We start from the raw sequence: 144179 nt of genomic DNA, 5'->3' as shown, positions 1-144179 counted from the left end.
GGATTGAGATTTAGCTGAGCAGATTACTGTCAAACCATCTGCGTATTGTACACAGTTAGTTAAAGGAATAGCCAGGTTGAGGTCATTGATAAATATTGAGAAAAGGAGGGGGCCCAATATAGATCCCTGAGGAACACCTAGGGTAGCTGGGAGATGGGATGAGAGGTTGTTATGCCATAGCACTGCCTGCTGTCTACTATCAAGGTAGGACGGGAACCATTTTATAGTCTTTGTGTCCAGAGAGAAGGACTTTAGAATATTGAGAAGTAAGTGATGGTTGACCATGTCGAATGCTTTTGAAAGGTTGATGAAAAGTGCTGAAGAGAGAAGATTGTTATTAAGGTTTTTATTGATGCTGTCAGTGAAGGATAGGAGTGCAGCTGTTGTACTGTGGAAAGGCCTGAAGCCATGTTGAGATTTGGCCAGTAAATTGTTCTGGAGTAGGTGGTCTAGTAACTGTCTGTGGATGCACTTTTTCCATTATTTTAGCTAATGGGGAAAGTAGTGCTATGGGGCGATAGTTAGAATATTCTATGGAGTTTTCACCGTTGAGTAGGGGGATAATGTAGGAGATTTTCCAGATGGTGGGAATAGTGCTTTCTTGTATGGTTCTATTTATCAGCAATGATATAAGATAAGCTATGACTTTGGCTGCCTTTTGCAGGTATTCAGTAGGTAGCTGGTCAGCTGAGAGGGTAGTAGGTTTTAGTTTACTTAAGAGGTTGCAGATGAGGGAAGTTAGTAAAGGTTGCAGATTTAGAGTTGGGAGAGTGTTAGTAGTATTCGTTGGAAGGGCAGAGCTATCGGCTGTTAGTTGATTAGCAAGTGTTTGGATGGTCTCAGTGAAGAAGGTATTAAAAGCATTAGCAGTTTGCTTTGGATTGTCGGAATTTGATCCTATAGGGGGTAGTGTTGCGGACTGGCCAGGTTGAAGTAGTCTGTATATGCTAGCCCAAAACTTTTGTGGATTATTTTGGTTGGTCTGTTGGAGGTGGAAGTAAAGTTTTTTTTTTATCTTCCAGTATAGCTTACTTAGTCTCATTTCTTTTTTGCCTGAATTGTTGTTGGTCTACGGGGTTTTTAGTTGTTCTCCATACTGCCCAAACTTTATTTCTCTGTTGAATTTTCTGCCTGTTTTTCTTTGCAAGCCATGGGGCAGGTTTAGATTTAATTTTGATGGAATGCTTTGGTGCATGGTGGTTAAGGATTGTTAAGAATTTTGAGTTAAAGTTGTTGCTTCGTCAAGTGGGAGGTATTTTATAGGTGACCAATCACATTCTTTTAGTTCAAGTTGGAAGTTATCAGGGTTAAAGTTTCTGTTGCTTCTTATTGTTTTATATATGGTTGGGTTGTGTGAGCTCCACCTTTGCCTGATTATGTAAGTGAGACAATGGTCACTGACATCGTCAGGGAGGGTCCCTACATTATAGAGTTGTTGGTGATTATTTATTAGAATCCAGTCCAGGATGGATTCTTTGTTATTGGGTTTATTAATTCTGGTTGGGGAGTTAATTGTTTGTGAGAAGCCATTAAGGTTAATATGGGAGGTTGGTGATTCAGTAGAGCAGTCCTTCCAGCCTATATTAAAGTCTCCAAGAATTATTGTCTCTTGGGGAATTTTTGTTGAGAGTTCAGCAAGGATACCTTCCAGAATGGTGATGCTGTTACCAGGGGGCAAGTAGATACATATTATATTTAGGGATTTCCTGGGATTAAGTTGAAGTTTGGTGCTAATAATTTCTGCATTGTTTTCAGAAGAGGAACCAAAATCTAGTATAACTATTTGTAGCCCTTCTTTATAAAGGATACTAATCCTTTATAATCTAATATTAGTTATTTTGGAGAATTGTTTGATAATCTAATATACAAATACTGGCAAATGTAGATAGCCCATGCTAGTACAGCCCTGCCAGGAATAGTGACTGCTGTAGTACACATTACAGTAGGTGCAACAAGCCATCATGATAAGGGCGTGCACACATATGCACCCACAAAGTGTCGGCATCTCAATCAGCATCAGCACAACTAACACATTTGTTATACACTGCATTTGATTGTACAGGACATATGTCACATATCAGGCTCATGAAATGTTAACATATGCAGTAATGTGGTCCCATGGCATATCAAGGAAGAGGGCATCATATCAATAAGGGTGTGTACACTCCCCATAGCCATGGTAAGGTTTGACGGTTGTCAGTGTAATTGTAATTAATTGGTCATACATGCACTGCTGATGATGACATCTATAAATCAGACATCAGGCATTCACAAATGACATTGGTCCACATATCATCCCAGATATGTGTCGGACAAACACATAGGGCCTGTGAGCAGCAGAGCTGGCATAACTGAAACAGTAATACAGATTCAGCAATGGTGTGTACACCTGTGAGGATAGCGCACAGTACATGGCAGGGTGCTGAACAGATGCACAGCAATACTGTGTACATGGGTGCAGTGTTTTACAGGAGAAGGGCCATCACCTACTAACATAGCCCATGCATCACACACATGTATACTGTTGTAAGCATAGATTGAATGTAGCTGCACTGCATGTTGTTGAGTACCATATGTTATGCATGTTGACAAATGGGTAATGGGAGGTCTGTGTGTAATAGCTTTGTGCAACCTCACCTGCAAGTGTGTGTGTGTGTGTGTGTGTGTGTGGGGGGGGGTTATTTTGTCTGTAAGTTCAATCTGGTGGAGTGGAGGGGGGTTGATGCATGTAGGATGTGTGTGTGTGTTTGTGTGTGTATCCATGTATGCACATGTGTGATTGTGGGGTTTGTCATACGTCTCAACTTCCCTTTGGAATCATGCAGTACATGGACATGGACTCACACATGAGACACCAAGAACACTTGCGTGATATGTAATCTCAGGACAGCTGATAGTATAATAAGGTCTGTAGCATGGAACATGCATTGGGAGCAAAACTAGACGCCAGGTATACTGTTAAAACTACAATCAGCAGAAAGGTGAAAGAATACCCACATATGCAGCACTACAGATGCACTGGGGAATTACTAGACAACACCATGAGTGTATCCAAATATTACTGTTGTCCACATAAGTTAATAAAGCAACAGATCTTGCATCTACTGAGCAATAGTTATGTATGACACTCCAGTGTGTGACATTATTGAGTGATTGTAGTAGCCCCTAACATATGGCAGCCATGCTCATGCTGTCTGGACAAACCCTGGGTGAACACTGGATGACAGCATTGAGTCCTTGTAAAACCGACTCCAAAAAAGTCAAAGAGGTAATGGAGTAACAGGTCATGTTTTGTGGTCATTTGTCTAGGCAATTAGAAGAATGATACATTAATGATTGGTATTAATGAGTGTAAGTTTCCAAGTGTGATGCAGGATGGGGAACTTAAGAGAATAAACTTGGTACAGTCTGTAAATTCAGGGACAGGTAGGTATTATGGTGGAATGTCAGAGTGTGTGTGTGTGTGTGTGTGTGTGTGTGTGTGTGTGTGTGTGTGTGTGTGTGTGTGTGTGTGTGTGTGTGCATGCGCGCATGTGTGTGTGTATGTGTGTACTGTTAAGCAACAACGTACAGGTCTTAAAGTGCATTTCTTGTTTTCCCCTCAGAGGTGGCTAGATGGGTCAGGGTCTCTCCTGCATGCAGTCTGATGCTGGTGTCTATACAGACATTGAAAATGATGATATGTGTGTTTAGACACAGGCGGGGTTGTCAGAGGCTAAAACTCCACCATCGTTTGACATCCTCCAGTTATCCACCCCATCTCCGCACACAGTCACAGTGCCTATAGATACGCCATTACCAGTGGCCATAGCAGAGGGACAGTTGGTGGTTGGTGGCAGTGCACAAGACAGTGTGGTATCTATGGCTGTTGTTTCTGGACACAGTAGCCATAGCTGGATGTCCAGCAGGGTATCACATAGGCAGATGTACAGGGATGATTGTGGGAGGGCTGCTGGTCATCGTGCCCGTGGCAGAAGTGCCACATCTGGTACCACCAGATGCATGGTTCAGGCTGTCATGGAGGTGCAGGCACATATGGAATAGTACACCAGACATGGTCTGAGGCTGCAGAGGGCTGCTTTCTCAGGTGTGACAACATCCGTGATCTTTCAGTGCCCACCATTATTATACAGAGGTCATGGATAGACGGTGGGGTGAGATGGTGGGCCTCCTCAACTGTGGATTGTCCTTGCTAGAGCATGTGGTTGGAGTGGTGCGATGACCTCGTGGCTATAGGCCAGCAACACCAACATCTGGAGGTCAATGTAGACGTGCAAGGACACCAAGTCATTCCCATAGTGGCAGTACCAGCCTCAGCACTGCAGGGGGGGGTCGCTGTCCACACCCCACCACAGCAGTCCATGTGGACATGGCCCTGGCCAGTCCCAGGAGGGGCCTGGCTCCATCGGACATTTGTCATCATCAGGGGAGAGTAGCATATCGAGGCTTGTACCTGGACATGCCCATGGATCCCCTGGCAGGCACAGTTCTCATGTCCATGGCTGGAGGCAGTGAACTGCACACCCTGCCAGGTATGGTCTGCAGCTGTCCAACAAACAACTGTATAGGCCATCCACATGGCAGAACTGTGTGCATGCATACTCATACACAATACAAACACACCTAGGTCAACCCCATACCTACACACACCACATCACCATGGCCATATCAGTAATTAAAACCCCTCACTCACACACATGGTGTCAAACGTTTGGCCCAGCCTAGGTCCCTGGCAAACCAACAACACACCCTGTGCATATGATGATACCTGTGCCACATCCCTGTCATCCATAACATTGATGCAGGGACAGGCTAATATGGTTCTGATGCACACTGTGACTGTACTACAGTGAACCAATGTACTGCTGTGTAATATGTTGTCAGCAGTAATGTTTAATGCGTAAATGTCAGGTAGTGTAGCTGTCCAGCCATGATGCATTATAGCTGTTAGTAACACTGAGTGATTGCGGTCTCCATAATGTTATCCATTTGTGTTGTAGGTGTCCATGTGTCAGCGGGAGGATGGTCTGCTGCCATATTCCACAACGGGTATGGCACTGTGGTGACACCTTAGCTAGACCATATCCTGGATACAGGTGAACAAATGTCATAGGTCTGTATAACAGTTACTGCCTGTGCCACATGACTGATAGGTCTGGGGGGTGGTGTATACAGGTGAGTGCATGGTGGCTGCTGTTAGCAGCCCTTCTACAGTGGACAATGGTAGTTGTCCTGGGTGGTACACATCACATGTTTGTGCATAACACACACAGAGGCTTAGGTGTTGATGCACTATGCAGAAAATATTGTACACATGAATGTATGTACCTGTGCAAGGAACCCATTGTAGCCTTTGTAATTCCAACAAGCCAGACTACACAGAATAACACATTGTGGAATAAGCAGTCCGTTAATTTAATGTCATTGACAATGGTACCAAAAGGGTATATGTCCCCTTCCCCAATGTAGTGCAATCCTCAAAACGGTAAACATATGTGTGCAGCTGTGGGTGGCACACCTCTACCCTTTGGAGGGTGAGAGTTGCTGTAGAACCACAGATAGTGTGATAGACACATACCTAACCTGTTGACATGAACTGTACAGTATTACGGCCAGCTACATGGGGGAATACACTCAACAGTAACTGCAATGATGTTGGCTATATCCACAACAGATACACCCAGCTATATATACCAACCCCAGAATTGCTGCACCCCTCTACAGTGGGGAAGAGGCCATTTACACAGCTAACAGTAGTTGTGATGGAATGTATGTCCACAGGATGTTATCTGTTACATGTTAGGATATGCCACACAGTTCTTGGACAGATGACCCCCTGGGACATGTATATTCGGCAACTTGAAGTAGATCCCTCTGCATACACATACACTCTTACATGGCAACACTGGGACTAGACCCCTACTTAGGTATGTAGTGCTACTGATGTGTGTGGCTTTAATTTCACATACCACACAGCTTGTAGGATGAGGTGTGTTCCAGGTTAATGTTGCATGCAGAACATTGCCAGGCAAGTACAGTATGGTAATGAGGGATGTAATGATTGTATATGGCCAATACATAGTCTGACATACCGTCATATACACATTGACAAACACATAACAGTCAGACACACATCCGAGAGACCTGGGCCTATCAATGCTCACTACCTTGTCAGTGTGTCCAATGTGTTACAGGCTGGTTGCATACAGCACATGTATAACTAGGCTGGATAGTGTTATCAGTTACCTGTATGGTTGATGGTGACAGTGGTCACGATACAGTGGTACAATGGTTACCAGGGATACCATGGTGTAATGACAGTATACCTAGCACCCACACCCCACTGTGGATATTGTACGCACTGAAACCCATGATGACACTCTGACATACCCACCATCACACATGGACCAGGACTGTAATACAACCCCTTGTCCATCCCAAGAGTGCTACTACAAGGATATGCATGTAATCCACATGCCACAGGCGTATTAGGGTGATGCATTGCCATGCCACTCCTATGGGCAGCAACATCACTATCCCTAATACTGTGTGCCAATGTGTATTGTAATAGGAGTATGTGGCCTCGATATGCTGTATCCTACATATATACACACATGCACACATACACACACTTGCTAGAACTCAGTGGGTATCACACGCCTGTCAACCCATTTGACAACAGTGTTGTGCTGGTACTGCAAGGCCCAGGTAGCCCTTAGAGAGAGGAGCATAACAAGGTACATGTAATGTCTAGTATAGCAGCAGCCACATCTAACTACGGCAATGGGTGGTGTGGTGGGTGTGAAGGGCCTCAGGGTATTCCCAACCACAGGTCTACTAACACAGACACTGATATTCTCAGTAATGCACATGTATACATTTGTCAGTACTGGGGTGCATCAGTGGGTGTTCATAGGTGTGTACCTGGCTATTGTCCGTGGAGATATGGAAAGTGTAGGGGATGTGTGTACAGTGGTATCTTGCCACCTGCCATGTGCTAGCAGGCCATCTATCTACAGACACCACTGTGGTGACCCTCAGGGTGATAATGACATGCATCAGCCAATCCCCTGGATGTCTCCTCCAGAGAGCCGGTGAGGTGCTCCAGTTGACATGTATGTAACACGTATTACGTAACATAATTGCTGTCTGTCTTGGAGACCTGTACCCAAGCATGTTTTGTTAAATGTGGTAGTGTAGTTGAGGTATCTATGGCATGTGGTGCGTACAGGGTGTTGAGTCCTATATGTGCCATTTATAACACAGCTGGGCAGACATGTCAGTGTCAGTCAAGCATAGATTGCCTGTACGTATCCAAGATGTATACCTGACATCTGCACATCTGTACAGAGACTGACAGACATCAGCTTGACAACTATCTATGCAGTAGGATGAATGTGTTGACAGATAGTCGTCTGACACTGATAGGTATTCCATTACTACATGATGGTAGCCCTGACTGACATGTGCTATACAGACAGTAGTCTACAGTTATTTTCCACATTTCAGATCATTATCCAGCAGGAAATATATAATGTGATACAGCTCACACACCAGGAACAGGACAGTGAGGACTCAGAGTCTATCTATACATGCAGGGGTATTTGCTTCCAGTACTACAATTAGCAATCTACTTTTGCTTGGGAAGCACTGTCAACAGTAGTAACGTAATGATACACTATATGCCAGTGTGACTGCATATAACCTGGGATACTAGCCTTGTATGTAACACATTCACATGGATAAGACTGTTGTACAAGCCATATATACTCAAGTGTCCGAGACAGGAGACTCACACCCCTTGCTACTGTAATGACAGCACATAGACGCATGTTATGTACATGGCATTACATACACTTATTACAGATATCATTGTTATCAGACTGGGATGTGAGCACTGGTTACCATGTCTGAGCCATACTTAGCAGGTGTCAGCATTGCTGCAATATGACAGCTAAGCACATTTGCGCACTGGCAAGCAAAGCCTACATGGTGTAAACACCCATGCATTTAACAATATGTTAGCGCCACTTAGCTTCATGCAAACCTGCGCAAATGTGCTTAAAGCTGCTGAAAATTACCTTAACCGCTCTGCATCCAACAGCCATTGTTCTGTCCAGGAACAAAATAAACAGCCCTTGCAGGTCTTAAACCCAGGACACTGTACACTACAGTCACAACAGTTAACCACTACACCATGACAGCTGTGAAGACAGTTGTTAGTTTTCCAATATATCTGTCAGTACACATATTGAATAGTATTGAACAATTGCTGTGACTTCTAGAATTGCGTAGTACTTGTTTGTGACATTACTGTTGCATCACATATGTTGTTATATCTAAATATACACATATCAGATACATATGGCGTAATACATCTGGGAAGGTATACACAACAGTAATGTTTACACATGACAAGGATATGGATATATACATATACATATGTAGATATATGTCTACATGTACATGCACACATATATTCATATATATGTATTTATACACATCTGTATAGTGCATCATATATATGGCCATATATAGATCTCTCTGTATGTGTGTATATATATATATATATATATATATATATATATATATATATATATATATATATATATATGCAGATATCTGTACCTATATGTGCATATATATCTATATATCTGTATATGTGGAGACATATATAGATGTGTATATGTATGTATATGTGTGTATGTATATGTTATGTAGATATTTATGTATATATATATATATATATATATATATATATATATATATATATATGTACACACACGCACACACACACACACACACACACACACACACACACACACATATATATATATATATATATATATATATATATATATATATATATCCCTATATGTATGTAGATATGTATATGTGTGTGCATGTATATGTATAGATATATATATATATATATATATATATATATATATATATATATATATATATATATATATATATATATATAAATATGGATATATATAGATATACATATATGTTTACCATATATCCAGAACATGGAGTGGAGTCATACCTCAGCACCAATAGTCTCAACCCCTTAATGCAAGGGGATGTCATGTATGTATTGCAGGTATACATGTAGACTGTTACAACTGTAAAAGGGGTTGTCTTAATAGACATGTATGTGGGAGTTCACATCTGGTATTGACAGATACGCCATCAGCTACTGACAGACATCCTAAGGTCATCATAGTACAGTATCACTGATATCCCAGTAATGATCCTGTGGACTACAGCAGTGATATGGCCAATATATGTGAACAGTCTGGCACACTCTGGTTAGTCCAGAGGTATACACAGATCCCCTTAGTGCGAGACATGTGGACCAAGCCTGACAATGTGGATGTTAACAGCCATTTACATGTGTATATCACGTAAATACTGGACTACATATGCCCATACAGCTTATGCATTCACACACTCCTATCTGTCCCAACACATAATAACTGGTGGTGCAGAGGTTACATGGCCACATACTACCCACTACTTAGTGGCATACATCTGTACAGCATCCCACTGCTTTGTCAGAAATACACAAAAGTTATGGTGGTCCGGCAGCAGTACATCTGGCAGATATCTGGGCATTACATTACACTGGGTAATTACACTATGCTGCTAGGCATGTAACAAAGCACTGTGCAAACTACAGGCAGACTGCCACAATACTGGTCTACATTTCTTATAGGGGAATACACATATACCTGCAAATATAGCAGGCTCTACACACATGTCACAGCAAGAGTAACAGACACCTGTGTGAAAGTGCATATCCACAACCAATGTGAAGACAACCACAGTCACATATGGTAAGCAAGCTTAATATTACACTATATGGATTGTCTGATCAACACCATCCTCATATGTGCCACTCACACACTAACCCTACATATACTGGGCCACAACACAGTGTGGTCCAATGCCTGTATGTGGTATGGGACACGTGTGTTTGGCCCTACAAACATGTGAGCCAATAGGGTACCATACACTGGAGCAGCATGTAACATCATATAGAACAAGATCAAGAACAATGACATCTACCATCCTCATATGTGCCACTCACACACTAACCCCACATATACTGGGCCACAACACAGTGTGGTCCAATGCCTGTATGTGGTATGGGACACATGTGTGTTTGGCCCTACAAACATGTGAGCCAATAGGGTACCATACACTGGAGCAGCATGTAACATCAGATAGAACAGGATCAAGAACAATGACATCTACCACAGTCTGCACACAGGCCAAGGTACGTATTCGCAATACACATACTGTCGACAATCACCATAAGTACACAGACACACTACTGTACACACAACCACAAAATGCCCAGGTTATGTCCTCAAGTATAACCCCTACTATGCATAACATGTCTAGCAGTCTGATATATGACTGGCTTGTTATCAGGTATGATGTCAATAAATAATGGTGCACAGAACATATGGACCTCTTACTACATGACATATGTACAAAGGTCGACAGACACTGGGCCAATATTGGCATGTTGCTGTGATACCCTTATACATTTACTATTGTAACACGGTTTGTTGTGACATATGTCCCATGAGGGATATGAAGTCAGTAACTCTCATGGCTGTCACCATGTACTGACTCCAATCCTCAGACTATGCTTCTGCAGTTCTAAGATAGGTGATCTGTGAGTAACACAAGAAACATAAGACTCCAAACACTGGCCAGTCTGCAGATAACCCTACAGGTGGGAGTTTCCTCAAACACATAACACTGTCATTACAAGTATTAAATCATGTACACCAGCCATATCCACACAAACCCTGCTAAACCAACATTACTACAAATGCAGAAGAGCAACACTTACATTCTGTAGTCATATCTGGAACACCCACCTCCTGTTTGCTGGCCTGTCTCCACAGTGTATGTTGTTAGAGATATATCCCACTACCATCTGTGATGCTATTTGCCAAACACCGACATGAAGTCCTGCTCACAGTGAATGAAAAGGGCCAACACCCACATGATGTTCCTAGTTATAGGAGTGTGTTTCCATTCAATTGGCTATGGGAATGTTACCACAGCTGTTCCACATGCAGTCAGCTGGTGGGGAACTGCAATTCATGCAGAGGCCATCAGCTGATCATGAGCATCACTTACAAAACACAAGCTGCTGCCTAAGCAAAGCATGTGTACTTCTCCATATTCACCAGAGAGGGAGTGAGAGAGACAGACAGAGATAAAGTAAAACAGGGAGAGGGTGGGAGAGTAAACAATAAGCATGTTTGTGTCACACACTTACCAATACAGGGTTTCAACCCCCTGTCTGACTATGTATTGCTTTCACGTGTCTATGCAGTTATTGCATGCGCCACAGAGCCTATATATTGGGGAGCTGTCCAAAGGTATATTCGATGGTGACTGACATCAGCAACAGTGATAAAGAAGGTATAAGGTAGGTGTAGTACATGTGCCTGTCCACATGAACAGGTGTCAAGGTCGACACAGCCACACTCTCTCAGGGACTCACACACATTATCACAGCTGGCAGGGTCAGGACTAGACTTCTTAACTAGATAGTTTGCCACAATACAGTAATACACAGGTATCACATGCACCACAGGGGTTATTAGGATGATATATGGCCAAAGGGTATGTCAAGGTGTCTGACATCAGAAGGCATGCTTCAGTAGGCCAATGGGAGGTGTTGTGAGTGTGAATGGCATCCAAATCATTATACTCCACACACACACACACACACACACACACACACACACACACACACACACACACACACACACACACACACACATACACAGGTTATCCAGTACTGACATGCATGGGTGCATTGCTTCACAGCTGTGTAGTGGGTGACTGTACCAGAAGGCTGTGCAAGGCTAAGTAAAAGGAATACCTTGGCATCAGGTCACATGAAAATGGTCTGCAGTGTGTCTCAGGGGTGTAGTGTTTGGATTGGTCCACATAGGTAGGTATTGCATTCACCATCTAGTCATCTGGGTTACTATTGTGGGTGGCCAGCACTGTGTAATGCTTGCCATGTATGTGTTCTATATTCCATGACATGGACGGTGCCTGGGATGTGCACACATCCCACATGCATGTTCTGTGACATGTGGAAGTGTACCTGGGGTGTCTGGGGCATGTTGTGTAGGCAGATTGTTATCATCTCATGTGCCATTCCTGACCTCATGTGCTGAGAACTGGCAATGGACACCAGGTTGACCCTGCATCTACACTGACAGCATGATACATGTATTCCCTGGTGTCAGGGGCCTCTGTCCATACAAAGCATGTGTTTAAGGCATGGTATGTCCTTTGTGGGTTACATTTGCTGGCTCTACAGTTATTGCAGGCATCCAGTGGGGAACATAGTGAAGGAGGACTGTATGCAATGATTTGCGTATTGTAGGGATGGGACAGGGTGCCATGTCCTCTGTAGTTCACTGCAATCACACCATGGTTACTATCTGTGGGCAATATGCAACGAACTACCAGCACAGTGTTTGTTGCCTAGCAAGTGTGTCTGTGTATGCGACATGGGTGGAGAGTGTTCTCTGGGTAATACAAGAGTTGCCTATATTCTTCGCCAAACCATGATGTCACATGTAGGGGTATGGATTGTTATCCCAACCTCTCTGTTATTTCACATGTGTTCATAGGTTCATAGGTTCATAGGTTAATAGGTTGGTACTAGGCTATCAGCCCTAGGGTCTATGCAAGCCTAGCCATAAGAATTTCCTGTCTATTTCTTCCCACACTATTTACTTCACTGGACCCCTGTCTAGCAGGGCAACTGACGTGATCCCTGGGATGAATTTCCTTTCTCCCATCCAATCGTCAAGGTTCCTTTTGAAGAGGGCCAAAGAGGCACTCTGCTTGACATGTATGGGCAATCTATTCCAGAGTCTGGGGAGTCTCTGGGTCAGGAACCTATCCCTCCAGCATGTTTTGTTTATTGTGATGACAAGGTTTAGATCCCTGGAGCACGTGGCTCTGAGGGATTGGGATTTCTTTAAGTGTAGCATGTCCAACAGCTCTGGGTTTGACATGGCCTTGTATGTTAAGCACAGATCGCCTCTGAGTAGACGATATGCAACAGAGTATAGCTGGAGTTTTTTAAGGCGGTCAGCGTAGGGCATCTGCTTTAGGCCTGGGATTCTTTTAGTGAGGTATTTCTGCGGCCTTTCCAGTTGTTGCAGATGTCTTGAAAGGTACATACCAAATGGGGCATTGTATTCTATAATGGGTCTAATGAGGGATGAGTACAGTGGGACAATGACCTCCTTTTTTCTGGATAAAAAGACCTTAGTCATGAGGTGTGCCACATAGAAGGATTTCCTGACTGTTGTGGTGATGTGGTTATCGAAGGTGAGACCACTGTCCACCTGTGTCCTTAAGTCTCTTATCACACTTTCGGTGTTTAGTGTACTGCCAGCTATATGGTAATTCACGGATACATGTTTTTTTTCCCAAAGGGGATAACTATACATTTATTGGCATTGAGCTTGAGCCCATGGCTCTGACACCAAGCATCTATTTCTGTAAGGCTCTTTTGTAGAGTATCCACATCATTTGGGGATGCAATAATGGCTCCCAGTTATCCTTGTAAGGTGGAAATTGTGACATATAACAGGCCCCCCCATATAAGAAATTTGCAAAGCCCACTCCACAATGAGTCCTGTTGTTACACAGTGACAGCTACCTCCGCACAGGATACATATGGCAAACATAAAGTCTCACAGTTGCCATATCTGGGATTAGAACTCCTACCTAACCAGTACATCACACTACAGCATTATGCAGTTAAAGCATGCACCACAGAGATTACTGGGCTACTTCTTCCCCAAAGGTGTATTTCAGTGTGAATGATATCAGCAAGCTTGCCAAAGTACAGCAATGGAAGTTGTAGTGACTGTGAATGGCCTCAAAAGCATTGATCCCTACACAGACAAACACACACAAATTCATCAACATTTACACTTGCCATGTTGGTGATTAGAACTCCCACCTAACTAGTATATTACATGACAGCATCACACTGTTATAGCATGCACCATGGAGCTTATTGGATTAGTCCTTCCCCAAAGGTGCATTTCAAAGTGAATGACCTCAGCAACCTTGACAAGGTTGGGCAAGGGAAAGTGTAGTTCATAGGTTCATAGGTTGGTACTAGGCTATCGGCCCTAGGGCCTACACATGCCTAGACATGACAATTTTCCCTGGCTATGTATTCCCATAATATTTACTTCCCTGGACCCCTGTCTAGCAGAGCAGCTGACATGATCCCTGGGGTCAGTTTCTTATCTCCCATCCAATCATCCAGGTTCCTTTTAAAGAGGGCCAAAGAGGCACTATACTTGACATGTACGGGCAGTCTATTCCAGAGTCTGTGGAGTCTCTGGGTCAGGAACACATCCCTCCAGCATGTATTGTTTATTGTGATGACAAGATTTGCATCCCTGGAGCATGTGGTTATGAGGGTTTGGAATTCTTTAAGTGTAGCATGTCCAATGGCTGTGGGTTTGACATGGCATGGTATGTTAAGCAGAGATCACCTCTGAGAACACAATATGTGACAAAGTATAGCTGGATGATTTTCAGACGGTCAGCATAGGGCATCTGGTTTAGACCTGTGATTCTTTTAGTGAGGTATGTCTGCAGCCTTTCTAGTTGTTGAAGATGTCTTGTGTGGTACACACATAATGGGTCATTGTAGTCTGTACTGGTTCTACTAAGAGATGACTAGAGTGGGACAATGGCATCCTTTTTCCTGGATGTAAAGCCCTTAGTGGTGACGTGTGTCACATAGGTGGATTTACTGACTGTTGTGGTGATGTGGTTATCAAAGGTGAGACCACTGTCCACCTGTGTCCCTAAGTCTGTCATCACACTTTAGGTGTTCAGTGTACTGCCACCTATATGGTATTTCACAGGTAAATGACCTTTTCCAAAGGGTTGTTTTTCTTTTCGGCTTTTCCTGGTTAGGGGTCGCCACAGCGGAACTACGGTCCGCTAATGATTGGCAGTAGATTTTTTTATGGTGCCGAGTTGCCAGCCCGATGCCTAACCTTCAGCAAAGGCACGCCCATTCACGCATGTCCTTTGGAGGTCACTCAACTGTGGGGAGGACATGCAGACTCCACACAGAAGGCACTCCAGCTGTGAATTGAACAGGAGAAACTCTTGCTGTGAGGCAACAACACTACTGCTGTACCACTGTGGCTTCTTGGACCCTTTCCAAAGGGGATAACCCTAAAATTTCTTGGCATTGATCTTGAGACCATGGCTCAGGCACCAAGCATGTCTTTCTGAAAGGCCCTTCTGTAGAATATCCACATCATGTGAGGATTCAATATTGGCTCCCAGTGTGCAGTAATCTGCAGCCTTTGTTTGCCAGAATCCCTTACTGTTGGGCTATACTTCAGAGCAGTAGATGCCAAACAAGGGCAGTGCCAGGGCTGAACCCTAAGGTACTCCAACTGTCACTTGTCTGGGGCTGGGGTTGGTGTCACTTAAATTTACAGTGTGGGTTCTCTCAGTACAGAAGTTGGCAGCTCATCAGGTGATATAGGGATTAATGGCCAGCTTCATACATTTATCTATGATTCCAGACTGAGGGATGGTGTTGAAGGCCTTGGCGAAGTCTGAATAGGCTGTGTGAACCACCTTACGCTTATCCACAGTTCTGGAGATGGATTCACAGTTGTCAATCAAGTTGAGGTGTCATGATCAGCCCTTCACAAACCTTACATGGTTGGGGTCCAGTGTTTGCAGGCTGCCAATGTCTTTGTTTTAATTTCCATGATAATACATTCCATGGCCTTGCAGATCAGGCACGTCATACTGCTGGGGCTGTAGTTCCCAGGATCCAAGGTAGATCTCCCCTTGTGGACTAGGATAACTGTAGCTGTGTGCCACACAGTGGGCATGAAGCCTGAGGTGTGGCTATGATTAGACATGGCACATAACTGAGGTGCCATCTCATTTTGTAGCTCATGTAGTATACAGCCCGGGATGTTGACTGGTCCCATGGCTGCTGTTGTCTTAGCTCTTGAGAGTGTGTTTTTTACCTACGTGGCCATTATTACTGGAATCAGGCAATCTTTCCATGTTGAGATGGGCCCTTTGTTGGTGGGATGGGGATACAGTTGGCACTAAATCGATCTGCCAGGATATTGGCAATATCCTTGGGAGCAGTATATTTAATACCATCCTGTTGTAGCTCAGAGCAGATCTGAGCATTGCCATTTAGATTCCTGACATAGCTATGGAATGACTTGCACTTGTCTTTGGCATCTTTGGCTATATTATGTTCATAACTAGCTTTGGTGAATATTATGAGGGAGCTCTGCTTCTTACTGTGGCTGGTAAGAGAGTATTTTGCATCCTGAAAATTAACCCATTTCTGCATCACTTTCCTCTTTTTATTGTACAGTATATTTATGGCAGGGGGCCACCACATTGGTTTCCTTTTCTTGGTGGGGAGCATCTTCGTTCTCTATTGGATGGCACGATTCATGCATAAGTGGATACACTCGTAAAGTGCCTTCATGTAGGATTCAGCAGTCATGCTTTCGGTTCCCATCTTCATGGGTGTCATGACGTTAGTCACATCTGACATGTGTAGCATTATGTTGGCTTTGGAGATGTGCATTACGGAGGTTTCCTTACCGGGGTGTGGGTTAGGGATGTTGATGTTAAGGGCGATTAGCTCATGGGCAGACCTGACCACCGATGGGGTGACCAAAGGTGTGGAGCATTGATTTCCCATGTTGGTAATGAACAGGTCTAGGATATATGAGCCTCTGGTGGGACTACGGGTTACTTGATCCAGGGCATTGGGAATTATAGAAGATGAAGTCTGCGGATCCACCAATAAGTGCCACACATCCTGTGTAATGTAAGCCGATTTATTGTACCAAACAGAACAGATCACAAACTTGCTACCACGTATATTCCGATAAAACAAAAAATGTAATAAATGTGCTACATTCCGAGAAAAAACAGTTAAGCGCTTTCACCCATGACATCCGGGCTTCATCAGAACTGATCGCCAAATACAAAGAATGGTTTAAAAACCTTTTTTGGCACCAAAGAATTCAAACTTCTTAAAGTAACATTAGCGCACAGTTTCCAATAGCACTGTATTTCAAACACTTGTCATCCAACATTTGCTGAATATAAAACAATTCAAATCTAATAATCATCTATCAAAAATCCACTAAATAATGTTATTAAAAAATATCTATCTATAAAAATCTTTTGCATGGTTTTATATGCATGTTCATAACATTACTATAACTTCAATCGATGTCCAAAGTTCCCTTCAATACTAAAAAATAGTATAAAAAGGGTATATAAAATCTACTAAAATAAAATAACATCTGCTAAAATAAATAAATAAATAAATCTATAGATATTATATATCAATACACATTAGTAAATTCTAAATAAATTGAATGTAAAAACCTCCAATGTACTCTGATTAACCTACATAACTACAAAACATCTAAAACCCCGTGCGAAATAGTTTATTGGAAAATGCATTGTTAAAAAAAGTGTTTGTTAAAAAAGTTTTAATAGTCTATTAAAAAAGGGGAATTAGGGCGGCCACGGTGGTGAGGGCGGCCACGGTGGTGCAGTGGTTAGCATTGCTGCCTCACAGCAAGAGGTTCTCCGGTTCGATCCTCGGCTGGGGTGCCTTCTGTGCGGAGTCTGCATGTCCTCCCTGTGGTCGCGTGGGTTTCCTCCGGGTGCTCCGGTTTCCTCCCACATCCCAAAGACATGCTGCAGGTGGATTGGACACTCTAAATTGGCCCTAGGTGTGCATGTGAGTGTGCCTTCTGTGGAAGGTTGGGTGCCGGGCTGGCAACTCGACACCATAAAAACTCCACTGCCATTCAATGTGCGGACAAGGTGATCCGCTGTGGCGACCCCTAACCGGGAAAAAGCCGAAAGAAGAAGAAGAAGATTAAAAAAGGGGAATTATTAAGTATCATTATCCTGTATCTAAATGTGTACGTGTATAAATGTAAACATATGTATACTGATGGTAGAGCTAACTACTAAATGATGTATATGAATTTATATAAATTAAATATGATGTCATCATAAAAGTAATAAAGGTTTAACTGATATAAATTTGTTAAGACCTGGTGGAGTGGTGGCATCTAAAAATATTTGCCACCACACTTCTTTATAACTTAATAAATTTTTAAAATCACCACCTCTAGGGTCAATGAAAATACTATCTAATATAATAAATTTGAAAGGATGTTCATCACCTTTTGTTTCTATGTGTCTGTATAATGCATTAGTCTTATCTCTTGTTTTAATACTGTAGGTGTGATCATAAATTATCTTCTTAAGACTCCTCTCAGTCTTACCTACATAAAAATTAGGGCAAATTTCACATTTAGCCAAATATATAACCATTTTTGTGTTACATTTACCATTCTTGGATCTTATTAATGATCTAGGTCCATTTTCCAACAATATTTTACTCTCATTTGACATGTATTTGCACTGTTTACAAAATCCACATTTCATACTTCTCTAATTGGGATCTATGAAATCTCTCTTCGATTCATTGTATCTTTGTTCAACATATAATTTAATATTATATCCCATTTTATAAATAAAATTGGGTTTGTTCCCCAATATTTTAACTAAGTTACCATCACCTGCAATCACATGCCAAAATGTATTGATCATATTTTTAATACTATCTGCCCCCAAATTATATTGTATAACACAAGATCTTTGAAATGGTGGTGTTAATGTATTTGTATTGTCATGGCCATTGTTATGTTGACTGACTGAATTCTGTTTTCCTATTACCAAGCCTGCTCCTAATAAAGGTTTGTATTTCACATTCCATTCCTGAATAACATATCTTGCTGTTTCGTCTATCATTTTCCTAGGGTATCCTCTCTGTTGGAATGATTTACTAATGAACTCCACTTCTGCCTTCATGTTTTCATAATTCGATACCATGCGTGCGACTCGAATACACTGTCCCTTGAATACATTTTGTTTTAATTTTTGAGGGTGGCAACTTGTGTATTCTAAATAATTGTTCGAAAAAGTGGTTTTCCTATACATTTTTGACTGAAGGTCCTCCTCCGATAGATTGATAGATAAATGTGTCTAAATAAGGTACTCCTATATTACTGTGAGTAAATGTGAATTTCAAATATTCACTGATAAAATTTTGTAACATGTCATAATCTGCTTCCCATAATATATATATGTCATGTAAAAATCTGGAATAATATTTGACATACTTGAAATATTCACTGGGAAATAATACGGTGTCTTCCCAATTAAGCATAACTAGATTGAATATATGGGGGCACATACTGCCCAATTAAGCATAACTAGGTTGGCATATATGGGGGCACATGCTATCCCATTCAAAATTTGTGTATTTGATTATACTGTTGTTAAATGCTTCCAAGCCTTCTTGTTTAGGGATACACGAAAATAAGTCTATAACATCAATGGCAACAAAAATAATACTGTTGTTCCATGCTTTAGTTGGAAAGTTATTGAGAAAAACCCAGGAGTCTTTCACCATATGATTAATGACATTGTACATAAATTTTAATTTTGAATCTATAAATTTGCCCATGGGAAATGTTTTGGATTTACTCCCAGAAACTATTGGTCTGAATGGTGGGTCAGAGAGGTCCTTATGAACTTTAGGTATTCCGATTAAAGTATCTACTTTAGGAAATTTTACTTTAAGATACTCAAATACTACTTGTGATATTCTTCCATCAACAAAATATTCCTCTAAATAAGAGTAAATTCTTTGATATGCAATATTGAGCTCATTTATCGATATTGTTGCGTAATTTCCTGAAAGATATAAAATGTCGCATATCTTTTTAGTATATTGAATGCTATCATAAAAGACGACTCCACCCCCTTTATCAGGTTTCATCACTCTAATATTGTGATCCTTGTTTATTTCTTTAAGAATTCTCTCTTCCTCTTGGGTTAAATTACTAATATCTGGAATTTGTCTTAAATTGTTACTTTCCCGATAAATTTCCCTTAGTATGATTTTCTCATACATTTCTACAGTGGGCTGGCTAGGAGAGCAGATCTGAGCATTGCCATTTAGATTTCTGACATAGCTATGGAATGTCTTGCACTTGTCTTTGGCATCTTTGGCTATATTATGTTCATAACTAGCTTTGGTGGATATTATGAGGGAGCTCTGCTTCTTACTGTGGCTGGTAAGGGAGTATTTTGCATCCTGAAAATTAACCCATTTCTGCAACACTTTCCTCTTTTTATTGTACAGTATATTTATGGCAGGGGGCCACCACATTGGCTTCCTTTTCTTGGTGGGGAGCATCTTGGTTCTCTACTGGATGGCACGATTCATGCACAAGTGGATATACTCGTACAGTGCCTTCATGTAGGACTCTGCAGTCATCCTTTCAGTTCCCATCTTCATGGGTGTCATGACATTAGTCACATCTGACATGTGTAGCATTATGTTGGCTTTAGAGATGTGCATTACGGAGGTTTCCTTACTGGGGTGTAGGGGAGGGATGTTGATGTTAAGGGTGATTAGCTCATGGGCAGACCTGACCACCGATGGTGTGACCATAGGTTTGGAGCTTTGATTTCCCATGTTGGTAATGAACAGGTCAAGGATATATGAGCCTCTGGTGGGACTATGGGTTACTTGATCCACGGCATTGGGAATTATAGAAGATGAAGTCTGCAGATCCACCAATAAGTGCCACACGTCCTGTGTAATGTAAGCCGATTTATTGTACCAAAGAGAACAGATCACAAACTTGCTACCACGTATATTCCGATAAAACAAAAAACATGTAATAAATGTGCTATATTCCGAGAAAAAACAGTTAAGCTCTTTCACCCATGACATCCGGGCTTCATCAGAACTGATCGCCAAATACAAAGAATGGTTTAAAAACCTTTTTTGGTGCCAAAAAATTCTAACTTCTTAAAGTAACATTAGCGCACAGTTTCCAATGGCGCTGTATCTCAAACACTTGTCATCCAACATTTGCTGTATATAAAACAATTCATATCTAATAATCATCTATCAAAAATCCACTAAATAATGTTATTAAAAAATATCTATCAATAAAAATCTTTTGCATGGTTTTATATGCATGTTCATAACATTACTATAACTTCAATCGATGTCCAAAGTTCCCTTCAATACTAAAAAATAGTATATAAAGGGTATATAAAATCTACTAAAATAAAATAACATCTGCTAAAATAAATAAATAAATCAATCTATAGATATTATATATCAATACACATTAGTAAATTCTAAATAAATTGAATGTAAAAACCTCCAATGTACTCTGATTAACCTACACAACTACAAAACATCTAAAACCCTGTGCGAAATAGTTTATTGGAAAATGCATTGTTAAAAAAAGTGTTTGTTAAAAAAGTTTTAATAGTTTATTAAAAAAGGGGAATTATTAAGTATCATTATCCTGTATCTAAATGTGTACGTGTATAAATGTAAACATATGTATACTGATGGTAGAGCTAACTACCAAGTGATGTATATGGATTTATATAAATTAAATATGATGTCATCATTAAAGTAATAAAGGTTTAACTGATATAAATTTGTTAAGACCTGGTGGAGTGGTGGCATCTAAAAATATTTGCCACCACACTTCTTTATAACTTAATACATTTTTAAAATCACCACCTCTAGGGTCAATGAAAATACTATCTAATATAATAAATTTGAAAGGATGTTCATCACCTTTTGTTTCTATGTGTCTGTATAATGCATTAGTCTTATCTCTTGTTTTAATACTGTAGGTGTGATCATAAATTATCTTCTTAAGACTCCTCTCAGTCTTACCTACATAAAAATTAGGGCAAATTTCACATTTAGCCAGATATATCACCATTTTTGTGTTACATTTACCATTCTTAGATCTTATTAATGATCTAGGTCCATTTTCCAACAATATTTTACTCTCATTTGACATGTATTTGCACTGTTTACAAAATCCACATTTCTTACTTCTCTTATTGGGATCTTTGAAATCTCTCTTCGATTCATTGTATCTTTGTTCAACATATGATTTAATATTATTTCCCATTTTATAAATAAAATTGGGTTTGTTCCCCAATATTTTAACTAAGTTACCATCACCTGCAATCACATGCCAAAATGTATTGATCATATTTTTAATACTATCTGCCCCCAAATTGTATTGTATAACACAAGATCTTTGAAATGGTGGTGTTAATGTATTTGTGTTGTCATGTCCATTGTTATGTTGACTGATGAATTCTGTTTTCCTATTACCAAGCCTGCTCCTAATAAAGGTTTGTATTTCACATTCCATTCCTGAATAACATATCTTGCTGTTTCGTCTATCATTTTCCTAGGGTATCCTCTCTGTTGGAATAAATTACTAATGAACTCCACTTCTGCCTTCATGTTTTCATAATTCGATACCATGCGTGCGGCTCGAATACACTGTCCCTTGAATACATTTTGTTTTAATTTTTGAGGGTGGCAACTTGTGTATTCTAAATAATTGTTCGAAAAAGTGGTTTCCTATACATTTTTGACTGAAGGTCCCCCTTCGATAGATTGATAGATAAATGTGTCTAAATAAGGTACTCCTATATTACTGTGAGTAAATGTGAATTTCAAATATTCACTGATAAAATTTTGTAACATGTCATAGTCTGCTTCCCATAATATATATATGTCATGTAAAAATCTGGAATAATATTTGACATACTTGAAATATTCACTGGGAAATAATACGGTGTCTTCCCAATTAAGCATAAGTAGGTTGAATATATGGGGGCAAATACTGCACAATTAAGCATATCTAGGTTGGCATATATGGGGGCACATGATATCATCCCATTCAAAATTTGTGTATTTGATTATACTGTTGTTAAATGCTTCCAAGCCTTCTTGTTTAGGGATACACGAAAATAAGTCTATAACATCAATGGCGACAAAAATAATACTGTTGTTCCATGCTTTAGTTTGAAAGTTATTGAGAAAAACCCAGGAGTCTTTCACCATATGATTAATGACATTGTACATAAAATTTTATTTTGTATCCATAAATCTGCCCATGGGAAATGTTTTGGATTTACTCCCGGAAACTATTGGTCTGAATGGTGGGTCAGAGAGGTCCTTATGAACTTTAGGTATTCCGATTAAAGTAGCTACTTTAGGAAATTTTACTTTAAGATACTCAAATACTTCTTGTGATATTCTTCCATCAATAAAATATTCCTCTAAATAAGAGTCAATTCTTTGATATGCTATATTGAGCTCATTTATTGATATTGTTGCGTAATTTCCTGAAAGATATAAAATGTTGTATATCTTTTTAGTATATTGAATGCTATCATAAAAGACGACTCCACCCCCTTTATCAGGTTTCATCACTCTAATATTGTGATCCTTGTTTATTTCTTTAAGAATTCTCTCTTCCTCTTGGGTTAAATTACTAATATCTGTAATTCGTCTTAAATTGTTACTTTCCCGATAAATTTCTCTTAGTATGATTTTCTCATACATTTATACAGTGAAGTGGCTAGGAGAGCAGATCTGAGCATTGCCATTTAGATTCCTGACATAGCTATGGAATGGCTTGCACTTGTCTTTGGCATCTTTGGCTATATTATGTTCATAACTAGCTTTGGTGGATATTATAAGGGAGCTCTCCTTCTTACTGTGGCTGGTAAGGGAGTATTTTGCATCAGGGAAATTAACCCATTTCTGCAACACTTTCCTCTTTTTATTGTACAGTATATTTATGGAAGGGGGCCACCACATTGGCTTCCTTTTCTTGGTGGGGAGCATCTTGGTTCTCTATTGGATGGCACGATTCATGTATAAGTGGATATACTCGTACAGTGCCTTCATGTAGGATTCAGCAGTCATCCTTTCAGTTCCCATCTTCATGGGTGTCATGACGTTAGTCACATCTGACATGTGTAGCATTATGTTGGCTTTGGAGATGTGCATTACGGAGGTTTCCTTACTGGGGTGTGGGGGAGGGATGTTGATGTTAAGGGCGATTAGCTCATGGGCAGACCTGACCACCGATGGGGTGACCATAGGTGTGGAGCACTGATTTCCCATGTTGGTAATGACCAGGTCTAGGATATATGCGCATCTGGTGGGACTATGGGTTACTTGATCCAGGGCATTGGGAGTTATGACTTGCAAGAACCATTGGGCACATGTGTTGGTATGCAAGTATTTTCCCAGGTAATGGCAGGGTAGTGTAAGTCACCCCATATAAGGATGTTTGGTTGTATCATAATATTTACCAGTATGTTTCAAAAGCTGTAGTGAGAATCATGGGGCATTGTGGGGGATCTGTAGCAATTTATACAATTTGGATTGCAGTCTGACCTAGTCTTAGTTGTACCGGGGGTATTTCAGACACATTCTGTTGGGCAAGTAGCCTGGTGGTGTGAATATCCTTGGTGAATATGGACACTTCTCCACCTTTATTGTTTTGGTCCTGGTTTTGTGGCCAACAGGTGTGTTGAGAGCTGTACCTGGTATTGCAGAGGTGCTCTCTGGAGCCTTGGATCAGGTCTCTGTTACTGCACAGTTATCAATGTTTTTAGGTGAGCCTAGTGACTGTGAATGGCCACAAAACCATTGATCCCTACACACAAACACACACACACACGTGCAGACTCACGCACACACACACACACACACACACACACACACACGCACACACGCACACACGCACACACGCACACACGCACACACACGCACACACACACACATACAGTTTCACAGTTGCCATGTCTGGGAATAGAATTCCTACCTAATTAGTACATCACACTACAGCATTACACAGTTATAGGATGCTCAATGCACCACAAAGATTACCGGGCTACTTGTTCCCCAAAGGTCTATTTCAAAGTGAATGACATCTGCAGGCCTGCCAAAGCAGGGCATTTGAAATTGTAGTGAGAGTAAATGGCCTCAAAAGCACTGATCCCTACATAGACAAACACACACACTTGTTATGTCTGGGATTAGAACTCCTACCTAACTAGTACATCACACTACAGCATTACGCAGTTATAGGACACACCACAGAGATTATTGGGCTACTACTTCCACAAAGGTGTACTTCCACAAAAGTGTATTTTAAAGTGGAAGACATCAGCAGCCCAGCCAAAGTAGGGCATTTGAAATTGTAGTGAGTGAGAATGGCCCGAAAAACACTGATCCCTACACAAACAAACACACAGTTGCCACATCTGGGATTAGAACTCCTACCTAACTAGTACATCACACTATAGCATTACACAGTTATGGCACAAGCCACGGAGCTTATAGGGCTACTCCTTCCCCAAATGTGTATTTCAAGGTAAAGACATCAACAGGGTTGCCATAGTAGGACAATGGGGAGTGCAGTGTGTGTGCATGGGCCATAACCCATTCATCTAGTAACAGACACACAACACTCAGGCACACACATGTTTATATTCCACCGGTACGTGTATACAACTGCTAGATGACTACTGACTTGTACAGTCATGTTACACAGTTAGCACAAGCACCACAGACACTGTAGTGCTGAGGGATACCAGAGGCAAATGTCTACGGTGATTGACATTTGCAAATCATGTGGTTTTAGCCAATTGGATGTGTGCCAGGTGGGACAGTTCTCATGATGGGAGGCTCTTTGTCACTGTCTTTCATTCTCTTCCACACATCTATGTATGCGTAATTTTGCCCTATTATAGTGTGATGTCATTGAATATATGTGCGTATTCCTATCCAATGTGTGTGCAAAGCATAACTGGTGTGTACTGAGGTGTGTGTGTGCACAAACATCTGTGACTGTCAGATATGTATAGTCCACTGCTGTTGCCAAACATGGGCTTCATTTCTGTAAGTGTGGCAGCATTCCCAGTATGACCTTCTGTACTGAATGTGTGAATCCATTCCAGGTGGTTGTACTCAAGTGCAGGCTTTTGTGTTCTACACTTACAGCTAGCAACCTGTTTCTGCAGGATATCTGTCATCAGTTGACAATATGGGGTCAAAATGTACAAAGTATAGTGGGTTACTCTAGGTACTTGTGTCTGTGCTGCTTCTGCTACATGGTCTTTGTGTTGGCAGAGATATTCAGACATATATACTGTTTTACACTATGATGTTCTATGTTATCAAGTACTGTCAGGTATACATATTTGCTTGCAGTGATGTCCTTGGGAACACAGGTTGAATGCAGCTGTGTCCAGTATTGTGGTCTGCAGCATACATATTCTTGCACAATCATACCATTCTGGAGAGGAAGCTGCAGACACTTGCTGCTGGGTCTGTGTAAATGGTTCAGCACATTGGTACAGTGGTGACTGAGGATCCCATGATTGTACATCCATCGACGTGACAGTATGGCCATATCCTGCTGGTCCATACCTCATAGCTGTACAGATACACATAGGTTACCCAGAGGCAGGGGTCATAATTCTGGACATTACCCCTTCACATTGTGGTTTACGAGCAGGTTTGTAGCCACCCATTCCTGTGTTGGCAGGCAGGGATAGTATGTGCCCACGGCTGAGTTTTGGACATCACACACTCCATGCCGCCCATGCTTCCCCCCTCTATTATTCTATCCTCTTCCAAACATTATGCAAACATTATCTGATAAGTTTCCTATAGTTATCACATCATCCCAGCAGTAATTTGGTGTTGGTCCACAGTTCATGCAGTAGGACATGGTGGACATGTTACTGGGATTTGTCCACATGGCCTTGCATTTGGGTTCTGTGGACTGTATTATGTTATTTGGGAGTCAATGACATAACATACATTGGCAGTACGAGTGAGACACGGGCCTTTGGCAGAGGACTGTAGGCTATTTGGTAGTGATGCAGGCCAGCTGTAGCAGGTCATTGCATTATGTCACTCCTACAGTCCCAAACTGTAATACACTATATTCCCCTGGGGTGACAGGGTAGGTGTGCAAGGTGTTAATGCCAATACTTTCTATCATTATTGATCCATTGGTGTGGATGCTGGCAGGATGCTGCTTACAGCTAGGGACACACCTGCATGGGACACCTGTTCTGCATGCTGCATTCTTTAGCTATTACCATACAGAGGTGGGGGTCATATTGTACTCATTCCCAACAGCAGGGATAAGACCGGAGAGGTACCTGTGGGTGATGGTGGGGTGAGCTGGGTGCATGTGTACTATGAACACTACTTGCATCTGACTCAGAGATATGCATGGGGCATTCCACTTATGCTGGCTTGTGCAGGGGCATAAGCTGTTTCTCAATACTTCATACCTGTGACTTTTGTGGTCTGCCAGAGTTTGGCCAGACAACATTGGTATTCCTTACTACAAACCCAACTAATGTGCTGCTAACCTGTATGTATAATTCCAAAGGTGTGTCCATTTGACAGTTACATATTACACACTGTCTGACTGGGGTACTTCCCCCTGTGTACTGCTTGTATGCCTGGGCCCACATTCATGCCATGTCCATCTTTCAGATGGTGATACATATTACTTCCAAACATTTACTATGGCTTACTGTTGGAATGTATTTTGCTGGGAAGCATTGTTTTTGGCACTGCAGTTGTGAGAACTTGACCCTCTCACTGGCAGTACTGGTCACTGGCCACCAGGACAAACCTCACCATGCCTACATACTGACCACTCTCACACAATATAGAGCACACACCAACCTAGCACATAAAGCCCTGCATATTGTAAACATGCTACAATCTATCCTGCTACTTTGGCCAACTCAGGTAATCTGTGATCCACTGTTATTATACCTACACATACATGTTACTACATTTCTACATAGGATTGGGGGGCACACCTGACACTTGTACATATTTGCTATGACTGTACTCATATTTAAGGTACTCCATTTCATTCTGTATTCTGATCTATCATGCTGACTAGAGGCATACCAGTGTACTACAGGTCTTAGGTTTGACTGACCTACATTTCAGTTTCAGACTTTTTACCCTTCAGAACTAACATCCCACTGCCTGACCTGTTGTAGTTTGTCCGTGTAGGTCTGGAGGGGGGTGTTCTCCATAGCCATCATCAGAGGCCTTAGAACAGTCTTTGTTGGTGTTTGTCTACACCTGTCCTGCTGGCTGAGACTGTTGTTGGATATATGAGCCTCCATGACTGGCATGTGTGTGCCTTATGGACATACATGTGGCCCACCACATTTCCTGCAGTGAGTTTTGTCACCTTGTCTAATACTGGCTACTGTGGTAACATCAGTATTTGTTACAGATCTCATGCTGCAACTATAAGTGTTTACTATCTGCTGGCATCCCATTCAGCCATAGCATGCTCACATCCATACCATAGATACAAGTAGCAAAACATACTACTCCATTCAGCAATTGATAGGGAGACTGACTTACCTTGTGGCTGTGCCAGTACTGAGGATGGTGCTGGAGGGCTGACTATGTCAGATGCACACAGTACACTCCTTATACATGGCTAAGCATAGGTAGTGTCATGTTTGGCATCCCTTTTACTGTATGTATGAGTCAGAGAGAGAGAAGTGTCATTCCCTGGGTTCCTACCATGTCAGTGTATGTGCTATGAGTTGCCTCTTTGCCACGGCCTGGGCATCCTAGGCACACCTCCTGCTGCCTACTGGGGCAGGCTCAAGTTGTTTCTCCTCTGAGTCACTCTGTGCCTGTGCAGGCCTTGGCAAGGGTGGGGGCTGTGTGGCCCTGCCCTGGGCTGTTCCTGCAGCAGCTGTTTCCGCAGGATCATATTGTGTAGCATGGCACATATGATGACAATCTGGGTACATGTAGCTGGTGAGTACTGCACCTGATGCATCCAGGCAAAAGAACCATGACTTCAGCATCCCAAACACATGCTCTATTATGATTCTGGTCTATTTGTGTGCCTCATTATGGAGTTATTGTTTGTGTGTGTGTGCATTTCTGATGGCTGTCATCAGCCATGGCTACAGTGTGTAACCAACATCCTCTACTAGGTGGCCATAAGGGATGTCCCCACTGGCAAATCTCTGGTACAGCTGTATCACATGCCAGATGTAGAAGTCGTGATAGCTTCCAGGGCAGTCAGCACACACATTCATTATAATGCCCTGGGCATTGCACATGACCTGGCAGTTGATGGAGGGGAAGCCCTTATGGTTGATGTAGACCCTACCCCACTCAACGGGTGGTGCTTTGATGCATATGTGCGTGCAGTCTATAGCACCCATTACCTCAGGGTATTCTGCTATTTGGTGGAAGAGACACATATTGCTGGTCAACACCTCATGGCTGTTGTGTAAATATATGTGCTCACCGGCATGTGCCGACATGTCATCCAGGAACTGGTGGAGTACCCTGGATGCTGATGCCTCTGAGATCCCAATGATATCCCCAGTTGGCCTTTGGAAGGGATGTGCGGCTAGTATTCTAAGGCCTACCCATAGCTTGGTATTCACTGGGATGGGTTCCCCTCTGTTGGTTCTGTGTGTGAGGTGTGGCTGGCACAGCTCAACAATTTGCTGTAGACCCTATAGTGCTCCACTATCTCCAGCTCATGTAGCCCCTGGTAGGTTACCCTGGGTCTGTACACACTTCTCCTTCTCCTCACTGTGGGTTGGTCATCAGTATTCTCATCCTCACCACCCTCAGCCTCTTCCACATGTTGATTTATGATAGCTGCTGCAGCCCCTATCATTTTGTTGCTTTTGTTTGGTAAAATTTCCCTGCTTGTGTACACTGTTGGTGTAGAGGGGGACAGGTGTTTGCATATTTTATAGTGGTGTGCTGGGCTGGGCTGCTGCTGGTGTAATTGGCTGATTCTGATACATTTCACTTGCCAGCTATGCTAGCTCTCCTTGATTATCTTCCTACTGCTGTTTTCCCTTCCCATTGCCTTCCTGTTTAAGCCCAGGGGTGCGCCGTGCAAACACAGTGTTCAGATGTGCATGGAGCTGCTATTTCCTAGTTTACTTTTTTTTCCTTTAAAACATGGTGTGCAGTGCGCACACCCACTTGGGCAATGTAAAGTGTGCTTGGCAGCTTCAGACACACCCACTTGTTTAGCACTGCTAAGCTAAGGGAAAGCCCGAGCCACAGGGCTCCAATAAGCTTACAGTATGCCTGACACACCCCTCTATGATGTCAGCTAGCTCTTAGGCTTGCAGCATGGTCTTCCTGCACCAGCACGGTTGGGTGCAGGCTAGCCATGAGGGTGATCTGGGATTCAGTATCATTCCCCTCATTTGCATAGGATTGCCTGCTAGTGCCTAGTTACAAGTCTGACACTGAGCCTTCCCCCTTAGCAACCACTATTCACTGGCAATGTTGTCGTCTACCTGCCATTGAGTATAATGGCAAAATTGTGATTTTTGGATAGAATGCTTATTTCAAGTTTTTTTTTTTTTATTTTCACCCCGATCCTGTTTGCATGCCGCTGCCCTATGCTTAAACAGCTGAAATCTGCTAAAAAAAAAGTTTTTTTTTTTTTAATTTTACAACTGTTTTCCATGCCAATGGCCATTGGCATGCTTTCCGCATTATATACACCCTTTATTTGAAGCTATCATGGTTCCGTTTTGTAGTTTGCAGAAATGTACTTGGTTACTAACTGATTACATTTCTGCAAACTACACTAGTCCTGCACGGCCAGCTGCCAGCTTCCTGGATCACAAATTCACCTCATTTGCATGGTTTTCACCTGCAAATTGGGTAATTTGCATACAGGGGCTGTGTCCGTGCAGGAATAGTGCAGAAGCGCTCGTGCACATCCCGGGAGCTTATTCCTGGATCGCATGGTGGCCATATTGCCTCCAGCAGCTCCTGTATTATTCCTACATGCCGTGCAGAGCTTGCTGAATCCTGGGGATAGTCTTTCCTGATATAAGGCTTCAAAAGGAAAACTGCTATCAAGTAGAAATTTTGTCAGTGCCTTAATCTCTGATTTGTAGATGGCTATGCTTTGAAATATTTGGAAATGCTAAAAATCATCACAAAGTGCCCTTTTTCCTTCATGATGGTTAATCTAAATTTTAACAAACACTGAAATGACAATTCTTCCATTGCACTTGTGAACTGTATATTAGGTTATTTTAAAGACAGGAATCATCAGGCAAGTCATGTATGTTTTACAAATGAGAGGAGACTGATAAGAGCAGTTCATCATCAGGGAATATTGCATAAATGGTTGTTTTAGAAAATGTTTGGATATTCTAAGTTCAACTTCAAACCAGTCAGCCCCTTCCTTCTCTCCTGGCTAACATTCATACCTTTCTAATTTCTCTCATAGTCATACATTGTTAATGTAACTAATATCTACATCCAACCTTATGCTTTATGCCTCTCATCCTCCAGGACAATTTCTTTAACATCTTAGTTGTTTAATTGAATGACTACCTACTTGACTGCATTTTTACCAGCTGTTTGTGGAAATTCCACCCATTTTGACTGTAATTCAAATAATTTTTCTTTGTATTTTTTATTTGTATTTTTTACTTGTATTTTCATTGGGCTGGATTCACATGGCTTGCACGGAGTCAAAGAGTAGAGTAAGACTCCATGGATCCATCATCGATGAGCGATCCAGGAACAGCCTGCAGGGACGTGCAAGAGAGCTCCTAAAACGGCTCTTACACGGATAGGGCCCAGATATGCAAATTACCTCAATTGCAGCCGAATGGCATGCAAATGAGGTATATTTGTGATTCAGGAAACCCGAACCTGTCCGAGTAAGAGCAGTGTTATTTGCAGAAATGTAGTCAGTTGACAACTGAGTACCATTCTGCTAATAGCAAAACGGAGTCGTGACAGCTCCAAATAAAGTTTGCATCCAGTAGAGGAAGCATGCCAATGACCAAATATATGGCCATTGGCAATGTTTCCCGATGCAATATGAAAAAAAAAAATTCATTTTTTTTTCCGATTTCCGATGTTTAAGCGTAGTGCAGCGCCGTGCAAATGCACTGCACTCTAAAAACCAGAAAACTAATAATTAAAATCCGCAAATGTGGATTTTATGGGATTTTTTAATGTACAATGCAAGGCAATGGCAGGCTGAAGACAACATGGCTACCGAGTAGAGGTTGCTAAAGGGGGAACCCAGTCTAAGAGATGTAACCAAGCATTAGTAGGCAATCCTATGCAAATGAGGGTAAGGATAGTGAATCTCAAGTCTACATAGCAAATGAGCACAGTCAGTGTAGTGTAAGGCTAGGATAAGGGGAGTAACAGAGTAGGATATAGGTGACATCACAAGGGGGGTATATATGAAAGAAGATAAGTTCATTGGAGCAGAGTGGCATGTGTTAGCTGTCAGTTTCTTATCACTGGAAGAGGTGTGTCACCAGATATCCTAGCTAAAGTCAACTAATAGAAGGTGCACACTGTGGTTATCACCAAAGTTTATTGTAAAAATGCTTGCAACGTGTATGCGCGTGTGTGCGCGGCTGTATATCCGAGTAAGACTGTGTGGGCGTGTTTAAGCAGGAGTTAACATGTGTAATGTTGTCTAAATCTGTGTAAGCATGTTTGCGCTTGTGTGGGCACATTTAAGCAGGAATTAGCAAGTGTTAGGCCGTGTAAGCCTGTGTGCACGTGTTTAAGCAGGAATTAGCTAGTGTACCTCCGTCCAGGCCTGTGTGCGTGTGTTTAAGCAGGAATTAGCTAGTGTAACTCCGTCTAAGCCTGTGTGCACGCGTGTGAGCGTGTTTGCACTTGTGTGGGTGGCGTTGCCCCCTTGAGGAAATGGAAAGGGAAAAGGAAGCACAACAAACAGTAGGAAGTTAACCAGGGAGAATCAGCTGAGCTAGCAGGTGGAAATAATCAGAATGAGGCAATTACACAGGCAGTAAATCAGCCCAGCCCAGCCCAGCACTTAAAAGTCTGCAAACAACTTTTCACCATGTATTCCTCAGAGACACTGCAGCACTGCAGTAAGCTAAGAGAAGTGAATACTGAAAAGGCTTAACTGAGATAAAGAAATGTTAGCGGCTGCCATTGCTGTCATAAACCGACATATGCGACATGCTGAGGGTGGTGACCCCCAGTGAGGAGACGGAGAAGAGTGTACAGGCCCAGGGTAACCTACCAGGGTCTACATGAGCTGGAGATAGTAGAGCACTATTGAGTGGACAGAGACCTCATGCAGCAAATTTGTGAGCTGTGCAGGCCATGCCTCACACACAGAACCAACAGAGGGGAACCCATTCCAGTGGAAACCAAGGTATGTGTTGGCCTACAAATACCAGCAACAGGTACCTTCCAGAGATCAACTGGTGATATGATGGGGATATCACAGGCATCAGCATCCAGGGTACTGCACCAGTTCCTTTATGCCATGTCAGCACATTTCAGTGATCATGTATATTTCCCCAATTCCCATGAGGTATTGGCCAGCAATATGCGTCTCTGCCAGCAAATAGCAGAATACCCTGAGGTAGTGGGTGCAATAGACTGCACGCACATATGCATCAAAGCACCAGCTGGTGATCAGGGTAGGGCCTACATAAACCGCAAGGGCTTCCCCTCCATCAACTGCCAGGTCGTGTGTGATGCCCAGAGCATAATAATGAATGTGTGTGCTGGCTGCCCTGGAAGCTACCACGATTCCCATATCTGGCATCTGACGCAGCTGTACCAGACATTTGCCAATGGGGACATCCCTCATGGTCACCTAGTCAGGGATGCTGGATACGCACTGGAGCCATGGCTGATGACACCCATCAGAAATGCACACACACCTGAAAAGGAATGCCATAATGAGGTACATACACAAACAAGAAATGTAATCGAGCATGTGTTTGGGCTGCTCAAGTCACAGTTCTGGTGCCTGGACACCTCTGGTGGAGCCTTGCAGCACTCACCAACTACATGTACCCAAATTGTCATGGTATGTGCTATGCTACATAATATGATCCTGCGAAAACAGCTGCAGCAGGATCAGCATAGGCCCAGGCCAAACAGCCCTCCACCATTGCCAAGGCTATTACTGGTGGAGCGTGACTCGGAGGAGGAACAACCTGAGCCTGCCCCAGTAGGCAGAAGGAGGCATGCCCAGTATGCCTTGGCCTTGGCAAAGAGGCAATGCATAGCACATACACTGGCTCAGTAGGAACCCTGGAAATGATACCTCTCCCTGACCCACACATACAGTAAAAGGGATGCCTAACTTGACACTACCAGTTGTCAAACATTTATAGGGAGTGTATATAGCAGAATACACTGAGGTAGTGGGTGCAATAGACTGCACGCACATATGCATCAAAGCACCAGATGGTGAGCAGGGTAGGGCCTACATTAACCGCAAGGGCTTCCCCTCCATCAACTGCCAGGTTGTGTGTGATGCCCAGGGCATAATAATGAATGTGTGTGCTGGCTGCCCTGGAAGCTACTACAATTCCCATATCTGGCATCTGACGCAGCTGTACCAGACATTTGCCAATGGGGACATCCCTCATGGTCACCTAGTGGGGGATGCTGGATACGCACTGGAGCCATGGCTGATGACACCCATCAGAAATGCACACACCAGAAAAGGAATGCTATAATGAGGCACATACACAAACAAGAAATGTAATCAAGCATGTGTTTGGGCTGCTCAAGTCACAGTTCTGGTGCCTGGACACCTCTGGTGGAGCCTTGCAGTACTCACCAACTACATGTACCGAAATTGTCATGGTATGTGCTATGCTACATAATATGATCCTGCAAAAACAGCTGCAGCAGGATCAGCATAGGCCCGGGCCAAACAGCCCTCCACCATTGCCAAGGCTATCACAGGTGGATGGTGACTCGGAGGAACAACCTCAGCCTGCCCCAGTAGGCAGAAGGAGGCATGCCCAGTATGCCTTGGCCTTGGCAAAGAGGCAACGCATAGCACATACACTGGCTCAGTAGGAACCCTGGAAATGATACCTCTCCCTGACCCACACATACAGTAAAAGTGATGCCTAACTTGACACTACCAGTTGTCAAACATGTATAGGGAGTGTACTATGTGCATCTGACATAGGCAGCCCTGCAGCACCACCTGAGGCATGATTGACCTGTGTTAAGCAAAATAAAGCAGTGCTAAACAGTGTTGCCACTACATAGTATATGTAAACATAAGCGTACACACTAACTGGCACAACTTTGGGCAATGTTGAGCAATATTGGCCAATGTTCAGCAATGCTGAAAACTGTTGATCAATGTTGGCCAAGTCTGGTCAAATTTGGCCATAGTTGAGCAAAAGCAGGTAAACATGCACACATATATGCTTTAGTTGACATTAAGCAGTCTGGTCTGGCCAGTATGAAAATTTAAAGCAGTGACAGGCCTCAAACCCAGGATACTGTGCACTATAGTCACAGCACCAAACCACCAAACCATGACAGCATTTCATTGGTCAACTTGTATGAAGACATGCTGATAAGTGTATGCAAAGTGTGTCATGGAAACCCCGCAGTCACAGCATAATACATGTCAACTTATGACACAAAGGTGAGCCCTGCAGTATAAATATAACATGATTTCAAACACACATAGTACACATGTTAATATTGGGCATGTTCACACATGGTAACAAATGTACTGGGCTCCAGACAGCAACATACTGAAAGGTCACACTGCGCATGGTCACACACTTAAATAAATGAAACAAATGTCAGGCAACAAAACAGTGAATGTGCAAACTGGGCATGCTCACACACTTAGGCCTTGTCTGAGTGCAGCAGTGGGCCAGACATATCTGGCAGTTCACCTGTTAACCCACGAACCTCTCCCTAGCCAACAATCCTGCATTGTGCACACAGTTATAAGACAACAGACACATATATAACATCTTGGAATCCTGTCATAATCAAATATGTACAACAGATAAATAGGTTGTACATAGAAAGTGGGAAAGTAAAGAGGATAACAAATCTGCAGTCAGTATCATCAATAAACAATTTGCACTCCAAACATTATCATAGGTATCGGCCCTAGGGCATTCAGAAGCCTAGCCAGAGTGTGTATGGCTGGCACCACCCTGTGCCTTTGAATAATAGGTCACACAAGATAGCTGTCGTATGGTTAGTGCACTGTGCCTCTGTCTAGCAGGGACCCAGAAGAGATCCCAGGGGTAAACGTATGATCACCCATCCACTTGTCAGTATTTCCCTTGAAGAGGGTCAGTGAGGGGCTCTGCCTAACTTGGACTGGGATGTCGTCTCAGAGTGAAGGGAGCTTCTGGGATATTAATCTACCCCTCCAGCATGTCCTATTAATTCTGGGCTGAGGTAGAAGTCCTGGAGTGTGTAACTGTAAGGGATTCTGATATCCTGAGGTGAAGCATGTCCAACAAGTCTTGGCTGGACATGGCTGCATACAGCAGCCACAGATTGCATCTGGGTAAGCATTAAGCAACTGAGTACAGCTGGTGTTTCTGTAGCTGAACTGTGTAAGACATCTGTATGAGTCTCCCGTTCCACTTGGTGAGGTACCTTAGGGGTTATGACAGTTGCTGCAGGTGTTGGGTAAGGTAGATCCCAAATGGGACAGTGTACTCAAGTATGGGTGTGATGAGTACAGGTGCACAATGACCTCTCTGGGTTTGGATGTGTAACCTTTTGGGATAAGTTGGGCTATATAGAAGGTCTACCTAACCACTTTGCCAATGTGATATTCAAAGGAGAGATGAGTATCTACTGTGGACCCCAAATCCATATGTACACCTTCTCTATGTAATGGATTACCACCTATGTGTTAATCTGTGTGCACTTTGTCATTCACAAAGGGGATGTGTATGCATTGTATGGCAGTTAGTTGTAGGCTATGGCTCTGGCACCACTTATCCATCTCTGGGAGACCCTGTAGGAGGATGCATGTGTCAGCTGGAGAGTCGATTATGGCACCCGGTCTGCAGTCATCTGTGAACCTGGTCAGCCATACTCCCCCCATGTTAGCCTGTACCTCGCAGGAATATATACTGAACAAGACAGGTCTCAGAACTGAGCCTTGTGGGATACCACATGTAACTGGTGTAGAGTCTGACATGGCACCTACACATCTGAACATGTGGGTGCTATCCCTGATCCAGTTTGCAATCCATCTTGGGACATATGTGATGACATGTAAGCTGGTGAGTGTATCTAAGATGCCCGAGTGTGGTATTGTGCCAAAGGGGTCTGTGAGGTCCAGGTAGGCTGTGTGGACTACCTTCCCTATGTGTATGGCCCTGGTAACTGATTCAAAGAAGTTGGCAGGTGCAAGAGGCAACATCTGCCCTCAACAAAGGTGAATTGGGTAGGATCCAGTGTCTGGAGGTTGTTGACGTCTGTAAATGTGTCCTAGGATGATACTCTCTATAGCTTTGCAGACCAGGCTAGTCAGGCTTATAGGCTGATAGTGTCCAGGGTCCCTTGTGGAACCACCATGGTGGAGCAGGATCACTGTAGCTGTATGCCATTCCTTTGGTACATATCCTGTAGTAAGTCTGATATTGAACAGTGATGTTATGTGAGTGTTATGTTCTTCATTAAGCATATATAAGATGCAGCCTGGGACACCATCTGGACCCATTGATGCTGTGTTATTGCTTTGGAGAGGGCAGCTCTCACATGTTCATCTGTGATGTCAGGGAGGCTACACTCTGTTGTCAGGGACATTAGTATGTGTGGGGGATAGGGGTTAGGAATATGCACTCAACCCGTCTGCCAAAATTTTGCCAATGTGTGTGGGTTAAGTGTCCTTCATTGTCATTATGCAGTAACTCAGAGCATATCTGGGAGTTGCCACCCAGGTTCCTGACATAACTAAAGAAGGGCTTGTGATTGCCTTTAGTGTCATGTGCAATCGTAGTGTCGAAGCTGGTCTTACATGATGTTATGACTGATTGTAGCTTCTTGCTAGCACTGATCAGAGATGCCTCCCCTTTGTGGGAGACTGCTCTATCATGTAGTAGCCTCCTCCTTTTTTTGCATAGCTTATTTATGGCCGGGGTACACCAGACAGGTCACCTGCCTTTAGAGGAGTAGGTCTTGGAGTCATGTGGGATAGCATGATCCATGCTTTCCTGCAGGTGTCCATACAATGGGTTTCTAAAGGATACTGTGATATCAGTCATAGTTCCCAGTGGCCTGGGGGCTTTGAAGGAAAGCACCTCTGTTCTGAGAAGTATGATGTTTGCTTTTGAGAAGTACCTCACCGAGATTACCTTGGCTGGGTGTGGGGACGGGATATGGATATCCGGTGACATAAATGTATGGTGTGACCTTAACAATGAGGGGTATACCTGTGGTGTAGAACATAGAGTCCCCATGTTGGTGATGACCAGGTCCAATATGTATACCACTCATGTGGGGGTGTTGATCACTTGTTCCATAGCATTTGAGTTGATATATACAAGGAACCATTGTGCGAGGGTGTTGGGGCTTGACTAGTATTCCCAGTAAATGTTTGGCTACTACAGGTCATCCAATATAATGTTGTTTGTACACACCTACATATTCTACAGTGTTCTGTTCTTATGAAAGTTGAGTGTGGTCTGTAGCAGGCTACAACCTGAAAGGCAGTTTAGGCCACTGTTACTTACACATGGATGGTCCCCAATGATTTGTGCAGTGCTATCCTAGAGGTTTGTGTATCTTCAACGTATATAGATACCCCCCCCCTTGTGGTGTGGCCTGGTTATTGTGTCAGAAAAACATGGTATGATGTGTAACCTGGTAGTGCCGGGGTGCTGTCAGGAGCCACAAACCAGGTGACTGTTACTGCACAGATGTTTATATTCTCCATACTGAAGAGAGCCTTGAGTGCGTGTAGTTCGAGGTGTACACCTCTGGCATTGAGCAGCATTACCCTTCGTTACTTTTACCTGGTATCGTCTATGGAGTGGGATTTGTCATGTGAGCCTTGACTAAAAAAGGCACTTTGGGTGTGCCACGTGCTTTAGCCAGTGTTCGAAAGGCCAGGGGTGTCAGGTGCAAGGCATCCCTAGTGAAGCTACATGGCATGATGAGCATGTCATCCCAGGCCGACAGACACTGGATCCCCTGTGAATGACACACATACATTAGCTGACTGTTAAAATTGATCATGTTGTCTTTACACTGTGACATCATTCTTGGTGAGGGTAAGATGCTATACAAGGACAGGGTCATACGTCCTGGCCTACATGATCATAGAGCTCCTGCATGTCTCATTGCATGTAATCCAGGGAGGAACAACTCAGGACATTCACACCAGCATGGATAATAACACAGTCATATCTGTACTTGCTTTGGAGTGACCTGAGTGCATGTGTTATGTGGTGGATCCTGACACCCGATAGACAGCTTACAGTTACCTTCACCTTGGTCAGCCTGGTGTGTGGGACATCAGTATGTCTGTCAATACAGTCATCTATCACAGGTGTATTAGGTGTGTTGTTTAGCCTTAAGGGCACTGACTGTGTGGCACAGTGACATTGTGTACTTTGTGATATGTGGGTATACTGGTGGGGAAGCAGTTGTCTGGGTGTCTGCTTTGGGGGTCTTTGCTGCTTAGGCAGAGGTTTATTTACAGCCTCTGAGTATGTGATTGTGTGTTTATGTGTTTGGTCTGCTGTTGCTATAGGTCTATGTGACACTGGAGTCGTAATGTGTGTGGTTACCTTCTCCTACTGATAGACTGTGCCAGTCATGGGTCTAGAGAGCTCAGCCTCCAGTTTGTCCATAGAGTTGCATCTCTCACAAATATCCGGGTATGTTTGGAGGAGGGAGGGTTGTCTGTGTACATAAGGCAGTTGTTACATTTGCTGACAGTCCCCATATTCACCAGCTGGATTGGAGACTACACACAAAGTCGACCCTCGGACATGTCATGATACTATGATGAAATACTCATTTGACTGAACAAAAAGGATCAGTAGGGTGTTAAGTGTGTAAAAGAGTATAACATGGGTTTAGTGCCTATGTTCCTTGGTGTTTGGTAAGATTATTTGTGAAGGAGTCCAGACAGAACTATGGCACTTCCTTCAGCTATGTCATACCTAGCAGTGTACACTCATATATGTCCTGAGTCAGGGCCAGCTGTAAATGACTGACAATGCCAACATCCCCTGTCACACAAGGCCATACATACATAGCCACCTCCCACTGTCAAAAGGCCCTATCATCATACCAGGGGATAACACATGTAGATTGGATATACAGGTACTTCCAAAGCTGAACACATGGCATTGAGTGGATTACAATGTATCCCATATGTGTCATACGTGAACTGCAGAACAAACTGACCCTGCACCTGAACAGTCTGATGAGCCTTACCCTCTATACAGGATATGAAACTGTTGAACTGGTTACAGCAACATATGGCACACCCCACAAGTGTTGGTGCACAACAGACCATGGGAACTATAGTGTTATATGCCTATGACATCTGATCTGCAAGGCCATGGGGTCCTACATGATTGAAGTCATAAACAATTTCCAATATCCCAGACACATGATCTACATAGTCAACACTCTGTGCATAGATATGTATTGTCATATGATGGATTGGCAACTGGTCCAGAGATAGATCACACAAGCCAAGTATTGTGGTATCCTGCTCAAGCTGTTAACACCTGCTGTCCCCCATGGTGCAGTCCTGAGATTGCATAAAACAAAGTGCACACAGTACCAGGTAGAGTCTGATGATGTCAGCATCTGACAAATGTAGCAGTGGAAATAAAAAATCCCAGTAAAGTATCATAACATAGTTAGGTAGGGGTTTAAATCCTGCAATTGCTGAGTGTGTGTGTGTGTGTGTGGGGGGGGGGGGTGCGTCTGTGTGATTTCCTTAGAGAAAACTGCCCATTTTGGTGAATAGGAAAATGCCTGTCAAGTGTTATATTCCCCTTTGGCAGGTCTGAAGATGTCAGTATCCTACAAATATAGCAGTGGAAATGAAAAATCTCAATAAAGCATATAGCGTGTTGTGTTAATGCGTACTTCACTAGTGTCATAACATAGTAAGGTAAGGATTTGAATCCTGCAATTGCTGTGTGTGTCTGTGTGATTTCCTTAGAGAAAAGTGACCATTTTGGTGAGTAGGAAAACGCCTGTCAAGTGTTATATTCCCCTTTGGCAGGTCTGAAGATGTCAGCATCCTACAAATATAGCAGTGGAAATGAAAAATCTCAATAAAGCATATAGCGTGTCATGTTAATGCGTACTTCACTAGTGTCATAACATAGTTAGGTAAGGATTTGAATCCTGCAATTGCTGTGTGTGTCTGTGTGATTTCCTTAGAGAAAAGTGACCATTTTGGTGAGTAGGAAAACGCCTGTCAAGTGTTATATTCCCCTTTGGCAAGTCTGAAGATGTCAGCATCCTACAAATATAGCAGTGGAAATGAAAAATCTCAGTAAAGTATATAGCACGTCATGTTAATGCGTACTTTACTAGTATCATAACATAGTTAGGTAGGGGTTTGAATCCTGCAATTGTTGAGTAGGAACCACGTGTCAAGTGTCATATTCCCCTTTGGCAAGTCTGAAGATGTCAGCATCCTACAAATATAGTAGTGGAAATAAAGGACCTCAATAAAGCATATAGGTCATTGTGTTAATGTGTACTTCACTAGTATCATAACATAGTTTGGTAGGGGTTTGAATCCTGCAATTGTTGTGTGTGATTTCCTTAGAGAAAAGTGCCCATTTTGGTGAGTAGGAAAATGCCTGACAAGTGTTATATTCCCCTTTGGCAAGTCTGAAGATTTCAGTATCCTACAAATACAGCAGTGGAAATGCAAAATCTCAGTAAAGCATATAGCGTGTCGTGTTAATGTGTACTTCACTAGTATCATAACATAGTTAGATAGGGGTTTGAATCCAGCAATTGGTGTGTATGTGTCTGTGTGACCCCCTTTGAGGGGAATGTACTTTTTGGAGACTAGGGAAATACCCTCAATGAGGTATATTGTTCTTTGCCAAGTGTGATGATGTCAGCATCCTACAAATATAGTGGTGGAACTGAAAACCCCAGTCAAGCATATAGCACCTTGTGTTAATGCATATGTCACTAGTGTAATAACATAGTTAGGTAGAGGTTTGACTCCTGCAATTGCTGAGTGTGTGAGCCACTGTTGGTTATTGTGGTATGTGTTTCTCTTTTACTACGGTATGACATATCAGGGAACAAACAGTACGTGCATTGCACGCATTAGGTATGCATGTGGCAAATACATATATGTACGTGACCTCAAGTAGCACATAGATGTGTAGCCTGCATACTACATGGATACATTTCTTACCTGTGACAGAATGTGTAGCTGCTTCTCAGATCATAGGTCACAGCGGTATGCATGTGACAAGGCCGGCCACTGTAGTGATATGTGGCCATAGTCATCTGTGTCACACACACCCATGACGGGTTGTATAGACTACTGTGAGCGAGTGTACATGCCTGGGGTATATGTCAGACATGTTCATACATAACAAGGTCTGGCAATAATGGACAGTCATTATAGGTGTACAACAGACTTGTGGATATGCATACAGGCCCCTTATTGCTTATGTGATACACAAAGGGACTTCAGAATACCTTTGGATATGTGGATACCAAAGGACAGAAGACATAACACTTGGCTGTACGTACACATTGGTACCCAACATACATGTCGGAAGCTACCACCGATGTGGTACTGTCATAGTTTCATAGGTAGGTACTAGGCTATCGGCCCTAGCGTCCATACAAGCCTAGCCAAAAATGTACCCTGGCTTTCACCACTCAAGAAATTTATTTCCCTGTGCCCATCGAGCAGAGCCACAGAAGTGATTCCCTGGGTGAATTGACCATTTCCCATCCAGTGATCAAGATATGTCTGGAAGAGTGCTAATGAGGTGCTCGGTTTGACATAGATAGGCAGTCTGTTCCAGAGTATGAGAAGTCTCTGGGACAGGAATCTATCCCTCCAGCATGTACTGCTTATTGTGGTGACAAGGTTTAGGTTCCTAGAGTCTGTAGCTCAGAGGGATTGGGATTTCTTTAAGTGGAGCATATCCAACAGATCTGGGTTTGACAGCTTTGTATGTTAGGCAGAGATCAGCCCTGAGTAGGCGATATGCGATGGAGTAAGGCTGTAGTTATTTGAGACGGTCTGCGTAGGGAATCTGTTAGAGGCCAGTAAACCTCTATGTGAGGTACTTCTGTGGTCTTTCCAGTTGTTGTAGATGTCTTGTGAGGTACATAACAAAAGGGCCATTGTACTCTGTAATGTGTCTAATGAGCGATGAGTAGAGGGTAACAATGACCTCTTTATTTCAGGATGAGAATCTTTTTGTGATGAGATGACCCATGTAGATGGATTTCCTGACCGCTGTGGCGATGTGATTATCAAAGGGGAGACTACTATCCACCTGTGTCCCAGGGTCTGTTAACACATTTTTGGCATTAAGTACTATGTGGTAGGTCTTGGGTACAGAGTTTTTACCAAAGGGGATGACAATACACTGTTTGGCATTGAGCTTCAGGACATGGCTTTAACACCAGGTATTTGTCTAAGGGAGGCCCTTTTGTAGTTTGTCCACATTGTTAGGAGTCATGATTATGGCTCCTAGTTCACAGTCATCTGCAAATATTGTTAGCCAAAGACCTTCTGTTTTAGCCTGCACTGCACAGAAGTAGAAACCAAACAGGTGAGGACCCAGGACTGAACCGTGTGGTACTCCACTCGTCAGTGGTCTGATGTCAGATTTGGAATCCGCTACATCCACAGTGTGGATGCTGTCAGTGAGCCAGTTGGCAACCCATCTTGTGACATAGGGGTTTATACCTAGTTTAGTGATGTTACCTAGAATTCCAGAGTGGGGGAATGGTGTTGAAAGCCTTGGCGAGATCTAGATAAGCTGTGTGAACCATGTTACCCTCATGTATGGCTTTGGTGACTGGTTCAAAGACATCAGTCAGGTGTAGGAGGCATGATCTGCCTTTTACAAATCCATACTGGGCTGGGTCCAGAGTTTAGAGATTACCAATGTCTTTGTTCCTGAGTTGCACATTGATACATTCCATGGCCTTGCAGACCAGGCTCATCAGGATAATGACCCAGTAGTTCACAGGGTCCTTCATGGCTCCACCTTTGTGGAGGGGGATAACTGTTGCACTGTGCCATTCAGTGGGTATAAAGCCTGAGGTGAGGCTATGATTGAACATGGTACTTAGGTAGGGTGCTGGTTCATTCTGTAGTTTGTGTAGAACGCAGCCTGGGGTATTGACAGGTCCCATGGATGTTGTGTTCTTGGCTTTGGAGAGTGTGTGTTTCACCTGTGCAGCCGTGATTATAGTAAATTTGCATACATCCGGTATACAGATGTGCCCTCTAGGGGGTGAGAGGGGGGTAAAGTCAGCACTGAACCTATCTGCTCGGAAGTTGGGAATATCAGTTGGTTCTGTATATTTAGTGCCATTGTGCTGTAACTCAGAGCAGATCTGAGTGTTCCCATTTAGATTCATGACATAGCTATAAAATGCTTTGTGGTTATCTTTAGAGTCAGTGGCAATTTAGTTTCCATAACAAGCTTTGGAGGATCTTATGAGGGATCTTAGTTTCATAATGAGGTTGGCCAGGGAGTTCCAGCATTCATGGGTTTTACTCTTTTTTGCAATAGTTTCTGTCATCCGTTGTCGAGTTTGTTTATGGCAGAGGACCACCAGATTGTGTACCCTTTTCTTGGAGGATAACATTTTGGTTCTAGTAGGGATAGCATGTTCCATGCACTCATGTAAGTGCTTATAAAGTGCATATGTGTAGGAATCAGCAGTCAGTAGGCCTGAGGTATGGATATCCTTAATGAATATGGACACGCCGCCGCCTTTAGTGCTTTGTTCAGGGCTATCTGGCCAAAAGGTGTGGTATGAATTGTGGCCTGGTAATGCAGGTGTGCTCTCTGGGGCTTGGAACCAGGTCCCTGTCACTGCACAGATGTCAATGTTATTGTAATCCTAAGGGTGACAGGTGCAGGCTATCTGTGGCAAAGTATTGCGGTCTGTCGATCATGTCATCCCAGGCAGACAAATATTGGATCCCCTTAGAATGACACCAGAAGCATAGCCAATTGTTGAAGGCAATCATTTTGTCCTTGTACTGTGGTATCATTCTGGGTGACGTCAGGATGCTACCCAAGGTTAGGGTCATACCTGGCTGGGAAACAATATTGGAGAGTTCCTCCATGCCTCTTTTCATGTAGTCCAGGGAGGTACGTCTCAGGTAATTCAAACCAACATGGACAATAACAGTGTCATATTTGTACTTATTGTGGAGCGACCTGAGTGCATGCATTATGTGGCAGATCCTGGCACCTGACAGGCAGCTGACAGTAACTTTCTCCTTGTTTAGTCTAGTGAGTGGAACATCAGTGTGCCTGACTATAGAGTCACCTATGACTACACTGTTGGGTACGTTGTTATGCCTTATGGGCTGTGGTTGAGTGGCACACTGAGTTAGTGGGCAATGTGTCATTTGGGTTGTGTTGGGGGGTGGAGTTTGCTTGCGTTTATGCTTTGGATGTGTCTGATGCTTGGGCAAGTTTCTATTGAGAGCCTCCGTGAATGTAGGTGTGTGCTCTGTGTTTCTATGTGTGTGTTTTGGTGGTGTAGGTTTTGAGGGACTATGTGATGAGTGTGGTGTGGTGCAAGTGTTTACCTTCACCTCTTGACTGTCTAGTCCAGTCATGGGTGAAGAGACCATTGCTTCCAGTTTGGCTATATCAGTGCATCTCTCTTGGGTTGTAGTGTTGTGTGGTAAGAGGAGAGGGTTGTCTGTGTACATGAGGCAATTTGCTGCATTGCTCCAAGATGTCCAGACGCTGTCAGGATACTATGTATGGTAAATGTGGATGACAATGCTATCATCGGTACAGCTCTGCAGCATGTGTTGGACAACAGGCATCTGTCTGTATGATACCCTTGTGTAGGATATATGTCCCATCTGGAGAATGCATTGTAGGCCACTGCATGCATTTTCAGATGTGGATGGACATATCCCTAGTGTATTTTCATGCACCTAAGGGGCTATATGCCAAACATGTGTGGGCCCAGGAATGGGTGGCGGTCAATACCACTGGTTACTGTTATAGTATAGTACCAGAAGGATACAACTGTTACTGAGTTCACTACATCTGTATGTCACTTGTCTGTACATCATCTGATAAGTGTTTATAGTCAGGCTGATGAGGTTGTGTATGCTACCAGAATGCTTAACAGTGACAGTTAGTAACAGTATCACCCACAGCAGAGTGCCAAACCATGTCACACACACACATGTGTATCCATGTTAGAACATATCTGTAGTAGAATGCATACTGGCCACCAAGAGATACTCTGAGATGTTAACACTGTGTAATATTTATTTTATTTATTTATTTTATTTTATTTTACATTTGTTGACCGGGCTAGTCCAGCTGGATATATGTCCATTTTCAGTAGAGGCCCGGGGAGAAAAGCTCCATTGGTTAAAACAAGATTAGAGAATACAAATACACAACAAACAAAAGCATTAAGCATAAAAGATAAGAAGATTTTAGTATAAGTAATATACATCTAGGAGTAAAAAAAAATATCCATAACAAGAAAATATTCAAGGAAATGATTAAATACTTTCAGTATGGAAATTTGATAGTATCAAAACATAGAGTGAATCATACATTGCCTTGAAAATAAGGTAGACAACATACATTTTTTTTATACAATATATATGAGATCAGTTATATCTACAAAGATATGATGTCAGAGGAAGTCAGTCAGGATACCGTGGCAGAGAAGGAAGTATTGTGGTAGAGGAAAGGAAGAAGGAAGGTTAGTCAGGGTTGGTAGAGGAGCAAAGCCAGTATTTATTAAGATGGATTTCCAGTTGTTTTTTTAAAGAGTGGAAGAGTGGCCAAAGAGGAGATATTTGATGAGAGGTTGTTCCATATTTTGCCAGCTGAGTTGGAAAAAAGGCAATTACCTGCAGAATTAATGGGTTTGGTACTATTAACTAGTAGTTTGTCTGAAGAACGTAGTTGTTTCAGGTTGTTGTAGGGAGTCAAGAGATTACTGAGTATTAGTGTTTTAGATGGTTGATACAGAATTTTGTGAGCTATTAAGAGCTGTTGATAACTGAGCTTGTTTGGAAGTTCAAGCCAGCCTAGTTGCTTTATGTTTAGACAGTGGTGAGTTCTAAAATGGGATCCTGTGGCAAATCGAGCAATATTATGGTAAGATGTAGCAAGTTTCTCAAGGTTACTTTCAGAGAGATTAGTGAAAATAGGGGAAGCATACAGAAGGGTAGATATAAGGTGAGATTGGGCTAAGGTGCTCTGGGCTTCAGGTGTAAGGAAGGGTTTGATTCTGTACAGGGATCCAATCTTTTTATTAACTACTTTTATTGTGTTGTTGATGTAACAGTCATAGTTAAGATTATTGTCAATAGTAACACCTAGCAGTTTTGTTGAAGAATCAGGAGAAATTTGAGTGTTATCAGTGGAAGTAATAGAGAAGTTTAGAGAAGTAGATTTACGGGTAGGTGAAAATAGTAATAATTTGGTTTTCTTAGGGTTAAGGAGTAGACAGCGGTCAGAGAACCACTGTTCAACAGTGGAAAAGGCTTTTTGAGTAAGAGACTGAAGTTCAGTTTGAGAGGAAGCAGTGCAAATTATAGTGGAATCATTTGCATATTGTATGCAGGCAGTGCTAGGGATAGCTGATTGGAGGTCATTAATAAAGATAGAAAATAGAAGTGGGCCTAGGATAGACCCTTCAGGTACTCCTAAAGAGTTAGGAAGGAGAGAAGATAGTGAACTTTTCTGGAGAATTGCCCGATGACGGTTTTCAAGATAAGAAGTAAACCAAGTTAAGGAAGAGGGATCTAGTGCAAGAGATTTTAGTATGTGCAGAAGGAGTTTATGATTAACCATGTCAAAGGCTTTTGATAGGTCTATGAATAGAGAAGATGTAAGTTTATTATTGTTACGGTTATAGTTGATGGTGTTGGTAAAGGAGAGTAATGCCGTGGTAGTACTGTGGTAAGGTCTAAATCCATGTTGAGTATTAGCAAGTAGTTTATTATGGAGGAGGTGGTTAAGTAGTTGTTTATGGATACATTTTTCCATAATTTTGGCTAAGGGAGATAGGAGTGCTATGGGACGAAAGTTAGAAAAGTCATTAGAATTGCCTCCTTTGTGTAAGGGAATGATGTGGGATATCTTCCAGATAGAAGGGAAATACCTTCCTTTATAGATCTATTTATTAGGATAGAAATTGGGTAAGCAGTGGCTTTTGCTCCTATATGCAGGAATTCTGCAGGAAGCTTGTCTGCAGATGGGGTGGTAGGTTTAAGTTTTTAGATTAGAGATTGAATATAGGAGGTAGATACAGGTTGTAGGTGAAGTGGAGGAAGAGTGTTTTTTAAAGTAAGTGAGAGAAGTTTAGAAGTGTCAGGAGATAGGTGGTTTGCAAGAGTTTGTATGGTATTGGTGAAGAAAGAATTGAAGTCATTGGCTATTTGTGTGGGATTGTCAGGGTCAGAATCATGAGGGTTGGGTGTGATAGCGTGGCCTGGGGTTAGAAGATTATTAATACTGTTCCCAAATTTTTTAGGTTCCTTTTTGGTGTTTTCTGTAATTGAAAGTAATAGTTCAGGGTATGTCACATGTCCCATGTGTCCAGTATTCACGTACATGCAGACAGTGCAACCCCACCATGTTCACAGATGTACACCTGAAAATCTGTACTGCACACATCACACATGTACTGTCCACTCACTAACACATGCTGCCAACACTATACACTTCATCCATGTGGCACATGGGCAAACAAGACATACCCAGACATAACATAGGTGTACACAATACGATATTGACAATCATAGCTTCGATGCACCATTCCTGCTCAGATATACCTACAAGGATATCATTACACTTTCCCATCGACAATCTGCTAACATTGCTACACTGCTACAAAGTCATCCTGTGCATCAGCACCATGTTAGTCTGTTCCTGCATCAGTGTTACAGATGACAGGAGGTGGCACAGGTCTCATCATATGCACAGGGTGTGTTGCCTGTTTGCCAGAGCCCGACATTGACCCATCCAATCAACATGTCTGTGTGTGTGTGTGTGTGTGTGTGTGTGTGTGTGTGTGTGTGTGTGTGTGTGTGTGTGTGTGTGTGTGTGTGTGAGGGATAACAGTACAGCATGGGACAATGTTGATGTGATGTGTGCATGTCTGTGTGAGCCCTAGGTGTTTGGTTTATGTTTGTGTGTCTGCATGCACACAGCTCCACCATGTGGCTGCCATATACAGGAAGTTGTGGGGCAGGCACAGACTGTACCTGCCAGGCTGTACAGATCATTGTCTCTGGGCATGGACACAGAACCTGTGCCAGGCAGGGGTGCTACGGACAGTATCAGGTACCAAACCTGACTGGGTACTGTCATCAGAGGCAGAGGTATGTCGACTGGAGCTACGTCCCTGCTGGGACTGCCCAGAGCCATGTGGACGTGGTCTACTAGGTTGATCGATGGACAGGCCAGCCCCAGTATTGCTGGGGCTGATGCTGGCACTATGGGAGTGGCTGTGATCTGTGTGTCGTCCACGACGACTGCCAGCTGCTGATGTTACTGGCATACATCCGCGTCAACGTCTCAGCCTTCCCGCATGGTCCTGGCTCATGGAGAACACATTTTGGAGGGCATCTAATGTCTCCCCCAATGTCTATCAATGACCTTGGTGTAATTACGTATGGCACCGGCAAGGTCACGGATACTGTCATTGATAGCAGTGTTATGGGCCCTCTGCGCCCTTAGTCACTGTCTGGTGTACCGTTCCATACGTGCCTGAGCCTGCATTACAGCCTGGAACATAGCTGAGGTTGTAAGACCTGTGGGGGCATGTCTGCCAGGGGCAATACGACCAGCGGTGCTCCCACGAGAACCCCTGGACATCTGCCTATGTGGTACCATTCCACGGATCTGGGTATGGCTGCTGTGAGGGGATGCATGTGCCGTGGATACCACACTCTCCTTGTTAATGCCAACTGTATGCTGTCCCTCGGCTACGGCCATTGGTGATGAGGGATATATTGGCAGTATGAGTGTGCGCATAGATGGGGTTGAAAGCTGTGTACTGTTGATTGGTGGACCAATGACAGAACCTGTCAAACCTGCCTGTGCCACAATACATGTCCCATCATCTCCACTATTTGTGGCAGTGACTTCAGGTTCCCTGCTGCATTCAACCAACCCAACCTCTGCACCTGTAAGAGTAAAACAGGAAACACACTTTACAATCTGTACATGATGTTATCACACATGCACACATGCGCACATGCACACATGCACACATGCGCTCATGCACACATGCACACAGGAACACATGTACACATGCACACAGGAACACATGCACACATGCACACAGGTACACATGCACACATGCACACAGGAACACATGCACACAGGAACACATGCACACTCCTCACTACAGCAGATACACACATACAACAGCAATCCAAAACATACTCAATAGTGGTTGAAGGTGGGTGACAGTATCACAAGGCAAACAGTCACGTCACATGTGTCAGCATGCAGAATAAGTGTTGATCAAGTCCATGCAGTGTGAGTGCAGACAGCCCTAGTTAATGACAGTGTACATGGCTGTGCTGCATGTGCATACATGTTCAGTGATTGCCTATACCCTGGAACACAATTTGTACAAGGACACAACATTTCTGTGCAAGTATTATAAGCTCTGCAATGTCCTGTGCACCATAACGCATGTGTTATCTGTGTATCACATGGATTTCCATGTCTGATTGCAGTGTCTGTGTCTGTAGCAGATAATTGTGGACACAGGTGTAGCACATGCATGCTATGTACACACACGGGATGAGTGGTGCATGTATATGTGATGAAATACCAATCCTGGACATGGCCATTGTACAGTGGTTATGGTGAGTGTGGGTCATATTCCAGATATGCCAGTGCCAGCCATGACATTGCATGGTACATGACTGCAACATTAAACATCACACATACCCAATGTGTGTCATGTGACCTATATACCCAATAGCATTCCAGGACAAATATGTGTCACTTTGTACAGAATTGTGACTGCTATGCATATTGTGTATAGCTGCATATGTTTGCACACACACAACATGCTATGCATAATGTGTATAGGTGCATATGTGTGCACACACACAACATGGAGGTGCAAAGCAATGACAGCTATGTGTAGTACTGTGGTCACTGTAACTGTATGGGGTGTAGTACCATTAGCCATCATCATCATGCATCATGTGGTCACTCAAGGCCACTAAAGTGTGCTAGACCACCGCCTAGCATGCTGTACCTGAACCACAGTGCCGTGGCTAAGTTCACAATTACACAGCCACGTTGTACAAGGGTGTGTGAGGTGCCCAATAGGGAGCATTGCCTAACATGACTATGTTATGTGTTGAAGAGTGTTGCACAGCCACATGCTAGGCCCCTACCCCTCAGGTATATTATGTGTCGTGTGTGGATGACATGTGGGATACTGAAGTGTGAACTGGCAGCGGGTGTCCGGTTACGCTATGTGTAGCATGTTGAGGTGTACTGCGTATGACAAACATGTTATGTTGTGTACATGTGTGTCAACTATGCCTATCCAATGTGCAGTACAGTGTTGCCACATTTGTGTCTGATGCTCTGTGCATTGCATGTGATTGAGGCAGCTACTGACTTTACTGAGATGTTTAACGTCTCACAGCAAACATGCACAGCATGCATTATGCGTAGGTGTGTTATGTGTACATGGCCTACATCTCACCTATGACATGCACATTTAAATACCAATTTTAAAGTGTTAACACACTCACCAGCATGTATCGTCTGCCCTGCTGTCACATCAGAGGGACCTACAAGAATATGACACAGTTTGTCAGTGGCCATAACTGTGGTATTGCTACTGTGAGTGTGCTAAACTACAGTAGAACAACAGGCATAGGTGTACAGATACTATTCAACATATTAGTATTGCACACAATAGGCAGCACAACTGCTAAATACAGTACACATCTCACATATGCACAATCTAACAATACAGGTAACAGTAGTCTACAGCTAGGGCATGTTACCTGCACGCTCCATGTCATCATGTTGGGTGGCTCCAGCCTCCATAATGACACATGTGTGATGTTGTTGCTGCTGTAGGCCAGGAGCCACCATGCTTAGGAGCAGTTCCTCCACTCTGGTGAGAGGGGGATGTATGGCCACCCCACCACCTGTGGCAAGCTGTTGTCTATGGATATCAGACGCACACCGCCAGACATGTCTAATTAAATCACTGCAGTGATGGCGTACCTGCTCATATGTCTGGTTATGCATGCCTATGTCATTTACCCGACGAACAACATCTTGCCACAGTGCAGTACGCTCATGCTGGTGCTGGCTGGCCCTGGAAAACAGCAGGGTATAGTGCTGCACAAGGCTGTAGAGTATTTCCTGTTCCACTGTGGCTGTGTAGCAGGGATTCCTTTGATGAGCCATAAGCCTGGAAGACAAGTAAAAGATATGTGTGAGCAAGTCATGTGGCACACTTAACATTATACAGTACAGATATCAGTTAGCTGCCATATATAGCATCTGTTCGTCTGTCAGAGGATACACACGTTCAATACCACATATCAGTGCTCAGCCCACAACTGGCTGACAGTGCCTCCTACACTCCATATAACAAACCAGTATACACCAGTACTCGGCACACTGTTTTGGATCCAATGCACAACCTTGCCACGGGGGTACATATCAAGCTAATGCATGAAGAAATATGTCATCCATTGCAATGAATGTGAAGTACAGTTACAGTATTACCAGTAACCCACCCTAGTCGTTGATGCCATACCCCTACTTATCATATGTGCACAGTTGTTAATATAGCTGGCATACTGCTGTAACAGAGTATACATGTTGCTAGGTACACATGCAAACCCTGTAAGACACATGTGATTGCGGACATGGTACAGGCATCATTACACACACATCAGACATTCATACAACACACAAATGTATGCTGACACAGATGAGCATTACCTGTGTACCTTACAGTACTGTGTGCCCCTACTTACAGATACTTATGCCTGAGGTATGTAATCTGTGCAGACTACAGGAAGCACACAAGACAATGTTACCAGGGAATGTGAACATACACCATACTATGCTGTTTAGGCCTACAGCTTCAGGTAGTACAACAGTTCAAATGTCAAGCTGGATTCATCAGCAGTACCACTTACTGAGCATACATGTATTGCTTCAGCCTACAATGGGACACCACAGTTGTACACAAAGAACTACTTCACAGCATATGCCATCCTACTATGTCTGCATCCAAATAACTGACACATCTTTCTCTGGCCTCACACCTAGGACACAAACTACCATGACAGAAACAACCTCACACTAAGCTATCACAGCGTTACAGACCTTGCACACATTCACTGTTACACTCATTCCACCTCACATAGCAGGTATTGCACTGAGTACATGTGTGTGTGCATTGTGTCATAGGTAGGTTATACGCTATTGTCCCTAGGGCCTACAGCAGCCTAGCCATATGCTACCCTGGCCTTTGACACACGTAATTTGATTTCACTTGCTCCTGTCAACCAGATACACAGAGGTGATTCCCAGGGCTTGTTACCTATCTCCCAGACAATCATCAGGGGTATGTATGACATCTGCTACTGAGGAGCCTTGTTTGTTAATGCTGGGTGGTTTAATCCAGAGTATGGCATATTTGCGGATAGGAGCCTATCCCTCCAGCATGTGCTGTTTAGTGAGGTGGCGGGGATTACGGCCCTAGGCCATGGAGCCCGGTGGGATTGTGAGGTGTTGACATGGTGGTTGTCTGACTGCTATGGGTGTGACATACCTCTGTATGTTCGGCAGAGGTAACCTCTGGGTGGCCGGTATGCAACGCACTGTAGCTGTGGTTTTGTGAGTCAGTCTGCATAGGGTATATGTTTGAGGGCAGTATTACTCTTTGTGAGATATGTCTGTGGCCTTTCCACTTGCTGTAGTTGTCATGTGAGGTACATACCACATGGGGCATTGTGATGAGTAGATGGAAACATTGACATATATTTCCCTACATGACACAACGTTTGTGATGACACATACCACGTAGACAGATTACAAGACTAGTGTGGCACTGTGAATATCAAAGGGGAGGCTACTGTCCACCTGTGTCTCATGTTCCCTTCTGACACCTTCAGTGTTAGGCAGGCAACCATCTATCTGGTAGTTACTGGGTAAAGTGTTTTGGAATGGGGTATGGCACTGCAGGATCAACACTGGTGTTCCGTCCATGCCTTGGTCACCAGGCACCTGTTGCAGTATGTCTGACCCCGTGTCTCCCTCTCTCACTCTATATATGTATATATATATATATATATATATATATATATATATATATATTCATATATATATATATATATATATATATATATATATATATATATATATATATATATATATATATATATATATATATATATATATATATATATATATATATATATATATATATATATATATATATATATATATATATATATATATATATATATATATATATATATATATATATATATATATATATATATATATATATATATATATATATATATATATATATATCTATATATTTATATATATCTATATAATATCTATATATCTATATATATGTATATATGTATATATTTATATATACATATATATATATATATATATATATAATACACACACGCACACACACGCACGCACACACACACACACACACACACACACACACACACACACACACACACACACACACACACACACATATATATATATATATATATATATATATATATATATATATATATATATATATATATATATATATATATATACACATACTTGTAAACATCCATTGCTGTACATATACATGCACATATAGGCACATATACTGCCCACCTTTCATGGTGGGAATATCAATTATGAAACAGTTATGAGCCATACAACTATGTAATAATATTGCACAGTGTTGTGCAGAATGTATTTCGCTGTCCTCAGGCCGTATCGCTGTAGCAGGTCTCACTGGCTGTAACTCAGTCCCACAGCATTTTACCACCACATGACATATTCCTGCACTGCTTGCTGTTTTCAATGCCACACGCACTTCAACCTACATAGATATGTGCACATAGCAACTTTCAACTACATATATATGTCCAGCCTTTACTAACAACTGCAGTATGTCCCTTGCCCTATGCACATCTGCATATACATATAGATACAGACTGCTGCCACATATGGAGGGTTCACAGTATGTAGAGTACCCTTCAGACACATCATTCGGATGCCAGCAAATACATATCTGTTACATACCGTACCTTTGTATTTTTCACCTCTGTCTGTTGTACCTGTTGACGTTCTTTTTTTTTTTTTTTTTGGTGTCTACTACTTCTACTGCCTCCGTTTGTTTGTCTGGCTGTTTATCTGTCTCTATCTGTCTGTCTGTCTCTCTCTCTCTCGCTCTCTCTGTCTCCAGTTGGTGCAATGATATTATTGTATGTGTGGACAGCAAGTACAGGCTGCTTTTGTAGGTATCTGCACATGTGCATGTGATGGCCTCTGCACCAATTGGTGCCCACCATTTAGTAATTGCATGCAGTCTGCTGTGTGGTAATTGCAGTACTCACTGTGAGTTCAGGACACTGCTATAAAATGCTAGGTGAGGTAGGCATAGCCCTTTCAGTTTGGCAGGGTGGGGCCCATGCCTGTTTTCTCTGGACACTGTTGTCTCAGTCAGAAGGTTGGTATATGTCTCATACCTGAAGCTAGGGTTGTAGCCAGTGATATGCATGTTGTACTGAAACCTGACTGTTGCTTCTTCCAGTACACTCTTCTCAGTGTGTAAGTTTAGTCACACCTCCTAATTCTAACACTGGATACATGGGAGTATGTACTTTCTTTCTGAATTAGAGAATTAACTGGCATACAACAGTAGTTATTGCAATGTATTCCTATGGATTTCCTATTTCCCTTTACATTCACTCATTGTAATGCATAATATATTTCTTTCAGCACCAAGTTATTGTATATCTGCTGTGGCTTAGAGGTACTTCATGCAGACTGGTGAGTCCAAGGTGTGGGGTTTGAGACTGACAAGGGTATTTTATTTTGCTGCTGAGCAGTATAAGGGCCTTGTCATACAGAGTGACTAAGGCAGTTTTCAGCGGTTGTAAGCGGGTTTGCGCATGTTTGCGCGATGCTTAGCAATACTAAACAAAGCTTAGCTTAGCTTAGCTTATATTAGCAATACTAAGCTAAGAGCACACATACGCACACCAGTGCAAACCCGCTTACTGCTGTTTACAAGTATTTACTCCCGCTAACCCCCGCGCTCATTTCTTTGACAGAAAGGTAAATGGGGAGATAGGAATGTGGTGATTAAGGGTGCACAAAGAGGGGAAGACAGTTGGGAAACCAGCTTGGGATGTACAGGATGGCTGTGGGGGAGGTCCATAGCTGACCATTTCTGTATCAGCAACAGCTGTGCATATGCAATACATTAGGAGTGATATTTGAAACCTTCCACCCCTGAGAGAGGGGTGAGGACAACTAAGTATGCTGTACTACCAATTATGAATAAGAGGCACATGCACTCTTTGTGTACTGCTATACTGTCATTAGTACATTACTCACTTCCGTACAGTTTGTGTTTTGTTTGTGTTGACATTAGCATAGTCTGCTCAGGACATCTGGACATATTTCAGTACTGTGTATGCCTACCTACACCCTTGGTTGTGTGTGAATACACAGGTATATAGTACTTTTGGGTAGGGGTGCAGAATTGCAGAGAGCATTATTTATTATTGTGTGTTGTTTATCTTGCTGAATATACAGACTTGCTGTGTACCTGTTACTCTATAGAGGCAAGTAATCTGTCTGAGCAGCTCCCACCTCTGGACATATCCAGATGGTAGACAGAGGTCAGCCTAGTATTCTTTGACTGTGCACCACAGCAGTCTTTTCAGCACCTGAACAATGGCATTGTCACAGGTGGTTGCTAGCAATACATGGCTACATCCTTTGATATTTCTGTGTTGTACTTCTACATAAGGGCATGCTTGTGGGATTCATTCTACAGCTATTTACAGAGTGTGTAATGGCAGACAAGCTGATATGCCTGTGTGTTTCTGACTCTTCCAGGCCTCAGATACTCTCAGGTATATATCTGAACAGCCTCAGGGAAAGGTACATATAACTGGGATACACCTGTGATATATTTCAGACATTTTGCAGTTGAGACTTTGGGGGATTCGGAGCATATGTATTACTACACCGTTTCTGACGTGCAAGCAGTGTCTACTCTCACTTATTGAGATTTTTCATTAAGTGAGATTCCCCACCTTTCTGCCTACTGTTAGTACATTTCACAGGGAGTCAGAGTGGCACAGCTAACATTTGTTTACAAATCAGGGACATCCCTGTAGATCAGTCACTGTTGGGAGGTCTGGCCTGTGACCTATGCAAATATGCCAGTGTTTATTCTGCTCTGATATTGTGTGGGGTTTGTAAGGTGCTACTGTAACATTCCCTACTAGCATGGCTGGTTCTCTTTTCACAGTCATGTCATGCAATTCCACAACACCTGCTGTTTAAGGCCCACAGAACAAGATTTGTGTTACGCCATTCCTATTTTCCCTTTACATTCACTCAATGTAATGCATGATATATTGCTTTTAGCACCAAGTTATTGTATCTGTGGTGTAGTAGTACTTCATGCAGACTGGTGAGTCCAAGGTCTGGGGTTCAAGACTGACAGGGGTATTTTATTTTTCTGCTGTGCAGTACAAGGGCCCTGTCATATAGAGTGACTAAGGCACTTTTAAGCAGTTGTAAGCAGGTTTGCGCTGGTTTGCGCGATGCTTAGCAATGTTTAGCTAAGCACACACAAGCTCACACTCGTGCACTAACTACTGCTTAAAAGTGCTTACTCCCACTAACCCCCACGCTAATTTCTTTTAAAAAAAAGAAAATGGGGAGATAGGAAAGTGGTGAAAAAGTGGGCACAAAGAGGGAAAGACAGTATGGAAACCAGCTTGGGATGTGCAGGATGGGTGTACGGAAGGTCCATAGCTGCCCATTTCTTTACCAGCAACAGCTGTGCATATGTTTGAAATTTGGTGTGAAATTTGAAAACTTCCACCCCTGAGAGAGGGGTGAGGACAACAAAATATGTTGTACTGCCAATTAGAATTATCAGTTTACATGTCCAGCAGACATGTGTGCGAATTGGGCAGCTATGTATGGATTGTAATTTTTTGTGGGAAAAGATTGCCCTTTTTTTAATTTATTTTTTCAGGTGACTGTGGAATGTGAGGTAGAGGAAGTAGGTATATTTGGGGAGGTAGGATGGGGAGGTAAACAGACAAGACAAACAAGACACATACAGGGGTGGGTGAACACAATTGACAGGGAAGGATGTTTGGAAATCGCAAGCCCATGAGCCCACAGATGGTAACAGTGGAACTGAAATCCCCACCCATGGGCAGTCACCACTGCACCTTCACAGCCCCAAGGGTGCCTGTGCTGAGGGCTGTGTAGGACAGGCAGGATCAGCCGGGAGACGCGCCACTGTCACCTCGAGCTGGCATAGGGGATCAGCGACTGAACGTTTGATCTCCCTATGCACCACAGCCCGGACCCTAGCAAGGGTGACAGGTGGCCCTCCTCTGCCCACGCTTGCAGGGGGGGACGAGCCCCACCCCCTGCAGTGCTTCCACCCGAAGGTGGCACAGGACCAACGGAGGAGGGGAGCCCGGGCTGGGCACCGGACCTGCTGGTGCCAGGTGCACTTGCCAGCTGAGGATGGACAGGTGGGTCTGGTGGGACCGGCCTTCCCATACGTTCTGTGAGTAGGTGTGTTTAACTACAAGTTAGATAACAGCATTCCAGGTTAGTTGTAACAGCATGCAATAATATTCCCACTAACCCAACACACCAAGGTTCCAACAGTTGAACAGCAAGCATAACACATGCATATATTGAACGACAGTGGATATTCCAACAGCATGCAGGGATGTTTGGTTGCAACAGGCCACAATGATTGTGGTGTTTGAACAGGGAACATGCATCAACATGAATTTAAATATTTATAGAACAGTAGGACATATGTCCCAACAAATACTTAAGATTACACATACCCATAGAGTCGTGAAATTGCATGGTTTATGCACAAACAGTAGGGTGTAGAAAAAAACCTCAGTTAACATCTTATAGTTACCTTTACTCTACACTACATTTATAGTGACTGCAAGTGTATATCCCCTATGCATATTATTACACTTGCCACCATACATTAGGTTGTGTAATGGGTTTGGCTAGTTCAATATATACCTGACCTATATCTGGCATACTAACTGTCCAAGATGCAGATGTTACTGCTACATATTTCTTTATTGCAGTTATATATGTCTTCATCTACATATCTGGATATTTTCACATGACATTTACACTTCAATTTGTACAGAACTCTGCATTTCTTGAAGCACACTCACATTTCTGGGGAACAAATTAACATGCTACTCGTGTGCCAGATTTACTTACGCATGCCAGCCAGTAACTGACTGTTGAGGACTGTATATATGCTTCACAGCTACTAGCACTTCCATCACCCACTTTAGATGGGACTGCACAACTCTGAGTTGACAGCACTTGTTAAAACAGTATTATTTGTATAATGCAAGGGTACAACAACATTTCTAAGTGACACAGACACACTCCGGGTTTTAGACCTTTATTTATGACATTACACACTTTTCCACAGGTTCACTCTTTATAACAGTGCATATGGAAGACATATTCAAGGCATATTATACCTTTATTAATAGGTTAGAACACTCTTTTTTCAGGCTCACTCAGTTATTGTATATGACAGTACCTGTAGAGATATTATTCCAAACATATTTTAACTCTCTTAATGGGTTTCTACACTCTTTTTCTTCCTCTCTGACGTTTTTATCTGACAGTACATGCAGAGGACTTATTCAGGCCATTTTATGGCTGTATTATTGGACTACAACACTTTATTTCATGCTCTCTACACTATTTTATAGAACAATACATGCAGAATAATCACTAACCTGCCTGGTGGCGCAGCCTTAGCAGCCTATCAGCATAGGCTTGCTGATTCGCAGCATGGTCACCTGCAGCTGTAGAGTAAATGAGGGAATATTGAGACATACCTATCCGTTATACAGAAGCAATTATCAATTCTTACATACTGCATTCCATGGCTACCTACCCAGTCATGGGGCATCTTGCATCCCTTGGGCCTCCTGTATCCATTGGTTCAGGATGGCCTCCTTCTGTCTCTTCAGGTCTGCATGGTGGTGACGGACCTGCTCACCAGTCCGAGGAATGCCCGTGACACTGGTGAGGTCATGAGCTAACCGGTTCCAAGCCTCTGCCTTGTACTCCATCCCTTGGAACTGGCCCTGCAGGAGTCTTGCCTCATGACGATGGACAAGGAGCAAGACCATTTATTTGGACTCCTCAATGCCTCAGCGTTGTGCTCAGAAGCATGCACCCTCTCCTACACCAGCCATTCTAACTGCAGATGTGAGCTACAATCAGTTATGGTGAATATCCCCACCTATGGGCCTTAAATGTGCCGCATTTCCCCGCACTTTTTTGTGATTGGCCATTTTTGACTATTCTCAGCTGACTGCAGACCTGCTTAGTCATGGTTAATCTACCATTTCTAAGTATATGTATGTTAACAGTGGCTGCTTTTCCTAAGCTGTCATGGCTTGGTGGTTCTGTACTTTGATTATGATACCCAGGGTTCGAACCTTGTCATTCTTTTATTTTAATGCTGTCTAGACAGGCTAGGGGGTGTGGCTACATTTAAGCAACTTAGCTCTACATTGCTCCATGGTGCCCTATGGTGCCCTGGTTGGTGCGGTGCACACATCCGCGCAAACACATTGCACTAGGTAAAGTGCTTTTAAACTCTGGGCAACTCTATTGCGCTGGGTAAAATGCTTTTAAACTCTGGGCAACTCTATTGCGCTTGGTAAAGCACTTTTAAAGTCTGGGCAACTCTACTGTGCTGGGTAAAGTGCTGTTAAACTCTGAGCAACTCTATTGCGCTAGGTAAAGTGCTGTTAAACTTTGGGCAACTCTAGCTGGGTAAAGTGCTATTAAACTTTGGGCAACTCTATTTAGCTGGGTAAAGCACTGCTTAAAGGCAGGCTATTATATATCTGGAACCTTTAAAATATATATTTTCTTCACTAATACATTGGCCATTTCACTGCTTTCAATAATATTTTAATCATATATGTCAGGTATTATTTCATATACTGATTTAGAACATAAATAAGAAGGGTAGTGGTGGGACTCGAACCACGAATGCCTCCTCTTTGTGCAAATGCTCTACCATTACGCTATTGCTATTTGGCTGAATTTGCATAAGTAGCATTATATGCTCTTCGATGTCACAATTGCTAACTGTGGTTAAGCAATGGGCACACCCGTGCACACAAGCGCAAATACAGGCAGTTATATCGTGGATTTAAAAAAAAATTTAATTTTTTACATTTTATAACTGTGATGAGGGTTTACAGTGTCAGGGAGTGTGGTGTTGGGTGCAAGTACATTTGAGCGAACTCACTCTTGTGTGCTGACATTATGCTTTTTAACAGATTGCAGGGGCATGGACATTGAGACTGCTCGGAAGTCAGACACGCCCCTTGCTTTCCTACTCAGTCCTTGTAAGAGTTACGGATGACTCAGCGTGCCCTCATGAATATTCATGGCACGCTGACATCTTACCGTTCAACTGCAGCCTCAGAGTAAGACATTTTAAGTCTTACACGGAGGTTTCGTGAATTCGGGGGATTATGTGATGTAACATTGTATTGTGGAGCTTTTCTCCCCGGGCCTCCACTGAAAACGGGCTCTTGAGCCCAGTGGACCTCCCCGGTCACCAAACTGGAATAAATAAATAAATAAATAAATAAATCCATTCCATGTACTTTGATCACCACTGCTCAAATTTAACCTGAAATACTCTGATTTTTACAAAAAAAAGCTTTAGCAAGTAACATGTAAAATATTCCATAAACTATAAGCTACTTTATTACTGAACATTATGCATATACAAAATCTGTTCATCTTCCATTTGAAAACAATCTTGTTTGCTTCTTTGAACATAAAAGAAAAACATATACTCTAGGCAAATATTGTGCAGCCTGAAGGTTTTTAAGGTTCAATAATTACTATAAATAATAATCTGTAAACTGAGTATCAAGAAGAAATGTCAAAGTCTGATGGCAGTCCTTGGGGACAGAGACAGAAATACTCATTAAGTAATGATATATAGTAAAACTCCAGACTGCTGGTAGCTTCTTTGGAACATTTCACTGCAACCTGATTATTGAAGAGAGGTGCTCACAAGCATGCACACATACTACCTGCAAGACATTGTGCAGGTATATAAAATGCTAACATACGCTTTTTTTTTTTTTTTAATATTTTTATTCATTTCCAAAAACAAGAAAACATGAATGCAGGTTATTTATGACAATGAAGCATTTACAAATTATGTAAAAAGGTAGGCTAAAACCTCTAAACAGATATCAAACATTAAAACCAAAATAAAGTATTCACAAGGGTGTCTATTGTTGACATATAATTGACTTTCTATACAATTGTTTCCTGATTATAATCTGCTGCAGTCATTATTCTCCACTATTTCAGTTACTTTTTGCCATGCTACCATACCTCTCAACCTCTTAGAGCAAGAAATCTGGGCAAAGTCATAAATAACGGGGGTACAAAGGCCCAAAATAGGGACAATTTTTAAATATTGCTCTTACAAATGTAGAAAGTTGATAGAATAGCAGGTTTTTGAACTAGCATGTCTGTCTGCCAATATTTTCTGACTTCAGTCCTCACTGATTTGCCAAAGATCAGCCAGAAAAAAAACAAAATTTTATGAGGAACAGACAAAGTATGAGGCAAAAACCTGGACATTCTGCGAAAATCTGGACAGTTGAGAGGTATGCATGCTACGTATAATGATGTAGTTCTTTCAGTTCTTCCTTTAATAGTGTTCATTTCCAATTGCGATACTGCTGACACCATATTCATGAATTGCTTAAAAGTTGGAGAAGCTTTGGATTTCCAGTTTGATGTAATGTTCTTCCTTGCAATAGCTTGGAGAGTCCATAAGATTACATATTTTGTTCTTGGCACACAGTCGGGTATAGGTGCACTAAACAAAATAATAGATTTGGAAATCTGGAATTTATCATTGAATACCATTTGCAGAAAATAATTTATTTTATCCCAATATGGTTTAATCAAATGGCATTCGTAGAACATATGTTGCCAGTCTGCTTTTATTGATAAATCACATCTCCAGCAGCCAATATTTTTCTTAAACATAAGTTCCATTTTATGAGGGGTTACATAAGATCTGTGTATGAATTGCCATGTAAAAAGTCTCCAATGTAATGAAAGTGATGTCTGCTTTGGAGAGAGAATAATTAGTTTTTTTATCTCTGTCATTTGGCACATGTCCATTAACTGATCTATAATAATTCCATATTTTGTCATTATTATGCATTTTTATTTTTTTGTTTGTTTTATAAATAGATGATAAGTATCCCTTTCCAGTAATGGGTTGATTCGTTAGTAATATTATATGTTCTATAAGGTTAGGAACATTTTGTCTTATTGATGGTTGCATTGTTTCTTGTTTGCTTAATATATACTGTCTTAATTCTTGTACATGTAACCACGAACTATCTTCCATATTTAATTTCTGTTTAATCTGGTCTATTGTCAGTGGTTTTCCAGAGTTTAGCAATTGATGCCAATATATTAATCCCTTTTCTTTAAGCATGTTGACTACTTCCATATTAAATGTTATTATATTACCTTGTGTGTACGCTACTGGATATAAAAGAAATGACCATGCTTTAATATCAGGATTGCTATTAATAAGATTTTGGAAAATTTTTAATGTATAAGTAATGTATTTGGAACTTATATTTTTATTCTTATGTATCATCATATATTCCTTCATCAGCCATAGAAAATTGTTTGGTATGAAATCTGTATACTTATTTGCTACTACAAATCCTGATTTTAACCAAATTCTCTCATGAACTAGCTTCCATTTTGATGTCTATTTTGTATTTAGCCATAATGATATTGTTTTAATAATGGATGAATGCAAATATATTTCTATGTCTGGTAAACCTATGCCACCTATATCCCAATCATCTAGATGATACTTCATAGCTATCCTTGTTTTTTGGATACCATAGGAATCTTACCATTAAATCATTTAATTGTTTTAGGTGCGATTTAGCTGGTGGCAAAGAACAAGCTTGTATGACATAAAGAATTTTTGGAAATATGATCATTTTAATTATATAAAGCCTTTCTTCCATTGAAAAGAAGAATTTATTCCATCATTGTATTAGACTTTTAATATTATTTAAGGTCTCTTTATAATTTGTTTCAATTGTAGTATCTAGGTTGTTAGTTATTATAATTCCCAAGTATTTAATTATATTATCGGTAGAGATATATTTATGGTATTTTTTATTTAGATCTTTTTATTAGTATTTATAAGCAATACATTTGTTTTGTTCTCATTAAATTTAAGACTTGAAAAGTTTTGAAAGTTTTAAATTGAGTCCCATAATGCTTTTAAACTGCTATTATTATTTTTTAAGGTAATTAAAATATCATCAGCAAAAAGTTGAATTTTAAGCTCTTGGCTGTTGTCTAGTTGTATTCCTTCAATATTTTTATCCATACGTATATTATTTGCTAAGGGTTCAATGACTAGTGCAAACAATAACAGAAAAAGAGGGCAGCCTTGTTTTGTGCCCTTAGTTATTTTAATAGATTTAGACAGACAAGATCCCAGTTTTATATAAGCCAATGATTTTTCATATAATGATTTTATTAACAAAGTGAAGTTGTTTAAGAAGCCATAGTCTTCTAAAACTAACCATAGATAATCCCAGTTCACTGAATCAAATGCGCTATTTATGTCTAAGCTAATAACATTCATTTTGTTTTTTGTGACATTTATATAATCAATTAAGGAAAGAATTATTTTAATGTTGTCATAAGTGTTCCTATCTTTTATAAAACTTGTTTGATCCTCCTCTATCAAAAGTGGTAGTAATTGTTTTATTCGAGCAGCATGTATTGCCATAAAAATTTTATAATCTATATTAAGAAGTGAAATGGGTCTGTATGATGAACATTCACTGGGATCTTTATTTTGTTTCAGAATTGGTGATATTAATGTGTACTTCCAAGAAGGAGGAATGTCTTTAACATTTTTAACTGATGTAAAGACATTCAATAACAACAGCAAAGCCTCATTTGATAGTAATTTAAACATTTCTGGGGTGATATTATCTATACCTGGAGCTTTGTTTAATTTTAGCTTATTTACTTCAGCTTTAAGTTCTGTCATTGTTATTTGTTTATCTATTAGTTGTACCTGCTCCTCTAATAACCTAACTTTAACATTGTTTTTGAGAAAAGCTTTCAATACTGAATGTGTTTCTGTTTTTACATTTTGATTATTAAGTTTATGAAAAAATAGCCTAAAAGCTTCTAGTATTCCTTCTAAATCAGGTACTTTCTTTTTGGTTTCTATATTATGTATTTCCTTGATTTGATTTGTTTTAATAATCTTTTTAGTCCTATTTGCCATTCTTCGTTGGTTTTTAGGGTTCATTGAATAGTAACATAGTTAAATTTTTTCTAAGTTGATCATTGTTTTGTGGTGTAGCGTCTCTGAGTATTTTTTATTAGTATCTTCTAGTTCTTTTATTAAGTTGGTGTTTCCATTTTGAATATCAAGCTTTAAATTATCTACTTTTGACTGTAATTCCATTAATTCCTTATTCCACTGTTTTTGTTTATTTTATACCATCCCACCACTCTTCCATATAGGTATGCTTTCAATGCATCCCATATATATATATTTCAGATACATCTTTTGTAAGATTGATATCTAGGAATGTTTGTGTCTCTTTAATATAAAATTCCTTAAAATCTTTGAGATTTGTTATGTAAGATGGTATTCTTGTTACTGATATCCTTCTCTTGAAACATAAGTCTATCTCAAACGTTATGGTGTTATGGTCCGAAAATGGACATGAAATTGTCTTGACTTTATTTAATTTAGAGGTTAAATCCTTTGTTATGTACACTCTATCTATTCTAGAGTATGTATTATGTCTATGGGAAAAATGTGTAAAGAATAGTGAATCTGGGATAGCATACTCATTTATGTCAACTATATTAAAAGTTTCAACAAACTCAGATAACAACTTTGTTAAAGGTGATCTCTTACGTGTAGTTTTAGGATTTGTGTCAGTTTCTTTTATAATGCAATTGAAATCTCCAGCTATGATTAAATTGCCTTTGGTATATTGTACTATGTCTTCTAAGTGTTGTTTGGCCACTCTAACACCTAGTCCTGGTATCCAATAAATATTCACTAATGTATATATCATTTCATTGATAGATATTGCCACTAGACAAAACATTCCTGAGTTGTCATGGAACGTGTTTATGATTTTAGGCATTAAAGTAGTGTTTTTCCACAAAATTGCTACTCCCCTTCGCTTCTGATTATAGGTGGAACTTACTAGTATTGTATAATTTTTATTGTTTATTTTATTTATGTCTTCCTGTGTAAGGTGTGTTTCCTGTAAAAATACTAGTTGCGCTTCACATAGCTTTAAATATCTATAAAGACATCCCTTTGCAGCTATTATTTAAACCATTTACATTAAGAGATATACATTTTGCAATTGGATTTATATTAGCTTTGATTTTATCCATATTCATATACTCGTAACAATGTGTAGATGTGTGTACATGAAGAGAATGACTTGTTCTTTCTTCTTCTTCCAACAGTATTACAATAGATTATAGACACCCAATAAAAGTAAATTACAAGATCATAACTGAGAACAATATAAGATAAACAACCACCAAACCCCTCCATGAGAAAAAACATCTCATCCCTGAATGATCTAAACATTCAAGCGATCTCTCTAAGTCTGCATTTCAGCATCCTCCCCCGGCCCCGCCATATGGTAATTTTATAATGAAAAGTATCTTATATATCTTTTAAGTATACATGTATCTGTCTTTACAGGTTACTTAAATACAGTCTTTATCTATTTTTAATATTTTATAAAACACTAAGGCAACACAACTATACATAGATTTAATACTTAACTATTTGGTTTTGTTTAAATTGTAAAGGAAATTTTTTTATTTTAATATATCTTTTGTGTCGCAATAACGGTTATGCATCTTAAAAATAATATGCTTGCTGTCTATCTCCCTTATAGTGTGAGTGGCATTCATAGGTATCAAATTTATTGTAATGGTCTACCTATATATATATATATATATATATATATATATATATATATATATATATATATATATATATATATATATATACATATACATACATACATACACACACACACACACACATATATATATATATATATATATATACACACATACATACATACACACATATATGCATACATACATAAAAAAATGTTAAGCATTATATGCATCAGTTAACCATGCCACAAGTTGATTAAATCAGAAAGTATCCGTAACAATGAATATAACGTTACATTTGTATTGTCATTTATCAGTAATCTTATAGTTTTCTTTTAATTCAAAAAGTCATATTTTAGTGGTATGAATGCTACTAATTTGTTTTTGGCATTGGTATTATATAGTTTAAGGCTATATTTCTTAGCAATTCCTATATATTTATTAGTGCCACTGGCATATTTCATCGCTAGTGTACCACATATGTCATATGTCAAATAGCAACTCATACTCCTTATGATATTACAGGATTTATCTGCAGTGTTATAACTGTAAGGTTGGAAAATATGAGAAGCAAAGTAGGCTTTAAATATGCTATAACACAATTGTTTGGTACTTATTACTGTCAACTCTTCTACATACACAGGAAAAGATAACCTTATATGACCATCAACCATTTTCCTTCATTTTTCTCCTCATCCTTCTATTCTCAATTTTTAATAAATATTTGTTTCTATTGTGGCTTCTTTGAATTTAGTGAGGGTACTCCATATCATATTATAGATAATATACAACGTTCAGAGAACATGCCCAATATAGAGACATATTCTCAACTCAAGTGGTCCACACCATATATTTATAACACTGCAGTCAGAAATATACTAATGAATATGCAATAACTAGCAGCTTTGCAGCATGTGTGTGTCTCTAACAAGTACATACCTATAGGATATTAAAAAGAATAGATAGCACGCTCTTGTTTCTTAATTAACAAATGCACACAGCCTGGTATTTACTTTCATAGACAGAAATTAGACATGTTACTTATATGCATATCAGGTACCAACAGCAATATGTTATTAAATGCCTATGCTATTCAAATCATATTTTAATGCTGATTGATATGAGATGTAGCTGACAATGGCTTTAGCGTTTGTGATATTATATAATATATATTCAGTATTATAAGTAAAAGTATGTTGCATGTCTATTTGCAATCTAAGGTTCAAGGCTGATCAATTTAGACATACAAGACAATCTCTTTAGCCTTGGTTATATAATGGGAGTTACTGTGTCTCTACACAACCATTCATTTTCAGTGAGGATGTTCAATATTAATATAACTTGCCTTTAATAAAAGCATACTTATAATTCAGCAGTTCTTTCCTATATATATATATATATATATATATATATATATATATATATATATATATATATATATAACAATATCATAAGCAAGTCTGAGATTTTTTCTTGCTCATTACTGCTTAATGATTGTGCTACTTGAACAATTTAATATTTACAGAGTATCTTGATAATTAAACAGCAACTCCTTTTTACCCTTAAATGCCTAATAACACATAGCTACATTCATGAACCTTAATTGACTTACTATCCTTAAGGTTGAGCACACTAGCTGCAGTGTGTTTACAAATATGTTATATAGTTCCAGTCAAGGACTTAAATATATTAATTTTTTATAAAATTAAGTTAAATTATAGTAATTTACGTGGGTGATCTTATCAGAAAAGATTATAGTAAAGTCTGTATGTGTTAACTATTCATACAATTTCTTCCAAGTGATATACTTCTTTTTTAAGCTTTGTGTGCTGTTTATGTGTACAATTCAAAATGAATAACAAATATTACAATATAATAAAACGTCATGTATGTGTTGATACCTTCTAAATTCATTAGGTACTTCAGTGTACTTTTAATATTTGTTAAAACTGTAAAAGCACTTTTCCATCTCATAAATAGTGTGCTGGTTACTTTAAGTAGCTTAGGAGTTGACTCCACACCCATACTGTCTTGTTTTAGTGCTGACATCACTCATGACTGTTTGCTTTCATTTTGTGCTGTTAGAAGGTTTAACACACTGTAATGGATTCTAACTGAAGAACCTTCATTCAGGGGTAGTAAAATAAGAGTTCCCAGCTCGTGACCATGGCGGGAAGACAAAAACAAGTAAGTGAAGTTTTTAGGGCTTTTTTAAACTGAACACCAGCTCATTAAACATCTATTAGTTTTCTTAACATTAAGGGCAGATATACAAGCCAAACAGTTGTTTGTTAGTCAAAAAGGCACTTTTAGCATCAAAGAATAGATAATTACTTTTCAAGGCACTTTTTGACAGTTATTACTATCAGTTTTTATATATTATTATGTGTATTAAATACATCAGTTTAGATATTTCATGCAGCTTAGTGTAAATAATATAAAAAGGAATCATGCTCATTTAAACACACCACATTAATATGTCAGTGTAAATACATCATATTCTATACTAGCAGTAAAAGGCAGGTAATTTATAAATGAACTATCTAAACATCATTTAGAGTTAGAAACCTTATGAATGTAAGTATTTACACTGTAATAGAGAAAGATATGTTACCTTGCTTTCTTTAGGGTTGTTTACATACTCTTAGCATTCTAAAATGTTATGTTTTTATTGCACACAATGTACTGTTTGGAAAATAGTAGTGATTGACTAAAACAGATGTCCATTCATAGAGTGGTTTTAGTAATACTTGTATCATAGTCTCTGAGATTGCTTTAATAAATGCTTAGCTGCTTCTAGTAGTCATGATGAATTTATCGTACAAAGTATTTCTTCTGCAGTGACATGACATTGCTTTAAATTACTAAAGGCAGTACCATATACACACACACACACACACACACACACACACACACACACACACACACACACACACACACATATGCAATTAGCATTTATGGTAAATGGGGTGAAATAGCCAGGTAACGGGACATTGGAATAGCTGCAGGGGGACTGTGGTGCCATCTTTTGGTTGTCTGTTCTTCAGTTTGCATTTGAAAGTTGGTATCCCACAATTCCACTGGAGTGGGTGAGGTTACATAATTATGTATGCAAATTAGATGTTAATCAGCATACAGATTTGTACCTATTTTTCATGGGCCTTGTCCAGATTTTTGATGTTTCCAGGTTGAGAGGTATGCTCCAGTCTGTTTCTGGTAAATTTAAGTCCCCAGCTAATATTATTCTTCCTTCCTGTGTTTCACACAAGAAATGTATGAATTCCTGTAGCTCATCAGTACTTGACTTTGCTGGCCTATACACCTCACCAATAATTATATGTTTCAGGGTTGTTTTTATTGTCACAGTTACACAGTCTGTAGTGTTGGTGTTATCACTGAAGATGTAATAATCACAGGTCTCAACACTATCTTTAATCCATTTCATAATGCCTCCACTTGATTTTTTTACTGGAATGTCTGTTAAAAACATGTTATATCCTGACAGAACTGGTTTCCAGTCATTGTTCTATAACCGAGTTTCACAAACAAGAACACATCAGTATTGTGGAAATGCAGCAAATTTTCCAGTAAAAACACGTTATTATTAATGTTCGTAGCATTAACAACCATCAGAGATGCATCAAATGGTGCTATCATTGAAGTGTTAAATGTTCAACCTAGCAGAAATCCTGCCTAGTGTTTGTCAATTATTGCAAAATATCTGCTGCACAAATTCTGTTCCCTGATCTTGAGAAATGTATGCTATCCTGTCTGAACACATGTACCCAAAACTAGGCTTGGATGCTCTACACATTTCCATTTTTGAAAACTGGACTTTTCCATGTAGGTATTTACTCAGAAAATATTTTCATTCATGGTGACCTGACTATCCTTTCTATATGTGATTTTTTTTTTCAAATAGCAATTTTATTGATTTTACCATACACATAAGTCAGAAACAATTGCAGATTAACCATGCACAGTAAAACAGAAGAGAACAAAAACACTACTCATTATATACAGTAAATACAATTGTGCTGTTTGAGAACCGTAAGATCACTGAGAATTAGCTTAATGAAAAGCCTAGATGTAAAAGGGTAAGTGTAATAACTGCACACACTATATTACCCTTTGGTCAAGATTTGAAGAACAGGTATAGGGGAAGAATTAGTATTAGTCTTGAGCCACCTTTAACTCGAGATAAGGGCAAGAGGGGGAAACAAAGGGATTAAGTAAGCATAAAAGAAAGTAGGAATTAGTAACAATGAAGTAATCTAATTTATAGTTGTTAGCTGTCATTCAAGAGCTCAAAAATGATATTCCAGAAATGCTGGTAGTATGCCTGCTTGTGGGGGTTAGTTATTAAAAGTTTTTGCAAAGTGATGTATTTAACAGCCAAATCCCTAAAACCTCTCCAGGACATCTTAGAACGATCTATCTAGTGTTTGGTAATGTAAAATTTAACTAATAGATAAAGTGTCACCACCAGAACTTTAACACAAGTAGATCCAAATGTAAGTATGAACACACCCAAACCAAGGCAAATATCCAGGAAGGCAACAGGATAAAAGTTGTATAAAAATCCAAGTATTTATTAGGCCAAAAGAAACGTAAGTGCTTTCACAGCAATAAGAATCCGCTCCATCAGACGTATATTCAAAAGTACCTTATTCCTTGTTTAAATAGCTAAAACAATAAAACAATTAAAAAGTAGCCTATAGCTAAGCTAAGACAAGCAACCAATCAGTTAAACAGAGTAATTAATCAGTCAATTCATTTGGAAGTAAAGTTCAACAGCAAAACTAAACCTTAAGCACAGAATGCTAAACAAATGCATGCAATAAAAATGTATATAGCTGTCACAACATAGCAGTAAGGACAGAATATGATATAATGTATTGAATAATTAAATACTAAGAACAATATATATATATATATATATATATATATATATATATATATATATATATATATATATAAATGTAAACATCCAGATAGACAAAGTGTAATTAAGATATTAAGATATGCAATTTTAATTTAGATATTTTAAGGTTGGTAACATGTAGCAAAGCCATTTCCCAGGAGAGGGTTGATTTATGGTATCCCATCTTGTCAAGTCTCACCTTGAGAGAGAGCACCAAATACTGTGAGAGTATCTACAAAACCATAAAATATGAATGATATCTGCATGGGGATAGAAGCAGCAGGGACATGACTTGGACACATTTGAATTAAATTTGTTTAAGTGGACTAGAGTTATGTATAAGTTGTTGGTAATCATAAATTGTGTATAAGTAATCTTTTTGAATGGGGAACAAAAAAGTGTGGATATAATAGCTGATAATTTCTGATCTACTAGCAGGTTTGTCCCTTGTTGATCCCAGTGTTCTGCGTATACAATTTTATCCTGATATAGAATTGAGATTATACGTTTATAAGATAGGGACAACATACTTTTCTTACTGGCTAAGCTTTGCAATAGCTTGGCAACCAAACTGCAGTCAGAATCACTAATAGTATGGTCATGAAGTAGAGATGCAATAATTTCCCTTATCTGCCTCAAAATTATGGTGTATTTTTTAGGTAAGTTTAAGAGGATTCGAAGTTCTCTTAATGATGAGTGTCTATGTTTATGAATATCCCATAGTGTATACTCCCTTATTAGAGGGTAGTCTATCAAATTGATCATGTTGCAGTTCAGTTTGAGATTTGGATTAAGGTGGATGGGCTGGAAAAGGAGAAGTGCATTTTCTAGATTCAGGGATTTAAATAACTCTTGAAATGTTTTGATTATAACCTTTAAGGTATGCTGTAGTTTCAGATTTTTGAGAGTTGAAGGAGCTAAAAACGGTAGAGCTTTAGGGTTAAATTTGTTAATCAGGGCATGATTATGCCACATTTTAACCCAGAGGGGAGTCCATGTTACATAGTTTGGATAATGATTGGCAATTGTAATTATTCTACTGGCGTGCAAGATTCTATAATATAATTGCAGATCAGGCATGGCAAGACCTCCTTTAATTTTTGGAAGGATGAGCCTTTGATATGACACTCTTATGGATTTGGGGTGCCATATAAATTTCGCAAAGGCTTTATGTATTCTAGTGAAAAAGGCATTGGGAGTGGAGGAGAGAGATGCATGAAGGTGATAGAGAAGCTTTGGGAGGATATTCATTTTAATGATAGAAGTTTTAGCTAACATAGGGAGTTTCATCTGTTGCCATCTAGACATGTCCTGTGAGACAGCTGTCCATACTTTAGTTAAGTTGGAATGTGGTATGGAAGAGGAAGAAGAGTGGTCGCAGGAGACCCCTTCTATATGTGATTTGTGAAAAATACATTTTAAGAAGAAACTTCGCAGTGTGGAGGGTGTGATGTTCACTTCCTAAATTATGTTATGCACTTAGTTCACTTAATAAAAATCAAACTGTAAAATATAACTATAAAATAATCAAATGGAAAATAGTAGGTAATCCACAGTTGAGTTAAAGATGGAATATCTTTGTTTCAATAAAGGATATTTCAATAAAGGATATTATATCTATATATTTATATATATATATATATATATATATATATATATATATATATATATATATATATATAGGAGTGCTACAGAATCCTGAAAGCCCAAAATCCTGAGAACAAAATCCTGAAAACTAAAATCCTGAAAACACACAGGATACCAACACTTACTATATTCCAGCATAAGTACATACAGAAACAAATAAAACACAAACCATATTACTCTTCTCCAAGTATAAGAAGGGGGCAAGCCCCTGCACCCCCCATGTGGGGGGCTGCACGCCCGACACTCCCTGCTACTTAAATATATCAACTCCGAGATTGTACTTAGTGTACTGAAGTGCAATCTCTGAGTTGTTATATTTAAGTAGCAGGGGGTGTGGGGGGTGCCGGGGGGTATAGTTAAAGGGTAATATGTTTCTGTATGTACTTGTGCTGGAATATAGTAAGTGTCGGTATCCTGTGTGTTTTCAGGATTTTCAGTTTTCAGGATTTTGGGCTGTTAGGATTCTGTAGCGCTAATAAATATATATATATATATATATATATATATATATATATATATATATATATATATATATATATATATAGTTAATGTATGCATATATACTTAAAAAAAACAAAATAAAAACTTACTGTCTCAGTCATCTGAGGCAGTCTGAGCTAATATAAAGGGCTCTGCATTGCTTCATTCAGAAGCCCAGAGAGAACAACATTGAGCAACACTTCTGTTGGTGCTGACTAGTGTTGAACAAACCTGAATGATAGTCAGGTAAACCTAATGTTGGGCTGTTTTCAAAACAGCCTGGCAGTCGAATTAAGCTGATTTTGTATTTTTTCTTTTTTTTTTTTTGGATCTCAGGACCAAAAGCAAAACAGAAAGTCAGAAAGTCAACTGTTATTTAAAAATAACAGTGGAGTTTCTGAATTAATTTAATACAATTTTGTTTTTGCTTTTTGTTGGGGGTCTGCACCATAAACCTTGTACCATGAGCTACTCCTGTTCCTCTTCTTCTTTCTGCTTGGGAGGATGTTTTTGTCACAGCTTTTAAATTGCCCATCAGCAAGTCTGATGCCCCCTAGAAAGGAGATACACTGTTTATGTCGCAAGCAAAATTTAGATATTTTAATCTAGTAGTTCTGATCCTATTTGTTTTTCAGATGTGCAAAAGGTTCATCAAAACAGGGTTTAGGATGCCTTGTATGTTAGACAAAGATGATCTCTTGGAAATCTATATGATACCGAGTTAAGAGACAGGGCTTTGAGGTGATCAGTGTAAGACATTGTGTTGCATCTTGTATTCTTTTGTAAGGAACTTTTGTGGACATTCTAGTTGTTGCATTTATCTAGTCAGGTATTTATCTAGTCAGGTACATATCAAAGGGGGGAGTATACTCTTGATCTAATTAGCCCTCTTCCTTGCCTATTTACTTTGATGATGAGAAACTTGTTATCTTTATGAAAATTACACTTCCAGATTTTTGTTATATATATTTTTTTTCCTTTTGTTATATATCCTGTTTAATTTGGGTTGCCAGCAGGGCAATTTGTTTCTGCGACTAGTCCTGGGCTTACTTTTGGTAGGTACAGCAGCCTCTATGCAGTCAGTGACATAACTGCCCAGAGTTTCTGAGATCAATTCAGCATAGGCTGGTGTGTTCTCTGGGTTTGTATGGGTACTGAATTTTGGCAAACCATCTTTTAATAACAGATAATTTGCCCTGGGATAGTTCCTGTTACTTTTTTAATGGGATTATGGAGCTGATTTTGATTTTTAAGGAGACAACTTTATGATCAGACCTTACCAGGAGGATGAGACATTGGAGGGGGGTTAGCATTCTCTCATATTTGTGAGTATGAGGTCCAGTATGTTGGAACAGCTAGTGGGCTTATTCACTATTTGGTCAAGGGTGTTTACATTAGTGAAGTCCAGGAATCTCTATGCCTGTCAATTTGAGGCCATGCAGGAGTTCCAGTCTATAGAGGGGTAATCAAAGTTTCCCATGAGAAGGGTGTTAGGCTGGATAGTAAACATCTCCAGTAGGTCCAAGTATGCATTGTGAGCTTCTTGTAACATGGATAGGGACCTAGAGCTGACTAAGATATCAAATGATATTTTGTTTATGGTGATCTGAAAATGGAGGAACTCCAGCACATTGTCCTGTTTGACCACGCTAGGGGTATACTTGCTGCCAATGTATATTGAGACACCTCCTCCTTTAGCCTTTGTCTGTGCAGCTACTGGTCTAAAAGTATGGAAGTAACTAAAGTCTTCCACTGCAAGCACTACTCTATGCTGCTTTAAACCACATCTCAGTAAATGCAGAGATGTCTATATTCTCAAGTATAAGGAGGGCTTGGAGGGAATGAAGTGTTACTCTGTGCTGCTTTAAACCACATCTCAGTAACTGCACAGATGTCTATATTCTCAAGTATAAGGAGGGCTTGGAGGAAGTGAAGTGTTACTCTGAGCTGCTTTAAACCACGTCTCATTAACTGCACAGATGTCTATATTCTCAAGTATAAGGAGGGCTTGGAGGGAGTGAAGTGCTACACTGTGCTTCTTTTAACCACTTCTCACTAACTGCCTTTACACCTTCACGGACTATGACGGAATCGTACTGGTATTTGTGGTGTACCTGTGGTGTAATGAGTTGAGTACATGCATGATTTGCAGATCCTGCCTCCAGATAAGCAGCTGACAGTTATCTTCTCCTTGGACAGCCTGGTTAGAAGCTTATTAGTATATCTTATAATGCAGTCCCTGAGTCCTGGGATGTGTGTTTTCTTGCCTTAGGGCTTAGTGTTTGGGGCTGAACTGAGAATGACAGTGTGTGTGTGGTGTTAGGTGTTGCTTTTTCTGAGTGCATTTGGGCTTGCTGAGTCATAGCTTTGACAACATCTGTCTAGGTAATCTTTGTTGTTTAGAAAGAGTGCTTTGCAGTGCCTCAGTGTGTGTGAGTCTAGTTATGCATTGTGTGGCATGTGAGGTGTGTCTTGTGTATATGGTTTTGACAACCTGATGTGCACTTGTATACTTTGCAGAGTATTATTTAAAGTGTCAGGAATCTGTTGCTTGGATCAGGAATCTCCTTCAAGGAGAATATACGCATGTCTTGTCTGACTAATTCTCACATGACTGTTTTACTGGGAGTCTCTAGCACACCTCCATTCAAAGAACTTTTCTTTCACAGAAAAAAATGATTCTGTATATAGAATCAAGGAGAAAGCTAAAAATATAGGACCAAACTCAGAGAAATATATTCTCTTAATATATTTAGAAAGTTTGCTAGAATAAAAGACTTGGAATTAGCATTAATTTTCTGAAGGCTAAGAAGCCTAAATCTCAAATGTCTGTCATTATTTAGTAACTCGGTCCTCACTGATTTGCCAAACTACCAAAAAATTACAATAAAACAGACCAAGGCTATAAGGCAAAATCAGGAACAGCTGAGAGCCTTTATTCACCCCCTACTATTCCTTTCAGCAGTGTGCTGTCTAAAAGTTGGAAACATTAATCATAATGAAACTTCAGATGCGTATACAGGTGGCTATATATTGCATAGACAGTAAAGAAGCATGCTGCTTACATATGTCTAATAGCAAATATATTATTTTTCATAGGATCATAGGAAGTTACTAAGCTAATTGTCCTGGGGCCCTCACAGGCTTAGCCAAGAGTTTATCCCATTAAAAGAAACCTCAGTCAGCACCTGTTGCCCCTGTCAATGAGGGACACAGGTGGATTCCCTGGGGCAAACTTGTGGTTTCCCACCCACTCATCAAGATTGCGCTTGAAGAGGGTCAATGAGGTACTCTGTTTGACATGTATGGGAACTCTACTCCAGAGACGGGGCAGCCTCTGGGAGACAAACTTGTCTCTCTAGCAGGTTTTGATGATGTTGCTTACTAAATTTAGGCCTTTTGAGTAGGCAATGCATGAGAAGTTAGACTTACAGATATGGAGCATCTCTAGTAGGGCAGGGTCCAATATTGCCTTGTAGGTGAGGCACAGATCACCTCTGAGCAATCTGTATGATACCAAGTAGAGTGATAGTGATTTGAGCCTGTCATTTGTTTATTCATTTTTTCCTCAATATAACAACAGAATGGCACAGAAAAGATGGCTGCCTTTTGGGGGTTCAAGGTGAGGAGGCACACTGCATACACATTTGACATCAGGACTTTGAAATATACCACTGTGAGCATTTGTGGCTTAGTTTCCATCCCAACATAACACCAGAGGGGGATACACAGATTATGACTACCTACTGTGGGGGTAGGAAGCCACATTTTATTCCAAGATAGGAAAACTTCTTAGGTTATTGCAAACTATTGTTTGGTCAGTTTTCAGCATTAAGACTTGGATACAATATATTTCTTCCTTGAAATAAAAAAGTAAGATTGAATTTGTTTTCCTTTTGAATGCTTTTTGTTAAGGCCATCCATCACTGGGCCAAAGACAGAAAAAACCTCTAAAGTATTTCTAAGGGAATCTGTAACCTCATGTCTTCTGGGGACCATTACCCCCAGCTTAACTTAGTTATTACAGTGTAGTCTTGGTCAGTTAAGTTGTATTAAAAAGATGCAGGAAAATGCAAAGCTGATAAATAGGACTAGATTTATGTCTTTAATCATAGTTTTCATTCAGCCCATCTTGGGACGAAAAGCTTGTTTTAAAAAAGTCTAAAATGCAACTCAGAGCATTTAGAACCCTCTGTAGTTTCTGGGGGAAGGCAGGGGGGATGAGTGGCCCCTAGAACTCCAACTTAATACAGTTATTTGCACTGCAGTTATTATAGTGTAGTCTTGGTCAGTTAGTGTGTGCTGAATGGATGCAGGAAAAAACAAAGCTGAAGAGTAAAGACTAAATTTCTTATTTTAACATGGCTTTTGTTCAGTCCACCATTGGATGAAAAGGTTATTTAAAATTATTTCAAAACGCTGCTCAAAGCATCAAGAGCTCCAACGGCTTCATGCTTTTGTTTCCTCCACAGTTATCATAGTGCGGTCTTGCCTGGACAGAATATGTTTTATGAAAGAATAACTTATACAGCTGTTTCCTTCACAGTTATCAGAGTGAGATCTTGCCTGGACAGAATATGTTTTATGAAATAATAACTAATACAGCTGTTTCCTTCACAGTTATCAGAGTGCTGTCTTGCCTGGACAGAATATGTTTTATGAAATAATAACTAATACAGCTGTTTCCTTCACAGTTATCGGAGTGCAGTTTTGCCTGGACAGAATATGTTTTATGAAATAATAACTAATACAGCTGTTTCCTTCACAGTTATCAGAGTGCGGTCTTGCCTGGACAGAATATGTTTTATAAAATAATAACTAATACAGTGGTTTCCTTCACAGTTATCAGAGTGCTGTCTTGCCTGGACAGAATATGTTTTATGAAATAATAACTAATACAGCTGTTTCCTTCACAGTTATCGGAGTGCAGTTTTGCCTGGACAGAATACGTTTTATGAAATAATAACTAATACAGCTGTTTCCTTCACAGTTATCGGAGTGCGGTCTTGCCTGGACAGAATATGTTTTATGAAATAATAACTAATACAGCTGTTTCCTTCACAGTTATCAGAGTGCAGTTTTGCCTGGACAGAATACGTTTTATGAAATAATAACTAATACAGATGTTTCCTTCACAGTTATCAGAGTGCAGTCTTGCCGGGACAGAATATTTTTTAAGAAATAATTGCAGGAAAAAATGAAGAGTAAGAAACTTTAAGAAAAAGGAAGGAAAAAAGTAACCTCGATGGTGTTGATAGTTCAGAATGGGGGTGGACTGGGGTCACATTGGGTGATGTGCCTGGTGAAGTAGTGGGCAGTGGAGGTGGCAGAAGGGGGCCATGGATCCCTTTGCTTAGGGCACCAGCTGAAGTAAGGCCAGCCTTGAGGCCAAGCCTACTTTTGTTAGAATAAAATGTAAAATTGTTCTTTCTAGAAATCATAAGTGCTTTTGGAAATCAAAAAAGGTATAGCAAGAGACAAACCTAGCAAGTGACACGCATTATTTCACCTGGACACTCCTTTATCAGAAAATTAAATAGACAATAGTTAACATTGATGGACTATGTCCATACCTTTTAACTGTTCAGAATTTCACAGACTGTCCAGATTTTTGCCTCATATTTTGGTTTATTTCCTCATAAAGTTTGGTTTGTCTTTTTGTGGGAAATCCTTGAGGACTGAATTCACTAAATAATGACAAGACATTTGAGTTTAAGACTTTATATACTTCAGAAAATACATGCTGATGCAAAACCTGTTATTCCATAACAAAGTTTATAAGAGCAACATTCAAACTCTGTCCTTGATTTTGCACAATTTTCCCTCTGGTATTTTAGCTTTGTCCAGAATTCTCATGTTAACAGGTTGCGAGGTACACCAGTTTCAGGACTAACCACTTAGCAGTGTAAAAATGTGCTCTAGGTGATGTGTTTATGTCAACTAATGTCACCAAAAAGGGACATGGTTATTTGCTGCTGCTAAGTGGGTTGAGGACCCAGCCTACTTTGACCTATGTTAGAGACATATGGTAATGGTAGGAGGGATCTGCATGCTCCTATTGACCAGTGTGTGATGAACATAAAGCCCAGCAGCCCTAGGTTCATAAGCTACTGCCCAGCCAATGCCCAGTTGTGCAGACTGGGTTACCTGGAGTAGCTGAGTTGAGTGAAAGCTGGATAGAAAACAAATCAACCTGCCAGAGATGAACTAAGGATTGCTACACTGAACACAGGTTCACTCACAGGATATAGTGTGGAAGTGAATGAGGTGATGGTAAAGAGAAGACTGGATATTCTGTGTATCCAGGAAACAAGGAAGAAGGGCAGAGCTGCAACGTCACTTATCCCGGGATCCAGGGTTAACTACTCAAGGGGGAGGACAGAGTAGAAATGGTGGTGGGACCTTGGTGAGTAAATACCTTCTGTAGTCAGTGAGGGATGTTATCAGAATCAATGAGAGACTAATGGGTGTTAGAACCCAGTGTAAAGCTACAGCAGTACTCATAATATCAGTCAGTTAGGAGGACTGTGACTGAGAGGAAAGAAAGGCATTCAGGCAGCAGTTGTAATAACATGGGACAAAATGAGTTGTTTTTGATAACATTGGTCCTGAATACTGGTACTGGAATAATCAGAACAGGATATGAGGACTGCCTGGGTCCACGTGGTTAGGACTGCAAGAATAATGAAAGAGAGGCCATTTAAGACATTTGTCTAGCTTAATTAGCTTGCATCTTAAAACTAAGTAGTTTACAAAGGTAGCAATTCTCCTGTATGAGGATTTATGTTTTGCTTGTTGTGCCGACTGTAAAAACTGATAGTATATTAATAATTTGCATTCTTGATTTTAACATTTTTTTGTAGTGTGTCTAAAAGCTTATATGATATTTGTTTTGTTAGCCTTGTTGTTTCTTAACGTTTTTAAGGTGGTGATTTATGAAGTAATTAATGTATCATGTGACTTGGGGACTTATTTAAAGTGTTGGGTTGTGATATGTTAATTGTCTGAAGTTTTGTTCATTGAAGCAAGGCGAAAGCGCTTACTTCACTTGTTTTGGGTGATTAAAACTCTTCGTGGAAGCTTTTTACTTACTCCTGCATTTAGTTTATTTTTTTGGAAGTAGCTTAAAAATTGCCAAAACATGATTTGACAAGAGACACAGTCACAAAGTCACATACAAGGCTGGTCAGCATGTAACTCAGATGGCCTTCTTCCTAGTAAGGAAAGGGCAATGGAGTCAAAGCAGAGACTGTTAAGTCATCCCTGGTGAAATGGTCAGCACCACGCATAAACCACAATCATCTGGAAGCAGTGGTCAGAGGAGGCTTTAATGTGAACAGAGGTTAGGCTGTCTTGGCAAGTTGGCTTAGATAAAACCTGGAAGTGACTGGAATGAATACGCAGGAGCTCAAGAAAATACTCAAGGTTGTAACACCTCAGAAAGAAGAGGAAATAGTGAGAGTCTAAGAGGAATAACAGCATCTCAAAATGGTAGGTGTGATGATGATAGAACAGATATGTGGCCATGTTAGGTATGGAAATAAGGTACATGATGGGACTTGGTAGTGGAATGCAGACGTCCAACAAGTTATAAAACAAAGCCATGCAGGAAGAAGTGGCGATAGAAAAGTTGAACCACGATAAGAAAGATTACTGGTTGGCTAACAAAGATACAGTGAGAGGAGTAATAAAGGCCAAGAACAAGACTCCAGTTAAACAAACTGACTAGACAGATGGCACAAAAACTCTATGAATTTCTAAAGCAGTGCCAGAAAGATAAAAATAAAGTGTGTCGGCAGATGCCATACATGAGGAATCAGAGCAAGCATATGATCACCAGGCCAGAGGACATCAAAGGCACATGGAAGGAGTACTTCCAGAAACTTCAGAATTAAGAAAGCCCTAGAGAAGCTATACTGCCATATGTACAACCTACATTTAAAGAATGAAGTCAAACAGGTAGCATCAGGATGTTGGGAACATTTAGGGAGAAACTGCTTCTGAGGGTTCTCAGAACAGTATGGAGAGAAAGAGACATATCTGCCAAGATTGGAAAAAGTTTTCTTTTGCCACTATAAAAGAACAAAGTGGATATTAACAATTGCATGCAGCACACAGCTATCAAACTCCTATCACACTCCATAAAAGTGCTGGAAAGGCTGATTGAGAAATGAATACACAGAGTAGCAGAAATATGGTTGACAGCAATTTGAATCCAAGCCAGGATGCAGAACAACAGACCTAATGTTTGTATTGAAAGAGATAATAGGGAAAAAGCTGACAATGAAAAAAGAGGAGTCCAACTGAGCAGTCCTATACTTGAAGAGAGCATAAAATAAGATCTCATGAAAGCTGATTTGGACAGTTCTGAGATGGTTCAAAGTCCCAGAAAGACTTGTCAGAATTAATAGATGCTATGCAGAAGGACCCAAAGACATAGTTACATATAGTGCTCAACTCACAGAGAAGTTTCTACTGGAAGTGGGTGAGTATCAGAGTTTAGTTCTGCACTGTTCATACTGGTGATGAATTACATCAGCAACCATGTTAGAGAGAGCAGATCAACAAAGCTACTGTGTGCAGACAATGTGGCATTAAAAGGAGACCCTGAACAAGAACTTCAGCAAATAATAGGGGTGGGGGATGCAAAACTGAGGGCACATGGGATTAAACTGAGTGCAGACAACAAAAATGGAGGAAATCAGAAGAAGACAAAAACTGAGATGGATGGCAAACTAGTCAGCTTCATATATCTGGGAGATGTATTTCAGGAAACAGAAGTCTGAATGAGGAGGTAAAAGCTAGAATTGATGGGGCTACACCATACTTCTCAACCTGGAAACATCACAAATCTGGACAAGGCCCATGAAAAATATTTACAAATATGTACTCTGATTAAAATAAAATTTGCATATACAATTATGTAACCCCGCCCACTCCAATGGAATTGTGGGGTACCAACTTCAAAATGCAAACTGAAGAACAAACAATGAAAATATAATCATGAAACACAAAATAAGCAGAACAATAGTGTTTTATATATATATATATATATATATATATATATATATATATATATATATATATATATATATACATATATATATTATATATATATTAATAGTTGAACTTGTGCAATGCTAAAATACAATTTTCACATACACTTACAAGCTGGAAATATATATAAATACAAACCAAAGAGTATGCTATGTTTCAGTTACTAGCAGTCTGTTTTATAACTTATTTTGTAATGGTCACTTAGGGTCATCAGTCATTGCCAGGTCCATGCCTTACTCATGTCAGAATATAAATGAAAAAGCACTTTGACTTTTATGTGATATTAAAGGACATTCATCTACTAGTGCTCACTGTTTTCACTTAAATCAATGGCAAGGAACACTGATTTTTGATAACATTTCTGATTGTGCTATAATTTGGATAGAAACTGAAAAGGCAGGATGAAAGAACATATCAGATTAACCCTTTTTCAGGGAAGAAAGGAGTCAACACTACTAATTTTGTTGGCACCAACAGCTAAGACAGTAAACAGTGATAGAATTTGGGATACTTAAATGCACATGCCTGTGTGTTTACTGACTGCATTACCTAATGTACAGGCATCCATGACAAGTGTTAATATCAAACACAGGGAAGAAATAATCTCAAATGGAAACAGCATATATGGGAAATATGAGGTAAACTGTGTTGCCTGCCAGAAGTACAACCAAAATTAAAATGGTGTTCACTGCTCACATAAGCAAAGCTCAACTGCATAAGGAAGAGTCCTATTCCTAACCTGGTCAAATGCAATCATCCGAGGGCGAGTCCTCAGAGCAAAAGACTGGGCAAATGCCAAGACAGGTTGAAAGAGCAGTTGCTAAAAAGATGCAGCTGATATGGAGAAGTGGTTGGCAATCAGTGGCAGGGAACAGCATTACTCGGAAGGCAGCATCTGCAGTACACTGTTAAATAATAAAATATTCACTTCAGCTAGGTTACAAGATCAAAACTGAATTTCTAGTACTGAAGGTTAACTTTTTAAATTTGCATGAAAGGGAGTATAAAGAATGCTTCACTTTTTTTGTATAAGCCTCCCCTTACCTTGCAAGAAATATCCTTTTTTACTTTTAACATACCATAATACTCCGCAAATTAGCACCTTTTCATAGAAAAATAAACTAACCTAAATATTATAGCAGGGCTTCTGATTTGTACTAACGCTTCAGTAAAGCAGTAGCAAAGTTCATCTCCTTTTAAGTAAAACTGGAGCATGACTGCCCTTTAGTGTGCCATGTGACCCACTTCTTTCTTAATGCGGATTACAGTAACTGTAGTAAATCCATATTTAACCAGAGTGTTTAATGTTTCAGCTGTCCATCACAACATCCTATGACATAAGAAGAATAACCATACAAAAACATTTACTTTCAAACTTACAGGGCCTTCGTTTTCATAATTTCCTTTACTTCTTCTACTACAACATTTACTTTACTGTTCTTTATTGTCTGCAATAAACAGATTCCTGAGGTTTCTTTAAAATTACCAAAATTACTTAATCAAACTGCAGACTTGAGTCACGACACTTTCAATGAGGTAAACTGCACTTTATGTTGTAGCAGAAAGGTTATTCAGGGGAAGAATCAGTTTTTTTATTATTAAGAGGTTCAAAAGTTAACAATATAATGTATCTGTTTCATGATCTAAAAGGCTGGAAAGAAATCTCAACTTGTACAGAATGCACTAACACAACCCAGATTCTAGGTGTCTTATTTTATTACCACTTATACCCCATTCTATCTGTGCCTCTAATACAGCTCTCAATATGACCATGTGTCTCTCTGATTTACTGCAGCCAGGGTCATTACCTACACTCCTACAGCTAACAATTTCCAGAATAAGCTAGACTCCTGTCTGCCTTAAAGAGCTTAAAAAGACTGCTTGAAAATGCAATGCATAGCATTTTCATATTAGAATTTGTCCTTCCTAAACAGGAAAATGTTCATGAGGAATATTATTCTGCCAACCTGCATAAACTGCTAAGTCATGCTATGCTATTTTTATTTTCTATCATTGTACCTTTAAATTCATTTTGTTCCTTTGTTCACTTCATTTGTTTTGTTCCTAACTTAAAAGTGCATTTCCACGCACAGGAAGAATGCCTACAGGGCTGATTATATTACAATAAGAATGTCTTTTGTACAATCATTTATTTTTCCAGCCTTACATTCCAGGTTAAGAAAAGTCTGTGATGAAGTATATAAAGAGCTTCTGAAATTCATAGTGATAGCGCTATAATACTACGAACTACAGATGCACACAGTTAAACGGACAGCAGATAAAGTCCAGAGATAAAATAAAATAACACACACAGCAGAACATCCAAAAATATGCCAGATAAAATAACACACACATGGCCAGCAGATAAAATAATGCACTTACAAACTGTGAATGCACACAAACAGCCAACACACACAGAGCAGATAACAGCCAGCAGATAATAATGCATTTATGAACTATAGATGCACACAGTTAAATGGCCAGCAGATAAAGTCCAGAGATAAAATAAAATAACACACACAGCAGATCGGCCAAAAATAAGCCAGATAAAATAATGCACTTTCGAACTATGGATGCACACAGTTAAATGGCCAACCCACACACACACACACACACACACACACACACACACACACACACACACACACACACACACATACACAGCAGATAATGGCCAGCAGATAAAATAATGTACTTACGAACTACAGATGCACACAGTTAAATAGCCAGCAGATACATTCCAGATATAAAATAAAATAAGCCTACAGATGCACACAGTTAAACGGCCAACACACACATACACACAGAGCAGATAATGGCCAGCAGATAAAATAATGCACTTACGAACTACAGATGCACACAGTTAAACGGACAGCAGGTAAAGTACAGATATAAAATAAAATAACACAGCAGATCGGCCAAAAATACGCCAGATAAAATAACACATACATGGCCAGCAGATAAAATAATGCACTTATGAACTTCAGATGCACACAGTTAAATGACCAACATACACAAACACACACACGCACACACGCACACACACACACACACACACACACACACACACACACACACACACACACACACACACCCTCCTCTGAAAGTTAGTTTCCTTCCTTACTTGGAGTTGTAATGCTGCAAAGTTAGTTTCCATTAGTCCGAGTGCTGCAACAGCAACCAGCTCGCATTTGTGCTGTATAGTCCGATTCGTGCTATTCTATTCTGCTGCAAAGTTAGTGTTGAAGTTTCCATTAGTTCTAGTGTTCTAACAGAATACAGCATTCAGTCTAGGAATGTCACACATTCAGTGTTAAGCATTCTGTGACTGATTTCCATGGTAAATAATACTGAATTATATTCATTAAAATACCTTAAATATAAAGTGACACATTTTAACCATCCAGTGATCTTCAATGCTGAAATTGTTAATAAACTATTAGTAATTTTTCCACATTTTGTCCATTTGTTCCACATTATGAGAAGGTAGTGTTCCACATTTTAAAGATGAAAGGTTGAGAGTTATGCCACTAACTGTGTATCTGATGAGAAACCACTTAAGATTGTCCTGTAAGAAGGGGCTTAATAAAGATTTTCCCAATAATTTAAATCTTTGCTGAAGGATAAACTAACTATCATTGCATGGAAAATTGTAGCCGTGCCATGCAGTACTGCCCAGAGGTTTAAAAACTCCCCACTGCTTCAAATTGAGCAATAAAATGTCACATTAGACACCATGTTCTCTCGCTCAAATACAAAAAAGTTCAGTCTAGTCTAGGCACATACTAAAACATCAGAAACTCTGCTGAGACATTAAACTGAGGTCCCATCTGCTTGAGTTGGTGGTAGCTGAGGTGGATGTAAAAGATCCTGTAGTATTTATCAAAAAGAGTAGGGGCAGATACTTAATTCCCTGGCCAAATTTCTCCTAGTACCATAAATACCACCTTGGGTGACCCCTGAAAAGAAGATGTTAGATTTTATTAATATTAGTCTGAAATTAATTATGTTGTAAATATGCTGAAAGAAAAGGCTTGCTTAAATGCAGAAACAGAGTTTAGTAATATGTGATCAGCAGTCATACTAAATGACCAAGGCTTGGAAAAGGAATCTGCTGAATGGACACTTTTCCCTTACAGACTTAAAAACAGGATGTATGCAAGAGCAAAAATACAAAATCTGCTTTTAAAGAATGGACATTTTTCCCTTACAGACTTAAAAACAGGATGTATGCAAGAGCAAAAATGTAAAATCTGCTTTTAAAGAATGGACAATAACACTGTGACAATGTGTTTCCTCAAAAATATGTTTTTCTGCATGGAAAACAGGATATGCTTATCAGCATTGGCACAAGAACAGATGTTCTTATACACAGATCCAAATAGAATACAGAACAATGTGTTTCCTCAAAAATATGTTTTTTTGCATGGACAACAGAACACTGTTACATGATATTCACACTGTCAGAAAAGCTGGTCTCTTACAAGACATTGTTAAACAAGGAAGCTTAGTATTGTTTCTACAAGATAAGCAATTCTCCAAAATAGAATACCAAGAGGACTAAAACTGTATATAAAGAGCTGTATAAATCCAGTTATGTTAGAGGTATGGTAGGGACTCATTTGTCCTAAGGTAAATGTTATATCTCTCACATCATCTGTACTATATGAGAAGTAAAGTTGGAACAGTACTTTAAGCTGCAATGTTGTTCCGTTTGGTTTATTATAAAAAGTTATTTGTTACTGCTCTCTAAAGTTGATGCTGCAAAGTATATTCTCTCACCAGTGTATATTCTGCAAGTTTCTGTATGCAACAGACTGTGAATGCAAATATAACCAGACTTTGAATTTTAGCAGAATCCAGCCAGCAAGACTGAGTGTCTTAAGAACACTTCAAATCCATCACACCAAGCAGTAAGCAGCTCCATGTAATTTTTTCAATGGCAAGCTAGCCTGCATTTGAACCTACAATCTGCAATTCAAACACAGGAGGAGTGATGGTAAGCCCTGCGGAGGGTCACTTCAGTCAAATTGCAGTAACTAACATTTGTACGTATGTGTAAATCCTAAACAGAATTATTCCAGTTTATGCAGCTTGCAGTAGTAAAGTTTTTTAGACGTCTACAATCTGGAGGGAGACTAGTTCAAGAAATTCGCAGTGCCATAAATTCTTCAAGAAAAGGTGAATGTCCACTAGCACAGTAGTCCGCTGCCTGTTGTGCTTCACCAGCTTCTCAAGTGACTCTGAAAAATTTCTAGCCATCAACAACAGCAGCCTGATCACCTGTTTTCTTGCTAACTGGTAAGACTTTTTTCTGTGTCACATATTTAGTGTGGATGATGTTAACAGTTTGTATATTCTTAAGACAGTCTGTATATTCATACATAGTTTGTGTATTCCTAGACAGATTGTATATTACTAGACAGTATGGATATTATTTATAATTCATGCAGGAGTAAACCAAACTTTAGTAAATTGCTATGTTGGTATACACAGCACATTAGTAAATGTAAAACCTTATTAGGGCAAGTTGATAGTAAGGCATTATGCAAATGTATTACAATATTTGACTGGTATCTCAAAGAAAACCATGTGAAAAATGACAAATATTTATTGTGTGCTTCAATAAAAACTGCATTTTGTGTATTATACCATAAAACAGTATTGCATCATATTGCTAAAAAAATAGACTGTAAAGACAGATCTGTTCATGATAAAGAATTAACTAAGGGTAAAGTGTTTCCATTATATTCAGATGTTGAACAGTTATGTCCTGTCACCACCACATGTGAGTCAAATCAGTTACTGACCGAACCCCTAGTACATTTTGTTACAAAGGAATGTAGTAAACTTCTAAAAGACAGACACAATGAGTTCAGGAAGCTTAGACAAGTTATACATACATTTTTTCAAAAGTGCTTAGGAGTTTCAGATTCAGCAGAACAGGCTCCTGAGACATATCAAGCAGACTATAAGGAAATTCTTCAACAGCAGTTGCGGGATAAAGAAAATAAATTAGCTGAACTGACAGAGACTGGGAACGTCCTGCATACACAGTTAATCGGTGCAAAAGAAATATATTTTATAATATGTTTATGTTTTGAAAATGGTTAAACATACATGGTAGGATGGTAGGATCTGATGTCTGGACAAATCATTCTTAAATGTTTTACTTTCATTCAGTTAAAGCAAGACATCTATCAGTACTACAGTAAAGTAAAGCATATGACTGCCATTCTTAGCACAGTCAAAAGGTAAACAAAACTGTTCTAGTGTATAAAATTAAATAAAAATAGTTAATAAGAATAAAGATTTAAAGTCACAAGACTGGCATACTTGTATAAAGATATACAGATACAAGACAGACATCCATGTATGTTCTTTTCATCTAGAGTACATTTGTTTACAATACACAAAAGCAAAAGGCAGACATTAGCAAATATACATAATATAAATATAAATGTGTTGGTTAAACTAATATCTATTTTGTTTTTTACAATTTGTTTATAATTATATAGTAACACCAAACAGTTAAAGTTCTGAATTTTAAAAAGAAAATCACAGATGGTATTATTCAAACAGTTTTTGTAAAATTAATGGCAGGACAGTTAAATAGTTAAATAAATAAATAATAATAAAAAATACTGAAATCCATGTAAGCTAATTGTAATGTAGTATAAATGCATAGTTATGCAAATCACAATCACATTACAGGAAAAATGCCAAAAAAAATTAACTATAGAATATAAAATGTGAGCTCAGACCTTCCTAGACTGAATTAATAGTTACAGGAAATGCTGGAAAGATAAGATAAACAACAAGACTGATTGCCAGACAAGTAGCTTGAGTTTTTCTAAAGCATCATTGTTATTAAAACTAATTGTTAAAATGTTTACATGCAACACTATTTGGTAATTGTAATAAAATGTCACAATTGTGCATAGATGTCACTTATAATCTGTTTGCAAGTAAATGTTAAAAGAGAAGAAAAAACTCAGTTGCATCAAGTACAGCCAGAAAATGGGCTATAATATATATACAGTTCAAATCAATTGTGCAGGAGGGTGTAAATACCTACTAGAGGTAATATACAGTGAAAGCTTTATTTAGTAACCTAATAAAATAAGTGTGTAACCAAAGTGTTGGGCTGACATACATTCTATTCTCACAGCATAGTGCAGGTAAACAGTGCTGAAGTACTACAGGGGGAGGGGCACTTTCTCAGTTTTACACTGACTGTATAAGCAGTACTGCACAAGGGTCTGAAATAAAGCTACAGAAAAAATAAACAACAAGGGTCTGAAATAAAGCTACAGAAAAAATAAACAACAAGTGTCTGAAATAAAGCTACTGAAAAAAATAAACAACAAGGGTCTGAAATAAAGCTACAGAAAAAATAAACAACAAGGGTCTAAAATAAAGCTAGAGGAAAAAATATCTCATTCCTTCTTGACAATACTCTTTTATGGGGGGGGGGGAAACAGGTATTAGTGTATTAGAAATACTGGTAAACTGGATTAAACCTGACAGGATAAGATATTTTATAAGTTGTTAATAGCTATCATAATGGTTATTATTGTATTGTTTACAATTAAATTGTATTTACAACCTGTTAAATTGTAAAGCTATACAAGAGATGGTTTAAAAAACAAGAGATGATTTAAAATTGCTTTATTAAAGCTATAAAGAGAGAATAAAGATATGAAAAATGCATAAATGTTTCTAATAGCAAGATTGGTCACTATTTTTAATATGTTTTTGGCAAAACAATGTTGGTATAAAAAGCATGAATATTTTTAATAATTGCTGAGTATGTAGTTTAAAATAACAGGACATATGAATTTGGTATCAGTTCCACTAGATATTTCTAAAGAGACAAACATTTTCCAAGATTTTGCTTAATATTAATGTTATTAAATTTGTAAGATTAGACTAAATGTACTTTACAGTCTTTGTATGTACAAATGTAGAAAATTTCAGTACAAATGATAGTCTTTGTATGTACAAATGTAGAAAATTTCAGTACAAATGATAGTCTTTGTATGTACAAATGCAGAAAAATTCAGTACAAATTAAATTAATGTCTAGTAATGAATATGTGAGAAAAAAACATATTTAAAGAAAACAATGGGTCCAGGGTACCTACTAGATTAAAATGCATAAATAGCAAACAGTCTGTGTAAATACATACTGATCAGGATACATTGTAATAAGTTCAAAACTAATTTGTCAAGTTGTAATATCACTGGTTTTACCCCAGTAAAATAATTGCTTTCAAATATTTATTATCTAAGCCCAGTTCAGTATTCAACGAAGATGTTAATGAGCAGTTCGAAGACATGACCACAATGTTATGGTTAAAATGACATTAAAACTGTATATTTTCAGCAGTGTATAAATGCTTGCAGTAGCACATAGTTATTGTCTCATAGTTAATTCAACAGTTGCAAAGAGTTAATGGAACAGTTCTAAGTCATAAATTAAATTCTGTGATTGCAAAAGAATAAACTGATTAACTTAAAAAAAATAACATTAAAGCAGACACAGCTCATAACTGATAAAATATTTTCACAGAATGGTCTGCAAAAGAAAAAGTTGTTAAATACATTCAGTTTTGGTAGTAATACTTTAATATCATTGTATTAACTATGTAAAATTGCATTTTGATTTGTTGTATCAAACTAAAGGTCTGTTTCTTGTGTTTTCTATATAAAATGTTTTCAGTATGTTTAAAAACAGAGGGAATTGTTAGATTTTATGAATATAAGTCTGAAATTAATTATATTGTAAATATGCTGAAAGAAAAGGCTTGCTTAAATGCAGAAACAGAGTTTAGTAATATGTGATCAGCAGTCATACTAAATGACCATGGCTTGGAAAAGGAATCTGCTGAATGGACATTTTTCCCTTACAGACTTAAAAACAGGATGTATGCAAGAGCAAAAATGCAAAATCTGCTTTTAAAGAACACTGACATGTTTTTCTGCATATAAAAAATGGACACAATATGTTTCCTAAGATAACAGGATGGACACAATATGTTTCCTAAAACAACAGGATATGTTTATGACACTGTGACAATGTGTTTTCTCAAAAATATGTTTTTCTGCATGGAAAACAGGATATGCTTATCAGCATTGGCACAAGAACAGATGTTCTTATACACAGATCCAAACAGAATACAGAACAATGTGTTTCCTCAAAAATATGTTTTTTTGCATGGACAACAGGACACTGTTACAGGATATTCACACTGTCAGAAAAGCTGGTCTCTTACAAGACATTGTTAAACAAGGAAGCTTAGTATTGTTTCTAAAGGATAAGCAATTCTCCAAAATAGAATACCAAGAGGACTAAAACTGTATATAAAGAGCTGTATAAATCCAGTTATGTTAGAGGTATGGTAGGGACTCATTTGTCCTAAGGTAAATGTTATATCTCTCACATCATCTGTACTATATGAGAAGTAAAGTTGGAACAGTACTTTAAGCTGCAACGTTGTTCCGTTTGGTTTATTATAAAAAGTTATTTGTTACTGCTCTCTAAAGTTGATGCTGCAAAGTATATTCTCTCATCAGTGTATATTCTGCAAGTTTCTGTATGCAACAGACTGTGAATGCAATTATAACCAGACTTTGAATTTTAGCAGAATCCAGCCAGCAAGACTGAGTGTCTTAAGAACACTTCAAATCCATCACACCAAGCAGTAAGCAGCTCCAAGTAATTTTTTCAATAATAAAGTAATAAAGTAGGAAGAAACACAGATACAGTAAAAGCAGCTGAATAAAGTGCATTTTTTAGGTTAAGTAGGAAAGGAGGAAGCAGAAGGTAATTAAGGGTTGAGAAACTAAGGGGATGGGCCTTCCCAAATGATCTCTCTGTGCTCAGTAGAATGAACTGATGATATGGGACTGGGAGAAGTGTCCAAAATCAGATTTATAGTAGGGACGGACAACTCAAAAGCCACAAATGTTAAGAGCAGACCAACAATTGTGTCAGTGGGAGAGAAAAATAAAATGCAGCCAGAGATAAGCAATATTCAGGCATAGTACAACAAGCAGGCCACCAAACACTTCAGTTAAATAGAGATATTTCTAACTAAAAGAGCAATGCTGTTTCTCAGCTTTTCTCACTAACTGATGTTATTCACTGTTTGCAAAGGAATTCTTTGCTACATTTTTAACTGACCTCAGCCAAAACCTCTTAAAACTCCAACCGAACAGAAAACTCAAAACTAAACAAATGTAATACAAGAATAAGGTACAAAATACAAGTGATCAAACCTTAAATGAAAAGTTTCAATTTAAAACTTAAATATCACTTATGCATTCAACTTAGTTATTTTGGATTTGTTAACATTACACAACTGTAAATGTATTTTTCAAATTAGTAGCATATTTCTTGTTCAGCCTATATATATAACAGTTTTAGAAGTAAAGGATATAACATGGGTTTTTATATGCATACATCCCAGACTTCCACTATTTAATGTTTTAATACATGTTTGCCTTTTATTCCTGGCTTATTAGAATACTGCAAGAAGGTTATCATAATAATTCATATTTTTCTTGTTGAAACAGGCTAGCAGTTTAAACCCTTACACTACCACTCTCTATCTTATTTCATTCTTAGCCTATAGTTTGCTTTACTGTTCTCCCTCTTTTGCATTTTTTCAGGATGCAAGATTATTTCCAATATTAAGCAATATTGTTTGAACATTTAGCCTATTAAATAGTGAGGATAACTCTCTATAAACCTCAATTCAATTTTTCACTAAGATAACCAAAGCCAAGTACTAGAACAACTGCTAAGACAGCTAACAACTATTTTATAGGTATAGAAATGATGAGCTAATGTGGAATTTAAAGCAGGATATCAAAACAGAAAAGAATGTGTCACATCCCAGCCAGTAATCCCAAGTAATCTCAACGTTTTGATGCTACTCTTTTCTATGTTTCTTATTTTTTTACTATGGTTAAAGTTTTTATTTTACTGTCTGAACCTTATGAACACTTCTAGGACATTTATTAGATTATTTTTGGTTTGCCCTATTTCTATAATATGTGCAATCCAAGATAAAAGCTGACATTATATGTTGAATTTATAAGGGACCAACAGGAATGGTACTTTTTCAAATGCCAAAATTGGAACGTTTTTGTGAATTTGGGAGATTTTATAAGACAAGCAATACCCACAGCTATTCCAAAGGACTGAACTTTACTTTTTTGCTAAAATAATATCTTATTTTTCTAACATTTCAGTTGAGTGTACTGTTTCATGTAATATTTAGGTGTTTCCTTATTTCATGAAACTGTTAGAAAAACAATGGAAATATTTTATCCTAACATCTAAGGACATTTGCCATTTGTATAATTGTATTTGATTTTTTTTCTCATAGAACACAACTGCCATAATAGGGACCATCCTGTGCACAGACAGTGACAAATCACATTCTCCCCACTGTATATTAAGTATTGTGCCATCAGAGCAGTAAAGACCTTTATTTAATTAGTGCACTAGGACACATCATGATGTGACACTGTGTACAGACAGTGACAAATCACATCCTCCCCACTGTATATTAAGTATTGTGCCATCAGAGCAGTAAAGACCTTTATTTAATTAGTGCACTAGGACACATCATGATGTGACACTGTGTACAGACAGTGACAAATCACATTCTCCCCACTGTATATTAAGTATTGTGTCATCAGAGCAGTAAAGACCTTTATTTAATTAGTGCACTAGGACACATCATGATGTGACACTGTGTACAGACAGTGACAAATCACATTCTCCCCACTGTATATTAAGTATTGTGTCATCAGAGCAGTAAAGACCTTTATTTAATTAGTGCACTAGGACACATCATGATGTGACACTGTGTACAGACAGTGACAAATCACATTCTCCCCACTGTATATTAAGTATTGTGCCATCAGAGCAGTAAAGACCTTTATTTAATTAGTGCACTAGGACACATCATGATGTGACACTGTGTACAGACAGTGACAAATCACATTCTCCCCACTGTATATTAAGTATTGTGCCATCAGAGCAGTAAAGACCTTTATTTAATTAGTGCACTAGGACACATCATGATGTGACACTGTGTACAGACAGTGACAAATCACATTCTCCCCACTGTATATTAAGTATTGTGTCATCAGAGCAGTAAAGACCTTTATTTAATTAGTGCACTAGGACACATCATGATGTGACACTGTGTACAGACAGTGACAAATCACATTCTCCCCACTGTATATTAAGTATTGTGTCATCAGAGCAGTAAAGACCTTTATTTAATTAGTGCACTAGGACACATCATGATGTGACACTGTGTACAGACAGTGACAAATCACATTCTCCCCACTGTATATTAAGTATTGTGCCATCAGAGCAGTAAAGACCTTTATTTAATTAGTGCACTAGGACACATCATGATGTGACACTGTGTACAGACAGTGACAAATCACATTCTCCCCACTGTATATTAAGTATTGTGCCATCAGAGCAGTAAAGACCTTTATTTAATTAGTGCACTAGGACACATCATGATGTGACACTGTGTACAGACAGTGACAAATCACATTCTCCCCACTGTATATTAAGTATTGTGTCATCAGAGCAGTAAAGACCTTTATTTAATTAGTGCACTAGGACACATCATGATGTGACACTGTGTACAGACAGTGACAAATCACATTCTCCCCACTGTATATTAAGTATTGTGTCATCAGAGCAGTAAAGACCTTTATTTAATTAGTGCACTAGGACACATCATGATGTGACACTGTGTACAGACAGTGACAAATCACATTCTCCCCACTGTATATTAAGTATTGTGCCATCAGAGCAGTAAAGACCTTTATTTAATTAGTGCACTAGGACACATCATGATGTGACACTGTGTACAGACAGTGACAAATCACATTCTCCCCACTGTATATTAAGTATTGTGTCATCAGAGCAGTAAAGACCTTTATTTAATTAGTGCACTAGGACACATCATGATGTGACACTGTGTACAGACAGTGACAAATCACATTCTCCCCACTGTATATTAAGTATTGTGCCATCAGAGCAGTAAAGACCTTTATTTAATTAGTGCACTAGGACACATCATGATGTGACACTGTGTACAGACAGTGACAAATCACATTCTCCCCACTGTATATTAAGTATTGTGCCATCAGAGCAGTAAAGACCTTTATTTAATTAGTGCACTAGGACACATCATGATGTGACACTGTGTACAGACAGTGACAAATCACATTCTCCCCACTGTATATTAAGTATTGTGCCATCAGAGCAGTAAAGACCTTTATTTAATTAGTGCACTAGGACACATCATGATGTGACACTGTGTACAGACAGTGACAAATCACATTCTCCCCACTGTATATTAAGTATTGTGTCATCAGAGCAGTAAAGACCTTTATTTAATTAGTGCACTAGGACACATCATGATGTGACACTGTGTACAGACAGTGACAAATCACATTCTCCCCACTGTATATTAAGTATTGTGCCATCAGAGCAGTAAAGACCTTTATTTAATTAGTGCACTAGGACACATCATGATGTGACACTGTGTACAGACAGTGACAAATCACATTCTCCCCACTGTATATTAAGTATTGTGCCATCAGAGCAGTAAAGACCTTTATTTAATTAGTGCACTAGGACACATCATGATGTGACACTGTGTACAGACAGTGACAAATCACATTCTCCCCACTGTATATTAAGTATTGTGCCATCAGAGCAGTAAAGACCTTTATTTAATTAGTGCACTAGGACACATCATGATGTGACACTGTGTACAGACAGTGACAAATCACATTCTCCCCACTGTATATTAAGTATTGTGCCATCAGAGCAGTAAAGACCTTTATTTAATTAGTGCACTAGGACACATCATGATGTGACACTGTGTACAGACAGTGACAAATCACATTCTCCCCACTGTATATTAAGTATTGTGTCATCAGAGCAGTAAAGACCTTTATTTAATTAGTGCACTAGGACACATCATGATGTGACACTGTGTACAGACAGTGACAAATCACATTCTCCCCACTGTATATTAAGTATTGTGTCATCAGAGCAGTAAAGACCTTTATTTAATTAGTGCACTAGGACACATCATGATGTGACACTGTGTACAGACAGTGACAAATCACATTCTCCCCACTGTATATTAAGTATTGTGCCATCAGAGCAGTAAAGACCTTTATTTAATTAGTGCACTAGGACACATCATGATGTGACACTGTGTACAGACAGTGACAAATCACATTCTCCCCACTGTATATTAAGTATTGTGTCATCAGAGCAGTAAAGACCTTTATTTAATTAGTGCACTAGGACACATCATGATGTGACACTGTGTACAGACAGTGACAAATCACATTCTCCCCACTGTATATTAAGTATTGTGTCATCAGAGCAGTAAAGACCTTTATTTAATTAGTGCACTAGGACACATCATGATGTGACACTGTGTACAGACAGTGACAAATCACATTCTCCCCACTGTATATTAAGTATTGTGTCATCAGAGCAGTAAAGACCTTTATTTAATTAGTGCACTAGGACACATCATGATGTGACACTGTGTACAGACAGTGACAAATCACATTCTCCCCACTGTATATTAAGTATTGTGCCATCAGAGCAGTAAAGACCTTTATTTAATTAGTGCACTAGGACACATCATGATGTGACACTGTGTACAGACAGTGACAAATCACATTCTCCCCACTGTATATTAAGTATTGTGCCATCAGAGCAGTAAAGACCTTTATTTAATTAGTGCACTAGGACACATCATGATGTGACACTGTGTACAGACAGTGACAAATCACATTCTCCCCACTGTATATTAAGTATTGTGCCATCAGAGCAGTAAAGACCTTTATTTAATTAGTGCACTAGGACACATCATGATGTGACACTGTGTACAGACAGTGACAAATCACATTCTCCCCACTGTATATTAAGTATTGTGTCATCAGAGCAGTAAAGACCTTTATTTAATTAGTGCACTAGGACACATCATGATGTGACACTGTGTACAGACAGTGACAAATCACATTCTCCCCACTGTATATTAAGTATTGTGCCATCAGAGCAGTAAAGACCTTTATTTAATTAGTGCACTAGGACACATCATGATGTGACACTGTGTACAGACAGTGACAAATCACATTCTCCCCACTGTATATTAAGTATTGTGCCATCAGAGCAGTAAAGACCTTTATTTAATTAGTGCACTAGGACACATCATGATGTGACACTGTGTACAGACAGTGACAAATCACATTCTCCCCACTGTATATTAAGTATTGTGCCATCAGAGCAGTAAAGACCTTTATTTAATTAGTGCACTAGGACACATCATGATGTGACACTGTGTACAGACAGTGACAAATCACATTCTCCCCACTGTATATTAAGTATTGTGTCATCAGAGCAGTAAAGACCTTTATTTAATTAGTGCACTAGGACACATCATGATGTGACACTGTGTACAGACAGTGACAAATCACATTCTCCCCACTGTATATTAAGTATTGTGCCATCAGAGCAGTAAAGACCTTTATTTAATTAGTGCACTAGGACACATCATGATGTGACACTGTGTACAGACAGTGACAAATCACATTCTCCCCACTGTATATTAAGTATTGTGTCATCAGAGCAGTAAAGACCTTTATTTAATTAGTGCACTAGGACACATCATGATGTGACACTGTGTACAGACAGTGACAAATCACATTCTCCCCACTGTATATTAAGTATTGTGTCATCAGAGCAGTAAAGACCTTTATTTAATTAGTGCACTAGGACACATCATGATGTGACACTGTGTACAGACAGTGACAAATCACATTCTCCCCACTGTATATTAAGTATTGTGCCATCAGAGCAGTAAAGACCTTTATTTAATTAGTGCACTAGGACACATCATGATGTGACACTGTGTACAGACAGTGACAAATCACATTCTCCCCACTGTATATTAAGTATTGTGCCATCAGAGCAGTAAAGACCTTTATTTAATTAGTGCACTAGGACACATCATGATGTGACACTGTGTACAGACAGTGACAAATCACATTCTCCCCACTGTATATTAAGTATTGTGCCATCAGAGCAGTAAAGACCTTTATTTAATTAGTGCACTAGGACACATCATGATGTGACACTGTGTACAGACAGTGACAAATCACATTCTCCCCACTGTATATTAAGTATTGTGCCATCAGAGCAGTAAAGACCTTTATTTAATTAGTGCACTAGGACACATCATGATGTGACACTGTGTACAGACAGTGACAAATCACATTCTCCCCACTGTATATTAAGTATTGTGTCATCAGAGCAGTAAAGACCTTTATTTAATTAGTGCACTAGGACACATCATGATGTGACACTGTGTACAGACAGTGACAAATCACATTCTCCCCACTGTATATTAAGTATTGTGCCATCAGAGCAGTAAAGACCTTTATTTAATTAGTGCACTAGGACACATCATGATGTGACACTGTGTACAGACAGTGACAAATCACATTCTCCCCACTGTATATTAAGTATTGTGTCATCAGAGCAGTAAAGACCTTTATTTAATTAGTGCACTAGGACACATCATGATGTGACACTGTGTACAGACAGTGACAAATCACATTCTCCCCACTGTATATTAAGTATTGTGTCATCAGAGCAGTAAAGACCTTTATTTAATTAGTGCACTAGGACACATCATGATGTGACACTGTGTACAGACAGTGACAAATCACATTCTCCCCACTGTATATTAAGTATTGTGCCATCAGAGCAGTAAAGACCTTTATTTAATTAGTGCACTAGGACACATCATGATGTGACACTGTGTACAGACAGTGACAAATCACATTCTCCCCACTGTATATTAAGTATTGTGTCATCAGAGCAGTAAAGACCTTTATTTAATTAGTGCACTAGGACACATCATGATGTGACACTGTGTACAGACAGTGACAAATCACATTCTCCCCACTGTATATTAAGTATTGTGTCATCAGAGCAGTAAAGACCTTTATTTAATTAGTGCACTAGGACACATCATGATGTGACACTGTGTACAGACAGTGACAAATCACATTCTCCCCACTGTATATTAAGTATTGTGCCATCAGAGCAGTAAAGACCTTTATTTAATTAGTGCACTAGGACACATCATGATGTGACACTGTGTACAGACAGTGACAAATCACATTCTCCCCACTGTATATTAAGTATTGTGCCATCAGAGCAGTAAAGACCTTTATTTAATTAGTGCACTAGGACACATCATGATGTGACACTGTGTACAGACAGTGACAAATCACATTCTCCCCACTGTATATTAAGTATTGTGCCATCAGAGCAGTAAAGACCTTTATTTAATTAGTGCACTAGGACACATCATGATGTGACACTGTGTACAGACAGTGACAAATCACATTCTCCCCACTGTATATTAAGTATTGTGCCATCAGAGCAGTAAAGACCTTTATTTAATTAGTGCACTAGGACACATCATGATGTGACACTGTGTACAGACAGTGACAAATCACATTCTCCCCACTGTATATTAAGTATTGTGCCATCAGAGCAGTAAAGACCTTTATTTAATTAGTGCACTAGGACACATCATGATGTGACACTGTGTACAGACAGTGACAAATCACATTCTCCCCACTGTATATTAAGTATTGTGTCATCAGAGCAGTAAAGACCTTTATTTAATTAGTGCACTAGGACACATCATGATGTGACACTGTGTACAGACAGTGACAAATCACATTCTCCCCACTGTATATTAAGTATTGTGTCATCAGAGCAGTAAAGACCTTTATTTAATTAGTGCACTAGGACACATCATGATGTGACACTGTGTACAGACAGTGACAAATCACATTCTCCCCACTGTATATTAAGTATTGTGCCATCAGAGCAGTAAAGACCTTTATTTAATTAGTGCACTAGGACACATCATGATGTGACACTGTGTACAGACAGTGACAAATCACATTCTCCCCACTGTATATTAAGTATTGTGCCATCAGAGCAGTAAAGACCTTTATTTAATTAGTGCACTAGGACACATCATGATGTGACACTGTGTACAGACAGTGACAAATCACATTCTCCCCACTGTATATTAAGTATTGTGTCATCAGAGCAGTAAAGACCTTTATTTAATTAGTGCACTAGGACACATCATGATGTGACACTGTGTACAGACAGTGACAAATCACATTCTCCCCACTGTATATTAAGTATTGTGCCATCAGAGCAGTAAAGACCTTTATTTAATTAGTGCACTAGGACACATCATGATGTGACACTGTGTACAGACAGTGACAAATCACATTCTCCCCACTGTATATTAAGTATTGTGTCATCAGAGCAGTAAAGACCTTTATTTAATTAGTGCACTAGGACACATCATGATGTGACACTGTGTACAGACAGTGACAAATCACATTCTCCCCACTGTATATTAAGTATTGTGCCATCAGAGCAGTAAAGACCTTTATTTAATTAGTGCACTAGGACACATCATGATGTGACACTGTGTACAGACAGTGACAAATCACATTCTCCCCACTGTATATTAAGTATTGTGCCATCAGAGCAGTAAAGACCTTTATTTAATTAGTGCACTAGGACACATCATGATGTGACACTGTGTACAGACAGTGACAAATCACATTCTCCCCACTGTATATTAAGTATTGTGCCATCAGAGCAGTAAAGACCTTTATTTAATTAGTGCACTAGGACACATCATGATGTGACACTGTGTACAGACAGTGACAAATCACATTCTCCCCACTGTATATTAAGTATTGTGCCATCAGAGCAGTAAAGACCTTTATTTAATTAGTGCACTAGGACACATCATGATGTGACACTGTGTACAGACAGTGACAAATCACATTCTCCCCACTGTATATTAAGTATTGTGTCATCAGAGCAGTAAAGACCTTTATTTAATTAGTGCACTAGGACACATCATGATGTGACACTGTGTACAGACAGTGACAAATCACATTCTCCCCACTGTATATTAAGTATTGTGCCATCAGAGCAGTAAAGACCTTTATTTAATTAGTGCACTAGGACACATCATGATGTGACACTGTGTACAGACAGTGACAAATCACATTCTCCCCACTGTATATTAAGTATTGTGTCATCAGAGCAGTAAAGACCTTTATTTAATTAGTGCACTAGGACACATCATGATGTGACACTGTGTACAGACAGTGACAAATCACATTCTCCCCACTGTATATTAAGTATTGTGTCATCAGAGCAGTAAAGACCTTTATTTAATTAGTGCACTAGGACACATCATGATGTGACACTGTGTACAGACAGTGACAAATCACATTCTCCCCACTGTATATTAAGTATTGTGCCATCAGAGCAGTAAAGACCTTTATTTAATTAGTGCACTAGGACACATCATGATGTGACACTGTGTACAGACAGTGACAAATCACATTCTCCCCACTGTATATTAAGTATTGTGCCATCAGAGCAGTAAAGACCTTTATTTAATTAGTGCACTAGGACACATCATGATGTGACACTGTGTACAGACAGTGACAAATCACATTCTCCCCACTGTATATTAAGTATTGTGTCATCAGAGCAGTAAAGACCTTTATTTAATTAGTGCACTAGGACACATCATGATGTGACACTGTGTACAGACAGTGACAAATCACATTCTCCCCACTGTATATTAAGTATTGTGTCATCAGAGCAGTAAAGACCTTTATTTAATTAGTGCACTAGGACACATCATGATGTGACACTGTGTACAGACAGTGACAAATCACATTCTCCCCACTGTATATTAAGTATTGTGTCATCAGAGCAGTAAAGACCTTTATTTAATTAGTGCACTAGGACACATCATGATGTGACACTGTGTACAGACAGTGACAAATCACATTCTCCCCACTGTATATTAAGTATTGTGCCATCAGAGCAGTAAAGACCTTTATTTAATTAGTGCACTAGGACACATCATGATGTGACACTGTGTACAGACAGTGACAAATCACATTCTCCCCACTGTATATTAAGTATTGTGCCATCAGAGCAGTAAAGACCTTTATTTAATTAGTGCACTAGGACACATCATGATGTGACACTGTGTACAGACAGTGACAAATCACATTCTCCCCACTGTATATTAAGTATTGTGCCATCAGAGCAGTAAAGACCTTTATTTAATTAGTGCACTAGGACACATCATGATGTGACACTGTGTACAGACAGTGACAAATCACATTCTCCCCACTGTATATTAAGTATTGTGTCATCAGAGCAGTAAAGACCTTTATTTAATTAGTGCACTAGGACACATCATGATGTGACACTGTGTACAGACAGTGACAAATCACATTCTCCCCACTGTATATTAAGTATTGTGTCATCAGAGCAGTAAAGACCTTTATTTAATTAGTGCACTAGGACACATCATGATGTGACACTGTGTACAGACAGTGACAAATCACATTCTCCCCACTGTATATTAAGTATTGTGCCATCAGAGCAGTAAAGACCTTTATTTAATTAGTGCACTAGGACACATCATGATGTGACACTGTGTACAGACAGTGACAAATCACATTCTCCCCACTGTATATTAAGTATTGTGCCATCAGAGCAGTAAAGACCTTTATTTAATTAGTGCACTAGGACACATCATGATGTGACACTGTGTACAGACAGTGACAAATCACATTCTCCCCACTGTATATTAAGTATTGTGCCATCAGAGCAGTAAAGACCTTTATTTAATTAGTGCACTAGGACACATCATGATGTGACACTGTGTACAGACAGTGACAAATCACATTCTCCCCACTGTATATTAAGTATTGTGTCATCAGAGCAGTAAAGACCTTTATTTAATTAGTGCACTAGGACACATCATGATGTGACACTGTGTACAGACAGTGACAAATCACATTCTCCCCACTGTATATTAAGTATTGTGCCATCAGAGCAGTAAAGACCTTTATTTAATTAGTGCACTAGGACACATCATGATGTGACACTGTGTACAGACAGTGACAAATCACATTCTCCCCACTGTATATTAAGTATTGTGCCATCAGAGCAGTAAAGACCTTTATTTAATTAGTGCACTAGGACACATCATGATGTGACACTGTGTACAGACAGTGACAAATCACATTCTCCCCACTGTATATTAAGTATTGTGCCATCAGAGCAGTAAAGACCTTTATTTAATTAGTGCACTAGGACACATCATGATGTGACACTGTGTACAGACAGTGACAAATCACATTCTCCCCACTGTATATTAAGTATTGTGCCATCAGAGCAGTAAAGACCTTTATTTAATTAGTGCACTAGGACACATCATGATGTGACACTGTGTACAGACAGTGACAAATCACATTCTCCCCACTGTATATTAAGTATTGTGTCATCAGAGCAGTAAAGACCTTTATTTAATTAGTGCACTAGGACACATCATGATGTGACACTGTGTACAGACAGTGACAAATCACATTCTCCCCACTGTATATTAAGTATTGTGCCATCAGAGCAGTAAAGACCTTTATTTAATTAGTGCACTAGGACACATCATGATGTGACACTGTGTACAGACAGTGACAAATCACATTCTCCCCACTGTATATTAAGTATTGTGTCATCAGAGCAGTAAAGACCTTTATTTAATTAGTGCACTAGGACACATCATGATGTGACACTGTGTACAGACAGTGACAAATCACATTCTCCCCACTGTATATTAAGTATTGTGTCATCAGAGCAGTAAAGACCTTTATTTAATTAGTGCACTAGGACACATCATGATGTGACACTGTGTACAGACAGTGACAAATCACATTCTCCCCACTGTATATTAAGTATTGTGCCATCAGAGCAGTAAAGACCTTTATTTAATTAGTGCACTAGGACACATCATGATGTGACACTGTGTACAGACAGTGACAAATCACATTCTCCCCACTGTATATTAAGTATTGTGCCATCAGAGCAGTAAAGACCTTTATTTAATTAGTGCACTAGGACACATCATGATGTGACACTGTGTACAGACAGTGACAAATCACATTCTCCCCACTGTATATTAAGTATTGTGCCATCAGAGCAGTAAAGACCTTTATTTAATTAGTGCACTAGGACACATCATGATGTGACACTGTGTACAGACAGTGACAAATCACATTCTCCCCACTGTATATTAAGTATTGTGCCATCAGAGCAGTAAAGACCTTTATTTAATTAGTGCACTAGGACACATCATGATGTGACACTGTGTACAGACAGTGACAAATCACATTCTCCCCACTGTATATTAAGTATTGTGCCATCAGAGCAGTAAAGACCTTTATTTAATTAGTGCACTAGGACACATCATGATGTGACACTGTGTACAGACAGTGACAAATCACATTCTCCCCACTGTATATTAAGTATTGTGTCATCAGAGCAGTAAAGACCTTTATTTAATTAGTGCACTAGGACACATCATGATGTGACACTGTGTACAGACAGTGACAAATCACATTCTCCCCACTGTATATTAAGTATTGTGCCATCAGAGCAGTAAAGACCTTTATTTAATTAGTGCACTAGGACACATCATGATGTGACACTGTGTACAGACAGTGACAAATCACATTCTCCCCACTGTATATTAAGTATTGTGCCATCAGAGCAGTAAAGACCTTTATTTAATTAGTGCACTAGGACACATCATGATGTGACACTGTGTACAGACAGTGACAAATCACATTCTCCCCACTGTATATTAAGTATTGTGCCATCAGAGCAGTAAAGACCTTTATTTAATTAGTGCACTAGGACACATCATGATGTGACACTGTGTACAGACAGTGACAAATCACATTCTCCCCACTGTATATTAAGTATTGTGTCATCAGAGCAGTAAAGACCTTTATTTAATTAGTGCACTAGGACACATCATGATGTGACACTGTGTACAGACAGTGACAAATCACATTCTCCCCACTGTATATTAAGTATTGTGTCATCAGAGCAGTAAAGACCTTTATTTAATTAGTGCACTAGGACACATCATGATGTGACACTGTGTACAGACAGTGACAAATCACATTCTCCCCACTGTATATTAAGTATTGTGCCATCAGAGCAGTAAAGACCTTTATTTAATTAGTGCACTAGGACACATCATGATGTGACACTGTGTACAGACAGTGACAAATCACATTCTCCCCACTGTATATTAAGTATTGTGCCATCAGAGCAGTAAAGACCTTTATTTAATTAGTGCACTAGGACACATCATGATGTGACACTGTGTACAGACAGTGACAAATCACATTCTCCCCACTGTATATTAAGTATTGTGCCATCAGAGCAGTAAAGACCTTTATTTAATTAGTGCACTAGGACACATCATGATGTGACACTGTGTACAGACAGTGACAAATCACATTCTCCCCACTGTATATTAAGTATTGTGCCATCAGAGCAGTAAAGACCTTTATTTAATTAGTGCACTAGGACACATCATGATGTGACACTGTGTACAGACAGTGACAAATCACATTCTCCCCACTGTATATTAAGTATTGTGTCATCAGAGCAGTAAAGACCTTTATTTAATTAGTGCACTAGGACACATCATGATGTGACACTGTGTACAGACAGTGACAAATCACATTCTCCCCACTGTATATTAAGTATTGTGCCATCAGAGCAGTAAAGACCTTTATTTAATTAGTGCACTAGGACACATCATGATGTGACACTGTGTACAGACAGTGACAAATCACATTCTCCCCACTGTATATTAAGTATTGTGCCATCAGAGCAGTAAAGACCTTTATTTAATTAGTGCACTAGGACACATCATGATGTGACACTGTGTACAGACAGTGACAAATCACATTCTCCCCACTGTATATTAAGTATTGTGCCATCAGAGCAGTAAAGACCTTTATTTAATTAGTGCACTAGGACACATCATGATGTGACACTGTGTACAGACAGTGACAAATCACATTCTCCCCACTGTATATTAAGTATTGTGCCATCAGAGCAGTAAAGACCTTTATTTAATTAGTGCACTAGGACACATCATGATGTGACACTGTGTACAGACAGTGACAAATCACATTCTCCCCACTGTATATTAAGTATTGTGCCATCAGAGCAGTAAAGACCTTTATTTAATTAGTGCACTAGGACACATCATGATGTGACACTGTGTACAGACAGTGACAAATCACATTCTCCCCACTGTATATTAAGTATTGTGCCATCAGAGCAGTAAAGACCTTTATTTAATTAGTGCACTAGGACACATCATGATGTGACACTGTGTACAGACAGTGACAAATCACATTCTCCCCACTGTATATTAAGTATTGTGTCATCAGAGCAGTAAAGACCTTTATTTAATTAGTGCACTAGGACACATCATGATGTGACACTGTGTACAGACAGTGACAAATCACATTCTCCCCACTGTATATTAAGTATTGTGCCATCAGAGCAGTAAAGACCTTTATTTAATTAGTGCACTAGGACACATCATGATGTGACACTGTGTACAGACAGTGACAAATCACATTCTCCCCACTGTATATTAAGTATTGTGCCATCAGAGCAGTAAAGACCTTTATTTAATTAGTGCACTAGGACACATCATGATGTGACACTGTGTACAGACAGTGACAAATCACATTCTCCCCACTGTATATTAAGTATTGTGCCATCAGAGCAGTAAAGACCTTTATTTAATTAGTGCACTAGGACACATCATGATGTGACACTGTGTACAGACAGTGACAAATCACATTCTCCCCACTGTATATTAAGTATTGTGTCATCAGAGCAGTAAAGACCTTTATTTAATTAGTGCACTAGGACACATCATGATGTGACACTGTGTACAGACAGTGACAAATCACATTCTCCCCACTGTATATTAAGTATTGTGCCATCAGAGCAGTAAAGACCTTTATTTAATTAGTGCACTAGGACACATCATGATGTGACACTGTGTACAGACAGTGACAAATCACATTCTCCCCACTGTATATTAAGTATTGTGCCATCAGAGCAGTAAAGACCTTTATTTAATTAGTGCACTAGGACACATCATGATGTGACACTGTGTACAGACAGTGACAAATCACATTCTCCCCACTGTATATTAAGTATTGTGTCATCAGAGCAGTAAAGACCTTTATTTAATTAGTGCACTAGGACACATCATGATGTGACACTGTGTACAGACAGTGACAAATCACATTCTCCCCACTGTATATTAAGTATTGTGCCATCAGAGCAGTAAAGACCTTTATTTAATTAGTGCACTAGGACACATCATGATGTGACACTGTGTACAGACAGTGACAAATCACATTCTCCCCACTGTATATTAAGTATTGTGCCATCAGAGCAGTAAAGACCTTTATTTAATTAGTGCACTAGGACACATCATGATGTGACACTGTGTACAGACAGTGACAAATCACATTCTCCCCACTGTATATTAAGTATTGTGTCATCAGAGCAGTAAAGACCTTTATTTAATTAGTGCACTAGGACACATCATGATGTGACACTGTGTACAGACAGTGACAAATCACATTCTCCCCACTGTATATTAAGTATTGTGTCATCAGAGCAGTAAAGACCTTTATTTAATTAGTGCACTAGGACACATCATGATGTGACACTGTGTACAGACAGTGACAAATCACATTCTCCCCACTGTATATTAAGTATTGTGCCATCAGAGCAGTAAAGACCTTTATTTAATTAGTGCACTAGGACACATCATGATGTGACACTGTGTACAGACAGTGACAAATCACATTCTCCCCACTGTATATTAAGTATTGTGCCATCAGAGCAGTAAAGACCTTTATTTAATTAGTGCACTAGGACACATCATGATGTGACACTGTGTACAGACAGTGACAAATCACATTCTCCCCACTGTATATTAAGTATTGTGCCATCAGAGCAGTAAAGACCTTTATTTAATTAGTGCACTAGGACACATCATGATGTGACACTGTGTACAGACAGTGACAAATCACATTCTCCCCACTGTATATTAAGTATTGTGTCATCAGAGCAGTAAAGACCTTTATTTAATTAGTGCACTAGGACACATCATGATGTGACACTGTGTACAGACAGTGACAAATCACATTCTCCCCACTGTATATTAAGTATTGTGTCATCAGAGCAGTAAAGACCTTTATTTAATTAGTGCACTAGGACACATCATGATGTGACACTGTGTACAGACAGTGACAAATCACATTCTCCCCACTGTATATTAAGTATTGTGCCATCAGAGCAGTAAAGACCTTTATTTAATTAGTGCACTAGGACACATCATGATGTGACACTGTGTACAGACAGTGACAAATCACATTCTCCCCACTGTATATTAAGTATTGTGCCATCAGAGCAGTAAAGACCTTTATTTAATTAGTGCACTAGGACACATCATGATGTGACACTGTGTACAGACAGTGACAAATCACATTCTCCCCACTGTATATTAAGTATTGTGTCATCAGAGCAGTAAAGACCTTTATTTAATTAGTGCACTAGGACACATCATGATGTGACACTGTGTACAGACAGTGACAAATCACATTCTCCCCACTGTATATTAAGTATTGTGCCATCAGAGCAGTAAAGACCTTTATTTAATTAGTGCACTAGGACACATCATGATGTGACACTGTGTACAGACAGTGACAAATCACATTCTCCCCACTGTATATTAAGTATTGTGTCATCAGAGCAGTAAAGACCTTTATTTAATTAGTGCACTAGGACACATCATGATGTGACACTGTGTACAGACAGTGACAAATCACATTCTCCCCACTGTATATTAAGTATTGTGTCATCAGAGCAGTAAAGACCTTTATTTAATTAGTGCACTAGGACACATCATGATGTGACACTGTGTACAGACAGTGACAAATCACATTCTCCCCACTGTATATTAAGTATTGTGCCATCAGAGCAGTAAAGACCTTTATTTAATTAGTGCACTAGGACACATCATGATGTGACACTGTGTACAGACAGTGACAAATCACATTCTCCCCACTGTATATTAAGTATTGTGCCATCAGAGCAGTAAAGACCTTTATTTAATTAGTGCACTAGGACACATCATGATGTGACACTGTGTACAGACAGTGACAAATCACATTCTCCCCACTGTATATTAAGTATTGTGCCATCAGAGCAGTAAAGACCTTTATTTAATTAGTGCACTAGGACACATCATGATGTGACACTGTGTACAGACAGTGACAAATCACATTCTCCCCACTGTATATTAAGTATTGTGCCATCAGAGCAGTAAAGACCTTTATTTAATTAGTGCACTAGGACACATCATGATGTGACACTGTGTACAGACAGTGACAAATCACATTCTCCCCACTGTATATTAAGTATTGTGCCATCAGAGCAGTAAAGACCTTTATTTAATTAGTGCACTAGGACACATCATGATGTGACACTGTGTACAGACAGTGACAAATCACATTCTCCCCACTGTATATTAAGTATTGTGCCATCAGAGCAGTAAAGACCTTTATTTAATTAGTGCACTAGGACACATCATGATGTGACACTGTGTACAGACAGTGACAAATCACATTCTCCCCACTGTATATTAAGTATTGTGCCATCAGAGCAGTAAAGACCTTTATTTAATTAGTGCACTAGGACACATCATGATGTGACACTGTGTACAGACAGTGACAAATCACATTCTCCCCACTGTATATTAAGTATTGTGCCATCAGAGCAGTAAAGACCTTTATTTAATTAGTGCACTAGGACACATCATGATGTGACACTGTGTACAGACAGTGACAAATCACATTCTCCCCACTGTATATTAAGTATTGTGCCATCAGAGCAGTAAAGACCTTTATTTAATTAGTGCACTAGGACACATCATGATGTGACACTGTGTACAGACAGTGACAAATCACATTCTCCCCACTGTATATTAAGTATTGTGCCATCAGAGCAGTAAAGACCTTTATTTAATTAGTGCACTAGGACACATCATGATGTGACACTGTGTACAGACAGTGACAAATCACATTCTCCCCACTGTATATTAAGTATTGTGCCATCAGAGCAGTAAAGACCTTTATTTAATTAGTGCACTAGGACACATCATGATGTGACACTGTGTACAGACAGTGACAAATCACATTCTCCCCACTGTATATTAAGTATTGTGTCATCAGAGCAGTAAAGACCTTTATTTAATTAGTGCACTAGGACACATCATGATGTGACACTGTGTACAGACAGTGACAAATCACATTCTCCCCACTGTATATTAAGTATTGTGCCATCAGAGCAGTAAAGACCTTTATTTAATTAGTGCACTAGGACACATCATGATGTGACACTGTGTACAGACAGTGACAAATCACATTCTCCCCACTGTATATTAAGTATTGTGCCATCAGAGCAGTAAAGACCTTTATTTAATTAGTGCACTAGGACACATCATGATGTGACACTGTGTACAGACAGTGACAAATCACATTCTCCCCACTGTATATTAAGTATTGTGCCATCAGAGCAGTAAAGACCTTTATTTAATTAGTGCACTAGGACACATCATGATGTGACACTGTGTACAGACAGTGACAAATCACATTCTCCCCACTGTATATTAAGTATTGTGCCATCAGAGCAGTAAAGACCTTTATTTAATTAGTGCACTAGGACACATCATGATGTGACACTGTGTACAGACAGTGACAAATCACATTCTCCCCACTGTATATTAAGTATTGTGTCATCAGAGCAGTAAAGACCTTTATTTAATTAGTGCACTAGGACACATCATGATGTGACACTGTGTACAGACAGTGACAAATCACATTCTCCCCACTGTATATTAAGTATTGTGCCATCAGAGCAGTAAAGACCTTTATTTAATTAGTGCACTAGGACACATCATGATGTGACACTGTGTACAGACAGTGACAAATCACATTCTCCCCACTGTATATTAAGTATTGTGTCATCAGAGCAGTAAAGACCTTTATTTAATTAGTGCACTAGGACACATCATGATGTGACACTGTGTACAGACAGTGACAAATCACATTCTCCCCACTGTATATTAAGTATTGTGTCATCAGAGCAGTAAAGACCTTTATTTAATTAGTGCACTAGGACACATCATGATGTGACACTGTGTACAGACAGTGACAAATCACATTCTCCCCACTGTATATTAAGTATTGTGTCATCAGAGCAGTAAAGACCTTTATTTAATTAGTGCACTAGGACACATCATGATGTGACACTGTGTACAGACAGTGACAAATCACATTCTCCCCACTGTATATTAAGTATTGTGCCATCAGAGCAGTAAAGACCTTTATTTAATTAGTGCACTAGGACACATCATGATGTGACACTGTGTACAGACAGTGACAAATCACATTCTCCCCACTGTATATTAAGTATTGTGCCATCAGAGCAGTAAAGACCTTTATTTAATTAGTGCACTAGGACACATCATGATGTGACACTGTGTACAGACAGTGACAAATCACATTCTCCCCACTGTATATTAAGTATTGTGCCATCAGAGCAGTAAAGACCTTTATTTAATTAGTGCACTAGGACACATCATGATGTGACACTGTGTACAGACAGTGACAAATCACATTCTCCCCACTGTATATTAAGTATTGTGCCATCAGAGCAGTAAAGACCTTTATTTAATTAGTGCACTAGGACACATCATGATGTGACACTGTGTACAGACAGTGACAAATCACATTCTCCCCACTGTATATTAAGTATTGTGTCATCAGAGCAGTAAAGACCTTTATTTAATTAGTGCACTAGGACACATCATGATGTGACACTGTGTACAGACAGTGACAAATCACATTCTCCCCACTGTATATTAAGTATTGTGCCATCAGAGCAGTAAAGACCTTTATTTAATTAGTGCACTAGGACACATCATGATGTGACACTGTGTACAGACAGTGACAAATCACATTCTCCCCACTGTATATTAAGTATTGTGCCATCAGAGCAGTAAAGACCTTTATTTAATTAGTGCACTAGGACACATCATGATGTGACACTGTGTACAGACAGTGACAAATCACATTCTCCCCACTGTATATTAAGTATTGTGTCATCAGAGCAGTAAAGACCTTTATTTAATTAGTGCACTAGGACACATCATGATGTGACACTGTGTACAGACAGTGACAAATCACATTCTCCCCACTGTATATTAAGTATTGTGTCATCAGAGCAGTAAAGACCTTTATTTAATTAGTGCACTAGGACACATCATGATGTGACACTGTGTACAGACAGTGACAAATCACATTCTCCCCACTGTATATTAAGTATTGTGCCATCAGAGCAGTAAAGACCTTTATTTAATTAGTGCACTAGGACACATCATGATGTGACACTGTGTACAGACAGTGACAAATCACATTCTCCCCACTGTATATTAAGTATTGTGCCATCAGAGCAGTAAAGACCTTTATTTAATTAGTGCACTAGGACACATCATGATGTGACACTGTGTACAGACAGTGACAAATCACATTCTCCCCACTGTATATTAAGTATTGTGCCATCAGAGCAGTAAAGACCTTTATTTAATTAGTGCACTAGGACACATCATGATGTGACACTGTGTACAGACAGTGACAAATCACATTCTCCCCACTGTATATTAAGTATTGTGCCATCAGAGCAGTAAAGACCTTTATTTAATTAGTGCACTAGGACACATCATGATGTGACACTGTGTACAGACAGTGACAAATCACATTCTCCCCACTGTATATTAAGTATTGTGCCATCAGAGCAGTAAAGACCTTTATTTAATTAGTGCACTAGGACACATCATGATGTGACACTGTGTACAGACAGTGACAAATCACATTCTCCCCACTGTATATTAAGTATTGTGCCATCAGAGCAGTAAAGACCTTTATTTAATTAGTGCACTAGGACACATCATGATGTGACACTGTGTACAGACAGTGACAAATCACATTCTCCCCACTGTATATTAAGTATTGTGCCATCAGAGCAGTAAAGACCTTTATTTAATTAGTGCACTAGGACACATCATGATGTGACACTGTGTACAGACAGTGACAAATCACATTCTCCCCACTGTATATTAAGTATTGTGCCATCAGAGCAGTAAAGACCTTTATTTAATTAGTGCACTAGGACACATCATGATGTGACACTGTGTACAGACAGTGACAAATCACATTCTCCCCACTGTATATTAAGTATTGTGCCATCAGAGCAGTAAAGACCTTTATTTAATTAGTGCACTAGGACACATCATGATGTGACACTGTGTACAGACAGTGACAAATCACATTCTCCCCACTGTATATTAAGTATTGTGCCATCAGAGCAGTAAAGACCTTTATTTAATTAGTGCACTAGGACACATCATGATGTGACACTGTGTACAGACAGTGACAAATCACATTCTCCCCACTGTATATTAAGTATTGTGTCATCAGAGCAGTAAAGACCTTTATTTAATTAGTGCACTAGGACACATCATGATGTGACACTGTGTACAGACAGTGACAAATCACATTCTCCCCACTGTATATTAAGTATTGTGTCATCAGAGCAGTAAAGACCTTTATTTAATTAGTGCACTAGGACACATCATGATGTGACACTGTGTACAGACAGTGACAAATCACATTCTCCCCACTGTATATTAAGTATTGTGTCATCAGAGCAGTAAAGACCTTTATTTAATTAGTGCACTAGGACACATCATGATGTGACACTGTGTACAGACAGTGACAAATCACATTCTCCCCACTGTATATTAAGTATTGTGTCATCAGAGCAGTAAAGACCTTTATTTAATTAGTGCACTAGGACACATCATGATGTGACACTGTGTACAGACAGTGACAAATCACATTCTCCCCACTGTATATTAAGTATTGTGCCATCAGAGCAGTAAAGACCTTTATTTAATTAGTGCACTAGGACACATCATGATGTGACACTGTGTACAGACAGTGACAAATCACATTCTCCCCACTGTATATTAAGTATTGTGCCATCAGAGCAGTAAAGACCTTTATTTAATTAGTGCACTAGGACACATCATGATGTGACACTGTGTACAGACAGTGACAAATCACATTCTCCCCACTGTATATTAAGTATTGTGTCATCAGAGCAGTAAAGACCTTTATTTAATTAGTGCACTAGGACACATCATGATGTGACACTGTGTACAGACAGTGACAAATCACATTCTCCCCACTGTATATTAAGTATTGTGCCATCAGAGCAGTAAAGACCTTTATTTAATTAGTGCACTAGGACACATCATGATGTGACACTGTGTACAGACAGTGACAAATCACATTCTCCCCACTGTATATTAAGTATTGTGTCATCAGAGCAGTAAAGACCTTTATTTAATTAGTGCACTAGGACACATCATGATGTGACACTGTGTACAGACAGTGACAAATCACATTCTCCCCACTGTATATTAAGTATTGTGCCATCAGAGCAGTAAAGACCTTTATTTAATTAGTGCACTAGGACACATCATGATGTGACACTGTGTACAGACAGTGACAAATCACATTCTCCCCACTGTATATTAAGTATTGTGCCATCAGAGCAGTAAAGACCTTTATTTAATTAGTGCACTAGGACACATCATGATGTGACACTGTGTACAGACAGTGACAAATCACATTCTCCCCACTGTATATTAAGTATTGTGTCATCAGAGCAGTAAAGACCTTTATTTAATTAGTGCACTAGGACACATCATGATGTGACACTGTGTACAGACAGTGACAAATCACATTCTCCCCACTGTATATTAAGTATTGTGCCATCAGAGCAGTAAAGACCTTTATTTAATTAGTGCACTAGGACACATCATGATGTGACACTGTGTACAGACAGTGACAAATCACATTCTCCCCACTGTATATTAAGTATTGTGCCATCAGAGCAGTAAAGACCTTTATTTAATTAGTGCACTAGGACACATCATGATGTGACACTGTGTACAGACAGTGACAAATCACATTCTCCCCACTGTATATTAAGTATTGTGCCATCAGAGCAGTAAAGACCTTTATTTAATTAGTGCACTAGGACACATCATGATGTGACACTGTGTACAGACAGTGACAAATCACATTCTCCCCACTGTATATTAAGTATTGTGTCATCAGAGCAGTAAAGACCTTTATTTAATTAGTGCACTAGGACACATCATGATGTGACACTGTGTACAGACAGTGACAAATCACATTCTCCCCACTGTATATTAAGTATTGTGCCATCAGAGCAGTAAAGACCTTTATTTAATTAGTGCACTAGGACACATCATGATGTGACACTGTGTACAGACAGTGACAAATCACATTCTCCCCACTGTATATTAAGTATTGTGCCATCAGAGCAGTAAAGACCTTTATTTAATTAGTGCACTAGGACACATCATGATGTGACACTGTGTACAGACAGTGACAAATCACATTCTCCCCACTGTATATTAAGTATTGTGCCATCAGAGCAGTAAAGACCTTTATTTAATTAGTGCACTAGGACACATCATGATGTGACACTGTGTACAGACAGTGACAAATCACATTCTCCCCACTGTATATTAAGTATTGTGCCATCAGAGCAGTAAAGACCTTTATTTAATTAGTGCACTAGGACACATCATGATGTGACACTGTGTACAGACAGTGACAAATCACATTCTCCCCACTGTATATTAAGTATTGTGTCATCAGAGCAGTAAAGACCTTTATTTAATTAGTGCACTAGGACACATCATGATGTGACACTGTGTACAGACAGTGACAAATCACATTCTCCCCACTGTATATTAAGTATTGTGCCATCAGAGCAGTAAAGACCTTTATTTAATTAGTGCACTAGGACACATCATGATGTGACACTGTGTACAGACAGTGACAAATCACATTCTCCCCACTGTATATTAAGTATTGTGCCATCAGAGCAGTAAAGACCTTTATTTAATTAGTGCACTAGGACACATCATGATGTGACACTGTGTACAGACAGTGACAAATCACATTCTCCCCACTGTATATTAAGTATTGTGTCATCAGAGCAGTAAAGACCTTTATTTAATTAGTGCACTAGGACACATCATGATGTGACACTGTGTACAGACAGTGACAAATCACATTCTCCCCACTGTATATTAAGTATTGTGTCATCAGAGCAGTAAAGACCTTTATTTAATTAGTGCACTAGGACACATCATGATGTGACACTGTGTACAGACAGTGACAAATCACATTCTCCCCACTGTATATTAAGTATTGTGCCATCAGAGCAGTAAAGACCTTTATTTAATTAGTGCACTAGGACACATCATGATGTGACACTGTGTACAGACAGTGACAAATCACATTCTCCCCACTGTATATTAAGTATTGTGCCATCAGAGCAGTAAAGACCTTTATTTAATTAGTGCACTAGGACACATCATGATGTGACACTGTGTACAGACAGTGACAAATCACATTCTCCCCACTGTATATTAAGTATTGTGCCATCAGAGCAGTAAAGACCTTTATTTAATTAGTGCACTAGGACACATCATGATGTGACACTGTGTACAGACAGTGACAAATCACATTCTCCCCACTGTATATTAAGTATTGTGTCATCAGAGCAGTAAAGACCTTTATTTAATTAGTGCACTAGGACACATCATGATGTGACACTGTGTACAGACAGTGACAAATCACATTCTCCCCACTGTATATTAAGTATTGTGTCATCAGAGCAGTAAAGACCTTTATTTAATTAGTGCACTAGGACACATCATGATGTGACACTGTGTACAGACAGTGACAAATCACATTCTCCCCACTGTATATTAAGTATTGTGCCATCAGAGCAGTAAAGACCTTTATTTAATTAGTGCACTAGGACACATCATGATGTGACACTGTGTACAGACAGTGACAAATCACATTCTCCCCACTGTATATTAAGTATTGTGCCATCAGAGCAGTAAAGACCTTTATTTAATTAGTGCACTAGGACACATCATGATGTGACACTGTGTACAGACAGTGACAAATCACATTCTCCCCACTGTATATTAAGTATTGTGCCATCAGAGCAGTAAAGACCTTTATTTAATTAGTGCACTAGGACACATCATGATGTGACACTGTGTACAGACAGTGACAAATCACATTCTCCCCACTGTATATTAAGTATTGTGTCATCAGAGCAGTAAAGACCTTTATTTAATTAGTGCACTAGGACACATCATGATGTGACACTGTGTACAGACAGTGACAAATCACATTCTCCCCACTGTATATTAAGTATTGTGTCATCAGAGCAGTAAAGACCTTTATTTAATTAGTGCACTAGGACACATCATGATGTGACACTGTGTACAGACAGTGACAAATCACATTCTCCCCACTGTATATTAAGTATTGTGCCATCAGAGCAGTAAAGACCTTTATTTAATTAGTGCACTAGGACACATCATGATGTGACACTGTGTACAGACAGTGACAAATCACATTCTCCCCACTGTATATTAAGTATTGTGCCATCAGAGCAGTAAAGACCTTTATTTAATTAGTGCACTAGGACACATCATGATGTGACACTGTGTACAGACAGTGACAAATCACATTCTCCCCACTGTATATTAAGTATTGTGTCATCAGAGCAGTAAAGACCTTTATTTAATTAGTGCACTAGGACACATCATGATGTGACACTGTGTACAGACAGTGACAAATCACATTCTCCCCACTGTATATTAAGTATTGTGTCATCAGAGCAGTAAAGACCTTTATTTAATTAGTGCACTAGGACACATCATGATGTGACACTGTGTACAGACAGTGACAAATCACATTCTCCCCACTGTATATTAAGTATTGTGCCATCAGAGCAGTAAAGACCTTTATTTAATTAGTGCACTAGGACACATCATGATGTGACACTGTGTACAGACAGTGACAAATCACATTCTCCCCACTGTATATTAAGTATTGTGCCATCAGAGCAGTAAAGACCTTTATTTAATTAGTGCACTAGGACACATCATGATGTGACACTGTGTACAGACAGTGACAAATCACATCCTCCCCACTGTATATTAAGTATTGTGCCATCAGAGCAGTAAAGACCTTTATTTAATTAGTGCACTAGGACACATCATGATGTGACACTGTGTACAGACAGTGACAAATCACATTCTCCCCACTGTATATTAAGTATTGTGCCATCAGAGCAGTAAAGACCTTTATTTAATTAGTGCACTAGGACACATCATGATGTGACACTGTGTACAGACAGTGACAAATCACATCCTCCCCACTGTATATTAAGTATTGTGCCATCAGAGCAGTAAAGACCTTTATTTAATTAGTGCACTAGGACACATCATGATGTGACACTGTGTACAGACAGTGACAAATCACATCCTCCCCACTGTATATTAAGTATTGTGCCATCAGAGCAGTAAAGACCTTTATTTAATTAGTGCACTAGGACACATCATGATGTGACACTGTGTACAGACAGTGACAAATCACATCCTCCCCACTGTATATTAAGTATTGTGCCATCAGAGCAGTAAAGACCTTTATTTAATTAGTGCACTAGGACACATCATGAAGTGACATATGCATGATAGCAGATATCTTGAGTAGGCAATTGACATACAAACAGTTTACAGAGTTTATCTCTCATGATATTATACCTTTCAGTATATGACCTCAACAATGTTTTAATTTTACTGGTACTACTCTGCATGGTAGAACCCAACCACTGGGGATGCACAAGCCAGTGCATTTCTTTGTGCCAGTCCCAAGCCTGGATAAATGGGGAGGGTTACATCAGGAAGGGCATCTGGTGTAAAACATTTGCCAAATGACATATGCAGACAACAATACAGATTTCCATACCAGATTGGTCGAGGCCTGGGTTAACAACAACCGCCACCAGTACTGTTAGCCACAGGGTGTTGATGGAAATTGGGCTACTGTTGGCTGAAGGAGGAGAAGGAGAAGAAGAGTGGGAAGAGGCAGGAAGAGAGGAGGAAGGTTAAGAGTGTGGTAGTGAGGGTAGGAACTTTGAATGTTGGCAGTATGACTGGTATCGGGAGAGAGCTAGCTGATATGATGGAGAGAAGGAAGGTTGGTATATTGTGTGTGCAAGAGACCAGATGGAAGGGGAGTAAGGCCAGATGAATTGGAGGTGGGTTCAAATTGTTCCATCATGGTGTGGATGGGAGGAAAGCTGGAAAGGTGCTTGGTGTGACATTTGGACAGAGGAAGGAGGACAAGGAGACCTGGTGGTGGAATGAGGAAGTACAGGAGAGTATACAGAGAAAGAAGTTGGTGAAGAAGAAGTGGGATTGTCAGAGAGATGACAAAAGTAGACAAGAGTATAAGGAGATGAGGCATACTGCAAAAAGAGAGGTGGCGAAGGCTAAGGATAAGGCCTATGGAGAGTTGTATGAAAGGATGGACACTAAGGAGGGAGAAAAGGACCTGTACTGATTGACGAGACAGAGGGACCAAGCTGGGAAAGATGTGCAGCAGATAAGGGTGATAAATGATAATGAGGGAAACATACTTACAAGCGAGGAGAGTGTGTTGAGCAGATGGAAAGAGTACTTTGAGGGGATGATGAATGAAGACAATGAGAGAGAAAGAAGGTTGAATGATGTGGGGATAGTGAATCAGAAAGTGCAATGGATTAGCAAGAAGGAAGTATGGACAGCTATGAAGAAGATTAAGAATGGAAAGGCTGTTGGTCCAGATGACATACATGTGGAAGCATGGAGGTGTTTAGGAGAGATGACAGTGGAGTTTTTATCCAGATTGTTTAATGAAATCTTGGAAAGTGAGAGGATGCCTGAGGAGTGGAGAAGAAATGTTTTGGTACCGATTTTTAAGAATAAGTACAAAACCAATGTATGATTCACTATTTACGTGGCGGCTAGTAAGTAAATGAGAACAAGTCAAAAAATCAAGCCGCAACTCCACAGCTGAAGTCAATATACGAACAACTCAAAGATTTCTTCAAAAAAACTTTATGTGTTCCTTAAAAACTGTTCAGGTACCAAAAGTACAAGGTATCACACAGACGTTTCGGTCCTATTGCGTTTTCCAAATAACTTTAAGAAATATGCCACACAAGCCTTTCGGTCCTAATTCATTCCACAGAATTGTGGCAAATTACTAAAAGAAACGTTCCCAAAATGACAATAAAACAGCGTTAGCTTTTTCCAGAATTCAAAAGATAAAATACAAACTTTAAAGTTCATATAATAGGGACACTTGACATACAAAGGTACAAAGAATACAATGCTGCAGAGGCCTGAGATGGAAAAACGCTCCTCTAAAAGATGGAACACAAAGCTAAAAGCTTTTCGGAGTTTGAATGACTCCGCATTGGTTGACGCTTTCTGAGCGTAAAGCAGTGCAAGCCCCTTGACCGATAGACCTTTCTAAGTAGCAACCAAGGTTTTCAATAGTATATAGACGAAAACTTCCACAGTATAAACAAGGCAAAAAACTTTAAAGTCCCAAAATAACACGATAAGCGCTTTCGGTAAAACCTATCAAACAGGGACTCCATTTCTTTCTTTATTTAAAAACTGAACCAATAGTCATAGAGATAGCAGACAATGCCCTTTTTAAAGGGAAGTAGTAACAACCAATGATTTCATTTACTAAGGTACACACCTTCTCATTCACATAATAGTAGGTCTTCTAGTTTTCAGGATTGGTTTTAAAGGAATGACAGCATTCAGTCCTGGCGGGCAGTCTGCTCGTAAATTTATTATCCATTTAGTTTCACTTACTTCAGTTTTGGTTGTCATATCTCCTCATTTTATTCCTTCATAAATTTTGTCAATAGCCTTAAAAACAAAGCTATGATTCAGGAACCTAGTGACATGTAGCGCTAAAGCATTATGTACATCTCCTTTATGTATAACATTTAAATGCTGTAGAATCCTTCTCTTAAATATTTGGTTGGTTTTCCCAATATAAAATGAAGTGCAGTTTTTGCAAGTTGCTAGGGAGACCACATTCTTAGTGGTACAAGTTACTTTACATTTAAAGATGTACTCACGATTAGTGGTTGGATGTATAAAAGTATTGCTACTGTCTATAAAACCACAAGCAGTGCAATTACCACATTGAAAAGTTCCTTTGCATCCAACAGGCTCTGATTTGGTAAAACCATCTTTCGTACATAGGAGTCTCTCCGCCAGGACTGAATGCTGTCATTCCTTTGTATGTCAAGTGTCCTTATTATATGAACTTTAAAGTTTGTATTTTATCTTTTGAATTCTGGAAAAAAGCTAACACTGTTTTATTGTCATTTTGGGAAAAACGTTTCTTTTAGTAATTTGCCACAATTCTGTGGAATGAATTAGGACCGGAAGGTTTGTGTGGCATATTTCTTAAAGTTATTTGGAAAACGGAATAGGACCGAAACATCTGTGTGATACCTTGTACTTTTTGGTACCTGAACAGTTTTTAAGGAACATATAAAGTTTTTCTGAAGAAATCCTTGAGTTGTTTGTATATTGATTTCAGCTGTGGACTTGCGGCTTTATTTTTTTACTTGATTTTTAAGAATAAGGGTGATGTGCAGAGCTGCAGTAACTACAGAGGGATAAAATTGATCAGTCACAGCATGAAGTTATGGGAAAGAGTAGTGGAAGCTAGGTTAAGAAGGTAGGTGATGATTAGTGAGCAGCAGTATGGTTTCATGCCAGGAAAGAGCACTACAGATGTGATATTTCCTCTGAGAGTGTTGATGGAGAAGTATAGAGAAGGTCAGAAGGAGTTGCAGTGTGTCTTTCTAGACTTGGAGAAAGCATATGACAGGGTGCCTAGAGAGGAGTTGTGGTATTGTATGAGGAAATCAGGAGTGGCAGAGAAGTATGTTAGAGTGACACAGGATATGTATGAGTGTAGTGTGACAGTGGTGAGGTCTATGGTAGGAGTGAAGGATGCATTTAAGGTGGAGGTGGGATTACGTCAAGGATCAGCTCTGAGCCCTTTCTTATTTACAGTGGTGATGGACAGGTTGCCAGACGAGATCAGATAGGAGTCCCCGTGGACTATGATGTTTGCAGATGACATTGTGATCTGTAGTGAGAGTAGGGAACAGGTTGAGGAGACCCTGGAGAGGTGGAGATATGCTCTCAAGAGGAGAGGAATGAAGGTCAGCATGACTAAGACAGAATAGGTGTGTGTGTGTGTGTGAATGAGAGGGAGGATAGAGGAATGGTGAGGATGCAGGGAGTAGAGTTGGCGAAGGTGGATGAGTTTAAGTACTTGGGATTAACAGTTCAGAGTAATGGTGAGTGTGGAAGAGAGGTGAAGAAGAGAGTACAGACAGGGTGGAGTAGGTGAAGAAGAGTGGCAGGAATGATTTGTGACAGATGGGTACCAGTAAGAGTGAAAGGGAAGGTCTACAAGAGGGTAGTGAGACCAGCTTTGTTATATGGGTTGGAGATGGTGGCATTGACCAAAAGGCAGGAGTCAGAGCTGGAGGTGGCAGAGTTAAAGATGTTAAGATTTGCATTGGGTGCGACGAGGATGGACAGGATTAGGAATCAGTATATTAGAGTGTCAGCTCACATTGGGCAGTTTTGAGACAAAGCCAGAGAGGTGAGATTGCGTTGGTTTGGACATGTGCTGAGGAGGGATGCTGGGTATATTGGGAAAAGGATGCTAAGGATGGAGCTGCCAGGTAAGAGGAAAAGAGGAAGGTGTAAGATAAGGTTTATGGATGTTGTGAGAGAAGACATGCAGGTGGTTGGAGTGACAGAGCAAGATGCAGAGGACAGGAAGAAATGGAAACAGACGATCTGCTGTTGCGACCCCTAATGGGAACAGCTGAAAGAAGAAGACTCTGCATGGTAGACAGATTTAGTCATATTTATATTTTGCTCACAGAACTTTATATATTTTTGAATTGTCTTTTTTCAACATATGAATAATCTTTCACCAGACTTTATCCTGCTTACCAGAATAGTTTACCAAAACATATCATGGCCATACATACACAACATCTGGAGGATGGGTTTAAATGCACTTCCTTCAGAGGCTCTGGATATGGTCACAATAAAGCCTAATAATATTCATTTACTACAACACTGATAACATATTTTTTATTACCATTGTCGATTGTATCTTAGAGGATAATCTAAACTGTAATGTTTAACATTTTTCTGAATGTATATTTATGTCTTGTACTCATACTTTATTATGTACAACCTATCAGTGTCCAAGCTGTTTCTGTATGCATGTTTGAATGTAAGTTATAAGATTTCATCACACATGAAAATCTGCAAATTGTACTTCTGTTTAATTTGTGCATTCTGTTCATATAGTTCATGAAACAGTTGTTTCTGCCTCATAGCCCAGGTTGTGGCTAATTAGGGTCACTGATCAGAATACTCATCAGTTTAACAAATGTATGAATGCATGAGTGAGTGAATAAATAAATTGTTATACCTTAATATTTAAAACGTTTAGACCATACTGGAAAGTCTTATAATTGTTTCAGAAGCTAATACTGCATTCCTGTTCACTGATGGACTCATTTTGTTTATATCTGTTCTATCTATATGTTTTGATGTGCTATAATATATATTTACTGGAACTTTCCTCCCCAGGCTTATGATGAAAATGGATAACACCTTGATGGAACTTCCCAGTGAACTAATGCCATCCTTAATGTTCATTTTGTTTCTTTGAAAGAAACTTTGATAAGCAGGCATGGTAGAAATATTTGAGCAAGAATGTCATCACTTTAATTCCTTACTATATATAATCCATCATATAACACTTAATACCTTCAGTTCCCTGTTCAGTGCTTTAGTGACCAGTCTGTGGTTAAATGTAACATTTGCTTAGAATATAGCTATACAAAATGGATCCATTAGAAAAAATAATCTCCCACTTACATTAGGAATTAAAATAGTGTAACTGTAGCATCTACAAAATACAGTACCATTATATAAAGTTGCAAAACATAGCAATGAAAATAATCACAATCTTTGCAGGGGATTTACACCTACTTATGGGGGCAGTCTGAGCAAATACCCCCAGTTTCTAAATGTGTTATCACTAAGATCATACAAACTTGAAGAAAACTAAACATGGAAGAAAATTTAAATTTTTCCAGTTTTCTCAGAGTTAGACAGACTCAGAGATTCTCATTACAACATATCTGACAAAGTAATGTTGGATGCAATAAATCTTTAGTGTCATGAAAAGCTCAGTAAATGACAATTTAAGTCTCAGTAGCATAACAGCTAGTTCATAGTTCTTAGCAACACAACAGCTGTATACACTGCAGATCTGTCTGCACATAAATAAATAAAAAAGCAATTACTATCGTGTTATGTAAACCATTGTTACCTATGCTGTATTTATGTAAACATGATTAAAATAAAACATGATGCAATAAAACTGTTTAGAAGCTAAAAAGATGGGTATCTCAGGGAAGCTAGTTATCTTTTTTGTTAATTAGTCAGACAGATACATTTGATAACCTGGTTGGTGAACTAGTTAACAGATCCTTTGCAGCAATAACCCAGGCCAATAAGATAGCAAGGCTAAAGAGATAAGAAGTTGTTAACAAATTATATAGCTACAGTATAGGCAGACAAATATTTCCTTATAGGATAATGAATGTTTTCAATTTATAATAAAGCACTAATCAGTTGCAGAATAAATATCTGCAGTGGTGTTTGAAAAACTCATATGTGCAATATTTACAGCAAACTTTACAAAAAACATTGAAAATCTCTATTTTCTTCTTCTTTCAGCTTTTCCCGGTTAGGGGTCACCGCAGCGGATCACCTGTCCGCTCATGATTGGCAGTGGAGTTTTACGGTGTTGAGTTGCCAGCCCAGTGCGCAACCTTCCACAGAAGGCACTGAAAATCATTAGCTTACAGTACATATATTTAACTTTAAGTGATTCCACAGTTAAAGTAGGCAATGCATTGTAAGAAATGATTATAATTAAGTAAACAACTGCATGTGTCATGAGGTGCAATCTTTAGCCCTTTACTTGGTAGCAAGAATAGGTGGAATCTTTCATCAAGTTTATTATTTATTTTGTATTTGTGGACCAAGAAAGTCCAACTAGGACAGAGCCTATTTTGAACAGAGACCTAAGGGGAAACACTCCAGATGCATGTCTTTGGAAATGTGGGAGGAAACTGGAGTACCCAGAGGAAACCCATGCAAATGCAGGGAGGACATGCAGACTCTGCATGGAAGGCACCCCAGCCAAGAATCAAACCAAAGAACTTTTTACTGGGAGGTGACAACATTAACTGCTATACCACTGTGATGCCCGCATGTGCTTTCATTTCTTTTTAAGTAGATCTGGGGTGTTTTCTTGCCATACTTCTGCAGCATTTTATTCCAAATGGCTGGTGCAAACTTTGAAAATGCCCTTTCCCGTACTGAATTTTTAAATCAGGGTCTAATACAAGTTAGGGTTTCTTCTTGATGCTCCCTTAGAAAACAGCTTTATGTTGTGATATGCAATCTGCTTTTTAATAAATAATGTTCCAGGCAGTCAGCATTTAAATAGGTGCTGTGATGGTTTAACCATCACATCATCAAAATGTCCTTGTTCGTTAGTCCATCAGATCTTGGGCTTTGCTCCCCTTTCATTATTCTTATTTTATTTCTAACATTTCCCATGTGACCAGCCTCTTGATCCCACACTGTGTATTACAAGTGTGCCAGCTCGTTGAATTAGCATTTTCAGTTCTGATTTATTTATATGAATCTGTAAATGCTTCAATTAACTATTTGTCATCGTCATTTATTAATCTTTCTGTTTCTATGACCTCATTTTTTTCTTAAGCCTTTCTCTTGTTGTATCCTTGATATATCTGAGAAAAACGTCTGTTGTCAGTTGACATTCTCTTTTTTCAGGTTATTTCATTACGCAAACAAATAACATCCTAACCTAGATTACTGGTACATATTCACTTTTATACATCAAATGTTTGCTCCTCTGTGTACTTATATATCCAAATAATATTCCATTACTTCCTACAGCACTATAGTCCTGCCAAAGTAATGATAGACTCACAAACTAGATATCAGCAAAAGAAAAATTCTTCTAGAAAACTACTGAGGAATAGACTATCTGATGACCAGTATTGGAATAGCTATAGAATGGGAACAAGCACAGGTCTGTGGAAAGCAGTTTATGTCAAACAAGAGCAATTACACTTTGAAACTGTATTATACTGGAACATCACAAAGAAAACCAGATAGATATGATATACCTTAATTTAAGTAAGGACCCTTGAATCTGCCTCATATAAATGACTAACAGGCAAGATAAAGACTTTGAATTGGATAGATGTTTTCATGTGGCTTATGAGGATCCATAATCATTTCATTGAATCATATTTCACTGAATTACAACTCTCTTTGAAAAGAACTCATTGAGACTGCATTTCACTGAACCAAAAATTAACAATACAATGATGATTGGGCAGCATTTTACTGGTGATATACCTCCTGTACCTCCCTTATGAGGGAATAATACATACCACACCTCCCCATCTCAAATAATATACCTCCTGTGTTGCATGGCCTTGAGAATGTGAGAAAGCTGTGAGAGTTCTGGTTATTATCTCCCACCCAAGATTCTATGACCTAAGAGTTATAATATTTAAGTTGAGATTATATCAGTGGTAGTCCAAGATGGGGATATTGGGGTGGAGGGCTTGCTACCCTGTAAAACTAATATCTAACATCATATTTAATGTATTCATTTAAGATGTATATTCTTACTGAGTTGTTCTTCAATGAAACATCTTCTGTGAAGTATCATGGACCCAGTTGTATGGTAGAAAGCAAATTATTGCTGAAAATAAATTCCAATCAGAGCCGAAGGAGATAGTTAGTGAAATTCCACAAGAGTTGTTCTGGGACAGTGCAATTCACTATCATGCTGCTAGATGTCACAAGGGACGCTGAGAACATAATTAGCCTAACAGTAAATGCTGCAAAGCATAGGTGAGGAATGGCAACCAATCAAAATGGCCTGTAGAGTGGGGCATCCAGTGAGGATGCTGAGCTGTGACAATATATTTTCATATTGTTCCCATAATTTTACAGTTATTTTAGATTATAGTACTGTGGTTTACTAATCTGTATAGTTTAAAGATGTGTCTGTGCCATTTATTTAATGTCTAGACTTGGTAAAAAGCAAAAGAAAAAAACAGAAAAAACTTGCAGAAACCGATAGCAATGAAACTAGGCAATAAGCTGAGAGAAAATCAAGGACTTGACTTAAATGAAGATCGGCCAGACAAGTCACAATAGAAACCTGTTGATTATGTATCCTGGGTCAAGTTATTAATAACCTTTAAGAGTGTAATCAGTAAAATGACTGAACACCTTACCAGGTATATAGCTCAGGCCAAGGTGAAAGAGGTAAAAATGGTTTGTGCTGTGAATCTGCATGTTGTTGCTCTTAAGCAGTTGCAAAAGAAGAACCGAGGCATAAAACAAAAAACTATGCCCATGTAGTAATTAAACCAGGATCACTGATGAAAACGTAAGTCAACTATGAAAAGCCAGCCTGCTTCAAAACCTGTATAGGAGTTCCACAAAATGGAGACAGACTGTATGGCTTTTATACAGGAGAAAATGACAAGTTAGCCTTGGTTACGTGTGGCAGAAAAAATGCTGTGAGTTCATAAATCTTTCATTTCAGGGTCAATAGGAGTGGTAATACATTCAACACATATATTGGTAAGATTTGAAACTTATTAAATAAAAAAGTATGTAATTGCTATGGCAAAGATGTGTAAGACTGGAAACAAAAGTGCATTATTTGATAACAGCTACAGTTTGCATACTAGGTGGTAGCAGGCATAATTTTTCATCTTCATAAGAGAATGTTGTTTGAGAAAGTTACATTTTCAAATGTATTATCCCACAATGTTCAGAGTGTATTTCTTGATGAAGTTAAGACTTTTCCGACTGACAGGAATCACTGTGATCAATATGTGAGTATGGCCCTAAGTGAGTTTAACAATCAGGAGTGGATCTGCAGGCCTCAGAGGAGGATTGTGTCACACAGGAAAATACAGAACCACCTAACTGTTTGCTTTGAAGAAGTTGGTGGCATTTAGAAGGTCTATTGAAAATGAGGATGTAGTAAACTTTAAAGCACTTATATATAGAGAGAGTCACACACAATATAGTAGAACAAGTCAGATGAAATAAAGTTGGACCAAATAAATAGGGTTATCATTAATACCCTAGATTGTTAACTTTGCTTTCATATTTACACTTCTCATTTTATTTGCAATCCACTATGCATGTAAAGTGGTATTAAGTAATGGTGGCATATCTATTACCTTGACAATGATTTGATTAAGAAGGGTACTGGAAGCTTCACTTATTGTTGCAGACTTGCTGTGGATAACCTGAGGTCTGGATAGTAGCAATGGGTAACAGTGCAACATTAGCTATTATATAGAGTTATTCACACATATATTTCTTCGAATCCCTATCAAAAGAATGAATTAACACAATAATGAATGTCAAAAGAATGAGACTGAGATGCTGAACAGTCAAATTAATGAAGACTCACATCAGCGAAAGTCAGAACATCAAACAGGGCAAGTGAGGTATTGTGCGAGATTACGGTGCAACTCTCTGTGGGATCATCCCCATTCTCAGCTGCAGTGTGATCTTTGAGTTGGTATATATAATTAGCGGGGGGGGGTGCAGGGCTTGCTGTTCTGCAAAAGCTTCTGTTGATGGTGTAGTGCAGTGTTAGCCCGATGTGTGCCTGTTCAGTGTCCTCACTTTTGCTGATGTGAGGCTTCACTAATTTGAATGCTCATTACTGTCGCATTGTTTTGACATTCAGTGTTGTGTTAATTCTTTTTTTTATAGGGATCTATTATTTCAAACTAAGCTGAAGAGTAAAGAGGTTTGAAACTAGTCCTAAAAAGGGTGATGAGTCAGCTGATGCAGCTGACACTGTTTCTTTTTTTTTTTTTCAAAACAGGTTTATTGTTTTAACATATAAGAGAAATATCATAACAATTTTATACAAGTAATTAAAAATAGGTATTATTATAATATTCAACAAAACAACTAAAGTATTTACAAAGACATCCACTACAATCAGATCAATTAATTAAACTAAAATACCGTGCTATTGAAATTAGAATTTTTTAACAAATTTTGTAAATTATCCCATACAATATAATATGATGTTTTTCTAGATGTTCTCATTCTAATTGTACTTATTTCCATATGGCACATTATATTCATAACATTTTTAAATTCATTGAACGAAGGAGGTGTATCTGAAATCCAATTTCTAGTTATTATTTTCCTGGCCACTGCTAGGATAGACCATAACAAGGGAAGCTTAATCTTTTTAACACATTGAGGTACAGGTGTGTTGAATAATATAAGAGACTTAGAAATAATGAAATTATCTGTAAAAAGAGCCTGCAAAAATTCATTAATTGACTTCCAGTATTCTTTCAACTTCATACAGTCATAAAACATATGAGCCCAGTCAGCATTAATTTCTATATTACATCTCTTACATAGATTATCTTTATTATTTATTTTATTCATCATCAAAGGTGTATAAAAAGATCTATGTAAAAATTTCCATGTATAAAGTCTCCAGACAATGGAAGATGTAGTTCTATAAGCAGATTCCAATATATATTGTTTATCTTGTTGAGTTGGTGGGTCCCCATTAATAGAGGTGAAATAATTCCAGTATGAATCTACACTGTAAAAGTTTCTTGTCTGATAATTTTATGTATATATGAAAGTTTACCTTTATCAGAAACTTTATGCTGTAAATTTAATATCAAGTAATCAATCAGTTTTGGAATAGATTCTTTAACTGTTATAGACATTAGATCTATTCTATCAATGAGATGTTGTCTAAAGATCTGAACCTCTAACCAGCAAGTTTCTCTTAGATCAAATTCTTGTTTTAAGAAATCTAGATTTTTAACTTTATTATCAGATATCAGCTGATACCAGTACTTTAGATCATTATCTATAGCTAAATGAGCTCCTTCAGAAGTAGATGACATAAGCATACCCTGAGTATACATTATAGGGAATACAATAAAATTCCATTCCCTATACTTAGGGTGCATGAATATAAAGTTACGATAACTAATAATAATATTTAATGGGTAACAAACCATATGTTTAGGTGTAATAGGTGAAGTACAAAATTCCTTTAGCAACCACAACATGGAGTTATTTACAATCATATTTTTATGTGTTAAGGAGATTTTCATGAAGTGCATACTAATTAGCTCCCAATAATCTTTCCATTTTGCGATATATGACTGATCTATTAATAAAGTAATAACTTTTATAATAGAAGAGATAATATATAAATTAAAGTCTGGAAAAGAAATATCCCCTTGAGACCAGCTATTAGTATGTTTCTTTAATGCAATCCTAGGTCTATTAGGTGCCCATAAGAAATTTAACATTAGTGTATTCAGTTTCTTGATAATTATTTTTGTAGGTGAAAGTATTATTGATTGTATTAAGTATAAAATCTTGGGGAATATTATCATTTTAATAATTGTAAGTCTCTCCTCCATAGTAAAAACATATTATTCCAGGTATTAAAAGATTTTGTATATTAAGAAAACAGGTATTATAGTTATTATATATAATAGATTTAATATCTTTAGATAGTATTATACCTAAATAAGTTATCTGACCTGAATTGGGTACATATTTAGTAAAATCACTAATGAGAATATTTTTTTGTGTATATATAGGTAGTATTTTAGTTTTTCTTCATTGAATATTAAACCAGAAATACTTTTAAAATCCATCATTTTATCAAATAAAGACTGCATAGAAGAATTAGATCCTGCTGATGTAATTAGAACATCATCTGCAAAAAGTTGAATTGTTGATGTTGTATTTTCGTCTATTTCAAAACCCTCTATGTCAGTTTCTAATCAAATTAGCCCAAGGCTCCATTACTAAAGTGAATAATAGTGGAGAAAGTGGACATCCTTGCTTTGTACCTTTAAGAATGGGTATTTTTTGTGAAACATATGTTCCTACCTTAATATAAGCCAGCGTTCCTTTGTATAAATGCTCAATTAAATTTACAAATGCATCAGAGAAGTTTGTGCATTTCAGTAAGGTAAACAGATAGTCCCAACTTACTGAATCAAATGCTGAACCTATATCAAGACTAATAAGTGTTAAATCTTTCTTTTTCCTATTTGCAAAATCAATTAATGTTAAAGTTCTTCTTATATTATCAAAAGTATTTCTATTTACAATGAAGCCCATCTGATCTATATCTATAATGCTGGGGATGATTGTCCTCAATCTATCAGCAAAAATACTCATAAACATTTTATAATCAACATTAAGTAATGAGATGGGTCGATATGAAGAACATCTAGTTGGATCTTTATTAGGTTTTAAAATTGGTGAAATAAATGTATATTGCCAAGATGGGGGGGGTTATTAACTCAGTTTGGGCCAAAATAAAAACCTTATGTATTAATGAATATGTAGTTTTAGAAAGGATTTTATATATCTCTGGTATAATACCATCATTACCCGGTGCTTTGTTTGATTTAAGCTTATTTATTTGTGTAATAACTTCTGTATATGAAATACTCTTGTCCAATAGTTTAATCTGTTGTTTATTAAGCTTTTTATTCATGTTTGTGGTTATAAACTCCTTTATTTTATCTTTAGGTTCCATGTTAATGTTGTTATGGTTAATCTTGTGAAAGTGATTTCTAAATTCATCCAGTATTTCTGGTATACTAGAAACATTCTTCTTTTTCCTTAGAGAAAAGATTTCTTTGATATGGTTTTGTTTATTCAATCTTTTTGTTTTATTTTTAAGTCTATGTAAGTATTTGGGGCTTATTGTATAAGACAAAAACTTATAGTTCTCTAAAGTTATTTTAACTTTATGAGTTAAAATTTCTTTGTATTTCTCATTTAGTTTGTTTATTTCTTCAATAACTTTCTTGTCCATAATATTTTCTTTATAATTATGTTTATAAGAGTCTAATTTACTTTGAATATCTAACAATTCCTTATCCCAAGATTTCCTTTTATTATTATACCATCTGATACTTTGTCCATATAGATATGATTTTAAGGCATCCCAAACATAGACAATGGAGACTTCAGGAGTATTATTTATGTCTAGAAAATGTTGTACTTCTGAAAGTATATATTCTTTATAGTCTTTTAGCTGAGTTAAGTATGCTGGTATCCTTTTAATCTGAACATTATGAGTATTTTTTATCATGAATTCAAAAACAATTGAGTTATGATCAGATATAGGACATGAAATGATTTTAGAATTAATTAAATCTGTTACCATCTGGTTAGAAATAAAGACCCTATCTATTTTTGAATAAGTTTTGTATCTGTTAGAAAAAAAGGTGTATGGTAATGATTTTGAATCTATCTGATTATTAATATCATTCAAATGATAAGAATTAGCAAAATCATTTAAATGTTTTGCATTAGATGTAATTCTTCTTTTCCTTATAGTGGTAGTATCACTTTCATGTAGTATACAATTAAAATCACCAGCTAAAATAATATTCCCTATAGAGAATGATATGATCTTATCAATATGATGTTTCACTGTATTAATACCAATTCCAGGTATCCAATATACATTAATTAAAGTGTAAGTCTTCCCATTAATTTGTATTGTAACCATACAAAACATTCCTTTGTCATCCTGATAAGACTTAATGGTTTTAGGAATGGGCATACTTTTATTCCATAAAATAGCCACTCCTCTTTTTTTCTGAGTGTGCTCTGAACTAACCAATACTGTATACTTATTAGTGGCTAGTTTATCAATATCTTTTTTCAAGAGATGGGTTTCTTGCAGGAAGACTAGATTGGCCTTGTGTAAATTAATGTATCTTATTAGGCTTGCCCTTTTACATGGATTATTCAATCCATTAATGTTTAAAGAAATTCCTTTTAAAGATGTCATTTGGCATTTTTAAAACTCAAGAATCTTATGATCGAAATAACAAATAACAAGATAAATAATGTTACATCTCCTCTTTTAGGTGTACCTTTAAATATAGCTGTATTTATTAAATCTCTTATGGGATTTTGTATAGGATTCAGTTTTGTTTGTAGTGACAATGAGTGTACAAAATATATTGTGGATGTCAAAACTATATACATATAACAATGAACAAGTGAAAATAATGTAAGGATTAAACCTTGCATCCAGCCTGGAGTTGAAAACTCCAACTTAAGTAGTATTTACTACTCAAGTTAACCCCCTACCCTAAGCAGCAGTACCTCAGCTACCACCTTATCAATTTAATACTAGTTATATTTAACTGAGGTTAACAGTTTTCAATTCAATTATCTATCAAGACAAAACTACACATTTGGTAAAACAGCATCATATAAACTAAAATAAACTTTTTTTTTTTTTTTTTTTTTTTAAACTGTTCATACTACTATATAGATCTATGTAATATATAACACTTGTATTCAAATAGCATTCAAATAATCTTGATGTTAGAAATCAAGAGGAGAGAAAATTAGGTTCTAACATTCATTTAAATCAAAAACTTTGGCTAATATGATTCAGACATTACATATATTAAGATGCATCTATTTTCTGTCATGTGAATACTATTAACAGCTTCCAAAAAAAAAATCTTGAATTGTTTGTATATGAGCATTTACTTAAACTCATTATTGTCAATAAAGTAAAATATTGTATTCATAAAAATTATTATAAATCATATTGCATAGTTATGCAAATTCTCAGAAACACTTGCATTATTAAAAAAAAAAAAAAAAGCCATCACACACATACACACACACACATACATACACACACACATACACACACACACACACACACACATATATATATATATATATATATATATATATATATATATATATATATATGATCTCACTGAGTTGTGTCTTTGTTGAGCACTATCCTACTTGCTGTCCCTAGAATAAATCTGTCTGCTTTATAGAAAATAATGCACAGCAAACACATTTTAGTAACCAGATTTTACAATCATGCTAACCTACTGCTTTAAGATATATCACATGATATTTCTTCCAGAATAGAATTATAAAATTGTTTATGCTTGTCAATCAGATGAATTAAATGAATTATAATAAAGTATATGTTTGGAACAGAAGTTTTTAACACAGATTATTATGCTGCTGTTAAGTAGATTTTCAAAACATTTAAATAAATGTTTCATTTTCTATGCCTTCTAAAATAAGACATTTACTTACTACAAGAAACTACATCATTTAAACTCATTATAACTGACATATTTTATGAATAGAGTATTTTTCCTGAATCTGTGGTGTGTCAGTATGATAACTAGGTCAGAGGTTATACTAACTGCTTTCAGTTTCTCTGTGAGAATTCTGTGTGTTGAAGCTTTTGAAGTAGTTCATGGACACTGTGCATGAGACAGCCCACATCCCAGATTGTCTCCCTTAACATTTTGGCGGGAAACTTATTAAAACTTGTGACAAACATTCATTTTGTCAATAGAGTAAAATATTGTAGTCATAGAAATTATTATAAATCATATTGGATAGTTATGCAGATTCTCAGAAACACTTGCATTATTATATAAAAAAAAAGCCATCACACACACATACACATACACATACATACACACACACACACACACACACACACACACATATATATATATATATATATATATATATATATATATATATATATATATATATATATATCTGATCTCACTGAGTTGTGTCTTTGTTGAGCACTATCCTACTTGCTGTCCCTAGAATAAATCTGTCTGCTTTATACAAAATAATGCACAGCAAACACATTTTAGTAACCAGATTTTACAATCATGCTAACCTACTGCTTTAAAATATATTACATGACATTTCTTCCAGAATAGAGTTATAAGATTATTTATGCTTGTCAATCAGATGAATTAAATGAGTTATAGTAAAGTATATGTTTGGAACACAAATTTTAACACAGATTATTATGCTGCTGTTAAGTAAATTTTCAAAAACATTTAAATAAATGTTTCATTTTCTATGCCTTCTAAAATAAGACATTTACTTACTACAAGAAACTACATCATTTAGACTCATTATAACTGGCATATTTTATGAATAGAGTATTTTCCTGAATCTGTGGTGTGTCAGTGTGATAACTATGTCAAAGGTTATACTAACTGCTTTCAGTTTCTCTGTGAGAATTCTGTGAGTTGAAGTTTTTGAAGTAGTTCATGGACACTGTGCATGAGACAGCCCACATCTCAGATTGTCTCTCTTAACATTTTGGTGGGAAACTTATTAAAAACTAGTGACAAACATTCATTTAGCAGTGTAAATGCATCTAAACATGACAAAACCTTCACAATGTATTCCACAGACCATTACAGCCTCTTACTTCTTTTCAGAAAGAGAAACAAATTGAATCACAGCTTGCCATTAAATCTTCAGATATTTTGACTGGTTATGAAACAAAACATTATAACTGACATATTTTATGAATAGAGTATTTTCCTGAATCTGTGGTGTGTCAGTGTGATAACTATGTCAAAGGTTATACTAACTGCTTTCAGTTTCTCTGTGAGAATTCTGTGAGCTGAAGCTTCTGAAGTAATTCATGAACACTGTGCATGAGACAGCCCACATCTCAGATTGTCTCTCTTAACATTTTGGCGGGAAACTTATTAAAAACTAGTGACAAACATTCATTTAGCAGTGTAAATGCATCTAAACATGACAAAACCTTCACAATGTATTCCACAGATCATTACAGCCTCTATGTAAGTGAAATTAAGCCCAAAATTACCAACAAGCAATAAAACTCAACATTCTTCTCTCAACTCAATTTTCATACAAATCCTATTATTCACTGTGCCCACACAATCAAAAGCATTTCTATATATTAATAAAGAAAAGAAAAAGAGAGTAGAAAATAAAAGGGAGTGAGGCAGAAATAAAAAATGTAAGAGAAAGCTGTAAGAAGTATATACAATGGAATGTTACTTACTGTTTATATTAATAGAGTTAAAAATAAAACATATTATTTACTCTTATTTAGTTCTGATTATTATTAGTTAAAGCATAACAGATTATTTACAAACAAGCATTGGCAGTATAATCAAGAAAGTATAATTAGAAATAGCATTTGAAGAACTTATAAAAACTTTTACAATGAATAAATATGTTATTATTCTATTAATGATATTTTCATTACTGTTCACTCCCTGCCCTCCCCCACCCTTTACCCACTACATAATATAAATAGAATGTCATTGTTTAAACAAAGAAAATAATAAAAGGAGAAGGAAAAAAAGGTAAAGATAAAAAAAGTATCAAATTACTAGCCTTACTTCTTTTCAGAAAGAGAAACAAATTGAATCACAGCTTGCCATTAAATCTTCAGGTATTTTGACTGGTTATGAAACAAAACATTTCTTTGCACATAGAGAATAACTTTGATTAAATCTTTTCCAAAATATTTGTGGCTTTCTGGAAATGCAGGAACTATATTCAAAAAGATTAATAATGAACTAAAATGATGACAGAGAAAAAAAACATATAACAAATCATTTGTTTTTTAGTCTCTTCTTCTTCTCTGAAGTCTTCCACGAAGCTTCAGTTGCCAATCTCTTTAATGAAGAACTAGCCCATTCCATTTCTTCTATTTTATCCAAAATCCTTTTTTCTTTGACAAACAGTAAAGCAGAGTCTAAATCATCGAAAACCTTAGGACCATCAGGAAGGAAGATTTTAAGCTTGGCAGGAAACAGAAGGTATGTTTTAAACTGTGCTTTTTAAGCTCCCTTATTAGTGGCAGAAAAACTTTTCTTTTAGCTATTACCATGGAAGAATAGTCATTGTCAAAACGCACAGTTGTCTCATTAATCTTAACAGGAGCTTTAGCCCAAGCAGCTTTAAGAACCATCTCTTTATCAAAAGATGATAGAAATCTAACTATAACTGATCTAGGATATTTTTTGTTAGAGTTAGTATTAGCTATAGATCTATGTGCTCTTTCGATACCAAAAGAGAATGCTTCTGTTAAGTCTAAAGTTTTAGGGAGCCAAGTTGTTAAAAAAGAAGTAATATTGTTACCCTCAATATTTTCTGGCAGTCCAAAAATCCTAATGTTATTGCGCCTAGATCTATTTTCCAGGTCATCCAGCTTTGTTTGTAAATGTGTATTTTGTTTCAGCAGAAACTCAATGTTGATTTCCTCTTCTTGGATTCTATTTTCCATGTCATTCACAGCTTCTTCTATGCCTGTCATTTGGATCTTCTGTTGTTGCAAGTCTGTATGTAACAGGTCTATTTGTTTTGTAGTTTTTTCTATGAAGGTGTCTATTTTAGTATCCATTTTATCCATTTTATCAGTAAGTTGCTGGATTATAATTATGAGAGACTGAAGTTCTTTCTTGATGCTGGAGTCTTGAGAATTTGTCTTACTGGAACTCATTTCAGACTGATAAACTGACAGGAAAATTTCCACAGTGATTTCTGACAGGAATATTGTTAAGATTTCCTTTCTTTTTTAGATATAGTTCAAGAACTATATAAAACAAACGTATTTAGAAAGAAAATTACTTCAAAAATTAATTTTTTAAGTAATTAATTCCTGTCAGTGTAATGAAATTGGTGGAGCTGAAGAAATCTGCTGCTATCCTGTGTTCATCCTTGGCCACGCCCCCCCAGCTGACACTGTTTCTAAGACACTTGTCTTGTGAAAGAAGAATGCAAGGTAATGCAGATTCATGTAACTAGATTTAAATGGTTAAATGCATATTTACTTCATCAGTATAAAAGTTCTAAGCTAAACTAAAAATAAATAGTAATTGTGATGACATGATGGAAACCATGAGGGGATGAGGAGGAGTCACTTTACTTAACCTTAATGATAAAAATGGCCATGTTACTTTGAACCAGTCAGCTTATGGTTGCTCTCTTAGTTTAAAATTAAAAATGTAATTGCTTTCACAAAATTTTAAGACAAAAGTCAAATGCTTTCAAACATATCAAACATATGTAGACAAACAATTCAATGGAGTACAGAGGTGTACTTAGCAACTCGGCTTGTTATTACAGGACAACTAAAGAGGCAAAGGATTCTCTCTACAGAAAGGGTGATTATACTGCTAATGTGTTGTTTATAAATGTAATTCAGTGTGTTGAAAAGTTATGATTCTTTTCAACTGTTTCTTATAAATAATTCTACACTTATGATATTTTTGTTATTAAGCTTGTTGTGGCATAGCAAAACATTGAAAATCTATAAGGTTATTTCTGGAGAATGCATGTGGAAATTACTGCAGTCATTAATTAAAAATAATCTTTCTTTATAAAATAAGTGTATGGCGGGATGAAGAGGAAACACAATATTATATTCATAAGATGCATTTTATAAAAAGGAGACCTAGTTGATTAAACCAGTTAAACTATAATGCATTCTTACCTTAGGAAACTAGAAGTTTGGATAGTTGTACTGCAAGAGACACATTTGGATGATGTTGACGATTATGTCCTGATAAGTGGTCATTGGACATAAAGAATAAGACTTTGGTTACCGACAGTATGCCAGCTGAATTCTATACTGTTTGTTAATATAGTTTTTGTCCAGATTTGCTTGGCTTTTTAATGGAATCCTGAATTCAAAAGAGATTTATTTAACTTGGAATAAAACCATGATTATGGTAATATGGAAGGTTGAAAAGAACTTAAGCTATTCTCATATACTTCCATTTCTGTGTTACATCATTGTTATACATTATTTATGGCAATATTTGACAAAAAAGTGGTCAAAGTGTATATTTCATTCACTTGATAATTATCTGTGTGAATTGGCAGGGGTGACACAGACTTTTCATAATATCCTGAGCAGTAGAATATGATCTGTCCAACGGTGTTTATTAATATTAAGCATGAGTGCAGGGAAGGCATTTGATATAGTGGTATTATTTAATTTTTGAGCTCGAGGAATTTGGATTTTGTATACAGTTTATGAACTTAATAAAGACAATATATATGGCATCTATAGCTAGAGGTAAGGATCATGCGAGAATTACACTAACCTTCATGCTTTTTAAAGGTACAAGGCAAGGGTGTGGAATTTCACCTTATCTGTTTGCATTGCATGTACAGCCATTCGCTGCAATGATGAGAAGAGCAGCCTTAATTGGATGGATGATGGCTCATGAGGAGGTGATGACATCACTATTTTCAGCCAGCTACTGCCATGAGTTTTTGTCATATCTGACCCTGACTGATACTGACATTTCTTTCAAATATTCAACAAGTACGACAAAATGAAATGAGAGCAAAAGGGATAAATGCTGCCTCCTTTGTTTGGTAATGCCATAGACGTGCATATTTCAGGTAAGCAAAATATATTAAATATTTGAGTAATTGGTTATGAGATAGATATTCTGGAAAAAATAGCTATTATGTCATACGGGAATTTAAAGAGCAGCTTAATAACATTATTTTCATAGAGAGAACGCAAATGCATTAGAACTAGACCAAAGAATACAAGTAGTGCATTTTGGTGCCATCTTCACTAAATTTGTACATCAAGCTTTTCCAGGGGGCATTCATACATATTTTGAAAGTAATAACTACATGATAAAGGACTTTATATGAGATGTATGTAAACTTAGAGTCTTCCAGGATAAATAATATGCCTGAAATAGGTGGGAGCATTAAATGTCCCTAATTTGTATTGCATTATGATGCTGGACAATAACAGAAAATGTATTAGTTGTCTATGTGAGATTGTGATTACAAATGAAAATATAGTAAAGTTAACTACAGGGGATATCAGCATGGTGACATATACATATTTATATATATTAAGATTGAAAAGAGAAGACATACTATATTAGACCAAGTTATGAGTACTGCATAGGAGGAGGAAAGGCTCTACTTCAGAAAGATGAAAATGCAAACTCTTAAACGCTCGCATGAGTGAATAATCAAAAACTTGAAAGTAGCATTTTGGGATCACAGTACAGTGAAGATTGGAAAATTTGCCCTGTCCTCACTGTAGTGTAATCTCGGAGTAGGAATATATATTTAGCGGAGGGTGTGGAGGGTGCAGCCCCCCACAATACCAATTTCCATTCCAGTATTTGATTATTCACTCATGTGAGTGTTCGAGAGTTTGCGTTTTCGGTTTTATGACATAGACCCGGAGGAAAGGCTTTTAGTTTTGTTATTGCTAGTCAATCATAGTAAATTGGGAGTTCAGGGAGGAGTAGAATTTTTGAGTTACTGAAAAATCTGCCCAGTATAGTTTCTTTAATACTGGAGACAACAGGTGACAACTAAATAAAAAAGGCCTAGTTACTGGAGTATTTATGGAATTCAAATGGTTATAAGAAGGTGGTAGTAAAAGCTTAGAAGGGATAGGAGTACCTTCTTGGAAACAGATACAGATAAACAAGTTGAACTGAATATGTTTGTTACCTTAGTGTGCCACAAAGTCACGGTGATTTAGACTATGTGCATTAAAGTATTTTCCACAAATATTTTTACACTCTGCAAAGCTTAAGAATATGTTTTTGAATGTTTATTCTCACTGCTAGAGTTGTTAAGAAAATGGCAAACTATGTTTAATAGACTACATGTTTAAAAAGTTTAACGAGGATTTAAAGCGACTACTATTAAGGATTTTATAAAGAGAAATACGACTGACTAAACACTTATAGAGATATGAAAACATTGAATTGCATTGAAAGATAAGAATCAATTATACTGTGTTGCCTTTATTTGCAAAGAAAACTATAACAGAAAGATGAAAATCAAGGTTAATACCAAAAGTAAAGGATATGGCTTTAATAATATATGAGTTGGATAGTGCAGTCAGTTACACTGCATGGCTTTAATAATATATGAGCTGGATAGTGCAGTCAGCTACACTACATGGCTTTAATAATATATGAGTTGGATAGTGCAGTCAGTTACACTACATGGCTTTAATAATATATGAGTTAGATAGTGCAGTCAGTTACACTACATGGCTTTAATAATATATGAGTTGGATAGTGCAGTCAGCTACACTACATGGCTTTAATAATATATGAGTTGGATAGTGCAGTCAGTTACACTACATGGCTTTAATAATATATGAGTTAGATAGTGCAGTCAGTTACACTACATGGCTTTAATAATATATGAGTTGGATAGTGCAGTCAGCTACACTACATGGCTTTAATAATATATGAGTTGGATAGTGCAGTCAGTTACACTACATGGCTTTAATAATATATGAGTTAGATAGTACAGTCAGATACACTACATGGCTTTAATAATATATGAATTGGATAGTGCAGTCAGTTACACTACATGGCTTTAATAATATATGAGTTAGATAGTACAGTCAGTTACACTAGATGGCTTTAATAATATATGAATTGGATAGTGCAGTCAGTTACACTACATGGCTTTAATAATATATGAGTTATATAGTACAGTCAGTTACACTACATGGCTTTAATAATATATGAGTTGGATAGTACAGTCAGTTACACTACATGGCTTTAATAATATACGAGTTAGATAGTGCAGTCAGTTACACTACATGGCTTTAATAACATATGAGTTAGTGCAGTGAGTTATGCTACATGGCTTTAATAATATATGAGTTGGATAGTACAGTCAGTTACACTACATGGCTTTAATAATATATGAATTGGATAGTGCAGTCAGTTATACTACATGGCTTTAATAATATATGAGTTGGATAGTACAGTCAGTTACACTACATGGCTTTAATAATATATGAGATGGATAGTGCAGTCAGATACACTACATGGCTTTAATAATATATGAATTGGATAGTGCAGTCAGTTACACTGCATGGCTTTAATAATATATAAGTTGGATAGTACAGTCAGTTACACTACATGGCTTTAATAATATATGAGTTGGATAGTACAGTCAGTTACACTACATGGCTTTAATAATATATGAGTTAGATAGTGCAGTCAGATACACCACATGGCTTTAATAATATATGAATTGGATAGTGCAGTCAGTTACACTACATGGCTTTAATAATATATGAGTTGGATAGTGCAGTCAGATACACTACATGGCTTTAATAATATATGAATTGGATAGTGCAGTCAGTTACACTACATGGCTTTAATAATATATGAGTTAGATAGTGCAGTCAGTAACAATACATGGCTTTAATAATATATGAGTTGGATAGTGCAGTCAGTTACACTACATGGCTTTAATAATATATGAGTTGGATAGTGCAGTCAGTTACGCTACATG

This window comes from Protopterus annectens, chromosome 9.part0 (assembly GCF_019279795.1).
Source record: "Protopterus annectens isolate FY-2018-M chromosome 9.part0, PAN1.0, whole genome shotgun sequence".
Taxonomy (NCBI): Eukaryota; Metazoa; Chordata; order Ceratodontiformes; family Protopteridae; genus Protopterus; species Protopterus annectens.
The sequence above is the reverse complement of the archived record's forward strand: the minus strand, read 5'-3'. Positions refer to the sequence as shown.